Genomic DNA, 143,098 nt, shown 5'->3' with positions numbered 1-143,098 from the left:
TTTGTCAAAGGAAACAATCATTGTCACCTTCTGGAGGGGTTTGCTGTTTTTAAATAGAGTTAGACCAGTGAGGTAGAGAAGGAGATATTCTCAGGATTGATTACACTCAATAAACAAAGTAGAAGCTGTGGGTTAATTCTGTTTATTGCAATTATCCTTCTCCAGGTTAATGCCCCTCCTCAATCAATCCTCTACTCGCTCCAACCCTCTCCTCTTTCAACATCCCTCTCCCCTTCCCTATCCCAGTCTCTCGAGCCCTCTCTTCCCCTCCCCACATTCTACAAACACTCTCTCTCTGTGTGACTTACACCCTGTCCCTCTTCCCCATCTACCTGTGCCAGGAGCAGTGATCCAGTACCTTGTATATCTGGGCTGCCTCCTTTATTGGGATCACACTGTGCTTCTTATGAGCGCTGGACATCCCACACACCACGCAGATCGCTTTGTGTTCATCTTCACAGAAGAGTTTCAGCTTCTCCTCGTGTTCCTGACAGTAAAACTCCTCCTGTGGCTGTGTCACCTTCACCTCTCTGAACTTCTCCACGACGTTACTCAGGGTCCGAGCGGGCCTGACGTTCCTCTGGGTGAAGACCTGTCGACACTGGGGGCAGGAAACATCTCCCGGGACCTTCTGCCAACTCTGGGAGATGCAGGAGCTGCAGAAATGATGTCCACATTCCAGAGACACCGGGTGGGTGAATATCTCCAGACAGATGGGACAGGTTAGTTCCTGTGTGAAATCTGGAGATGCCATCTCAGTGGCCAGAGTCTCTCTCTCCTTCCCTGTTCCAGCTCTTTCACTGTCAATTCCTGTTAAACGCTCCACTTCCTGGATTTCACTTCACGTGATCAGTGACACACTCAGTGTCAGGAACTTTGTAACTAAATCAAACTGACCCCTTTATTGTGTCTGCAGCCTTTTTCATTTTTATAAAGTCAGATTTATAACATTAATTCCTGTTCTCTGTGAACCACACCAGTCATAAATACCCTTATCTCCCCTGCAAATCTCCCCCCCCCCCCCCCCCCCCCCCCCCCCCCCCACTCCCCATGCCCTCAACACAAAGAAGGGAGGAGTTCTTGAATTTCTATAAACACCAGGTTAAAGTCCATGTGAGGGCCTGGATATGGAGTGCTTGTTTATTTTTCTTTTTTTTTTGCCCCTCCCTTTTTCTTTGATTTTCATTTTGTTAAGATGTTTGAGCAGTTGCTCAGAAAAGATATGTAATTATACTGGTGGGTGATGGATGGAAGGATTTTTTCTACTATTTGCTATTTGTTTACTGGGGACTGTGATGCTCAGAATATGTATGTCCGAGTTTGGGGGGGGGGGGTGGGGGGGAGAACAATAGGGAGATAGGGTGTCTGGCGCCATGGGCGGGAGCTACCAGGCTAGCTAGGTGAGCTAGTTTACGGAAGCGCAGTGGGGGGTGAGCAGGTGATAAGCTTGGTATGTGAGGGGGGGTTGGGATTGTGGTGCTGCTAATAGGGGGAGGGGTGGGGGCAGCTGCTCTGCTGACAGGGGAGGAACTGTTGCTAGGGGACAATAGGGAGCTCTTGAATTTCTTTAAACACCAGGTTAAAGACCAACAGATTTAATCAAAATGAACTGGATCAGCACTCTGAAAGCTTGTGATTTGAAACAAACCTGTTCGACATTAACCTGGTGTTGTGAGATTCTTACTGTGTGTGGTAGTATGACTAGGGGTATTACGGTACCTGGAAGTGTGAGCTGCCATTGGTGCAGAGGACTCGCTGCCCATTGGCCCAGTTGTGTCATGTGCCTCTCAGCTGAGAGGTAGGTAGCTCCGCCTACGAGGTGGGGTATAAGAATCCGTGTACCCCGGCAGTCTGCCACTCTTCTGTACGTCTGCTGCCGGGTCCACATCTTGTGTATTAAAGCCTATCGTTCGGACTTTATCGACGTTTCGTGTCCATTGATTGGGCATCACTGTGCCCACCCCAGTCCATCTCCACATCTGGAATTTCTTTGTCACTAATATTGAGTTGCCTGTCGTATGCTAACTACATTAAATGTGCTGTATAAATGTCATTTGCTGTCAGCTCTGACTGATTATGAGGGGCATGGGCAGGGTGGGTAGGGAACAGCTGGTCCCCTCAGTTTAAGGGTTAAACACGAGGGGACACAAGTTGAAGGTGAGGGGCAGGAGGTTAGAGGAGCTGTGAGTACCCAGAGGGTGGTGACGGTCTGGAATGCACTGCCAGGGAGGGTGGTAGAGGAGGGTTGCCTCACGTCCTGTAAGAAGCAGCTGGGTGAGCCCTTGGCACGTCATAATATTCATTGCTATGGGCCAAGTACCGGCAAATGGGATTAGGTCGGTCGGGCAGGTCTTTTCTCCACATGTCAGCACAGACTTGATGGGCTGAATGGCCTGTTCTGCACTGTCTGATTCTGTGAATCAAAGAGTGTGATTCTCTGGAGGTTTCCGAGTGTGGTAGCGAGCGGGAACTGCTGTGAGCTTCCTGGCATCTAGCCTGGCGAGGCTGGAAACGCAATACAACGTTAATTGATCCACTTAACGAGGACCTAACGGACTTCACATCGCAAATGAAGGCTCGCAAGCCGATTCACCGGGACCGCGCTCATCAGCCAACCCCCCCCCCCCCCCCCCCCCCCCCCACCCGCTAACAAGGTCGAGCAGCACTTAAACATCTCGTACAGCCAACCCCACTCAGCTGGCAGCCATGCTGCTGAGTCATCCGGCCCCAAGGCTTGGAGACTCGGACCTGGGGAGGTTCCTGGCTGGAGTCAAGGCCAGAAGGATGTCCTGTTTCCCAAAGACTCCCGGAGGGTGAGGCACAGGGCAGCCACTGCTGCCTGGGATGAAGTGGCAGTGGTTGTCAGCTCGGGAAGCGTGACCAGGAGGACTGGCCTCCATTGCCGCAAGAAGGTCAAAGATCTACACTGGGCAGCACGGGTGAGTGGACACTACCCCTACCCCCCCCCCCCAAGACCTTTCCGCCCCCAAGCGAGCATCGATCACCGCAACCCTCCCTTCAACCCCCTACCCTTCACCCCCATCTCCCTTCTTTAACACCCCCCCAATTACTGTGGGCCACACATATGCCTGACGATGCCCTGACACACACACTGACCCCTCACTGCCATTGACCACATGTCCATTCTCCCGCAGGTCCTCCATCCCTCCCATTGGCCACGTGTCCATTCTCCCTCAGGTACTCCATCCCTCTCATTGGCCACGTGTCCATTCTCCCGCAGGTCCTCCATCCCTCCCATTGGCCACGTGTCCATTCTCCCGCAGGTCCTCCATCCCTCCCATTGACCACGTGTCCATTCTCCCACAGGTCCTCCATCCCTCCCATTGGCCACATGTCCATTCTCCCACAGGTCCTCCATCCCTCCCATTGGCCACGTGTCCATTCTCCCGCAGGTCCTCCATCCCTTCCATTGACCACGTGTCCATTCTCCCACAGGTCCTCCATCCCTCCCATTGGCCACGTGTCCATTCTCCCTCAGGTCCTCCATCCCTCCCAATGACCACGTGTCCATTCTCCCTCAGGTACTCCATCCCTCTCATTGACCAGTTGTCCATTCTCCCTCAGGTCCTCCATCCCTCCCATTGACCACGTGTCCATTCTCCCACAGGTCCTCCATCCCTCCCATTGACCATGTGTCCATTCTCCCTCAGGCCCTCCATCCCTCCCATTGACCACGTGTCCATTCTCCCGCAGGTCCTCCATCCCTCCCATTGACCACGTGTCCGTTCTCCCTCAGGTCATCCATCCCTTCCATTGACCACGTGTCCATTCTCCCTCAGGTCCTCCATTCCTCCCATTGGCCACGTGTCCATTCTCCCACAGGTCCTCCATCCCTCCCATTGACCACGTGTCCATTCTCCCTCAGGTCCTCCATCCCTCCCATTGACCACGTGTCCATTCTCCCACAGGTCCTCTAGCCGACAGTACCCTGCCATCTGGGGTGGTCCCGTCCCCTGCCTCCCATGAGACCACCTTGGAGGACAGCTCCGTGGATGCCACAATCGACGCGGCACACTGCCATCCCCACCCTCTACCAGCGCAGAAACACACACCTCGCTGGGCAACGTTAGCGGTCAGGCCTCTGGGGCACAATGTGGTGAGCATCACACAGCTGCTGATGTCCATCAGGAGAGACAGCAGCCTGAGGTCTGATGGATCCCAGGACCCAGCTGGTTCCCAGCCTGATGCTGAGTCTATGACCAGGCTATCCCGGAGCTGATGGAGATGTTGGGGAACGTTCGAGACATTCAGAGGGAGATGTCAGCAACTCTCCAGCAGGACCATAGCCAATTGGAGGAGTACCAGAGGCTCTGGTCACAGAAGATGTCGCCGGTAATGGGTGGCACTGAGGCCAACACTGCTAGGGTGGCGACCGCAGTGGAGAGCCTGGTGCACAACGTGAGCAGCAGTAATGAAGGTGTCCAAGGCGTCACGCAGTTTGTAACGGTCATGGCTGAGGGCTTCGGCAATATGTCTGCCTTGCTGTGGGATGTGATCCAATATCAAACTGAACGTGATGAGGTTTTGCGGGTCATGTCCCACTCTCAGATGGGAATATCCGAGACGCGGCGGAGCTTGTCCCAGTCGCGGGTGGGCATTGCCAGGACACGGCAGAGCATTGCCCAGTCACTGAGGAACATCGCCGAGGGCGTCAACAGGATGGTGCAGACATCGGGGTGCCAGGGCTGGCAGGGTCAGACAGCGGAGGGGCTCGAGCCGCAGTGCCCTATGGACACCGACCAGGAGGAAGGGTCTCTGAGTACCAACCCAGACCCCTACCCTGAATTGGGGATGGTGGCCCACCAGCTCCCCCGGGTTTCACTCCTCTGATGCAGCCGCGTCTTGGGGTCAGCACAAGGGACAGGGCCGTGCATGTGGCGCTGACAAGTCACCGGGGTCCTCTGGCCACAGAGCCCCCAGAGGATGCCTGTCAGGGGCATCGAAGGTCACGGGGCATGGTAAGTAGCTGGCTGCCTCCAACTCTGATTTATAATCCTGGGGACACACCGTAGGGGCAGAACAAGGAAGGCTAAGCACATTGAGGGTCACTGAGAGGGCACTGGGGGGGGGGGGGAGAGAGAGAGAGAGGGGGGGTGGGTAGGGGGTGTGAGTGGGTGGAAGGGAGAGTGGGGCGGTACCATCAGGGGAGTTGGGCACTGTTGGACGCCTGTGAAACATTAAAAACCCTTCACCACAACCAGTATGACACCTCTATCACTTTCCTCCGCAATGTGGGTGACCTCCGAACCCTTAGCCCATCTCTCCAGACATGCACCAACACCCCCCCCCCCCCCCCCCGACCACCCCACACACACACCAACCCCGCGTGCAGGTGATGGGTCTGGGCGAGCACTCAGCAGAGAGGCTGGGGGTCAGACTACATTGAGGAGCACCAACGCTCAGCTCTCTGTGGGTTATCATCACCTTCTGTCCTCGACAGTGACCGGCTGACGGTGCCGACACAGCTCCAGCACCCTGATGTGATACCCTGGGAGGGTGAGAAATGGGTGGAAGGTTGTGATGGTGAAAGAGGCCACACGCTGTGTGAAGTGGGGGTTGTATTTGGGCCTTCCTGGCCCTCCAGGCTGGCCGGATCCTGGCCGCTGCTGCCTGTCCTGCAGCCTCCAGCTGGTCCTCCAGCCCCTGCTGGTCCAGCGCCTCCTCATCACCCTCGTCCTTGTCACCTCCACCTCGGAGGTGGCCACAGGTTCCTCATCCCCTCCCTTCACCCTGCTCCTGTGTCAGGTTGTGGAGAACACATCAGACCCCACAAAGCGGGTGACCCTCCAGGGGGTGTGCAGGGCATCACCAGGCCGGCCGAGGCATCGGGAGGGCATTGAAGCAGTCCGATGGACCACTCCATTGCAGCTCGAGTGGCCACATTAGCCTCGTTGTACCGGGTCTCCATACTGGCATCATTAGCCAGGTCCTCAGCGGGTTCCCATGATCCCCAAGAGCCAGCCGCCATCCTGGGGTGGTCCTCAAAGAGGCCGGGGACATCTGACTGCCCCAGGATTTAGCTGCCGTGCACACTCCCTGGGAAGCATGCAGACACGTGCATGATCTGCATGTGGTGATCAGACACGAGTTCCACGTTCAGGGAGTGGAACCTCTTCCTGTTGATGTAGGGCACTCCCAGCTGGCCTGGTGCGTGCAAGGCGACATCCGTGCAGTCTATCAGCCCCTGGACCTGGGGCATCCCGGCGACAGTGGAGAATCCTGCTGCCTGGGCATTTTGATCGGCTGGGTCCTTGTCAAACTTGAGGTAGTTTTCCACCTGGGCAAACAGGGCTCCCGTGGCCTGTCGGATGGACATGTCGGCTGTGGCCTGTGAGAATCCACACATCCCGATCGAGCCCAACTGCCCCCCCCCCCCCCCCCCCCTCAACGGACCCCAGACCTGTACCCCTGACTCCTGCACATAACTGTACCTGGACCGGGTGCTGGTCCCTTCCCCATCGAACTCACCCACCCTCCGGCCGTGGACATGTCCCCGGTGCTGGGGCCCATCCCCTGGGTGTTCAGATCTCGGCTGCTGTGTATCTGGTGTTGCCTCCGGCAGTGTTCAGGCCCAGTGGCCAGCCATTACAGTCTGATTGGGATGCTCGGCAATGACTCCCACATGCAGGGAATTTTGGCACGCTCCCATCACGTGACGTTCTGGTCTACATTTCGGATATGGATCAGTTATGAGCTAACTGAATGGTGCCACAGACTGCCGCAGCTCAATACCAACAGCTTCTGTCAAATCAGCCTCTTGGACATGAGGATCTCAGGATATTTTTAAAAGATGAGAGACTTGTAAATGTTGGGAATCAGAGGGATTTGTGTATCCATGAAGCAGAGAAAGTTAACAAGCAGATACAGTGAACAATTAGGGAGGTTAATGGTATCTTAGCCTTTATTACAATGGGGTTGAAGTATAAGAGAATAAGTCTCGCTGCAATGTAACAGGGATTGAGTGTGGACACAGCTGGAGGACTGTGGACAGTTTCAGTCTTCTTACCTGAGGAAACATATACTTACCTTAGAGGGAGCAATGAAGGTTCACGGAATTGATTCTTGGGATGAAAGGGTTTCCCGATATGAGGAAGGATTAAGTTGGATGGCTCTATATTCTTTGAAGTTTAGAAGAATAAGAGATGATCTTATTGAAACATATACAATTCTCAGAGATCCTGACAGGGTAGATGCTGAGACTGGTCTAGAACGAGGGCTCACAGAATCAGGATAAGGGGTCGTCCATTTCAGACTGAGATGAGGAGAAATTCCTTCCTTCAGAGAGAGTTGTGAATCTTTGGAATTCTCCCTCTCGGCGAGATGTCATTGAGTATATTCAACACAGAGATCGATATATTCCTGAGTACAAACGGAATGAAGGGATAGGATGGGAAAGTGGAGTCGATGTTGATGTTTAGACAGGATCTTACTGAATGGTCGCAGGTCCTACTCCGGAACCTATTCTGATATTCTCATTCCTGATACCACCACCTGGAGGTTCCCTTCCAGTCACTCACCATCCTGACTTGGAAACATATCGGCTGTTCCTTCACTGTCGCTGGGTCAAAATCCTGGAACTCCCTCCCTAACAGCACAGTGGGTGTACCTACACCAGCTTCGCAAGGGCAATTATGGATGGGCAACGAGGGCTCAGCCAGCAACACCCACATCCCATACAGGAGTGAAAAAACATTCTTTCTGCTCATTCACTGAATCAATAATCATCACACCAGGTGCCAGTCCCGTCTTCAAATAAAATATTTATTCAAGGGAAGAAACAAAATAAAGATTCAGAGTGAACTGTTCGAGAGCTGGGCACAGTTACCACAATTCAGGGGTTTCTGCTTCATTCTATAGTGGGCAGCACGGTAGCATAGTGGTTAGCACAATTGTTTCACAGCTCCAGGGTCCCAGGTTCGATTCCCAGCTTGGGTCACTGTCTGTGCGGAGTCTGCACGTTCTCCCCGTGTGAGCGTGGGTTTCCTCCGGGTTCTCCGGTTTCCTCCCACAGTCCAAAGATGTGCAGGTTAGGTGGATTGGCCATGCTAAATTGCCCTTAGTGTCCAAAATTGCCCTTAGTGTTGGGTGGGGTTACTGGGTTATGGGGATAGGGTGGAGTTGTGGGCCTGGGTAGGGTGCTCTTTCCAAGAGCCGGTGCAGACTCGATAGGCCGAATTACCTCCTTCTGTACTGTAAATTCTGTGATTCTATACCAGTCCAGTGTTTATGGATCCCATTAGATTGAGATCGGGACAGTGAGGTGGGTGGAGAATCGGAGTTAAATTTACAGAATAAACAATACAGAAACACACTCGCCCCCTGACAGCACACAGCAGAGAATCAGGACAACATGAGCTGTTCAGACAGTGAATCAGGCTTCTCACTAAAGCTCCGATCTCCGAAAGCGTCTCCCACTGCGTTACCCAGAGAGCAGTGTGAGTGGCTCAGAGTTATCACGACAGGGATTAAAGATGGCGTAGAGTTTCCCGGTGAATGTGTCAGTGAAGGTGTACAGGTGAGACATGTCCTCAGCATTGTAAAATGACACCTGCCCTCCCTCATAATCCAGGTAAATTCCCAACTTCCGGGGTTTCACTTTCAGCTGGGAGATGGCATCCGGGATTTTCAATGATTTGCAGCCAGGAAACCGGGCGATGACCCAGAATCCATTTTCAGGTGAATGTGTGATGTCTGCTTTCCTGTTGACAGACTCTCTACAGACACCCACAATCCAGAGAGGTTTGTTTCCAAGACCCACCTCCCAGTAGTGTCTCCCTGATGTGAAACTCTGCGAGCTCAACACATAAACATATTTATTAAATCTTCCCGGATGTTCAGGGAGAATTTGCTCCTCATTTCCGTGCCTCACACTAGTCAGATCCTGGGAAATGATAAGTCGGTTGTTTGCTGTCTCTGGGTCCAGGGTGAGAGATGCTGGAGCTGGAAGAGAACATGATTGGGAAGCTGTTACTGTGAGAAAAACAGGAGTGAATGATGAGACGTGTACAGACGGTGATGGGACATCACCACTTTCCTCAGCCCAGGAACTGTGGAAGCTCAGGAATAGAGTGTCTGAAGAAATACCTCCCCATTCCCTCAGCTCCGCTCAGTCAGCACAGATCAGCATCAATTCACTGAGAATAAAGATCTCTCTTCAGTACAAGACCTCGGTTAAGACAAGTTGACCCTCATCGGCTTCTGACCCAGACAGAGGCAGGAGGGAAAAAGGGAGGGAGGAACTTAAAAAGAATCATGATCACCAAAGAGAAAGTATCTGGAAAACTAATGGGATTAAAGGCAACGTGTCCCCTGGACCTGATGTTCTGCAACCCAGGATTTTAAAGCAGTGGTTATGGAGAAAGTGGATGCATTGGTTGTAATCTTTCCAAATTCCCCCCCATTCTGGAAAAGTCCCAGCGGATTGGAAATGTTTCAAAAAAGGAGGGAGACAGAAAGCAGGAAGATTTAGGCCAGTCCAAAATCTGTTATTTGGAAACTCTAGATGCCATTGTGAAGGAGGGAGTCACAAGACATTTAGAAAATCTTCATCCAATCAGGCTGAGTCCACACGGTTTTGTGAAATGAAGATTGTTTTAGATACATTGATCAGAGCTTTCTGAGTATGGGACCAGCAGGGTAGATAAAGGGGAACCAGTAGATGTGGTGTATTTGAATTTTCAAAAGACATGTCCTCATGTAAAATATTACTGCACAATATAAGAGTCCATGGTGTTGGGGTGGGATTGGCAAACTACCTGATACAGAGTCAATATAAATGGTTCATTTTCAGGTTGACAAACTGTACCTAGTGGAGTGACACATGGATCAGTGATGGGAACACAATGGTTTATGATCTATATTAGTGATTGGATGAAGAGACCAAATCTACTGGAGCCAAATTTACTGATGACACAAAGTTAGGTCGGGAAGTTGTGAGGAGGATACAAAGTGTCTGCGGGATATAGATCGGTTAAGTGAGTGGACAAAGATTCAGCAGGTGGAGTACAATGTGGGAAAATGGGAGGTTGTCCACCTTGGCAGGAAGAATAGAAAAGCAGCAAATTATTTCAATAGAAAGAGACAGCAGAAAGCTGCAGTACAGAGGGATCTGGGGGACCTTGTACATCAATCACTAAAAGCTAGTGTCCAGGGACAGCAAGGAATGAGGAAAGAAATGGAATGTTGGCCTTTATTGGAAAAGGGATGGAGTGTAAAGTGGGGAAGACTTGCTCCAACTTTATAGGGGATTGGTGAGACTGCAGCTTGAGTACTGTGTTCAGATCTGATCTCCTTACATCAGGAGGGAGAGACTCTCATTGGACACAGTTCAGAGAAGGTTCACTGGGCTGATTCCTGGGATGAAGGGATTGCCTTATGAGGAAAGGTTGAGCTGGTTGGGTCTGTACTCACTGGAGTTTGGAAGAATAAGAGGTTATCTTATTGAAACATATAAGATTCTGAGGGCGTTCCTTCACCAGGGTCGATGCTGGGAGGATGTTTCATTTCTGGGGTTATCTAGGTCTAGGTGACACAGCATAGAATGAAGGGGCCTCGATTTAAGACAAAGATTTTGCTATTTACAGCACAGAAGGATGCCATTCGGCCCATCATGTCCGTACCAGCTCTCAAAAGTGCTACCCAGCTACTCCCATTATCCAGCCCTATCTCCGTGGCCCCCTAAATTCATCACATTCAAATATATATCCAGCTCCCTTTTGTAATCTCCTGTGGAACCTACCTCCACCACTCTCCCAGGCAGTGCATTCCAAATCCCAACAACACTCAAGAGTAAAGAAGTTTCTTCTCATCTCACTCCTCGCTCTCTTGCTGACCATCTTGAGATTGTGACCCGAGTCACTGACATACCAACCTTCTTTACCCTGTCAAAATTGTTTATAATTTTGAACACCTCAATAAGGTCACTTCATAAACTTCTCTGCTCTGGAGAACAAGCCCAATTTTCCCAATATTTCCTTGTATCTAAAGTTCCTCACTGCTGGTATCATTCTAATAAATCTCATGGGCTTTAACATCTTTCCTTAAATATGGTGCCCAGAACTGAACACAATACTCCAAATGAGGTCTGACCAATGGTTTGTAGTGATGTAGCATCATTTCTTCACTTTTATACTCTGTGCCTCTATTTATAAACCCAAGGATCCATTTAGCCTTCTTAACAACTGTTTCAACTTCCCCGGCCACCTTCAGATAATTATGCACTTGAACCCAGAGGTTCCTCCACTCCTGTATTCCCCTCAAAGTTGTACCATTGAGCCAATGTTGTCTCCCCATGTTTCTTCTACCAAAATGCATGACCTCACATTTCACTGCATTGAAATTCATCTGCCAGGAATCTACCCATTGGACAACTTGTCAATGTCCTCTGAAGTCGCTCAGCGTCATCCTGATAATTCACTATTCCCTAGCCTAGTGTCATCTACAAATTTGGAGATTTTACCCTCAACACCCAACTCTAAATCATTTATACAAATCAGAAAAAGCAAGGGTCCCAACACTGAGCCCTGGGGAACACCACTTTCAACTCGTCTCCAGTCTGAGAAATGTCCATCGATACCTATCCTCTGTTTCCTATTTCTTAGCCAAGTTCCAATCCATGCTAATTTGCTAACCAGACTGCCATGTGGCACTGTATCAAATGCTTTGTGAAAGTCCACATATACAACATCCATGGCACTCCCTCATCCACTGCCTGTGTCACCTTGTCACATAACTCAATTAAATTTGTCGGATATGGCCTGCGCTTGACAAAGCCATGAGGACTGGCTAGTATTAATTAATTTTTCTCGAAGTGCATATATTTCTCATCCCATATTATCGCCTCTATCAGTTTTCCCACTACTGATGTCAAACTGACAGGTCTGTACTTTACTGGGTTAGGGGCTGGTTTAGCTCACAGGGCTAAATCACTGGCTTTTAAAGCAGACTAAGCAGGCCAGCAGCACGGTTCGATTCCTTCCCCGGACAGGCGCCGAAATGTGGCGACTAGGGACTTTTCACAGTAACTTCATTGAAGCCTACTCGTGACAATAAGCGATTTTCATTTTTCAACCTTTGCCCCTTTCTTAATGATTGGCATCACATTTGCAATCCTCCAGTCCCCCAGGACTAATCCTGTGTTAGATGAGGTGGAATTCCTTCTCGGAGAGGAATATTAGTCTTTGGAATTCTCTACCACAGAGAGCAGCAGAGGCTGGGTCATTGATTCATGATCGAGTTCAAGAGATTGTTGATTAACAGGGGTTAAGGGTCATCTGGGACAGGCAGGAAAGTGGAGTAAAGGCCACAAATAGATCAGACATGATCTGATCAAAAATCAGAGCAGGTTCACTGGGCTGGACCACTCCTGTTCTTATTCCTTCTGATCTTCTGATCATTTCATCAGTGTGTCAAACCTCATTAATCACATGGATGACAGCAGGGAGACAGTAATATACAGAGAATGATACCTGGTGAAATCACGGCTCTCATTTCCTTCCACACTTTGATGTATTTGAATGGTTCACCAGCGATAGCCACAGGTAACTGAGTGGAGACAGTTCCAGGCTTGTGAAAATCCATCTGACTCCTGTAAAAACAGGTCTGGGAATCAGTGTGTGTTAGAGAGACAGCAGTGATCACATCACAAAACTGTTTCTTTAAATCTTCTTACCTCGTCAACAGGTCTTGAATATCCTGAAGGGAAAGAAACAGAATAGATATTGTCGAGTCAGATTATAGAGTTCCTGTTGTTGTAAATCCCGACTAGAAATTATGAAGAGGGACAGAATCGAGGCACCAAGGAATAAGTTAGAAAATAACTTTTTTATTTTGCCTGCATTTCCTCTCTGACATCATCTTGGTCATCAGACCCACCTCCTGTCCCCTCCATTCAATTCCCAAAAACTACTGATCTCCCAACATCCCCTCCTGGCCCCCATGTTAGCTGGGATTGTAAACTGTTACATCTCTTCAGCTGTTGTCTCTCTCTCTCCGTTAATTCTACATCTTCACTCCTCTCCCCCAAAAAACTCCTACCAAACTTTCCCTCCTCATTATTCTCGATCAGTCTGCAGCCTTTGACACGGTCGATCACACCATCCTCCTCCACCGCCTCTCCACTGTTGTCCAGCTGGGTGTTCTGCCCTCACCAGTTCCCATTCTTATCCCTATAACCGTAGCTCCATCACTCCTGTGGTTGGTGAACTACATTGGTTAAACAGCGTATTGATTTTGAAATTTCTCATCCTTGTTTTCAAACTCCTCCATGGCCTCACTCCAATCTCTGTAATCTCCTCCAGCTCCACAACCCTCCGAGACATCCTCGAATTTGTGTCTCTTGTCCATCCTCGATATTAATCCCAACACTATTGCTGACTGAGGCTTCAGTTGAATCAAGCGTTCGCAGCATCAGGAACAGCAAAACCCACAGCTCAATAAAGATCTACCGACTCCACTTTAACAACGCATCTTAACCCCGTCCTCAGTGGAAATCCATCTGCAGCAGTATAAACATCTCCAGTTCCCAGCCCAGCTCTCTCGGAGTCCAATCATCAATCAGTGCCGTGGTTACGCTGTGTATAGGAATCACACTGAGGTTATCTCACCTAATTTCCCATTGGACCCTTACTGACAGCAGAAAGAGACACTCATCCAACCAATCAGACTGAGGCCTCACTCAAACCCGAAGGTTAAAGGTCAGAGTGCCCGCCCTCAGTCACTGGAATGTTTCACTGGACAAGACAAAGACTTTTTGTACCTTGAGGAACTCTGGGGCCAGTTGTACCTCCAGCCTCGATTTAAGATCTCTTATTGCTCCTTCAAGAGTAGAGATTTCATCCATGGTTTTGGATAAATTGTTCTCCATTTTCTCGAATATTTTATTACTTTTTCTCTCCAACTCAGCTTTCATCAGCTCCGCCTTCTCAAACAGGAACTTGTGCATCTTTTCAAATTCACTGTTGATTTCATATCTCAGTCTGTCAACTTCAGCCTGGAACAGATTGAAGACAGAACGGAATAAACAATGTTTATAATCCCAGTGTCCCTGGTCTCTGTCCACTGTGATATAGGGATAAAAATTTATATCCAGGACGAATAACAAACAATAAGAGCTCACTGCGAGCTCAATAATTTGATGGAATATTGGGTATGTGGGAGTGAGATACAGATAAACATTGTAAAGTGATTCCAGTGATTCCAATGGTTTTATATTAAATAAGACATCGAGGAGTGAGTTACAGACTGGAATCTAATCGAGGGGTTCAGATGGTTTATATATAGAATAATGGATACCTGGGAGTGAGTTACAGACTGGAATCTGATCGGGGGGTTCAGGTGGTTTATATGTAGAATAATGGATACCTGGGAGTGAGTTACAGACTGGAATCTAATCGAGGGGTTCAGATGGTTTATATATAGAATAATGTATATCTGGGAGTGAGTTACAGACTGGAATCTAATCAATGGGTTCAGATGGTTTATATATAGAATAATGGATATATGGGAGTGAGTTACAGACTGGAATCTAATCAATGGGTTCAGATTTTTTATATATAGAATAATGGATACCTGGGAGTGAGTTACAGACTGGAATCTAATCAATGGGTTCAGATGGTTTATATATAGAATAATGGATACTTGGGAGTGAGTTACAGACTGGAATCTAATCGAGAGGTTCAGATGGTTTATATATAGAATAATGGATCCCTGGGAGTGAATTACAGACTGGAATCTAATCGAAAGGTTCTGATGGTTTATATATAGAATAATGTATACCTGGGAGTGAGTTACAGACTGGAATCTAATCAATGGGTTCAGATGGTTTATATTTAGAATAATGGATACCTGTAAGTGAGTTACAGACTGGAATCTAATCGAGGGGTTCAGATGGTTTATATAGAATAATGGATACCTGGGAGTGAGTTACAGACAAAATTTATTGAATTTAATCGATGAGATGGTTGGAGACAGTTAATAAGACCTTTTTCCAAATTAGAATAATCTGCAATTTACAGACGCTCCCTTATATTGCAGTTTAGGGAGCAGCCGCAGTGTACTTTAGAGCAGCAGCATTTTATTCAGTAAAACTCTCTCTCTGACTGTGTGAAGAGCTCACTCACTCTGAATAACAAACACAGGGAAGTTTACACAAAGCCTAAAGGACACTCTCCTACCTTCATGTGGAAAATCCCATCCTCTCGTTCTCTTTTACTGTGAAGACTGAGGTCCATTTGCTTCTGCAGAGTTTCCAATGATGTTTCTAACTTGTTCTGAGACAGAAAGGACACAAATGGGTTTGTCAAAGGAAACAATCATTGTCACCTTCTGGAGGGGTTTGCTGTGTTTCAATAGAGTGAGGCCAGTGAGGTAGAGAAGGAGATATTCTCAGGATTGATTACACTCAATATTCGGGATGAAGGCATAAAGGAATGAGGTGGAAAATGTGAGTTGATTCTGGCTGTTGGAAAGTCCCCCCCTCCACATCCTACTGTCTCCGCCATCACCCCCTCCATGTCCCTACCCCACTCCCTCTGGCACTCTCCCCCTCCCTGTCCTTACCCCACTCCCTCTTGCCTCCCCTCTCCCTCCCCACACTGTACAACCCTCCCTCCATTCCTCACCTCTTCCCTGTCTCCTTTCGCCAGCAGCAGAAATCCAATACCTTGTATATGTGAACAGCCTCTTTGATATGTAAATCTTTGTGAGTTTGATGTTCTGAACTCCAGCAGTCCACACAGATCGCTCTCTGCTCCACTTCACAGAAGAGTTTCAGCTTCTCCTCGTGTTCCTGACAGTAAAACTCCTCCTGTGGCTGTGTCACCTTCACCTCTCTGAACTTGTCCACGACGTTACTCAGGGTCCGAGCGGGCCTGACGTTCCTCTGGGTGAAGACCTGTCGACACTGGGGGCAGGAAACATCTCCCGGGACCTTCTGCCAACTCTGGGAGATGCAGGAGCTGCAGAAATGATGTCCACATTCCAGAGACACCGGGTGGGTGAATATCTCCAGACAGATGGGACAGGTTAGTTCCTGTGTGAAATCTGGAGATGCCATCTCAGTGCCCAGAGTCTCTCTCTCCTTCCCTGTTCCCGCTCTTTCACTGTCAATTCCTGTTCAGCTCTGCACTTCCTGGATTTCACTTCACGTGATCAGTGACCCACTCAGTCAGCAACTTTGGAATGAAATCGAACTGACCCCTTTATTGTGTCTGGAGCCTTTTTTACTTTTATAAAGTCAGATTGATAACATTATTTCCTTTTCTCTGTGAACCACACCAGTCATTAAAACCCTTCTCTCCCCTGCAAATCTCCCCCGCCCCGCCCTCAACACAAAGAAGGGAGGAGCTCATGAATTTATTTCAACATCAGGTTAAAGTCCAACAGGTTTGCTTGAAATGACTTGGATCAGCGCTCTGAAAGCTTGTGATTTGAACCAAACCTGTTAGACATTAACCTGGTGTTGTGGGGCTCCTTACTGTGCCCACCCCAGTCCATCTCCACATCTGGAATTACTTTGTCACCAACATTGAGATTATCCTTTCAGCTGCCTGCTGTCTGCTAACTACATCAAAGCTGTGATTACGACGAGTAGAGAGTAATCGAAGCTTTATTACACAAAGATGTGTGGCCTCCTACAGCAGCTGGCGAAATGGCTGCTGTACGGGGAGCACACATATTTATAATCCACCTACTGGGCGGAGCCAGCAGGCAGGGAGCTACCCCCGTACCTGTAGTACAGGGGCCTTACCGTAATACCAATATGTACAACGTAATACAACAGTGGTGACGACCACAAGGTGCTGTATAAATGTCATTTGCTGACTTCCAGTTGTGACCATGGAGTCGGAGGTCGCACATTTGGTAGCTCCCGCTTGTGACGGAGCTTTTGGACCTTTTCTCCTGATTTTGTCGGAATTTTATTGGAATAATTGGTGGAGAGAGAGAGACAGTGAGGAGAAATTCCCCACCAGTGTATGGAGCATTGGACTAGAAGTGGCCTTACAAGGAGACACAGTCGAGCAAAGAAGGTGCGTGCAGAACCGGCAGCGCAGGAAAGCCTGGCAGGGGCGCAGGATCCTGGTGCGGTGGCACAGTGGTCGATGGTACAGCTGGTGAAGTTCTTTGAGGAGAGCTTCGCCAAGCTAAAGAAGGATACGCTAGACCCGATTAAGGCATCGATTGATCGTGTGGAACAGGAGCTAGAATCCCATGGACGGGCGATCCAGAAGGTGGAGGAAATGGTGTCCGAGCACGAGGACTATCTAACCGGGTTGGAGACTGAGGTGGGGCTGATGAAGGACCACCAGAAAAGACTGCAGGATAAGGTGGAGGATTTGGAGAACAGGTCCAGGTGACAGAACCTGAGGATCGTAGGCCTCCCAGTGGGTAGTGAGGGATCGGATTCAAGGGCATATGTGGCAAGTGTGCTGGAAAGGTTGAAGGGAGAGGGGACGTTTACGCGACCCTTGGAGGTGGACAGAGCATATAGAGTGCTTGCGAGGAAGCCGCAAGCGAAGGAACAGCCGAGGGTGATGGTGGTGGGGAAGCACCGTTTCCTGGGGAAGGATCAGATTTTGCGGTGGGCCAAGCCGATACTGGAAGTGGGAGGACTGTGAGTTGGGCATCTACCAGGACCTGGGCGTGGAACTGGCCAGAAGGCGATCCGGATTTAATAGGGCAAAATCGGCCCTCATCAAGAAGGGGGTGAAGTTCGGGATGTTGTAACCAGCGCGTCTTTGGGTCACGTTTGAGGGCCAGGAAATTTACTTTGAATCGCCGGACGAAACTATGGACTTTATCAAGGACAAAAGGCGGACAGGGGTCGAAGGACACTGAACCTTGAGGGAGGGCATTGCGGGGTCGAATTGGCTTGAAGTTATTTATGTGAGGTCCTGGATATGCAGTGCTTGTTTTTTTTTCTTGTATTTTTTGCCCCTTCCTTGTTCTTTGATTTTCATTTTGTTAAGATGTTTGAGCAGTTGCTCAGAAAAGATATGTAATTATACTGGTGGGTGATGGATGGAAGGATTTTTTTTACTATTTGCTATTTGTTTACTGGGGACTGTGATGCTCTGAATATGTATGTCCGAGTTGGGGGGGGGGGGGGGGATGGGAGGGAGAACAATAGGGAGATATGATGTCTGGCGCCATGGGCGGGAGCTACCAGGCTAGCTAGGTGAGCTAGTTTACAGAAGCGCAGTGGGGGGTGAGCAGGTGATAGGCTTGGTATGGGGGGGTTGGGATTGTGGTGCTGCTAATAGGGGGAGGGGTGGGGGCAGCTGCTCTGCTGACAGGGGAGGAACAGTTGCTGGGGGACAATAGGGAGCTCTTGAATTTCTTTAAACACCAGGTTAAAGACCAACAGATTTAATCAAAATGAACTGAAATGAAATGAAATGAAAATCGCTTATTGTCACGAATAGGCTTCAATGAAGTTACTGTGAAAAGCCCCTAGTCGCCACATTCCGGCGCCTGTCCGGGGAGGCTGGTACAGGAATCGAACCGTGCTGCTGGCCTGCTTGGTCTACTTTAAAAGCCAGTGATTTAACCCAATGAGCTAAATCAACCCCTGGATCAGCACTCTGAAAGCTTGTGATTTGAAACAAACTTGTTCGACATTAACCTGGTGTTGTGAGATTCTTACTGTGTGTGGTAGTATGACTAGGGGTATTACGGTACCTGGAAGTGTGAGCTGCCATTGGTGCAGAGGACTCGCTGCCCATTGGCCCAGGTATGTCATGTGCCTCTCAGCTGAGAGGTAGGCAGTTCCGCCTACGATGCGGGGTATAAGAACCCGTGTACCCCAGCAGTCTGACACTCTTCTGTACGTCTGCTGCCGGGTCCACTTCTTGTGTATTAAAGCCTATCGTTCGGACTTTATCTACGTTTCGTGTCCATTGATTGTGCATCACTGTGCCCACCCCAGTCCATCTCCACATCTGGAATTTCTTTGTCACTAATATTGAGTTGCCTGTCGTATGCTAACTACATTAAAGGTGCTGTATAAATGTCATTTGCTGTCAGCTCTGACTGATTATGAGGGGCATGGGCAGGGTGGGTAGGGAAAAGCTGGTCCCCTCAGTTTAAGGGTTAAACACGAGGGGACACAAGTTGAAGGTGAGGGGCAGGAGGTTTAGAGGAGATGTGAGTACCCAGAGGGTGGTGACGGTCTGGAATGCACTGCCAGGGAGGGTGGTAGAGGAGGGTTGCCTCACGTCGTGTAAGAAGCAGCTGGGTGAGCCCTTGGCACGTCATAATATTCATTGCTATGGGTCACGTACTGGTAATGGGATTAGGTCGGTCGGGCAGGTCTTTCCTCCACATGTTAGCACAGACTTGATGGGCTGAATGGCCTGTTCTGCACTGTGTGATTCTGTGACTCAAACGGTGTGATTCTCTGGAGATTTCCGAGTGTGGTAGCGAGCGGGAACTGCTGCGAGCTTCCTGGCATCTAGCCTGGCGAGGCTGGAAACGCAATACAACGTTAATTGATCCACTTAACGAGGACCCAACAGACTTCACATTGCAAATGAAGGCTCGCCAGCCGATTCACCGGGACCTCGCTCGTCAGCCACCCCCCCCCCCCTCCCCCCCACCCGTTAACAAGGTCGAGCAGCACTTAAACATCTCGCACAGCCAACCCCACTCAGCTGGCAGCCATGCTGCTGAGTCGTTCGGCCCCAAGGCTTGGAGACTCGGACCTGGGGAGGCTCCTGGCTGGAGTCAAGGCCAGAAAGGATGTCCTGTTTCCCCAAGACTCCCGGAGGGTGAGGCACAGGGCAGCCACTGCTGCCTGGGATGAAGTGGCAGTGGTTGTCAGCTCGGGAAGCGTGACCAGGAGGACTGGCCTCCAGTGCTGCAAGAAGGTCAATGATCTACACTGGGCAGCACGGGTGAGTGGACACTACCCCTAACCCCCCCCCTCCCAAGACCTTTTCGCCCCCAAGCGAGCATCTATCACCGCAACCCTCCCTTCAACCCCCTACCCTTCAACCCCATCTCCCTTCTTTAACACCCCCACCCCAACTACTGTGGGCCACACATATGCCTGACGATGCCCTGTCACACACGCTGACCCCTCAATGCCACTGATCACATGTCCATTCTCTTGCAGGTCCTCCATCCCTCCCATTGACCACATGTCCATTCTCTCGCAGGTCCTCCATCCCTCCCATTGACCACATGTCCATTCTCCCTCAGGTCCTCCATCCCTCCCATTGACCACGTGTCCATTCTCCCTCAGGTCCTCCATCCCTCCCATTGACCACGTGTCCATTCTCCCTCAGGTCCTCCATCCCTCCCATTGACCACATGTCCATTCTCCCTCAGGTACTCCATCCCTCCCATTGACCACGTGTCCGTTCTCCCTCAGGTCCTCCATCCCTCCCATTGACCACGTGTCCATTCTCCCTCAGGTCCTCCATCCCTCCCATTGACCACATGTCCATTCTCCCTCAGGTCCTCCATCCCTCCCATTGCCCACGTGTCCATCCTCCCTCAGGTACTCCATCCCTCCCATTGCCCACGTGTCCATTCTCCCTCAGGTCCTCCATCCCTTCCATTGACCACATGTCCATTCTCCCTCAGGTCCTCCATCCCTCCCATTGACCACATGTCCATTCTCCCTCAGGTCCTCCATCCCTCCCATTGCCCACGTGTCCATCCTCCCTCAGGTACTCCATCCCTCCCATTGCCCACGTGTCCATTCTCCCTCAGGTCCTCCATCCCTTCCATTGACCACATGTCCATTCTCCCTCAGGTCCTCCGTCCCTCCCATTGACCACGTTTCCATTCTCCCTCAGGCCCTCCATCCCTCCCATTGACCACGTGTCCATCCTCCCTCAGGTCCTCCATCCCTCCCATTGACCACGTGTCCATTCTCCCTCAGGTCCTCCATCCCTCCCATTGGCCACGTGTCCATTCTCCCTCAGGTCCTCCATCCCTCCCATTGACCACTTGTCCATTCTCCCTCAGGTCCTCCATCCCTCCCATTGACCACCTGTCCATTCTCCCACAGGTCCTCCAGCTGACGGTATCCTGCCATCTGGGGTGGTCCCGTCCCCTGCCTCCCATGAGACCACCTTGGAGGACAGCTCCGTGGATGCCACAATTAACGCGGCACACTGTCATCCCCACCCTCTACCAGCGCAGAAACACACACCTCGCTGGGCAACGTTAGCGGTCAGGCCTCTGGGGCACAATGTGGTGAGCATCACACAGCTGCTGATGTCCATCAGGAGAGACAGCAGCCTGAGGTCTGATGGATCCCAGGACCCAGCTGGTTCCCAGCCTGATGCTGAGTCTATGACCAGGCCATCCCGGAGCTGATGGAGATGTTGGGGAACGTTCGAGACATTCAGAGGGAGATGTCAGCAACTCTCCAGCAGGACCATAGCCAATTGGAGGAGTACCAGAGGCTCTGGTCGCAGAAGATGTCGCCGGTAATGGGTGGCACTGAGGCCAACACTGCTAGGGTGGCGACCGCAGTGGAGAGCCTGGTGCACAACGTGAGCAGCAGTAATGAAGGTGTCCAAGGCGTCACGCAGTTTGTAACGGTCATGGCTGAGGGCTTCGGCAATATGTCTGCCTTGCTGTGGGATGTGATCCAATATCAAACTGAACGTGATGAGGTTTTGCGGGTCATGTCCCACTCTCAGATGGGAATATCCGAGACGCGGCGGAGCTTGTCCCAGTCGCGGGTGGGCATTGCCAGGACACTGCAGAGCATTGCCCAGTCACTGAGGAACATCGCCGAGGGCGTCAACAGGATGGTGCAGACATCGGGGTGCCAGGGCTGGCAGGGTCAGACAGCGGAGGGGCTCGAGCCGCAGTGCCCTATGGACACCGACCAGGAGGAAGGGTCGCTGGGTACCAACCCAGACCCCTAACCTGAATTGGGGATGGTGGCCCACCAGCTCCCCCCGGGTTTCACTCCTCTGATGCAGCCGCGTCTTGGGGTCAGCACAAGGGACAGGGCCGTGCATGTGGCGCTGACAAGTCACCGGGGTCCTCTGGCCACAGAGCCCCCAGAGGATGCCTGTCAGGGGCATCGAAGGTCACGGGGCATGGTAAGTAGCTGGCTGCCTCCAACTCTGATTTATAATCCTGGGGACACACCGTAGGGGCAGAACAAGGAAGGCTAAGCACATTGAGGGTCACTGAGAGGGCACTGGGGGGGGGGGAGAGAGAGAGAGAGAGGGGGGGTGGGTAGGGGGTGTGAGTGGGTGGAAGGGAGAGTGGGGCGGTACCATCAGGGGAGTTGGGCACTGTTGGACGCCTGTGAAACATTAAAAACCCTTCACCACAACCAGTATGACACCTCTATCACTTTCCTCCGCAATGTGGGTGACCTCCGAACCCTTAGCCCATCTCTCCAGACATGCACCAACCCCCCCCCCCCCCCCCGACCACCCCACACACACACCAACCCCGCGTGCAGGTGATGGGTCTGGGCGAGCACTCAGCAGAGAGGCTGGGGGTCAGACTACATTGAGGAGCACCAACGCTCAGCTCTCTGTGGGTTATCATCACCTTCTGTCCTCGACAGTGACCGGCTGACGGTGCCGACACAGCTCCAGCACCCTGATGTGATACCCTGGGAGGGTGAGAAATGGGTGGAAGGTTGTGATGGTGAAAGAGGCCACACGCTGTGTGAAGTGGGGGTTGTATTTGGGCCTTCCTGGCCCTCCAGGCTGGCCGGATCCTGGCCGCTGCTGCCTGTCCTGCAGCCTCCAGCTGGTCCTCCAGCCCCTGCTGGTCCAGCGCCTCCTCATCACCCTCGTCCTTGTCACCTCCACCTCGGAGGTGGCCACAGGTTCCTCATCCCCTCCCTTCACCCTGCTCCTGTGTCAGGTTGTGGAGAACACATCAGACCCCACAAAGCGGGTGACCCTCCAGGGGGTGTGCAGGGCATCACCAGGCCGGCCGAGGCATCGGGAGGGCATTGAAGCAGTCCGATGGACCACTCCATTGCAGCTCGAGTGGCCACATTAGCCTCGTTGTACCGGGTCTCCATACTGGCGTCATTAGCCAGGTCCTCAGCGGGTACCCATGATCCCCAAGAGCCAGCCACCATCCTGGGGTGGTCCTCAAAGAGGCCGGGGACGTCTGACTGCCCCAGGATTTAGCTGCCGTGCACACTCCCTGGGAAGCGTGCAGACACGTGCATGATCTGCATGTGGTGATCAGACACGAGTTCCACGTTCAGGGAGTGGAACCTCTTCCTGTTGATGTAGGGCACTCCCAGCTGGCCTGGTGCGCGCAAGGCGACATCCGTGCAGTCTATCAGCCCCTGGACCTGGGGCATCCCGGCGACAGCGGAGAATCCTGCTGCCTGGGCATTTTGATCGGCTGGGTCCTTGTCAAACTTGAGGTAGTTTTCCTCCTGGGCAAACAGGGCTCCCGTGGCCTGTCGGATGGACATGTCGGCTGTGGCCTGTGAGAATCCACACATCCCGATCGAGCCCAACGGGCCCCCCCCCCCCCCCCCCCTCAACGGACCCCAGACCTGTACCCCTGACTCCTGCACATAACTGTACCTGGACCGGGTGCTGGCCCCTTCCCCATCGAACTCACCCACCCTCCGGCCGTGGACATGTCCCCGGTGCTGGGGCCCATCCCCTGGGTGTTCAGATCTCGGCTGCTGTGAGTCTGGTGTTGCCTCCGGCAGTGTTCAGGCCCAGTGGCCAGCCATCACAGTCTGATTGGGATGCTCGGCAATGACTCCCACATGCAGGGAATTTCGGCACGCTCCCATCACGTGACGTTCTGGTCTACATTTCGGATATGGATCAGTTATGAGCTAACTGAATGGTGCCACAGACTGCCGGAGCTCAATACCAACAGCTTCTGTCAAATCAGCCTCTTGGACATGAGGATCTCAGGATATTTTTAAAAGATGAGAGACTTGTAAATGTTGGGAATCAGAGGGATTTGTGTATCCATGAAGCAGAGAAAGTTAACAAGCAGATACAGTGAACAATTAGGGAGGTTAATGGTATCTTAGCCTTTATTACAATGGGGTTGAAGTATAAGAGAATAAGTCTCGCTGCAATGTAACAGGGATTGAGTGTGGACACAGCTGGAGGACTGTGGACAGTTTCAGTCTTCTTACCTGAGGAAACATATACTTACCTTAGAGGGAGCAATGAAGGTTCACGGAATTGATTCTTGGGATGAAAGGGTTTTCCGATATGAGGAACGATTAAGTTGGATGGCTCTATATTCTTTGAAGTTTAGAAGAATAAGAGATGATCTTATTGAAACATATACAATTCTCAGAGATCCTGACAGGGTAGATGCTGAGACTGGTCTAGAACGAGGGCTCACAGAATCAGGATAAGGGGTCGTCCATTTCAGACTGAGATGAGGAGAAATTCCTTCCTTCAGAGAGAGTTGTGAATCTTTGGAATTCTCCCTCTCGGCGAGATGTCATTGAGTATATTCAACACAGAGATCGATATATTCCTGAGTACAAACGGAATGAAGGGATAGGATGGGAAAGTGGAGTCGATGTTGATGTTTAGACAGGATCTTACTGAATGGTCGCAGGTCCTACTCCGGAACCTATTCTGATATTCTCATTCCTGATACCACCACCTGGAGGTTCCCTTCCAGTCACTCACCATCCTGACTTGGAAACATATCGGCTGTTCCTTCACTGTCGCTGGGTCAAAATCCTGGAACTCCCTCCCTAACAGCACAGTGGGTGTACCTACACCAGCTTCGCAAGGGCAATTATGGATGGGCAACGAGGGCTCAGCCAGCAACACCCACATCCCATACAGGAGTGAAAAAACATTCTTTCTGCTCATTCACTGAATCAATAATCATCACACCAGGTGCCAGTCCCGTCTTCAAATAAAATATTTATTCAAGGGAAGAAACAAAATAAAGATTCAGAGTGAACTGTTCGAGAGCTGGGCACAGTTACCACAATTCAGGGGTTTCTGCTTCATTCTATAGTGGGCAGCACGGTAGCATAGTGGTTAGCACAATTGTTTCACAGCTCCAGGGTCCCAGGTTCGATTCCCAGCTTGGGTCACTGTCTGTGCGGAGTCTGCACGTTCTCCCCGTGTGAGCGTGGGTTTCCTCCGGGTTCTCCGGTTTCCTCCCACAGTCCAAAGATGTGCAGGTTAGGTGGATTGGCCATGCTAAATTGCCCTTAGTGTCCAAAATTGCCCTTAGTGTTGGGTGGGGTTACTGGGTTATGGGGATAGGGTGGAGTTGTGGGCCTGGGTAGGGTGCTCTTTCCAAGAGCCGGTGCAGACTCGATAGGCCGAATTACCTCCTTCTGTACTGTAAATTCTGTGATTCTATACCAGTCCAGTGTTTATGGATCCCATTAGATTGAGATCGGGACAGTGAGGTGGGTGGAGAATCGGAGTTAAATTTACAGAATAAACAATACAGAAACACACTCGCCCCCTGACAGCACACAGCAGAGAATCAGGACAACATGAGCTGTTCAGACAGTGAATCAGGCTTCTCACTAAAGCTCCGATCTCCGAAAGCGTCTCCCACTGTGTTACCCAGAGAGCAGTGTGAGTGGCTCAGAGTTATCACGACAGGGATTAAAGATGGCGTAGAGTTTCCCGGTGAATGTGTCAGTGAAGGTGTACAGGTGAGACATGTCCTCAGCATTGTAAAATGACACCTGTCCTCCTTCATAATCCAGGTAAATTCCCAACTTCCGGGGTTTCACTTTCAGCTGGGAGATGACATCCGGGATTTTCAATGATTTGCAGCCAGGAAACCGGGCGATGACCCATAATCCATTCTCAGGTGAATGTGTGATGTCTGCTTTCCTGTTGACAGACTCTCTGCAGACACCCACAATCCAGTAAGGTTTGTATCCAAGACCCACCTCCCAGTAGTGTCTCCCTGATGTGAAACTCTGCGAGCTCAACACATAAACATATTGATTAAATCTTCCCGGATGTTCAGGGAGAATTTGCTCCTCATTTCCGTGCCTCACACTAGTCAGATCCTGGGAAATGATGAGTCGGTTGTTTGCTGTCTCTGGGTCCAGGGTGAGAGATGCTGGAGCTGGAAGAGAACATGATTGGGAAGCTGTTACTGTGAGAAAAACAGGAGTGAATGATGAGACGTGTACAGACGGTGATGGGACATCACCACTTTCCTCAGCCCAGGAACTGTGGAAGCTCAGGAATAGAGTGTCTGAAGAAATACCTCCCCATTCCCTCAGCTCCGCTCAGTCAGCACAGATCAGCATCAATTCACTGAGAATAAAGATCTCTCTTCAGTACAAGACCTCGGTTAAGACAAGTTGACCCTCATCGGCTTCTGACCCAGACAGAGGCAGGAGGGAAAAAGGGAGGGAGGAACTTAAAAAGAATCATGATCACCAAAGAGAAATTATCTGGAAAACTAATGGGATTAAAGGCAACGTGTCCCCTGGACCTGATGTTCTGCAACCCAGGATTTTAAAGCAGTGGTTATGGAGAAAGTGGATGCATTGGTTGTAATCTTTCCAAATTCCCCCCCATTCTGGAAAAGTCCCAGCGGATTGGAAATGTTTCAAAAAAGGAGGGAGACAGAAACAGGAAGATTTAGGCCAGTCCAAAATATGTTATTTGGAAACTCTAGATGCCATTGTGAAGGAGGGAGTCACAAGACATTTAGAAAATCTTCATCCAATCAGGCTGAGTCCACACGGTTTTGTGAAATGAAGATTGTTTTAGATACATTGATCAGAGCTTTCTGAGTATGGGACCAGCAGGGTAGATAAAGGGGAACCAGTAGATGTGGTGTATTTGAATTTTCAAAAGACATGTCCTCATGTAAAATATTACTGCACAATATAAGAGTCCATGGTGTTGGGGTGGGATTGGCAAACTACCTGATACAGAGTCAATATAAATGGTTCATTTTCAGGTTGACAAACTGTAACTAGTGGAGTGACACATGGATCAGTGATGGGAACACAATGGTTTATGATCTATATGAGTGATTGGATGAAGAGACCAAATCTACTGGAGCCAAATTTACTGATGACACAAAGTTAGGTCGGGAAGTTGTGAGGAGGATACAAAGTGTCTGCGGGATATAGATCGGTTAAGTGAGTGGACAAAGATTCAGCAGGTGGAGTATAATGTGGGAAAATGGGAGGTTGTCCACCTTGGCAGGAAGAATAGAAATGCAGCAAATTATTTCAATAGAAAGAGACAGCAGAATGCTGCAGTACAGAGGGATCTGGGGGACCTTGTACATCAATCACTAAAAGCTAGTGTCCAGGGACAGCAAGGAATGAGGAAAGAAATGGAATGTTGGCCTTTATTGGAAAAGGGATGGAGTGTAAAGTGGGGAAGACTTGCTCCAACTTTATAGGGGATTGGTGAGACTGCAGCTTGAGTACTGTGTTCAGATCTGATCTCCTTACATCAGGAGGGAGAGACTCTCATTGGACACAGTTCAGAGAAGGTTCACTGGGCTGATTCCTGGGATGAAGGGATTGCCTTATGAGGAAAGGTTGAGCTGGTTGGGTCTGTACTCACTGGAGTTTGGAAGAATAAGAGGTTATCTTATTGAAACATATAAGATTCTGAGCACGTTCCTTCACCAGGGTAGATGCTGGGAGGATGTTTCATCTCTGGGGTTATCTAGGTCGAGGTGACACAGCATAGAATGAAGGGGCCTCGATTTAAAACAAAGATTTTGCTATTTACAGCACAGAAGGTTGCCATTCGGCCCATCATGTCCGTACCAGCTCTCAAAAGATCTACCCAGCTAGTCCCATTCTCCAGCCCTATCTCCGTGGCCCCCTAAATTCGTCACATTCAAATATATATCCAGCTCCCTTTTGTAATCTCCTGTGGAACCTACCTCCACCACTCTCCCAGGCAGTGCATTCCAAATCCCAACAACACTCAAGAGTAAAGAAGTTTCTTCTCATCTTACTCCTCACTCTCTTGCTGAACATCTTGAAATTGTGACCCCTAGTCACTGACATACCAACAAGTGGAAACGATATATCCTTCTTTACCCTGACAAAATTGTTTATAATTTTGAGCACCTCAATAAGGTCACTTCATAAACTTCTCTGCTCTGGAGAACAAGCCCAATTTTCCCAATATTTCCTTGTATCTAAAATTCCTCACTGCTGGTATCATTCTAATAAATCTCAAGGGCTTTAACATCTTTCCTTAAATATGGTGCCCAGAACTGAACACAATACTCCAAATGAGGTCTGACCAATGGTTTGTAGTGATGTAGCATCATTTCTTCACTTTTATACTCTGTGCCTCTATTTATAAACCCAAGGATCCATTTAGCCTTCTTAACAACTGTTTCAACTTCCCCGGCCACCTTCAGATAATTATGCACTTGAACCCAGAGGTTCCTCCACTCCTGTATTCCCCTCAAAGTTGTACCATTGAGCCAATGTTGTCTCCCCATGTTTCTTCTACCAAAATGCATCACCTCATATTTCACTGCATTAAAATTCATCTGCCAGGAATCTACCCATTGGACAACTTGTCAATGTCCTCTGAAGTCGCTCAGCGTCATCCTGATAATTCACTATTCCCTAGCCTAGTGTCATCTACAAATTTGGAGATTTTACCCTCAACACCCAACTCTAAATCATTTATACAAATCAGAAAAAGCAAGGGTCCCAACACTGAGCCCTGGGGAACACCACTTTCAACTCGTCTCCAGTCTGAGAAATGTCCATCGATACCTATCCTCTGTTTCCTATTTCTTAGCCAAGTTCCAATCCATGCTAATTTGCTAACCAGACTGCCATGTGGCACTGTATCAAATGCTTTGTGAAAGTCCACATATACAACATCCATGGCACTCCCTCATCCACTGCCTGTGTCACCTTGTCACATAACTCAATTAAATTTGTCGGATATGGCCTGCGCTTGACAAAGCCATGAGGACTGGCTAGTATTAATTAATTTTTCTCGAAGTGCATATATTTCTCATCCCATATTATCGCCTCTATCAGTTTTCCCACTACTGATGTCAAACTGACAGGTCTGTACTTTACTGGGTTAGGGGCTGGTTTAGCTCACAGGGCTAAATCACTGGCTTTTAAAGCAGACTAAGCAGGCCAGCAGCACGGTTCGATTCCTTCCCCGGACAGGCGCCGAAATGTGGCGACTAGGGACTTTTCACAGTAACTTCATTGAAGCCTACTCGTGACAATAAGCGATTTTCATTTTTCAACCTTTGCCCCTTTCTTAATGATTGGCATCACATTTGCAATCCTCCAGTCCCCCAGGACTAATCCTGTGTTAGATGAGGTGGAATTCCTTCTCGGAGAGGAATATTAGTCTTTGGAATTCTCTACCACAGAGAGCAGCAGAGGCTGGGTCATTGATTCATGATCGAGTTCAAGAGATTGTTGATTAACAGGGGTTAAGGGTCATCTGGGACAGGCAGGAAAGTGGAGTAAAGGCCACAAATAGATCAGACATGATCTGATCAAAAATCAGAGCAGGTTCACTGGGCTGGACCACTCCTGTTCTTATTCCTTCTGATCTTCTGATCATTTCATCAGTGTGTCAAACCTCATTAATCACATGGATGACAGCAGGGAGACAGTAATATACAGAGAATGATACCTGGTGAAATCACGGCTCTCATTTCCTTCCACACTTTGATGTATTTGAATGGTTCACCAGCGATAGCCACAGGTAACTGAGTGGAGACAGTTCCAGGCTTGTGAAAATCCATCTGACTCCTGTAAAAACAGGTCTGGGAATCAGTGTGTGTTAGAGAGACAGCAGTGATCACATCACAAAACTGTTTCTTTAAATCTTCTTACCTCGTCAACAGGTCTTGAATATCCTGAAGGGAAAGAAACAGAATAGATATTGTCGAGTCAGATTATAGAGTTCCTGTTGTTGTAAATCCCGACTAGAAATTATGAAGAGGGACAGAATCGAGGCACCAAGGAATAAGTTAGAAAATAACTTTTTTCTTTTGCCTGCATTTCCTCTCTGAGATCATCTTGGTCATCAGACCCACCTCCTGTCCCCTCCATCCAATTCCCAAAAACTACTGATCTCCCAACATCCCCTCCTGGCCCCCATGTTAGCTGGGATTGTAAACTGTTACATCTCTTCAGCTGTTGTCTCTCTCTCTCCGTTAATTCTACATCTTCACTCCTCTCCCCCAAAAAACTCCTACCAAACTTTCCCTTCATTCTCGATCAGTCTGCAGCCTTTGACATGGTCGATCACACCATCCTCCTCCACCGCCTCTCCACTGTTGTCCAGCTGGGTGTTCTGCCCTCACCAGTTCCCATTCTTATCCCTATAACCGTAGCTCCATCACTCCTGTGGTTGGTGAACTACATTGGTTAAACAGCGTATTGATTTTGAAATTTCTCATCCTTGTTTTCAAACTCCTCCATGGCCTCACTCCAATCTCTGTAATCTCCTCCAGCTCCACAACCCTCCGAGACATCCTCTAATTTGTGTCTCTTGTCCATCCTCGATATTAATCCCAACACTATTGCTGGGTGAGGCTTCAGTTGAATCAAGCGTTCGCAGGATCAGGAACAGCAAAACCCACAGCTCAATAAAGATCTACCGACTCCACTTTAACAACGCATCTTAACCCCGTCCTCAGTGGAAATCCATCTGCAGCAGTGTAAACATCTCCAGTTCCCAGCCCAGCTCTCTCGGAGTCCAATCATCAATCAGTGCCGTGGTTACGCTGTGTATAGGAATCACACTGAGGTTATCTCACCTAATTTCCCATTGGACCCTTACTGACAGCAGAAAGAGACACTCATCCAACCAATCAGACTGAGGCCTCACTCAAACCCGAAGGTTAAAGGTCAGAGTGCCCGCCCTCAGTCACTGGAATGTTTCACTGGACAAGACAAAGACTTTTTGTACCTTGAGGAACTCTGGGGCCAGTTGTACCTCCAGCCTCGATTTAAGATCTCTTATTGCTCCTTCAAGAGTAGAGATTTCATCCATGGTTTTGGATAAATTGTTCTCCATTTTCTCGAATATTTTATTACTTTTTCTCTCCAACTCAGCTTTCATCAGCTCCGCCTTCTCAAACAGGAACTTGTGCATCTTTTCAAATTCACTGTTGATTTCATATCTCAGTCTGTCAACTTCAGCCTGGAACAGATTGAAGACAGAACGGAATAAACAATGTTTATAATCCCAGTGTCCCTGGTCTCTGTCCACTGTGATATAGGGATAAAAATTTATATCCAGGACGAATAACAAACAATAAGAGCTCACTGCGAGCTCAATAATTTGATGGAATATTGGGTGTGTGGGAGTGAGATACAGATAAACATTGTAAAGTGATTCCAGTGATTCCAATGGTTTTATATTAAATAAGACATCGAGGAGTGAGTTACAGACTGGAATCTAATCGAGGGGTTCAGATGGTTTATATATAGAATAATGGATACCTGGGAGTGAGTTACAGACTGGAATCTAATCAGGGGGTTCAGGTGGTTTATATGTAGAATAATGGATACCTGGGAGTGAGTTACAGACTGGAATCTAATCGAGGGGTTCAGATGGTTTATATATAGAATAATGGACAGCTGGGAGTGAGTTACAGACTGGAATCTAATCAATGGGTTCAGATGGTTTATATATAGAATAATGGATACCTGGGAGTGAGTTACAGACTGGAATCTAATCAATGGGTTCAGATGGTTTATATATAGAATAATGGATACCTGGGAGTGAGTTACAGACTGGAATCTAATCAATGGGTTCAGATGGTTTATATATAGAATAATGGATACCTGGGAGTGAGTTACAGACTGGAATCTAATCGAGAGGTTCAGATGGTTTATATATAGAATAATGGATCCCTGGGAGTGAATTACAGACTGGAATCTAATCGAAAGGTTCTGATGGTTTATATATAGAATAATGTATACCTGGGAGTGAGTTACAGACTGGAATCTAATCAATGGGTTCAGATGGTTGATATTTAGAATAATGTATACCTGGGAGTGAATTACAGACTGGAATCTAATCGAGGGGTTCAGATGGTTTATATAGAATAATGGATACCTGGGAGTGAGTTACAGACAAAATTTATTGAATTTAATCGATGAGATGGTTGGAGACAGTTAATAAGACCTTTTTCCAAATTAGAATAATCTGCAATTTACAGACGCTCCCTTATATTGCAGTTTAGGGAGCAGCCGCAGTGTACTTTAGAGCAGCAGCATTTTATTCAGTAAAACTCTCTCTCTGACTGTGTGAAGAGCTCACTCACTCTGAATAACAAACACAGGGAAGTTTACACAAAGCCTAAAGGACACTCTCCTACCTTCATGTGGAAAATCCCATCCTCTCGTTCTCTTTTACTGTGAAGACTGAGGTCCATTTGCTTCTGCAGAGTTTCCAATGATGTTTCTAACTTGTTCTGAGACAGAAAGGACACAAATGGGTTTGTCAAAGGAAACAATCATTGTCACCTTCTGGAGGGGTTTGCTGTGTTTCAATAGAGTGAGGCCAGTGAGGTAGAGAAGGAGATATTCTCAGGATTGATTACACTCAATATTCGGGATGAAGGCATAAAGGAATGAGGTGGAAAATGTGAGTTGATTCTGGCTGTTGGAAAGTCCCCCCCTCCACATCCTACTGTCTCCGCCATCACCCCCTCCATGTCCCTACCCCACTCCCTCTGGCACTCTCCCCCTCCCTGTCCCTACCCCACTCCCTCTTGCCTCCCCTCTCCCTCCCCACACTGTACAACCCTCCCTCCATTCCTCACCTCTTCCCTGTCTCCTTTCGCCAGCAGCAGAAATCCAATACCTTGTATATGTGAACAGCCTCTTTGATATGTAAATCTTTGTGAGTTTGATGTTCTGAACTCCAGCAGTCCACACAGATCGCTCTCTGCTCCACTTCACAGAAGAGTTTCAGCTTCTCCTCGTGTTCCTGACAGTAAAACTCCTCCTGTGGCTGTGTCACCTTCACCTCTCTGAACTTGTCCACGACGTTACTCAGGGTCCGAGCGGGCCTGACGTTCCTCTGGGTGAAGACCTGTCGACACTGGGGGCAGGAAACATCTCCCGGGACCTTCTGCCAACTCTGGGAGATGCAGGAGCTGCAGAAATGATGTCCACATTCCAGAGACACCGGGTGGGTGAATATCTCCAGACAGATGGGACAGGTTAGTTCCTGTGTGAAATCTGGAGATGCCATCTCAGTGCCCAGAGTCTCTCTCTCCTTCCCTGTTCCCGCTCTTTCACTGTCAATTCCTGTTCAGCTCTGCACTTCCTGGATTTCACTTCACGTGATCAGTGACCCACTCAGTCAGCAACTTTGGAATGAAATCGAACTGACCCCTTTATTGTGTCTGGAGCCTTTTTTACTTTTATAAAGTCAGATTGATAACATTATTTCCTTTTCTCTGTGAACCACACCAGTCATTAAAACCCTTCTCTCCCCTGCAAATCTCCCCCGCCCCGCCCTCAACACAAAGAAGGGAGGAGCTCATGAATTTATTTCAACATCAGGTTAAAGTCCAACAGGTTTGCTTGAAATGACTTGGATCAGCGCTCTGAAAGCTTGTGATTTGAACCAAACCTGTTAGACATTAACCTGGTGTTGTGGGGCTCCTTACTGTGCCCACCCCAGTCCATCTCCACATCTGGAATTACTTTGTCACCAACATTGAGATTATCCTTTCAGCTGCCTGCTGTCTGCTAACTACATCAAAGCTGTGATTACGACGAGTAGAGAGTAATCGAAGCTTTATTACACAAAGATGTGTGGCCTCCTACAGCAGCTGGCGAAATGGCTGCTGTACGGGGAGCACACATATTTATACTCCACCTACTGGGCGGAGCCAGCAGGCAGGGAGCTACCCCCGTACCTGTAGTACAGGGGCCTTACCGTAATACCAATATGTACAATGTAATACAACAGTGGTGACGACCACAAGGTGCTGTATAAATGTCATTTGCTGACTTCCAGTTGTGACCATGGAGTCGGAGGTCGCACATTTGGTAGCTCCCGCTTGTGACGGAGCTTTTGGACCTTTTCTCCTGATTTTGTCGGAATTTTATTGGAATAATTGGTGGAGAGAGAGAGACAGTGAGGAGAAATTCCCCACCAGTGTATGGAGCATTGGACTAGAAGTGGCCTTACAAGGAGACACAGTCGAGCAAAGAAGGTGCGTGCAGAACCGGCAGCGCAGGAAAGCCTGGCAGGGGCGCAGGATCCTGGTGCGGTGGCACAGTGGTCGATGGTACAGCTGGTGAAGTTCTTTGAGGAGAGCTTCGCCAAGCTAAAGAAGGATACGCTAGACCCGATTAAGGCATCGATTGATCGTGTGGAACAGGAGCTAGAATCCCATGGACGGGCGATCCAGAAGGTGGAGGAAATGGTGTCCGAGCACGAGGACTATCTAACCGGGTTGGAGGCTGAGGTGGGGCTGATGAAGGACCACCAGAAAAGACTGCAGGATAAGGTGGAGGATTTGGAGAACAGGTCCAGGTGACAGAACCTGAGGATCGTAGGCCTCCCAGTGGGTAGTGAGGGATCGGATTCAAGGGCATATGTGGCAAGTGTGCTGGAAAAGTTGAAGGGAGAGGGGACGTTTACGCGACCCTTGGAGGTGGACAGAGCATATAGAGTGCTTGCGAGGAAGCCGCAAGCGAAGGAACAGCCGAGGGTGATGGTGGTGGGGAAGCACCGTTTCCTGGGGAAGGATCAGATTTTGCGGTGGGCCAAGCCGATACTGGAAGTGGGAGGACTGTGAGTTGGGCATCTACCAGGACCTGGGCGTGGAACTGGCCAGAAGACGATCCGGATTTAATAGGGCAAAATCGGCCCTCATCAAGAAGGGGGTGAAGTTCGGGATGTTGTAACCAGCGCGTCTTTGGGTCACGTTTGAGGGCCAGGAAATTTACTTTGAATCGCCGGACGAAACTATGGACTTTATCAAGGACAAAAGGCGGACAGGGGTCGAAGGACACTGAACCTTGAGGGAGGGCATTGCGGGGTCGAATTGGCTTGAAGTTATTTATGTGAGGTCCTGGATATGCAGTGCTTGTTTTTTTTTCTTGTATTTTTTGCCCCTTCCTTTTTCTTTGATTTTCATTTTGTTAAGATGTTTGAGCAGTTGCTCAGAAAAGATATGTAATTATACTGGTGGGTGATGGATGGAAGGATTTTTTCTACTATTTGCTATTTGTTTACTGGGGACTGTGATGCTCTGAATATGTATGTCCGAGTTGGGGGGGGGGGGGGGGATGGGAGGGAGAACAATAGGGAGATAGGATGTCTGGCGCCATGGGCGGGAGCTACCAGGCTAGCTAGGTGAGCTAGTTTACAGAAGCGCAGTGGGGGGTGAGCAGGTGATAGGCTTGGTATGGGGGGGTTGGGATTGTGGTGCTGCTAATAGGGGGAGGGGTGGGGGCAGCTGCTCTGCTGACAGGGGAGGAACAGTTGCTGGGGGACAATAGGGAGCTCTTGAATTTCTTTAAACACCAGGTTAAAGACCAACAGATTTAATCAAAATGAACTGAAATGAAATGAAATGAAAATCGCTTATTGTCACGAATAGGCTTCAATGAAGTTACTGTGAAAAGCCCCTAGTCGCCACATTCCGGCGCCTGTCCGGGGAGGCTGGTACAGGAATCGAACCGTGCTGCTGGCCTGCTTGGTCTACTTTAAAAGCCAGTGATTTAACCCAATGAGCTAAATCAACCCCTGGATCAGCACTCTGAAAGCTTGTGATTTGAAACAAACTTGTTCGACATTAACCTGGTGTTGTGAGATTCTTACTGTGTGTGGTAGTATGACTAGGGGTATTACGGTACCTGGAAGTGTGAGCTGCCATTGGTGCAGAGGACTCGCTGCCCATTGGCCCAGGTATGTCATGTGCCTCTCAGCTGAGAGGTAGGCAGTTCCGCCTACGATGCGGGGTATAAGAACCCGTGTACCCCAGCAGTCTGACACTCTTCTGTACGTCTGCTGCCGGGTCCACTTCTTGTGTATTAAAGCCTATCGTTCGGACTTTATCTACGTTTCGTGTCCATTGATTGTGCATCACTGTGCCCACCCCAGTCCATCTCCACATCTGGAATTTCTTTGTCACTAATATTGAGTTGCCTGTCGTATGCTAACTACATTAAAGGTGCTGTATAAATGTCATTTGCTGTCAGCTCTGACTGATTATGAGGGGCATGGGCAGGGTGGGTAGGGAAAAGCTGGTCCCCTCAGTTTAAGGGTTAAACACGAGGGGACACAAGTTGAAGGTGAGGGGCAGGAGGTTTAGAGGAGATGTGAGTACCCAGAGGGTGGTGACGGTCTGGAATGCACTGCCAGGGAGGGTGGTAGAGGAGGGTTGCCTCACGTCGTGTAAGAAGCAGCTGGGTGAGCCCTTGGCACGTCATAATATTCATTGCTATGGGTCACGTACTGGTAATGGGATTAGGTCGGTCGGGCAGGTCTTTCCTCCACATGTTAGCACAGACTTGATGGGCTGAATGGCCTGTTCTGCACTGTGTGATTCTGTGACTCAAACGGTGTGATTCTCTGGAGATTTCCGAGTGTGGTAGCGAGCGGGAACTGCTGCGAGCTTCCTGGCATCTAGCCTGGCGAGGCTGGAAACGCAATACAACGTTAATTGATCCACTTAACGAGGACCCAACAGACTTCACATTGCAAATGAAGGCTCGCCAGCCGATTCACCGGGACCTCGCTCGTCAGCCACCCCCCCCCCCCCTCCCCCCCACCCGTTAACAAGGTCGAGCAGCACTTAAACATCTCGCACAGCCAACCCCACTCAGCTGGCAGCCATGCTGCTGAGTCGTTCGGCCCCAAGGCTTGGAGACTCGGACCTGGGGAGGCTCCTGGCTGGAGTCAAGGCCAGAAAGGATGTCCTGTTTCCCCAAGACTCCCGGAGGGTGAGGCACAGGGCAGCCACTGCTGCCTGGGATGAAGTGGCAGTGGTTGTCAGCTCGGGAAGCGTGACCAGGAGGACTGGCCTCCAGTGCTGCAAGAAGGTCAATGATCTACACTGGGCAGCACGGGTGAGTGGACACTACCCCTAACCCCCCCCTCCCAAGACCTTTTCGCCCCCAAGCGAGCATCTATCACCGCAACCCTCCCTTCAACCCCCTACCCTTCAACCCCATCTCCCTTCTTTAACACCCCCACCCCAACTACTGTGGGCCACACATATGCCTGACGATGCCCTGTCACACACGCTGACCCCTCAATGCCACTGATCACATGTCCATTCTCTTGCAGGTCCTCCATCCCTCCCATTGACCACATGTCCATTCTCTCGCAGGTCCTCCATCCCTCCCATTGACCACATGTCCATTCTCCCTCAGGTCCTCCATCCCTCCCATTGACCACGTGTCCATTCTCCCTCAGGTCCTCCATCCCTCCCATTGACCACGTGTCCATTCTCCCTCAGGTCCTCCATCCCTCCCATTGACCACATGTCCATTCTCCCTCAGGTACTCCATCCCTCCCATTGACCACGTGTCCGTTCTCCCTCAGGTCCTCCATCCCTCCCATTGACCACGTGTCCATTCTCCCTCAGGTCCTCCATCCCTCCCATTGACCACATGTCCATTCTCCCTCAGGTGCTCCATCCCTCCCATTGCCCACGTGTCCATCCTCCCTCAGGTACTCCATCCCTCCCATTGCCCACGTGTCCATTCTCCCTCAGGTCCTCCATCCCTCCCATTGACCACATGTCCATTCTCCCTCAGGTCCTCCATCCCTCCCATTGACCACATGTCCATTCTCCCTCAGGTCCTCCATCCCTCCCATTGCCCACGTGTCCATCCTCCCTCAGGTACTCCATCCCTCCCATTGCCCACGTGTCCATTCTCCCTCAGGTCCTCCATCCCTTCCATTGACCACATGTCCATTCTCCCTCAGGTCCTCCGTCCCTCCCATTGACCACGTTTCCATTCTCCCTCAGGCCCTCCATCCCTCCCATTGACCACGTGTCCATCCTCCCTCAGGTCCTCCATCCCTCCCATTGACCACGTGTCCATTCTCCCTCAGGTCCTCCATCCCTCCCATTGGCCACGTGTCCATTCTCCCTCAGGTCCTCCATCCCTCCCATTGACCACGTGTCCATTCTCCCTCAGGTCCTCCATCCCTCCCATTGACCACCTGTCCATTCTCCCACAGGTCCTCCAGCTGACGGTATCCTGCCATCTGGGGTGGTCCCGTCCCCTGCCTCCCATGAGACCACCTTGGAGGACAGCTCCGTGGATGCCACAATTAACGCGGCACACTGTCATCCCCACCCTCTACCAGCGCAGAAACACACACCTCGCTGGGCAACGTTAGCGGTCAGGCCTCTGGGGCACAATGTGGTGAGCATCACACAGCTGCTGATGTCCATCAGGAGAGACAGCAGCCTGAGGTCTGATGGATCCCAGGACCCAGCTGGTTCCCAGCCTGATGCTGAGTCTATGACCAGGCTATCCCGGAGCTGATGGAGATGTTGGGGAACGTTCGAGACATTCAGAGGGAGATGTCAGCAACTCTCCAGCAGGACCATAGCCAATTGGAGGAGTACCAGAGGCTCTGGTCGCAGAAGATGTCGCCGGTAATGGGTGGCACTGAGGCCAACACTGCTAGGGTGGCAACCGCAGTGGAGAGCCTGGTGCACAACGTCAGCTTCAGTAATGAAGGTGTCCAAGGCATCACGCAGTTTGTAACGGTCATGGCTGAGGGCTTCGGCAATATGTCTGCCTTGCTGTGGGATGTGATCCAATATCAAACTGAACGTGATGAGGTTTTGCGGGTCATGTCCCACTCTCAGATGGGAATATCCGAGACGCGGCGGAGCTTGTCCCAGTCGCGGGTGGGCATTGCCAGGACACTGCAGAGCATTGCCCAGTCACTGAGGAACATCGCCGAGGGCGTCAACAGGATGGTGCAGACATCGGGGTGCCAGGGCTGGCAGGGCCAGACAGCGGAGGGGCTCGAGCCGCAGTGCCCTATGGACACCGACCAGGAGGAAGGGTCGCTGGGTACCAACCCAGACCCCTACCCTGAATTGGGGAAGGTGGCCCACCAGCTCCCCCCGGGTTTCACTCCTCTGATGAGGCCGTGTCTTGGGGTCAGCACAAGGGACAGGGCCGTGCATGTGGCGCTGACAAGTCACCGGGGTCCTCTGGCCACAGAGCCCCCAGAGGATGCCTGTCAGGGGCATCGAAGGTCACGGGGCATGGTAAGCAGCTGGCTGCCTCCAACTCTGATTTATAATCCTGGGGACACACCGTAGGGGCAGAACAAGGAAGGCTAAGCACATTGAGGGTCACTGAGAGTGCACTGGGGGGGGGGGGGGGGGGGGGGAGAAGAGGGGGTGGGTAGGGGGTGTGAGTGGGTGGAAGGGAGAGTGGGGCGGTACCATCGGGAGAGTTGGGCACTGTTGGACGCCTGTGAAACATTAAAAACCCTTCACCACAACCAGTATGACACCTCTATCACTTTCCTCCGCAATGTGGGTGACCTCCGAACCCTTAGCCCATCTCTCCAGACATGCACCAACACCCCCCCCCCCCCCCCCCCCCACACACACACACACCAACCCCGCGTGCAGGTGATGGGTCTGGGCGAGCACTCAGCAGAGAGGCCGGAGGTCAGACTACATTGAGGAGCACCAACGCTCAGCTCTCTGTGGGTTATCATCACCTTCTGTCCTCGACAGTGACCCGCTGACGGTGCCGACACAGCTCCAGCACCCTGATGTGATACCCTGGGAGGGTGAGAAATGGGAGGAAGGTTGCGATGATGAAAGAAGCCACACGCTGTGTGAAGTGGGTATTTGGGCCTTCCTGGCCCTCCAGGCTGGCCGGATCCTGGCCACTGCTGCCTGTCCTGCAGCCTCCGGCTGGTCCTTCAACCCCTGCTGGTCCAGCGCCTCCTCATCACCCTCGTCCTTGTCACCTCCACCTCGGAGTTGGCCACAGGTTCCTCATCCCCTACCTTCACCCTGCTCCTGTGTCAGGTTGTGGAGAACACATCAGACCACCACAAAGCGGGTGGCCCTCCAGGGGGTGTGCAGGGCACCACCAGACCGGCCGAGGCATCGGGAGGGCATTGAAACAGTCCGATGGACCATTCCATTGCAGCTCGAGTGGCCACATTAGCCTCGTTGTACCGGGTCTCCATACTGGTGTCATTAGCCAGGTCCTCAGCGGGTAACCATGATCCCCAAGAGCCAGCCGCCATCCTGGGGTGGTCCTCAAAGAGGCCGGGGACATCGGACTACCCCAGGATTTAGCTGCCGTGCACACTCCCTGGGAAGCGTGCATACACGTGCATGATCTGCATGTGGTGATCAGACACAAGTTCCACGTTCAGGGAGTGGAACCTCTTCCTGTTGATGTAGGGCACTCCCAGCTGGCCTGGTGCGCGCAATGCGACATCCGTGCAGTCTATCAGCCCCTGGACCTGGGGCATCCCGGCGACAGCGGAGAATCCTGCTGCCTGGGCATTTTGATTGGCTTGTTCCTTGTCAAACTTGAGGTAGTTTTCCACCTGGGCAAACAGGGCTCCCGTGGCCTGTCAGATGGACATGTCGGCTGTGGCTGCGGGAATCCACACATCCCGATCGAGCCCAACGGGCCCCCCTCAACGGACCCCAGACCTGTACCCCTGACTCCTGCACATAACTGTACCTGGACCGGGTGCTGGTCCCTTCCCCATCGAACTCACCCACCCTCCGGCCGTGGACATGTCCCCGGTGCTGGGACCCATCCCCTGGGTGTTCAGATCTCGGCTGCTGTGTGTCTGGTGTTGCCTCCGGCAGTGTTCAGGCCCAGTGGCCAGCCATCACAGTCTGATTGGGATGCTCGGTCATGACTCCCACATCCAGGGAATTTTGGCACGCTCCCATCACGTGACGTTCTGGTCTACGTTTCGGATATGGATCAGTTATGAGCTAACTGAATGGTGCCACAGACTGCCGGAGCTCAATACCAACAGCTTCTGTCAAATCAGCCACTTGGACATGAGGATCTCAGGATATTTTTAAAAGATGAGAGACTTGTAAATGTTGGGAATCAGAGGGATTTGTGTATCCATGAAGCAGAGAAAGTTAACAAGCAGATACAGTGAACAATTAGGGAGGTTAATGGTATCTTAGCCTTTATTACAATAGGGTTGAAGTATAAGAGAATAAGTCTCGCTGCAATGTAACAGGGATTGAGTGTGGACACAGCTGGAGGACTGTGGACAGTTTCAGTCTCCTTACCTGAGGAAACATATACTTACCTTAGAGGGAGCAATGAAGGTTCACGGAATTGATTCTTGGGATGAAAGAGTTTTCCGATGTGAGGAGGGATTGAGTTGGATGGCTCTATATTCTTTGAGGTTCAGACGAATACCAGATGATCTTATTGAAACATATACAATTCTCAGAGATCCTGACAGGGTAGATGCTGAGATTGGTCTAGAACGAGGGGGTCACAGAATCAGGATAAGGGGTCGTCCATTTAAGACTGAGATGAGGAGAAATTCCTTCCCTCAGAGAGAGTTGTGAATCTTTGGAATTCTCCACCTCAGCGAGATGTCAGTGAGTATATTGAACACAGAGATCGATATATTCCTGAGTACAAAGGGAATGAAGGGATAGGATGGGAAAGTGGAGTCGATGTTGATGTTCGGACAGGATCTTCCCGGATGGCCACATGTCCTGCTCCGGAACCTATTCTGATATTCTCATTCCTGATACCACCCCCTGGAGGTTCCCTTCCAGTCACTCACCATCCTGACTTGGAAACATATCGGCCGTTCCTTCACTGTCGCTGGGTCCAAATCCTGGAACTCCATCCCTAACAGCACAGTGGGTGTACCTACACCACCTTCTCAAAGGCAATTACGGATGGGTAACGAGGGCTCAGCCAGTGACACCCACATCCCATACAGGAGAGAAAAAACATTCTTTCTGCTCATTCACTGAATCAATAATCATCATACCAGGTGTCAGTCCCGTCTTCAAATAAAATATTTATTCAAGGGAGGAAACAAAATAAAGATTCAGAGCAAATTGTTCGAGAGCTGGGCACAGTTACCACAATTCAGGAGATTTTGCTTCATTCTATACCAGTCCAGTGTTTATGGGTCCCATTATATTGAGATCGGGACAGTGGGATGGTTGGAGAATCTGAGTTAAATTTACAGAATAAACAATACAGAAACACACTCACCCCCTGACAGCACACAGCAGAGAATCAGGACAACATGAGCTGTTCAGACAGTGAATCAGGCTTCTCACTAAAACTCCGATCTCCGAAAGCGTCTCCCACTGCTTTTCCCAGAGAGCAGTGTGAGTGGCTCAGGGTTATCACCAGAGTTATTATTACAAGGATTAAAGATGGGATAGAGTTTCTCGATGAATGTGTCAGTGAAGGTGTACAGGTGAGACATGTCCTCAGCATCATAAAATGACACCTGTCCTCCCTCATAATCCAGGTAAATTCCCAACTTCCGGGGTTTCACTTTCCGCTGGGAGATGACATCCGGGATTTTCAATGATTTGCCGCCAGAAAGCCAGGCAATGACCCAGAATCCATTCTCAGGTGAACGTGTGATCTCTCCTTTCCTGTTGACAGACTCTCTGCAGACACCCACAACCCAGTAAGGTTTGTTTCCAAGTCCCACCTCCCAGTAGTGTCTCCCTGATGTGAAACTCTGGGAGCTCAAAACGTACACATATTTATCAAATCTTCCCGGATGATCTGGGAGATCTTGCTCCTCATTTCCGTCCCTCACACTAGTCAGATCCTGGGAAATGATGAGTTTGTTGTGTGCTGTCTCTGGGTCCAGGGTGAGAGATGTTGGAACTGGAAGACAACATGATTGGGAAGCTGTTACTGTGAGAAAAACAGGAGTGAATGACGGGACGTGTACAGACGGTGATGGGACATCACCACTTTCCTCAGCCCAGGAACTGTGGAAGCTCAGGGACAGAGTGTCTGAAGAAATACCTCCCCATTCCCTCAGCCCCGTTCACTCAGCACAGATCAGCATCAATTTACTGAGAATAAAGATCTCCCTCCAGTACAGGACCTTGGTTAAGACAAGTTGTAGGGAGTCAGTCACCGCCCTGAACTCAATCTACTGGAATCTGACACTGGTTGTCCCCTGTTGATAATTTCAGCCCCCCTAGTGCTCACTGATCCTCATCAGCGTTGAACCCAGCAATGCCTCGATCTTAAAATTCTCACTGCCCACATCCTGGGCGCGTATTCACCCCCACCCGGGGGGCTAGGAGCGGCGCTCCTTTATTCTCAACTGCTGGGCCTTGAAGCTTGCGTCAAGGCAGCGCGCCGAGAATGACGCGTCGGCGGCGCCTATGTGACATCAGCCGTGTATGCGCAGTTGCCGTCTTCCCCTCAGCCGCCCCGCAAGACGTGGCGGCTTGATCTTGCGGGACGGCGGAGGGGAAATATTGCGTCCCATTGAGACGCCAGCCCGACCATCGGTGGGCACCGATTGTGGGCCTGTCTCCTCCCGAGAACAGTCGTGGTGCTCAGTCCCCACCAGGCCCCCTACAAGCCCCAAACGGGCATCTTAAGGCGATTACACGACGGCAGCGACCAGGTGTGGTTACCGCTGCCGTGAAACGGTCGCGAACGGCTCGGCCCATCCAGGTCGGAGAGTCGCCGGTCGCTGTGAAAAATGGCGAGCAGCGCTTTTTCCGAGCCGGGGGGTGGGAGAATTGCGGGTGGCGCCGGGGGGGTGTGAAATTAGTCACCCGGCCCTCCCGCGATTCTCCCTCCCGGCGTGGGGAGCGGAGAATCGCGCCCCCTATCTCTGTCACCTCCTCCAGCCCTACCCCCCTCCGAGATCTCAGTCAGGACAAGGGGGTGGGCTCTCCTCCTCCAGCCCTAAACCCCCCTCCGAGATCACAGCCAGGACAAGGGGCTGAGCTCTCGCCCTCCAGTCCTACACCCCGCTCCGAGATCTCAGTCAGGACAAGGGGGTGGGCTCTCGCCCTCCAGTCCTACACCCCGCTCCGAGATCTCAGTCAGGACAAGGGGGTGGGCTCTCCTCCTCCTCTTCAAACTCCAGCCACTGGATCATTGCCCTCCAGCTGAGAAGGTGTAAAGTCTCATCTGAAAGAGGCTCCTCCAACACTGCAGCACTTCATAGATCACAGATCATAGAATGTACAGTGCAGAATGAGGCCATTCGGCCCAATAAGTCTGTACCAGCCTAAAGAGCAACTTATCACGGCCAGTCCACCTCACCTGCACATCTTGGGACTGTGGGAGCAAACCGGAGCACCCGGAGGAAACCCACACAGACACGCGGAGAACGTGCAGAGTCGGCACAGACAGTGACCCAGCGGGGAATCGAACCTGGGACCATGGAGCTGAGAAGCAACTGTGCGAATCACTAGGCCACCGTGCTGCCACTTCCTCAGTACTGCGCTGGGATTGTCAGTCTGGACTTTCTGCTCCATATTCTGGAATGGGACAGAAATCTACAGCTTTCTGACTCAGTGATGAGATAACACGGACAACAGCTACATTCCCACTGGGAATTCCATTCCATCGCCTTCTGACCCAGACATATCTCAAACTTAAACGTATACACCGCATTCCCCCCAGTCAGTATCTCTGTAACTTCCTCCAGCCCTACACCCCTCTCCGAGATCTCAGTCAGGACAAGGGGGTGGGCTCTCCTCCTCCAGCCCTACACCCCCTCCGAGATCTCAGCCAGGACAAGGGGGTGGGCTCTCCTCCTCCAGCCCTACACCCCCCTCCGAGATCTCAGTCAGGACAAGGGGGTGGGCTCTCCTCCTCCAGCCCTACACCCCCCTCCGAGATCTCAGTCAGGACAAGGGGGCTGTAGAGCTGGAAGGAGTGATCCCAGTGGAAAATTTACATCTAAATGACAGAGAAATAACTTCAATATCTCAATACACGGTTTTGCCCTTTAACCTCCTCGTATGTTCCCTAGTCTCTGGCAACAGGGGAACAGTCACCCTAACAGGCAGAAACATAGAAAATATACAGAATAACGAGGACAGTAGCAACATGGATATGAAACGGGGTGAATGACAGTTGTTGCTTGTTCAGACTGAAGATAGATATACATTGGTATTCAAAGGGTTCTGACTTTCCTGATGTAAATTAATGACCTAAACCTTGATGCACAGGATATCATTTCACAATTAGCGGTGACAGGACAAGGAGAGAGAGTGGTTAATAAAGAATGCAGCATCTTAGGCTTTATTAACACAGAATAGAGTGACAAAGTTATATCTGTATAAAACACTGGTTAACCCTCAACTCTGATCTGGGCAACACACTTTGAGGGTGAGGGCATTAGAGAGAGAGTGCAGGAAACATTCCCCACAATGGTTCCTGGGAGGAGGAAATTCAGTTACGGGCACAGATTGGAGAAGCTGAGGTGGTTCCCCTGAGAGAAGCGAACCAGAGGACACAGAATTTAAACTGATTGACAAAAGAAGCCACATTAGCGTGAGGAAAACCTTTTCACACATCGAGTGTTTAGGATCAGGAATGCACTGTGGTGGAATCAGATTCAATCACAGCTTTCATATGGAATTGAATCATTAACTGAAGAGGAAAAATCTGTAGAGCTACAGAGAAAATGGTGAAGGAATGGCCCTGGGTGAGTTGATCGTGCAGTGAGCTAGCAGGAACACAATGGGCCGAATGATCCCCTCCTGTTATGTAAATATTCTGGGATTCACAGAAAGAGGTCATTTCAGACCAACCTGGGAGATTCGGCTGAAATAGAATTCTCCAGCCAATCCCGGTTTCCAGTTTCTGCTCCGTAACTCTTTGGTTACGGCACTTTTAGTGCAGATCTGATTACTTCATAAATGTTATGAGGGTTTCTGCCTCTATCAACCTGTGACTCATAGATCCAGACCACATTGTGTGTGAAAATAATCCCTTTAATCCTCCTCCCTCTAACCCTGTATCTATTCTCCCTGGTCAGGGACCCCGAGGCAATGGGACTCGGGATTTCCTTTCCACTCTATCTGGACACTCCTAATTTTATATACCTCAATTAAATCTCCCCTCAGCCTTCTCAGATCCAATGAAAACAATCCCAATCTATCCAATCATAACGCAGAACTCAAATTCTCTGATCCATCCAACACCCTCATTAATCTGGGCTGGTTTAGCTCACTGGGCTAAATCGCTGGCCTTTAAAGCAAACCAAGCAGGCCAGCAGCACGGTTCGATTCCCGTACCAGCCTCCCCGGACAGGCGCCGGAGTGTGGCGACTAGGGGCTTTTCACAGTAACTTCATTGAAGCCTACTCGTGACAATAAGCGATTTTCTATTTCTATTTCTAATCTCCTCGGTAACCTCTCCAGCACACTGACCAGAAAGATACAAAGTGCTCTAGCTGTAGACTAATGTTTAATAAAGTTCCTACATTACCTCTCTGCTCTTATTTTCTATTCCGTGGTCAGTACAGGAAAATATCCGGTCTGTTATCTTCACCACTTTATCCACCTATCCTGAATCTGTGGACATAAACTCAAATCTCCCTCTGTTCCTCCACGCCTCTCACTATCTTACCACTTATTGTCTATTCCCTTGTCATATCTTCCCTCTCCCAATACATTAACCTCACACTTCTCTGAACTGAATTCCATTCACAGCAAGGCAAAGTGCTGAGGGAGAGACAGAAGGTGAAGTCTGCCTAAGTTGGGAGTTCCTATCCTTGGTCACAGAGGGGATATAATGTAGTCATGGTAACTGGTATACGGAGTGAGGGGAAGAGTATCCGTCTTGACAACGGGGCATGTGGGGACCAATCGGTGCTCTGTGCTGAGGTCTGGCAATGTCCCTCAGAAATGTCAAAATATCGTTAAACAAATGTTTTCTTATAACCTGGGGAAAGAAAAATGCCCAACAATATACAAAGAACAACACCTGGGGTCATCCAGTGTTAGGGAAAAGCAGGAGGGAAAAGGGAGGGACAAACTTAAAACAATCATGATCACCAGAGAAAAAGTATCTGGAAAAGCGATGGGATTAAAGACAACTCGTCCCCTGGACCTGATGTCCTGCATCCCAGGATGTTAAAGGAGGGGCTGGAGAGAAAGTGGATGCATTGGTGGTAATCTTTCCAAATTCCCGAGATTACTGATCAGTGATGGGGATACAACTATTTATGATCAATATTCCTGATTGGATGAAGAAACCGAATATGCTGTAGCCAAATTTACTGATGCCACAAAGTGAGGTCGGGAAGTTGTGAGGAGGATACAAAGTGTCTGCGGAGGGATATAGACCGGTTAAGTGAGTGGACAAAGATTTAGCAGATGGAGTATAATGTGGGAAAATGGGAGGTTGTCCACCTTGGCAGGAAGAATAGAAAAGCAGCAAATTATTTCAATAGAAAGAGACAGCAGAATGCTGCAGTACAGAGGGATCTGGGGGACCTTCTACATCAATCACTAAAAGTTAGTCTCCAGGGACAGCAAGGAATGAGGAAAACAAATGGAATGTTGGCCTTTATTGGAAAGGGATGGAGTGTAAAGTAGGGAAGACTTGCTCCAACTTTACAGGGGATTGGTGAGACTGCAGCTTGAGTACTGTGTTCAGATCTGATCTCCTTACATCAGGAGGGAGAGACTCCCATGGGACAGAGTTCAGAGAAGGTTCACTGGGCTGATTCCTGGGATGAAGGGATTGCCTTATGAGGAAAGGTTGAGCTGGTTGGGTCTGTACTCACTGGAGTTTAGAAGAATAAGAGGTGATCTTATTGAAACATAACATTCTGAGGGGATTCCTTCACCAGGGTAGATACTGGGAGGATGTTTGATCTCTGAGCCAATCGAGGTGTCGGTGACACAGCATCAAATGAAGGAGCCGTCTATTGAAGACAGAGATGAGGAGGAATTCCTTCTCGGAGAGGGATATTAGTCTTTGGAATTCTCTACCACAGAGAGCAGCAGAGGCTGGGTCATTGATTCATGATCGAGTTCGAGAGATTGTTGATTAACAGGGGGGTTAAGGGTCATCTGGGACAGGCAGGAAAGTGGAGTAAAGGCCCCAATCAGATCAGAGATGATCTTATCAAAAATCAGAGCAGGTTCACTGGGCTGGACCACTCCTGTTCTTATTCCTTCTGATCTTCTAATCATTTCATCAGTGTGTCAAACCTCATTAATCACGTGGATAACATCAGGGAGACAGTAATATACAGAGAATGATACCTGGTGAAATCACTGCTCTCATTTCCCTCCACACTTTGATATATTTGAATGGTTCACCAGCGATAGCCACAGGTAACTGAGTGGAGACAGTTCCAGGCTTGTGAAACTCCATCTGACTCCTGTAAAAACAGGTCTGGAAATCAGTGTGTGTTAGAGAGACAGCAGTGATCACATCACAAAACTGTTTCTTTATATCTGCTTACCTCATCAATAGGTCTTGAATATCCTGAGGGGAAAGGAACAGAATAGAAATGATCGAATCAGATTAAAGAGTTCTTGTTGTAAATCTCGAGTAGAAATTGAGAGACCAAGATTTCAGTTAGAAAATAACTTTTACTTTTTCCTTTCATTCCCTCTCGGAGCTCATCTTGTCCATCAGACCCACCTCCTGTCCCCTCCATCCTATTCCCAAAAACTACTAATCTCCCAACCTCCGCTCCTGGCCCCCATGTTAGCTGGGATTGGAAACTGTTTAATCTCTTCAGGTGTTGACTCTCTCTCATTTAAATCTACATCTTCACCCCTCTCCCCAAAAAACCCATCCTTACAAACTTTCCCTCCTCATTATTCTCGGTCTGTCTGCAGCCTTTGACACGGTCGATCACGCCATCCTCCTCCATCGCCTCTCCGCTGTTGTCCAGCTGGGTGTTCTACCCTCACCTGCTCCCATTCTTATCTCTCTAACCATAGCCCCATCACCCCTGCAATAATGCACTTTAACCCGTCCTCAGCAGATCTCAGTAGAACTCCATCTGCAGCAGTGTAAACATCTCCAGTTCCCAGCCCAGCTCTCTTGGAGACCAATCGTCAATCAGTGCCGTGGTTACACTGTGTATAGGAATCACACTGAGATTATCTTACCTCATTTCCCATTGGACCCTTACTGACAGCACAAAGAGACAATCATCCAACCAATCAGACTGAGGCCTAATCCAAACCCAGAGGTTAAAGGTCAGAGTGCCCGCCCTCCGTCTCTGGAATGTTTCACTGGACAAGACAAAGAGATTTTGTACCTTGAGGAACTCTGGGGCCTCTTGTACCTCCAGTCTCGATTTAAGATCTCTTATTGCTCCTTCAAGAGAAGACATTTCATCCATGGTTTTGGTTAAATTGTTCTCCATTTCCTCGAATATTTTATTGCTTTTTCTCTCCAACTCTGCTTTCATCAGCTCCTCCTTCTCAAACAGGAACTTGTGCATCTTTTCAAATTCACTGTTGATTTCATTTCTCAGTCTGTCAACTTCAGCCTGGAACAGATTGAATACAGAACGGAATAAACAATGTTTATAATCCCAGTGTCCCTGGTCTCTGTCCACTGGGATATAGGGATAAAAATTTATATCCAGGACGAATAACAAATAATAACAGCTCACTGCCGGCTGAACAGTTTGATGGAATATTGGGTATGTGGGACTGAGTTACAAACAATCATTGTAAAGTGATTCCAGTGGTTAATTATGAAATAATAGACATCAAGGGCTGAGTCACTGTGCAATCTGTTTGTGGAATTCAGATGGTTGACATATAGAATAATGTATACCTGGGAGTGAGTTACAGACTGGAATCTAATCGAGGGGTTCAGATGGTTTATGTATAGAATGATGGATTCCTGGGAGTGAGTTACAGAGTGGAATCTAATCGAGGGGTTCAGATGGTTTATATATAGAATAATGGATACCTGGGAGTGAGTATCAGACTGGAATCTAATCGAGGAGTTCAGATGGTTTATATATAGAATAATGGATACCTGGGAGTGAGTTACAGACAAAATGTATTTAATCAATTGATGGGATTGACTGGAGGGAGAAATTAAGACATTTACACATTGTTATAATAATCTGCAATTTACAGACGCTCCCTTATATTGCAGTTCAGGGAGCAGCCCACAGTGTACTTTGGAGCAGCAGCATTTTATTCAGTAAACTCTCTCTCTGACCGTGTGATAAGCTCACTCACTCTCAATAACAAACACAGGGAAGTTTACACAAAGCCTAAAGGACACTCTCCTACCTTCATGTGGAAAATCCCATCCTCTCGTTCTCTTTTACTGTGAAGACTGAGGTCCATTTGCTTCTGCACAGTTTCCAATGATGTTTCTAACTTGTTCTGAGACAGAAAGGACACAAATGGGTTTGTCAAAGGAAACAATCATTGTCACCTTCTGGCAGAGTTTGCTGTTATTAAAGAGTTAGACCAGTGAGGTAGAGAAGGAGATATTCTCAGCATTGATTACACTCAATAAACAAAGTAGAAACTGTGGGTTAATTCTGTTTATTGCAATTATCCTCCTCCAGGTTAATTCCCCTCCTCAATCAATCCTCTACATGCTCCAACCCTCTCCTCTTTCAACATCCCTCTCCCCTTCCCTACCCCTGTCTCTCCCGCTCTCTCTTCTCCTCCCCTCATTCTACAAACACTCCCTCTCTCTGTGACTTACACCCTGTCCCTCTTCCCCATCTACCTGTGTCAGTAGCAGTGATCCAGTACCTTGTATATCTGGGCTGCCTCCTTTATTGGGATCACACTGTGCGTCTTATGAGCTCTGGACATCCCACACACCACACAGATCGCTTTGTGTTCATCTTCACAGAAGAGTTTCAGCTTCTCCTCGTGTTCCTGACAGTAAAACTCCTCCTGTGGCTGTGTCACCTTCACCTCTCTGAACTTCTCCACGATGTTAATGAGGGTCCGAGCGGGCCTGACGTTCCTCTGGGTGAAGACCTGTCGACACTGGGGGCAGGAAACATCTCCCGGGACCTTCTGCCAACTCTGGGAGATGCAGGAGCTGCAGAAATGATGTCCACATTCCAGAGACACCGGGTGGGTGAATATCTCCAGGCAGATGGAACAGGTTAGTTCCTGTGTGAAATCTGGAGATGCCATCTCAGTGCCCAGAGTCTCTCTCTCCTTCCCTGTTCCAGCTCTTTCACTTTCAATTCCTGTTCAGCTCTGCACTTCCTGGATTTCACTTCACGTGATCAGTGACACACTCAGTGTCAGGAACTTTGGAATTAAATCAAACTGACCCCTTTATTGTGTCTGGAGGCTTTTTCACTTTTATAAAGTCAGATTGATAACATTATTTCTATTCTCTCTCTACAAACCCACCCCTTGAAAACTCTCTCCCCCCTTTCCCCACCTCCCTCAACTCCCCCGTGTGAGGAACTCAGCAATGGCTTTCTTAGTTACAATCCAGACCATCCTTACAGCTGTTTCTGTTACTAACCTCCTGCCCCCCAACCCACTGACTAAACATCCCCCCTTCACCCCCACATCTTTCTCTAGTTTCTCTCCTCACCCTCCCCCCCAAATCCTTTCCAAATCCATCTCATCCCTGAGCCCCTCCTTATCCTCTCTCCACCCTGTCACCGTCTGACCCTCATTCTGACAAAAAACATCTATTTGAACATGTCCACCCCCATCTCCAACCTCCCCCTTGTTCTCCAAATTCCTGGAGAGTCTCTCTCTCTCCCTCCCAAATCCGGCCCATCTTTTCCCCCCTCAATCCTGCCGGAACCTCTCTGATCAGCTTCTGGACAGGAAGATGGAAAGTTGGTGCAGAGTTTCTGTAACTGGAGTGAACAGGAACAATGGTGTGTTGGAGCTGCTCATTTCTCAGATGCTGCACATTCTCTGCCTGTGGGGAGAAGCGTCACGAAGAACAGATTCAGTCTCAAATATTGTTGTCTGATTGACGCTGCTTTCGAGTCCCTTTGGATGTTTTCCTGCATTGAAGGCTCTATATAAATGTAACTTGTTGCTGTCTCTGACTGAATCAAAATGCTGGAAACTGTCCTGAGGGGAGTCTCCAGTCCCAGAGACCGTGACACACAGACCCTCACACAAACAGACCCAAACACTGACACACACACACAAATGCACACACAAGCAGACCCTGACACACACACCCTCACACACACACATGCAAACACAGACCCTGACACACACACACAGGCATCTACAGACACAGCCACCCTACCTGAGCTGATCTTCCATTTACTGGAGAGTGATGAAGGGACAGGCTCTGTCAGTCACTCGATCACATTTACACATCAGGAGCTGGGACATTGACTGCCCAATAACATCTTTAAATTCCTGTTCACCTCCTGCTCCACCCGCTTGTTAATCTTCTGTTAGTTTGAACAAATCGTGAAGCTGATTCTGCTGTTGCCTCACCCACAGTTTGTGATCATCTCACAAGACATGTTACTGAGACAGTGATGCTCATTAATAGGATATTCGACTGGGGTGGCAGCACTCAATGGGAGACAGTGAATCAGCCTCTTGTTGAACACTCTGGACAATATCCCTTTCCATTGACTCCCACTGGGAGTCACTGTGAGTGTAAATGCTGCCATCGAGCCCAGACTTTAAAATGTTGCTTCACCTGAAACAAGGGCCTCGTCCTCACTGAATCGAACCTCCAGTTCAAAGGCAACGGACAGTTCAAGTGGTCATTCACAGTACTGCCAGCAGATGGCGGCGCTGCTCCATGTAAAGCCCTTCCAGCCAACATGGGGAAAGTGTGGGTCAGGGTGAGAGAGATCAAGGGGGGGATTTCGGGAAGCGCTTCTTCACACAAAGGTTATAAAACGAAGGTGAGTAAATATGGTTCAGATACAGACCAGCTGTGAGCGAACTGAATAGTGGAACAGGCTGGAAGGGCTTAATACCCAATACCTTTTGATAAAATTATCAATTTGACATGAGGATCTCAGGATATCTTTTTAAAATGAGTTTTAAATGTTGGGAATCAGAGGGACTTGTGTATCCATGAAGCACAGAAAGTTAACAAGCAGATACAGTGAACAATTAGGGAGGTTAATGGTATCTTAGCCTTTATTACAATGGGGCTGAAGTATAAGAGAATAAGTCTTGCTGCAATGTAACAGGGATTGAGTGTGGACACAGCTGGAGGGCTGTGGACAGTTTCAGTCTCCATACCTGAGGAAACATATACTTACCTTAGGGAGCAATGAAGGTTCACGGAATTGATTCTTGGGATGAAAGAGTTTTCCGATATGAGGAGGGATTGAGTTGGATGGCTCTCTATTCTTTGAAGTTTAGAAGAATAAGAGATAATTTTATTGAAACATGTACAATTCTCAGAGATCTTGACAGGGTAGATGCTGAGACTGGTCTAGAACGAGGGGTTCACAGAATCAGGATAAGGGGTCGTCCATTTAAGACTGAGATGAGGAGAAATTCCTTCCCTCAGAGAGAGTTGTGAATCTTTGGAATTCTCTCCCTCGGTGAGATGTCAGTGAGTATATTCAACACAGAGATCGATATATTCCTGAGTACAAAGGGAATGAAGGGATAGGATGGGAAAGTGGAGTCGGTGTCAATGTTCAGACAGGATCTTACTGAATGGTCCCAGGCGGTACAGCACAGTGGTTAGCATTGTTGCTTCACAGCACCAGAGTCCCAGGTTCGATTCCCGGCTTGGGTCACTGTCTGTACAGAGTCTGCACGTTCCCCCTGTGTCTGCTTGGGTTTCCTCCGGGCACTCCAGTTTACTCCCACAAATCCCAAAAGATGTGCTGTTAGATAATTTGGACATTTTTAATTCTCCCTCCTTGTACCCGAACAGGCACCGGAATGTGGTGACTAGGGGATTTTCACAGTCATTTCATTGCAGTATTAATGTAAGCTTACTTGAGACAATAAAGATTGCTATTATATGTCCTACTCCAGAACCTATTCTGATATTCTTATTCCTTGTACCCCTACCTGGAGGTTCCCTTCCAGTCACTCACCATCCTGACTTGGAAACATATTGGCCGTTCCTTCACTGTCGCTGGGTCAAAATCCTGGAACTCCCTCCCTAACAGCACTGTGGGTGTACCTACACCACAGGGACTGCTGCGGGTTCAAGAAGGCAGCTCAACACCACCTTGTCAAGGGCAATTAGGGATGAGGGCTCAGCCAGCGACATCCCTTACAAGAATGAAAAAACATTCTTTGCTCATTCACTGAATCGCACCAGGTGTCAGTCCCGTCTTCAAATAAAATATTTATTCAAGGGAGGAAACAAAATAAAGATTCACAATGAATTGTGCCACAATTGGAACACAATTCAGGAGATTATGGTTCTTTCTATACAAGTCCAGTGTTTTTGAAAAAATATATTTTGTTCCAAACATATTCAACAAAATATTCTTCACATCCAACAAAGTAAACAGTCTCTACAGTTTTCCCCCATTTACTCCCTCCCCTATCCTCACCCGCAACAAACAGCTCCTCAATCTAGCCCATGAACGGTCTCCACCGGACCTCAAAGCCCTCCTCCAACCCCCTTCAGGCAAATTTGATCCAGTCCAGTGTTATGAGTCCCATTAGATTGAGATCGGGACAGTGGGATGGGTGGAGAATCTGAGTTAAATTTACAGAATAAACAATACAGAAGCACACTCGCCCCCTGACAGCACACAGCAGAGAATCAGGACAACATGAGCTGTTCAGACAGTGAATCAGGCTTCTCACTAAAAGAAAGTTAAAGTCCCATAACAACTACCCTGTTACTTTCGCTCTTTTCCAGAATCATCTTCGCCATCCTTTCCTCTACATCCCTAGAACTATTAGGTGGCCTATAGAAAACTCCCAACAGGGTGACCTCTCCTTTCCTGTTTCTAACCTCAGCCCATACTACCTCGGAAGAAGAGTCCCCATCTAGCATCCTTTCTGCCACCGTAATACTGTCCTTGACTAGCAGCGCCACACCTCCCCCTCTTTTGCCCCCTTCTCTGAGCTTACTAAAACACCTAAACCCTGGAACCTGCAACAATCATTCCTGTCCCTGCTCTATACATGTCTCTGAAATGGCCACAACATCGAAGTCCCAGGTACCAACCCATGCTGCCAGTTCCCCTACCTTATTTCGTATACTCCTGGCATTGAAGTAGACACACTTCAAACCACCTACCTGAACACTGGCACCCTCCTGCGAAGTCAAATCTGTGCTCCTGACCTCTATACTCTCAATCTCCCGTACCCCAAAACTACAATCCAGGTTCCCATGCCCCTGCTGAATTAGTTTAAACCCCCCCAAAGAGCACTAACAAATCTCCCCCCCAGGATATTGGTGCCCCTCAGGTTCAGATGTAGACCATCCTGTCTTAGAGGTCCCACCTTCCCCAGAAAGAGCCCCAGTTATCCAGAAATCTGAATCCCTCCCGCCTGCACCATCCCTGTAGCCACGTGTTTAATTGCTCTCTCTCCCTATTCCTCGTCTCACTATCACGTGGCACGGGCAATAACCCAGAGATAACAACTCTGTTTGTTCTCGCTCTGAGCTTCCATCCTAGTCCCTAAAGGCCTGCCTGACATCCTTGTCCCCTTTCCTACCTATGTCATTAGTGCCAATGTGGACTACGACTTGGGGCTGCTCCCCCTCCCCCTTAAGGACCCGGAAAATACGATACGAGACATCACGTACCCTTGCACCTGGAAGGCAACATACCAAACGTGAGTCTCTCTCGCTCCCACAAAATCTCCTATCTGTGCCCCTGACTATTGAGTCCCCAATTACTAATGTTCTACTCCTTTCCCCCCTTCCCTTCTGAGCAACAGGGACAGACTCCGTGCCAGAGGCCCGTACCCCATGGCTTACCCCTGGTAAGTCGTCCCCCCCACAAGTATCCAAAACGGTATACTTGTTACTCAGGGGAACGACCGCAGGGGGTCCCTGCACTGACTGCTTCTTCCCAGTCCCTCTTACAGTTACCCATCTATCTCCAGTCTTTGGTGTAACTACTTCCCTGAAGCTCCTATTTATGACACCCTCTGCCTCCCGAATGATCCGAAGGTCATCCAGCTCAAGCTCCAGGTCCCTAACACGGTTTTTGAGGAGCTGGAGTTGGGTGCACTTCCCACAGATGAAATCAGCAGGGACATTGACGGCGTCCCTCACCTCAAACATTCTGCAGGAGGAGCATTGTACTGCCTTCCCTGACATCACCTCTAAATTAAAAAAAAACAAGAAAAATAAAAGAAAAAGAAAGGAAGAGCTTACCTGATATTCCCTCAAACCCTGCTCCCGCTGAAAGGTAAGTAATTGTCACTAAACAACAGCCCCTCCACAAACCACCTTCAAATTAGGCTGACCGCACTGCACGTATGCAAATTTCCCCAGAACAGCTGATCAGTAGCTCTGCTCTGCTGCCCTCTGCTCACTAATACTCCGACCTCCCAAAACGTGTCCCACTGTGTTACCCAGAGAGCAGTGTGAGTGGCTCAGAGTTATCACCAGAGTTATTATTACAAGGATTAAAGATGGGATAGAGTTTTTCGGTGAATGTGTCAGTGAAGGTGTACAGGTGAGACATGTCCTCAGCATCGTAAAATGACACCTGTCCTCCCTCATAATCCAGGTAAATTCCCAACTTCCGGGGTTTCACTTCCAGCTGGCTAATGACATCCGGGATTTTCAATGATTTGCATTCAAGAAGCCGGGCGATGACCCAGAATCCATTCTCAGGTGAACGTGTGATGTTTCCTTTCCTGTTGACAGACTCTCTGCAGACACCCACAATTCAGCTAGTCTTGTCTCCAAGACCCACCTCCCAGTAGTGCCTCCCTGATGTGAAACCCAGCAAGCTCAAAATGTACAAGTAGTTATCAAATCTCTCAGGTTTATTGGGAAGGGCAATAAGGACCCTGTCCACAAACCTCACACTAGTCAGATCCTGGGAAATGATGAGTCGATTGTTTGCTGTCTCTGGGTCCAGTGTGAGAGATGCTGGAGCTGGAAGAGAACATGATTGGGAAGCTGTTACTGTGAGAAAAACAGGAGTGAATGACGAGACGTGTACAGACGGTGATGGGACATCACCACTTCCCTCAGCCCAGGAACTGTGGAAGCTCAGGGACAGAGTGTCTGAAGAAATTCCTCCCCATTCCCTCAGCTCCATTCACCCAGCACACATCAGCATCAATTTACTGAGAATAAAGATCTCTCTCCAGTACAGGACCTCGGTTAAGACAAATTGTAGGAACTCGTTCACCGCCCTGTGTCCAGCCTGTTGTGACATTTTTTGGACAGTGTTGACACGTTTTTCAATGTGTGAATGGGATTGAACCATTAACTGTCTCACTGCCCTGTACACAACAGTCAAGGGGGAGTCTGGATGTGAGTTTATTCATTTTCAATGTGGAACCCTAAACGGAAACGTGAGCTCATCCAAATTCTGCTGCCCACAGTCATAACTTCCACCAAGACCCATACACCCATCACCAACCACCTTCCCCCCCCACCCCCCCCCCGTCGTGATCCTCCTCACCTTCCCCGTTCCCAAGACCCCATTCTCACTGACCGTCATCGCCTGCTGACCCAGACATATCTCAAACGTAAATGTCTGCACGGCATACCCCCCAGTCAGTATCTCTGTAACTTCCTCCAGCCCTACACCCCCCTCTGAGATCTCAGCCAGGACAAGGGGGTGAGCTCTCCTCCTCCAGTCCTACACCCCCCTCTGAGATCTCAGCCAGGACAAGGGGGTGGGCTCTCCTCCTCCAGCCCCCCCCCCCCCCCCCCGAGATCTCAGTCAGGACAAGGGGGTGAGCTCTCCTCCTCCAGCCCTACACCCTTCTCCGAGATCTCAGCCAGGACAAGGGGGTGGGCTGTCCTCCTCCAGCCCTACACCCCCTCCGAGATCTCAGCCAGGACAAGGGGGCGGGCTCTCCTCCTCCAGCCCTACAACCCCCTCCGAGATCTCAGCCAAGACAAGGGGGTGGGCTCTCCTCCTCCAGCCCCCCCCCCCCCCCCCCCCCCTCCGAGATCTCAGCCAGGACAAGGGGGCTGTAGAGCTGGAAGGAGTGATCCTGGTGGAAAATTGATATCTAAATGACAGAGAAATAACTTCAATATCTCAATACATGGTTTTGCTCTTTAACCTCCTCGTATGTTCCCTAGTCTCTGGCAACAGGGGAACAGTCACCCTAACAGGCAGAAACATAGAAAATATACAGAATAACGAGGACAGTAGCAACATGGATATGAAACGGGGTGAATGACAGTTGTTGCTTGTTCAGACTGAAGATAGATATATATTAGTATTCAAAGGGTTCTGACTTTCCTGATGTAAATTAATGACCTAAACCTTGATGCACAGGATATCATTTCACAATTAGTTGTGACAGGACAAGGAGAGAGAGTGGTTAATAAAGAATGCAGCATCTTAGGCTTTATTAACACAGAATAGAGTGACAAAGTTATATCTGTATAAACACTGGTTAACCCTCAACTCTGATCTGGGCAACACACTTTGAGGGAGGATGTGAGGGCATTAGAGAGAGTGCAGGAAACATTCACCACAATGATTCCTGGGAGGAGGAACTTCAGTTACGGACACAGATTGGAGAAGCTGAGGTGGTTCCCCTGAGAGAAGAGAACCAGAGGACACAGAATTTAAACTGATTGACAAAAGAAGCCACATTAGCGTGAGGGAAAACCTTTTCACACAGCGAGTGTTTAGGGTCAGGAATGCACTGTGGTGGAATCAGATTCAATCACAGCTTTCATATGGAATTGAATCATTAACTGAAGAGGAAAAATCTGCAGAGCTACAGAGAAAAAGGTGAAGGAATGGCCCTGGGTGAGTTGATCTTGCAGTGAGCTAGCAGGAGCACAATGGGAGGAATGGTCACTTCTCGTTTTGTAAACATTCTGGGATTCACAGAAAGAGGCAATTTCAGACCAACCTGTGAGATTCGGCTGAAATAGAATTCTCCAGCCCAATCCCGGTTTCCAGTTTCTGCTCCGTAACTCTTTTGGTTACGGCACTTTCAGTGCAGATCTGATTACTTTATAAATGTTATGAGGGTTTCTGCCTCTCTCAACCTTTCAGTCTGTGAGTCCTAGATCCAGACCACATTGTGTGTGAAAATAATCCCTTTAACCCTCCTCCCTCTAACCCTGTATCTATTCTCCCTGATCAGGGACCCCGAGGCAATGGAACTCGGGATTTCCTTTCCACTCTATCTGGAGACTCCTAACTTTATACACCTCAATTAAATCTCCCCTCGGCCTCCTCTGATCCAATGAAAACAACCCCAATCTATCCAATCATAACTCAGAACTCAAGTTCTCTGAACCCGCCAACACCCTCATTAATCTCCTCGGTAACCTCTCCAACACACTGACCAGAAAGATATAAAGTGCTCTAGTTGTAGACTAACTAGTGTTTAATAAAGTTCTGACATTACATCCCTGCTCTTATTCTCTATTCCTTGGTCAGTACAGCAAAATATCCGGTGTGGTATCTTCACCACTTTATCCACCTGTCCTGAATCTGTGGAGATAAACTCAAATCTCCCTCTGTTCCTCCACACCTCTCACTATCTTACCACTTATTGTTTATTCCCTTGTCACATCTTCCCCCTCCCAATACATTAACCTCACACTTCTCTGAACTGAAATCCATTTACTATCAGACAAAATCCTGAGGGAGAGACAGAAGGTGAAGTCTGCCGAAGTTGGCAGTTCCTGTCCTTGGCCACAGAAGGGGGACAGAATGTAGTCATGGTAACTGGTATACGGAGTGAGGGGAAGAGTATCAGTCTTAGCAACGGGGCATGTGGGGACCAATCGGTGCTCTGTGCTGAGGACTGGCAATATCATTAAATAAATATTTTCTTATAATCTGGGGACAGATAAATACCCAACAATATACAGAGAACAACAGCTGGGGTCATCCAGTGTTGAGGAAAAGCAGGAAGGAAAGGGAGGGATAAACTTAAAACAATCATGATCACCAGAGAAAAAGTATCTGGAAAAGCGATGGGATTAAAGACAACTTGTCCCCTGGACCTGATGTCCTGCATCCCAGGATGTTAAAGGAGGGGCTGGAGAGAAAGTGGATTCATTGGTTGTAATCTTTGCAAATTCCCAAGATTACTGATCAGTGATGGGGATGCAACTATTTATGATCAATATTCCTGATTGGATGAAGAAACCGAATATACTGGAGCCAAATTTTCTGATGCCACAAAGTGAGGTTGGGAAGTTGTGAGGAGGATACAAAGTGTCTGCGGAGGGATATAGACCGGTTAAGTGAGTGGACAAAGATTTAGCAGATTGAGTATAATGTGGGAAAATGGGAGGTTGCCCACCTTGGCAGGAAGAATAGAAAAGCAGCAAATTATTTCAATAGAAAGGGACAGCAGAAAGCTGCAGTACAGAGGGATCTGGGGGACCTTGTACATCAATCACTAAAAGCTAGTGTCCAGGTACAGCAAGGAATGAGGAAAACAAATGGAATGTTGGCCTTTATTGGAAAAGGGATGGAGTGTAAAGTAGGGAAGACTTGCTCCAACTTTACAGGGGATTGGTGAGACTGCAGCTTGAGTACTGTGCTCAGATCTGATCTCCTTACATCAGGAGGGAGAGACTCTCATTGGACAGAGTTCAGAGAAGGTTCACTGGGCTGATTCCTGGGATGAAGGGATTGACTTATGAGGAAAGGTTGAGCTGGTTGGTCTGTACTCACTGGAGTTTAGAAGAATAAGAGGTGATCTTATTGAAACATAACATTCTGAGGGGATTCCTTCGTCAGTGTAGATACTGGGAGGATGTTTGATCTCTGGGCCAATCGAGGTGTAGGTGACACAGTATCAAATGAAGGGGCCTCTATTGAAGACAGAGATGAGGAGGAATTCCTTCTCGGAGAGGGATATTAGTCTTTGGAATTCTCTACCACAGAGAGCAGCAGAGGCTGGGTCATTGATTCATTGCTGACTTCGAAAGATTGTTGATCAACAAGAGGGTTAAGGGTCATCTGGAACAGGCAGTAAAGTGGAGTAAAGGCCCCAATCAGATCAGACATGATCTTATCAAAAATCAGAGCAGGTTCACTGGGCGGGACCACTCCTGTTCTTATTCCTTCTGATCTTCTGATCATTTCATCAGTGTGTCAAACCTCATTAATCATGTGGATAACAGCAGGGAGACAGTAATATACAGAGAATGATACCTGGTGAAATCACTGCTCTCATTTCCCTCCACACTTTGATGTATTTGACTGGTTCACCAGCGATAGCCACAGGTAACTGAGTGGAGACAGTTCCAGGCTTGTGAAACTCCATCTGACTCCTGTAAAAACAGGTCTGGAAATCAGTGTGTGTTAGAGAGACAGCAGTGATCACATCACAAAACTGTTTCTTTTTTTTTTTAGAACAGTACAGCACAGAACAGGCCCTTCGGCCCTCGATGTTGTGCCGAGCAATGATCACCCTACTTAAACCCACATACCCGTAACCCAACAATCCCCCCCATTAACCTTACACTACGGTCAATTTAGCATGGCCAATCCACCTAACCCGCACATCTTTGGACTGTGGGAGGAAACCGGAGCACCCGGAGGAAACCCACGCACACACGGGGAGGACGTGCAGACTCCACACAGACAGTGACCCAGGTTCTTTATATCTGCTTACCTCATCAACAGCTCTTGAATATCCTGAGGGGAAAGAAACAGAATAGATGTGATCGAGTCAGATTAAAGAGTTCTTGTTGTAAATCTCGAGTAGAAATTATGAAGAGGGACAGAATCGAGATACCAAGAATTCAATTAGAAAATAACATTTACTTTTTCCTTTCATTCCCTCTCGGGGCTCATCTTGTCCATGAGACCCACCTCCTGTCCCCTCCATCCTATTCCCAAAACTACTGATCTCCCAACCTCCCGTCCTGGTCCCCATGTTAGCTGGGATTGTCTCTCCTTAAATCAACATCTTAACCCCTTGCCCCAAAAAAGCCATCCTTACAAACTTTCCCTCCTCATTATTCTCGGTCTGTCTGCAGCCTTTGACACGGTCGATCACACCATCCTCCTCCATCTCCTCCCCACTGTTGTCCAGCTGGGCGTTCTACCCTCACCTGCTCCTATTCTTATCCCTATAACTGTTGCTCCATCTCCCCTCTGGTTGGTGAACGACATTGGCTCCCAGTTAAACAGCGTATTGATTATGAAATTTCTCATCCTTGTTTCAAATTCCTCCATGGCCTCACTCCTCCCTATCTCTGTAATCTCCTCCAGCTCCACAAATCTCCGAGACATCCTCTAATTTATGCCTCTTGTCCATCCCCATTATTAACCCCAACTCCATTGCTGGCTGAGGCTTCAGTTGAATCAAGTATTCGCAGGATCAGGAACAGCAAAACCCACAGCTCAATAAAGATCTACCGACTCCACTTTAACAACGCATCTTAACCCCATCCTCAGTGGAAATCCATCTGCAGCAGTGTAAACATCTCCAGTTCCCAGCCCAGCTCTCTCGGAGTCCAATCATCAATCAGCGCCGTGGTTACGCTGTGTATCGGAATCACACTGAGATTATTTTACCTCATTTCCCATTGAACCCTTACTGACAGCAGAAAGAGACACTCATCCAACCAATCAGATTGAGGCCTTCCCCAATCCCAGAGATTAAAGGTTAGAGTCCCCGCCCTCCGTCTCTGGAATGTTTCACTGGACAAGACAAAGAGATTTTGTACCTTGAGGAACTCTGGGGCCAGTTGTACCTCCAGCCTCGATTTAAGATCTCTTATTGCTGCTTCAAGAGAAGAGATTTCCTCCATGGTTTTGGTTAAAATGTTCTCCATTTCCTCGAATATTTTATTGCTTTTTCTCTCCAACTCTGCTTTCATCAGCTCCTCCTTCTCAAACAGGAACTTGTGCATCTTTTCAAATTCACTGTTGATTTCATTTCTCAGTCTGTCAACTCCAGCCTGGAACAGATTGAATACAGAACGGAATAAACAATGTTCATAATCCCAGTGCCCCTGGTCTCTGTCCACTGGGATATAGGGATAAAAATTGATATCTAGCAAGGAAACAAATAATAACAGCCCACTGTCTGCTGAACCGTTTGATGGAATATTGGCTATGTGGGAGTGAGTTACAAACAAGATTACGTGATTCGAATAGTTTATTATTAAATAATAGGCATCAAGGACTGAGTCACTGAGTGGAATCTAATCGCGGAATGCAGATGGTTTATATATAGAATAATGGATACCTGGGAGTGAGTTACAGACTGGAATCTAATCGAGGGGTTCAGATGGTTTATATATAGAATAATGGATCCCTGGGAGTGAGTTACAGACTGGAATCTAATCGAGGGGTATAGATGGTTTATATATAGAATAATGGATCCCTGGGAGTGAGTGACAGACAAGATTTATCACATCAATCGATGGGATTGGCTTGAGAGAGAAAATAAGAAATTTACACATTGTTATAATAATCTGCAATTTACAGACGGTCCCTTATATTGCAGTTCAGGGAGCAGCCGCAGTGTACTTTAGAGCAGCAGCATTTTATTCAGTAAAACTCTCTCTCTGACTGTGTGAGGAGCTCACTCACTCACAATAACAAACACAGGGAAGTTTACACAAAGCCGAAAGGACACTCTCCTACCTTCATGTGGAAAATCCCATCCTCTCGTTCTCTTTTACTGTGAAGACTGAGGTCCATTTGCTTCTGCAGAGTTTCCAATGATGTTTCTAACTTGTTCTGAGACAGAAAGGACACAAATGGGTTTGTCAAAGGAAACAATCATTGTCACCGTCTGGAGGGGTTTGCTGTTTTTAAATAGAGTGAGGCCAGTGAGGGAGAGAAGGAGATATTCTCAGGATTAATTACACTCAATAAACAAAGTAGAAGCTGTGGGTTAATTCTGTTTGTTGCAATTAACCTCCTCCAGGTTAATTCCCCTCCTCAATCAATCCTCTACTCGCTCCAACCCTCTCCTCTTTCAACATCCCTCTCCCCTTCCCTATCTCTCCCACCCTCTCTTCCCCTCCCCACATTCTACAAACACTCTCTCTCTCTGTGACTTACACCCTGTCCCTCTTCCCCGTCTACCTGTGCCAGGAGCAGTGATCCAGTACCTTGTATATCTGGGCTGCCTCCTTTATTGGGATCACACTGTGCGTCTTATGAGCTCTGGACATCCCACACACCACACAGATCGCTTTGTGTTCATCTTCACAGAAGAGTTTCAGCTTCTCCTCGTGTTCCTCACAGTAAAACTCCTCCTGTGGCTGTGCCACCTTCAGCTCTCTGACCTTCTCCGCGACGTTACTCAGGGTCCGAGCGGGCCTGACGTTCCTCTGGGTGAAGACCTGTCGACACTGGGGGCAGGAAACATCTCCCGGGACCTTCTGCCAACTCTGGGAGATGCAGGAGCTGCAGAAATGATGTCCACATTCCAGAAACACCGGGTGGGTGAATATCTCCAGACAGATGGGACAGGTTAGTTCCTGTGTGAGATCTGGAGATGCCATCTCAGTGCCCAGAGTCTCTCTCTCCTTCCCTGTTCCAGCTCTTTCACTGTCAATTCCTGTTCAGCTCTGCACTTCCTGGATTTCACTTCACGTGATCAGTGACACACTCAGTGTCAGCAACTTTGGAATTAAATCAAACTGACCCCTTTATTGTGTCAGGAGCCTTTTTCATTTTTATAAAGTCAGCTTTATGAGATTAATTCCTGTTCTCTGTGAACCACACCAGTCATTAAAACCCTTCCCGCCCCTGCAAATCTCTCTCCCCCCCCCCCTCCCCACGCCCACAACTCGAAGAAGGGAGGAGCTCTTGAATTTCTTTAACCAGGTGAAAGACCAACAGATTTATTCGAATTAAATCAAACTTTATTGTGTCTGGAGCCTTGTTCACTTTTATCAAGTCAGATTTATAACATTATTTCTCTTCTCTCTACAAACCCACCCCTTGAAAACTCCCTCTCCCCTTTCCCCACATCCCTCATCTCCCCCGTGTGAGGAAATCAGCAATGGCTTTCTTAGTTACAATCCAGACCATCCTTACAGCTGTTTCTGTTACTAACCTCCTGCCCCCTCCCCCCCAACCCACTGACCCAACATCCCCCCTTCACCCCCACATCTTTCTCTAGTTTCTCTCCTCTCCCTCCCCCAAGTCCTTTCCAAATCCATCTCATCCCTGAGCCCATCCTTATCCTCTCTCCATCCTGTCACCATCTGACCCTCATTCTGACAAAAAACATCTTTTTGAACATGTCCACCCCCATCTTCAACCTCCCCCTTGTTCTCCAAATTCCTGGAGAGTCTCTCTCTCTCCCTCCTAAATCCGGGCCCATCTTTTCCTCCCTCAATCCTGCCGGAACCTCTTTGATCAGCTTCTGGACAGGAAGATGGAAAATTGCTGCAGAGTTTATGTAACACACACACACAGACACAGACACATCCTAGCTGGGCTGAGCTTCCATTTACTGGAGAGTGATGAAGGGACAGGCTCTGTCAGCCACCAGATCACATTTACACATCAGGAGCTGGGACATTGACTGCCCAATAACATCTCTAAATTCCTGTTCACCTCCTGCTCCATCCGCTTGTTAATCTTCTGTTAGTTTGGACAAATCGTGAAGCTGATTCTGCTATTGTCTCACCCACAGTTTGTGATCATCTCACAAGACATGTTACTGAGACAGTGATGCTCTTTAATAGGATATTCGACTGGGGTGGCAGCACTCAATGGGAGACAGTGAATCAGCCTCTTGTTGAACACTCTGGACAATATCCCTTTCCATTGACTCCCACTGGGAGTCACTGTGAGTGTAAATGCTGCCATCGAGCCCAGACTTTAAAATGTTGCTTCACCTGAAACAAGGGCCTCGTATCCATCCCCAAACCCAGTCAGAGTGAGTCCAGCACTGAACTGGTGGCAAGGACCCACTCCCACTATTTTACCCCAGTCCCCTGCCCTGTTCCCAGTGAACGGCAGTGACCTCCTCATTCTAATCCCGCTCTGGGTAAAGATGTTTCTCCTGAATTCCCTATTGGATTTCTCAGTGACTCCCATATCTGAGGGGATTCTGATCCCCAAACGGTGGGGATCGTCTGTGGCCACGTTTGAGGAATTGTTCGTCGTGAGGGGGGGGGGGGGGAATGTATAAAATGGAAACATTTGTACAGATTGTAACATTGTGTGCTGGGGGAATGTTCCCCAGGTTGCTTGTTTTTCCATTATTGAATTTATTTGGAATGAAATACACTAAAATAAACATTCTCTGCTTCATGGATACACAAATCCTTCCGTCTCCCAATATTTACAAGTCTCTCAACTTTTAAAAATATCCTGAGATCCTCATGTCAAAGTGGATAATTTTACAAATGTGTTGGGTCTTGAGTCCCTCCAGCCTGTTCCACTATTCAGTTAGCTCACAGCTGGTCTGTATCTGAACCACATTTACTCACCTTGGTTTTATAACCTTTGTGTGAAGAAGCGCTTCCCGAAATCCCCCCCTTGATCTCTCTCATCCTGACCCACACTTTCCCCATGTTGGCTGGAAGGGCTTTACATGGAGCAGCGCCGCCATCTGCTGGCAGTACTGTGAATGGCCACTTGCACTGTCAGCTGCCTTTCAGTTGGAGACCAGATTGAGTGAGGCCATAAATATAATAATAATAATCTTTATTATTGTCGCAAGCCGGCTTACATTAACACAGCAATGAAGTTCCTGTGAAGAGCCACTAGTCGCTACGTTCTGGTGCCTGTTCCGGTACACAGAGGGAGAATTCAGAATGTCCAAATTACCTAACAGCACATCTTTCAGGACTTTTGGGGGGAACCGGAGCACCCGGAGGAAACCCACACAGACACAGGGAGAACGTGGAGACTCCACACTGGCAGTGGCCCAAGCAGGGAATTGCACCTGGAACCCTGGAACTGTGTAGCAACAGTGCTAACCACTGTGTTGCCATGCTGCTTACTATTCTATATATAAACCATCTGAACCCCTCGATTAGATTCCAGTCTGTAACTCATTCCCAGATATCCATTATTATATATATAAACCATACAAAACCCTCGAATAGATGCCAGTCTATAACACATCCGTGCACGAGGTCAGATTCACCCCGCCCAGCGCCTCATTCCCCACTCCCCTATCTACCCCCAACTCCTCCCATTTCTCCTTAATCCTCACCATGTGCATTCCCTCTGCTCCCCTCAAATATCCCCAATCCTACCCTCCTCCTCCATGTCTGGAAGCAGCAGCCGTTCCAATAGGGCGACTTCGGCAGCCTGGGGAACACTTTCCACACCTTCCGTGTGAAGCCCCTCACTTGGAAATACCTAAAATCACTCCCCCCTCGGGAGCTCCACCCTCTCCCGCAGCTCTTCCAGACTGGCGAACATCTCCTCTAAATATAAATCCCTGGCCCTCATCAACCCCACCTCTCCCCACCTCCTGTACATGCCATCCGTCTCCCCCGGTTTGAATCCGTGGTTCACACACAACAGTATTAGCACCGACATCCCCTCCATCCTAAAGTGTCTCCTCAGCTGGTTCCACACCCTAACCGTGGACTGTACACCCGGGCTCTCCGTATATCCCCTCGGTGACAACGGTAGTGCCACCGTTACCATGGCCCTGAAGCTGGGCCCCCTACAGGACTCCTCCTCCATCCTAACCCATTCCGGCCTCTCTCCCTCCCACTATCACCTCACTTTCTCCACATTCACCGCCCAATAATAGTACAGCAGGTTCGGTAACGCCAAGTCCCCTTTCTCTCCCTGCCTCTGTATCAGGGCCCACTTCACCCTTGGCACCTTCCCCGCCCAAATAAACTCCCAAATTACATTGACCAAACTCCGGAAGTAGGCCTTCGGAATAAAAATCGGGAGCATCGGAAATACAAATAAAAACCTTGGCAAGACATTCATCTTAACCACTTGGACCCTTCCCTCCAGCATCAGGCGCTGTGTATCCCACATCCTAAAGTCCTCCTTTATCTCCTCCACCAACTTTGTTAAGTTCCACTTATGCTGTGTCGCCCACTCCCCTGTCACCTGGACCCCCAGATACCTAAACCTATCCCCACCTACCCTAAATGGCAACACCCCGAAATACACTGAAACAGAGAAAGGTAACAAGCAGATACAGTGAACAATTAGGGAGGGAAATGGTATCTTAGCCTTTATTACAATGGGGTTGAAGTATAAGAGAATAAGTCTTGCTGCAATGTAACAGGGATTGAGTGTGGACACAGCTGGAGGACTGTGGACAGTTTCAGTCTCCTTACCTGAGGAAACATATACTTACCTTAGAGGGAGCAATGAAGGTTCACGGAATTGATTCTTGGGCTGAAAGGGTTTTCCGATATGAGGAGGGATTGAGTTGGATGGCTCTATATTCTTTGAAGTTTAGAAGAATAAGAGATGATCTTATTGAAACATATACAATTCTCAGAGATCCTGACAGGGTAGATGCTGAGATTGGGCTAGAACGAGGGGGTCACAGAATCAGGATAAGGGGTCGTCCATTTAAGACTGAGATGAGGAGAAATTCCTTCCCTCAGAGAGAGTTGTGAATCTTTGGAAATCTCCGCCTCAACGAGATGTCAACACAGAGATCGAGATATTCCCGAGTATAAAGGGAATGAAGGGATAGGATGGGAAAGTGGAGTCGATGTTGATGTTCAGACAGGATCTTCCCGAATGGTCACAGGTCCTACTCCGGAACCTATTCGGATATTCTCATTCCTGATACCACCACCTGGAGGTTCCCTTCCTGACTCACCATCCTGACTTGGAAATATATTGGCCGTTCATTCACTGTCGCTGGGTCAAATCCTGGACTTCCATCCCTAACAGCACAGTGGGTGTACCTACACCAGCTTCTCAAGGGCAATTAGGGATGGGCAACGAGGGCTAAGCCAGCGACACCCACATCCCATACAGGAGTGAAAAAACATTCTTTCTGCTCATTCACTGAATCAATAATCATCACACCAGGTGTCAGTCCCGTCTTCAAATAAAATATTTATTCAAGGGAGGAAACAAAATAAAGATTCACAATGAATTGTTTGAGAGCTGGGCACAGTTACCACAATTCAGGAGATTATGCTTCATTCTATACCAGCCCAGTGTTTATGGATCCCATTAGATTGAGATCGGGACAGTGGGATGGGTGGAGAATCTGAGTTAAATTTACAGAATAAACAATACAGAAACACACTCACCCCCTGACAGCACACAGCAGAGAATCAGGACATGAGCTGTTCAGACAGTGAATCAGGCTTCTCACTAAAACTCCGATCTCCCAAAACGTGTCCCACTGCGTTACCCAGAGAGCAGTGTGAGTGGGTCAGGGTTATTACCAGACTTATTATTACAAGGATTAAAGATGTGATAGAGTTTCTCGGTGAATGTGTCAGTGAAGGTGTACAGGTGAGACATGTCCTCAGCATCGTAAAATGACACCTGTCCTCCCTCATAATCCAGGTAAATTCCCAACTTCCGGGGTTTCACTTCCAGCTGAGAAATGACATCATCAATCTGACTGATGACCCAGAATCCATTTTCAGGTGACTCTGTGATGTTTCCTTTCCTGTTGACAGACTCTCTGCAGACACCCACAATCCAGTGAGGTTTGTTTCCAAGACCCACCTCCCAGTAGTGTCTCCCTGATGTGAAACTCTGTGAGCTCAAAACATACAAATATTTATCAAATCTCTCTGGTTTATTGGGAAGGGCAATAAGGACCCTGTCCACAAACCTCACACTAGTCAGATCCTGGGAAATGATGAGTTGGTTGTTTGCTGTCTCTGCGTCCAGGGTGAGTGATGCTGGAACTGGAAGAGAACATGATTGGGAAGCTGTTACTATAAGAAAAACAGGAGTGAATGACGAGAGGTGTACAGACGGTGATGGGACATCACCACTTTCCTCAGCCCAGGAACTGTGGAGGCTCAGGGACAGAGTGTCTGAAGAAATTTCTCCCCCTTCCCTCAGCTCCGTTCACTCAGCACAGATCAGCATCAATTCACTGAGAATAAAGATCTCTCTCCAGTACAGGACCTCGGTTAAGATAAGTTGACCCTCATTGGCTCTGACGCAGGAGAAAGGCAGGAGAATAAAATGGAGCGAGAACTTAAAACAATCATGATCACCAGAAAAAAGTACCTGGAGAACTAATGGGATTAAAGGCAACTTGTCCTCTGGACCTGATGTCCTACATTCCAGGATTTTAATGTAGGGGCTGGAGAGAAAGTAGATGCATTGGTTGTAATCTTTCCAAATCCCTGAGATTCTTTGACAGTCCCAGAGGAGTAGAAAATTGGAAATGTTGCAAAAAAGGGAGACAGAAAGCAGGAAGATTTGGGCCAGTCTAAAATCTGTGATTTGGCAAACTGTAGATGCCATTGTGAAGGAGGGAGTCACAAGAAATTTGGAAATTGGGTTGGGGAAGGGGGGCGGCACGGTAGCACAGTGGATAGCACTGTTGCTTCACAGCTCCAGGGTCCCAGGTTCGATTCCCGGCTGGGTTACTGTCTGTGCGGAGTCTGCACGTTCTACCTGTGTCTGTGTGGGTTTCCTCCGGGTGCTCCGGTTTCCTCCCACAAACCCCGAAAGACATGCTGTTAGGTAATTTGGACATTCTGAATTCTCCCTCTGTGTACCCAAACAGGTGCCGGAATGTGGCGACTAGGGGCTTTTCACAGTAACTTCATTGCAGTGTTCATGTAAGCCTGCTTGTGACAATAAAGATTATTATTATAGCAGGGTAGATAAAGGGGAACAAGTAGATGTGGTATATTTGGATTTCCAAAAGACATGTCCTCATGTAAAATATTACTGCACAATATAAGAGTCCATGGTGTTGGGGTGATACATTAGCATGGATAGCAGATTGGCAAACTACCTGATACAGAGTCAATAAAAATGGATCATTTTCAGGTTGGCAAACTGTAACTAGTGGAATGACACACGGATCAGTGATGGGGACACAATGGCTTATGATCTATATTAGTGATTGGATGAAGAGACCAAATCTACTGGAGCCAAATTTTCTGATGCCACAAAGTGAGGTTGGGAAGTTGTGAGGAGGATACAAAGTGAATGCGGAGGGATATAGACCGGTTAAGTGAGTGGGCAAAGATTTAGCAGATGGAGCATAATGTGGGAAAATGGGAGGTTGTCCACCTTGGCAGGAAGAATAGAAAAGCAGCAAATTATTTCAATAGAGACAGCAGAATGCTCCAGTACAGAGGGATCTGGGGGACCTTGTACATCAATCACTAAAAGCTAGTGTCCAGGGACAGCAAGGAATGAGGAAAACAAATGGAATGTTGGGCTTTATTGGAAAAGGGATGGAGTGTAAAGTAGGGAAGACTTGCTCCAGCTTTACAGGGGATTGGTGAGACTGCAGCTTGAGTACTGTGTTCAGATCTGATCTCCTTACATCAGGAGGGAGAGACTCTCATTGGACAGAGTTCAGAGAAGGTTCACTGGGCTTATTCCTGGGATGAAGGGATTGCCTTATGAGGAAAGGTTGAGCTGGTTGGTCTGTACTCACTGGAGTTTAGAAGAATAAGAGGTTATCTTATTGAAACATAACATTTTGAGGGGATTCCTTCACCAGGGTAGATGCTGGGAGGATGTTTGATCTCTGGGCCAATCGTGGGGTAGGTGACACAGCATCAAATGAAGGGGCCTCTATTGAAGACAGAGATGAGGAGGAATTCCTTCTCGGAGAGGGATATTAGTCTTTGGACTTCTCTACTACAGAGAGCAGCAGAGGCTGCGTCATTGATTCATGACCAAATTCCATAGATTGTTGATCAACAAGGGGTTAAGGGTCATCTAGGGCAGGCAGGAAAGTGGAGTAAAGGCCCCAATCAGATCAGACATGATCTTATCAAAAATCAGAGCAGGTTCACTGGGCTGGACCACTCCTGTTCTTATTCCTTCTGATCTTCTGATCATTTCATCAGTGTGTCAAACCTCATTAATCACGTGGATAACAGCAGGGAGACAGTAATATACAGAGAATGATACCTGGTGAAATCACTGCTCTCATTTCCTTCCACACTTTGATGTATTTGACTGGTTCACCAGCGATAGCCACAGGTAACTGAGTGGAGACAGTTCCAGGCTTGTGAAACTCCATCTGACTCCTGTAAAAACAGGTCTGGAAATCAGTGTGTGTCAGAGAGACAGCAGTGATCACATCACAAAACTGTTTCTTTATATCTGCTTACCTCATCAACAGGTCTTGAATATCCTGATGGGAAAGAAACAGAATAGATATGATCGAGTCAGATTAAAGAGTTCTTGTTGTAAATCTCGAGTAGAAATTGAGAGACCAAGATTTCAGTAAGAAAATAACTTTTATTTTTTCCTTTCATTCCCTCTCGGAGCTCATCTTGTCCATCAGACCCACCTACTGTCCCCTCCATCCAATTCCCAAAAACTACTGATCTCCCAACCTCCCCTCCTGGCCCCCATGTTAGCTGGGATTGTAAACTGTTTCATCTCTTCAGGTGTTGTCTCTCTCTCATTTAAATCTACATCTTCACCCCTCTCCCCAAAAAACCCATCCTTACAAACTTTCCCTCCTCATTATTCTCGGTCTGCCTGCAGCCTTTGATACGGTCGATCACGCCATCCCCCTCCATCGCCTCTCCACTGTTGTCCAGCTGGGTGTTCTACCCTCACCCGCTCCCATTCTTATCTCTCTAATCATAGCTCCATCACCCCTGCAATAATGCACTTTAACCCATCCTCAGCAGATCTCAGTTGAACTCCATCTGCAGCAGTGTAAACATCTCCAGTTCCCAGCCCAGCTCTCTCGGAGTCCAGTCATCAATCAGTGCCGTGGTTACTCTGTGTATAGGAATCACACTGAGATTATCTCACCTCATTTCCCATTGGACCCTTACTGACAGCAGAAAGAGACAATCATCCAACCAATCAGACTGAGGCCTAATCCAAACCCAGAGGTTAAAGGTCAGAGTCCCCGCCCTCAGTCTCTGGAATGTTTCACTGGACAATACAAAGAGATTTTGTACCTTGAGGAACTCTGGGGCCTCTTGTACCTCCAGCCTCGATTTAAGATCTCTTATTGCTGCTTCAAGAGAAGAGATTTCCTCCATGGTTTTGGTTAAATTGTTCTCCATTTCCTCGAATATTTTATTGCTTTTTCTCTCCAACTCTGCTTTCATCAGCTCCTCCTTCTCAAACAGGAACTTGTGCAATGTAGCCATGCTGGCCACGCAAAATGGACACTGAGCCAAACTAAAATGGAAGGCTGCTGAGAAACAGACAGTTCAGCCAGAACAGCAGTCTGCAAAGAGCAGTTTGCATTCTGCAGCAGCAGAAACCAGTTTGGGCTCAGGTGGAAAGACCTTAGCTAGGTGCAAATGGCAAAACGCTTTGCATGCTAATGAGGCCATCAGACTTGAACACCCACACAATAGATACATTTGGTTCTGAATGGACACATTCCAATCAAGACCCAGACATCGAGGCACCAGAAACCTCCGAACAAAAGGACATAAGAAACGCCCCCTCCATCACGGAGACCCCCTCGCATTGGGGAATTAATCCAGTATCGATAAGAAATTGATCCAATAGGTAGAGCCCGCCCGAGAAGAGGGAAGGACAACGGAACCCCTATAAAAGATAGGGACCTCGTGTTGTCCGGTCTGTTAAACCTGTGCTCCGGCCCCGACTGACACCTGGTATCCTGACTCCAGCCGTTGAGCACCAGCCGCCGAAACCGTAAGTTCAACGCTCGCTACGCGATCCAAGCCCGCTAGACTCCCAAGTGCCAGAACGCTTGCTGAAGGCTGCAGACAAAACCAGGACGAAGGCCTCGTTCTCTGACCTTGCCTGTTCCTGTTAGATAAGTATTCTGTTTGCTTATGTTTAGTTGTAGCTTAGTCTCTTAGTGTGTGTGTGCATGAGTATTTATTATTAACTGTATAATAAATATTGATCGTTTGAACTTGACTAATCGGTGTATCGTCTTTATTACTTTGAATTTGACCTTGGAATACTTGTGACGTTGCCTATACGGCAGCTGGCGACTCCAGAGCTTAAATAATTACATAGAACAGAGCCTAGCAGTGTTAAGCACACGTCGAACTCGGAGGCGTGTTAATACACTCCAATAAACGCGTTTTACGCCCATAGTAAAACGTGCAACATTTAGTGGCGACATCCGCCGGGACCCTGTTGTAAGTGGAAACACCACAGTGTCCAGGACCCTGAAATTTGAATCAGAACTCCAAATTGCAGAGAAAGAAAGAGATCACAAGTATTCAAGGTGTTCAAAATAATAAGCGAAATTCGGAAGTGTGTTTTAGTGCATGCGTACTAACAGGGCTGTAAGGTAAAACTGAAAGCTTTTTGTTGCGACAAACTTTCGGTAGTTTTGTAATCGGAAAATAGCGTAAGCCGTACCCTTTTTACGAAACACCACCCCAGCAACCCCCTGTTCCAAATTATAAAAAGAGAGTCAGAGGAAATGGCCATGCAGGCAATGGAACGCCTGATGGATCCAGCAAAGTTTGTGGTCGCAGCGACCAGCAGCAGTAGCAGAGTAGGCCAGTGTCCCACGTGGGAGCTGGAACTCCGCAAATATTTACAAGGAAAGGGATGGCCCCTTTGGAAAGAGTTTTGTGCAAATGAGGAGACAGGTCCCGGAAGTATAGGTCATACTTGGTGGGAGAACCTCTCTCAGATACACAAAAAGAGTTTAAGTAAAGCACGCAAGCCGATGGCGATTGTGTCCTGCTTGGCACAGTTGCGAGGCGCAGAGGAGGTCATCAGGACGCTCCGGGCAGATTTAGAGGAAAGGAACCGAATGAGTAAGGTCGATGTCAGGGACATCGAGAAAGAAAACCTGGAACTAAAAGGGAAGTTGGCAGAGAAGGGTAGAGAGGTGGATGATGCCAAGAGGGCTCACCAGTCTTGTCTAGCTCATCTGAACAGTTCCCAGACCCAGTATGAGAAAGCCTATCAGGACGTGCAACGTGCCGTTCTGATAAGACAGGAATCGGAGAAGCAGGTGGAGGCATTGCAGAGGCAATGTTCGGATCTCAAAGCAGCTTTGAGAGCACTCCACGCTGCCACAACCGAACAAAGACAAAGCACAGTTGACCACGCGAAATGCAGGAAACAGATTGCGGAACTGCAATCTCTGCTTTCGGTGCAGAATGGCTTCCAAAGCACCTTTGGAGCTCAGTTAGATGGGGAAAATGCCCCAGATTGGCAGGAATTAAGCGAGACAGCGCAGCGTTATGTTCAGGGAACATGTGCGCCCGCAGCTCAGCAGAAACGACAGGCACCCCAACCCCCCACAGCTCAGATCATAACCGCACCCATGAATCCCGTAACCACACAGAGGAAAGCCGAATCAGAAGGCGCCCCAGACATAACTTACACCACCCCTTTAACAGTAACCCAGCTAAGGGACGCTTGTGAAAAGATCACTCCGTTCCTCCCCACCGCAGACCCCCACCAGTTCTTCGCGAAAGTAAAACAGCAGGCTACCATGTACGGCCTGGATGAGAGAGAGCAGGTTAAGCTCACCGTGTTGAGCTTAGACCAGAGTGTAGTGGCAGCCCTCCCCGACCCACAAAACGTGGCAGGAGGCAGCCTAGAGGAGATGCACACTGCTATTTTAGATGCCATCGGGTACAATAGAGGTGACCCCGTAGAAGGCTTGAATAAGTGCAGGCAGAAGAGATCTGAACACCCCACAGCATTCGCCGGAAGGCTGTGGATTCACTTCAGCGCAGTTTTCGGACAGCTAGATAGAGCGCATTTAACCCGCGAAAACATGGTTAAATGGACGCGCACAATTATCTCACACGCAACAGAAGCAGGACAGAGCGCTTGCAATAATTACGACCCCTCAGAAGAGGCCCATAACGAGAAATGGGTCCTGAAAAGATTGTCCCGCGCTTGGGAGCAATCGCTTCAGGCAAAAGCAAAGGTTAGATCCCCAGAAGAGGCTCAGGCTGCTGCAGATATCCAAGCAGTCAGAGAGCACCAGAAGCCCGCATGGGTAAATGAAGGCAAGAGCAGCCCTCAACAGAAAGGACAGGAATGCTATAACTGTGGACAGTTAGGGCATTGGGCAAAAGAATGCCAAGCACCCCAGCGATCTCAGAGAGGCCAGCAGACAGGCACTCTGAACCGCAACAAAGCAAAACCCATCCACAATGTAGCAGTACAGTCAGGACCCACCAATGTGGACGAGACGAACTGACGGTGTTCGGGCTCCCCCACTTGGGTCTGTGACACACTATGGGACTCATCAGGGAGGCCCGTAGTCACGGCAAAAGTCAAAGGGAAGCCCATAGAGTTATTGTGGGACACAGGAGGATCCCGCACCACCATTAACTCCACAACCACGGCACACGCAGACACGTGGCCGACCACCTCCACCATCACACTTAGCGGGTTCACCGGACACTCGCAGCAGGGACATATCACAGCACCCGTAGCGATCCAGCTAGGGAACATTAGCACAAGGCACCCCGTAGTTTTAGTAAATCTTCCCCGGACAGCAGAGCACATCCTGGGGATCGATTTCATGAACACACACAGCTTGTCGTTCGACCCAGTGAACCAGTGTGTCTGGCGAATGGCGAGATCAGACAGAGCCCCAGCCACCCTCACAGTAGGAGACTACGCTAATCGGATTAGCGCAGTGGGAGAGTACTCATTCGACCTGACTACACTCCACACCGACCGACAAATTAAGGCCCTACTAAACAAACACAGGACAGCATTTGCAAGTCACCGTCATGACTGTGGCAGAATGACTGGACAAGTTCATGTTACCGGACAGGACCCCCGACCGCAAAAGCAGTATAGATTTCCCCTCGAGGCAGAGGTGGAAATAGAAAAGGTTATAGGCAGCTTGTTGGACCAAGGTGTACTAAGAACGGTAGCCTCCACCAACAATGCCCCTATTTGGCCAGTGAGGAAGCCCGATGGATCATGGCGTCTGACCATCGATTATCGGGAACTCAACAAAGTAACCCCCGCAGTAGCCCCAACGGTAGCTACTAGTCCCGAGACCATGCTCAAGCAGGGTCTCAACGCCAAGTACTTCACGGTATTGGACATCAGTAATGGATTCTGGTCAATACCATTGGCAAAAGCGTGCCAATACAAATTCGCATTCACTTTCAAAACTCAGCAGTACACGTGGACATGCCTCCCACAAGGATTCCACAATTCACCCTCCATTTTCCACCGACAGCTGGCAAGTGGATTAGAAAAATTTTCCCGACCCGAATGTCTGGTACAGTATGTAGACGACCTACTACTGCAGACAGACACAAAGGCAGAGCACATTTCGCTTCTGGCCGAACTCCTGGAACTCTTAACTGAAATTGGCTGTAAAGTTAACCCGAAAAAGGCCCAAATATTGGAAAGTAAAGTGATGTATTTGGGATCAGTCATCACGCACGGCAAACGCGAGATCGAATTCAAAAGAATTGATTCGATCGTCAAATTGCCCCTTCCCCAAAATGTATCAGCCCTCCGGTCGTTTTTAGGACTGGTTGGCTACTGTCGGAACCACATCGACGGATTCGCGACAAAAGCCGCCCCACTTTCAGACCTCCTTAAGAAAGGAGCCCCCTGGGAATGGCTTCCGCAGCATACAGGCGCTGTGGAAGAGTTGAAACGAGCCCTTAGTGCAGCACCCGCGCTGCTAGTCCCCGACCAACTTTCACCGTACGCAATAGAGGTAGCGAGCACAGATCTGACCCTCTCGGCCGTGTTGCTTCAGGAACGGCACGAGCAGCTAAGACCAGTGGCTTATGCCTCCCGACTGTTAGACCCGGTAGAACAAGGATTTTCAGCCTGTGAGAGGCACCTCCTTGCTGTCTTCTGGGCAGTACAGTATTTCTCCTACATTACCGGACTCAACCCCATTACCATTCTGACCGAACACACACCCACACAGTTACTCCTAGACGGTCGACTGAAGGACGGTTCAGTTAGCCAGATTAGGGCAGCTAGATGGACCCTACTTTTACAAGGACGGGACATTACAGTAAAACGGACACGCACCCACACATACTTAGCAGACAACCTCCAATACCCCGGACAGCCCCATGACTGTGAAATTGTAGCTCCCCTGCATAACACAGGACCCTTTTTAGCCAAAACACCCCCCAGGAAGATAGGGAACCCGAAACAAAGCCCCCAGCCCACAGACACGTGTGGACCCTTGAGGATTTATGTAGACGGTTCCTCCACAGTTTTAAATGGTGAGCGTATCACAGGATGCGGCATCTATGTAGAGGACGCGCAGGGGCGCGCTCTCGAAGAAATCGCTCTTAAGTTACCAGGTCACTTAGGCGCGCAGGCAGCAGAGCTAGCAGCCATAGCGTACATAGTGGACCACCCCGATTCTTTCCCCAGCCCAGCAGACATATATTCAGACAGCTTATATGTCTGTAACAGTTTGACCGATTTTCTGCCCCTGTGGAGGACACGAGGTTTTGTCTCCGCAGACGGAAAACCCCTTCCATCAGCCCCCTTACTCCAGCATATCCTAGAGAAAGCGAAGGACAGGACCTTCGGCATTATAAAAGTAAGAAGTCACCATAGGTCATCACCCCCTGGGAATGTAAAAGCCGACGCGTTGGCTAAGGCAGGTTCCAGGAGAGGACACTTATGGACCCCCCCAGCTAGCGCACCAGCTAGCGCCCCTGTGAGCGCAGTCCAAGTCTCACAGACTGATATTAAAGATCTCGTGGCAGCACAAAAACAGGACGGAGACCTCAGGGAGGTTTTCAAGGGAAACTTTGTGCCTGCTTACGAGCACTTTAAACACGCACTGACCACACATGAGGGTGTGATCATTAAGGACCGACTTTATGTGGTCCCACAGCAGGACAGGAATCAGATGATTGCCTTGTTCCATGACGGACACGGGCATCAGGGAATTGATGCAACAACGAGGCACCTCAGGCAACTCTGTTGGTGGCCTGATCTCAGGAATGATGTAACGCACTACATAGAGAATTGCCTGATTTGTGCTCAGAATAACCCGGACAGGTATTCTAAGAAGGCACAACTTCGGCATACTCGCCCAGTTAACGGCCCTTGGACAAACCTCCAGATCGACTTTATAGGTCCATTGCCCCCTTGTCGGAATGGCTATAAATACGTTCTGGTGGTGATAGACACCTTTACCAAATGGGTAGAGGCATTTCCCTCACGAACAAATACAGCAAAGACAGCTGCAAAGATCCTGACCCACCACATCTTCACGAGATGGGGTTTACCCCGAAGTATCGATTCGGACCAGGGATCTCACTTTACAGGACGGGTCATGAGGAACGTCCTGACAATATTCGGAATCAAACAAAACTTCCACATTGCGTATCATCCACAGTCCAGCGGGATTGTGGAGCGCATGAATCGGACCCTAAAAACTACCCTTAGGAAAATGGTTCAACAGAACAATTCCACATGGGATTCAGTGCTCCCATTTGCACTTATGTTCATAAGGAACACTGTCTCCACATCGACAGGATACACACCACACACACTCATGACCGGACGCCCTATGAAAGGTACAGAATTCCTTTTAGGACTGGACATGACAAGCCCCGAAGTGACGGCCCTCACACATGAAAAGGCAGTTAAAGATCTAGTTGAGACTGTGAGGTCTGCACAGCTCGCAGCCGCAGCCCAGCTAGGGAAACGCCGACAGCAACGGACTGCCTGTTTCAATAAGACCGTACACACCACAGAATTCCAGGTTGGGCAACAGGTAATGTTATCTGTTTATAACCCCAGCAGTTTTTTGGCTCCAAAATATTCCGGTCCCTACTCAATTTCGGACAAAATTAGCCCCTCCGTTTACAGGATAAAGTATCCTAATGGGAAGACCGCGTGGTTCCATATAAACCAGTTAAAGGCATATGGAACACAGGCCAACCATGCCCACCATGTCCTGCTGGACGCGGCAGAACACTTCACCCCGCCCACCAGAGACACTTTTCCACCATCCCCCTCACAGACCAGTTCATCCACGGACTCGCCCACGACTCCGCCCCCAGACCACTACAGACCACGCCCCGACACGCCCACAAGCTGCCACAGCAGAGACAGTAGGACAGACACTGACTCTGAAGACAGCGACACCACACAGCCATACAGCCCACACTGCACCAACTACGACCCCGACTCCAGTGACCCCATGGAAGTCACTTACCTCAAAAACCCCGACCCACCACCCGACCCCGACTACCCCGACAACACACTCGACGCCACACAATGGCACAGGGACAATTCCTACAGACTTGTCCGCAATGATGAAAGTGACCCCCGGTCACACAACTCCAAAATTGCATGCCTGATCCACACAAGGGTGTGGGATCCGGGAGAGCAGGACGACACGGTGTCTGACTCCCGACACGGCAACCCCTTTGTGACCCTGTTCACAGAGGCAGGATCAAAGTGAGGTGTCCAGATGATGTAAGATAGGAATCGTTTGAGGGAAACGATGTCCTTTCTGATGGAACCTGCACGTATGTTTGTCTTCGTTTTATGTTTGTTTGTTTTCAGGAATGTACATTGTTCAGCTGGAGGATGGACATCTTCTTTTCAGCTGAAAAGATTGTGACCACCTCACATACACGTTAGCTTGTCTGCCGAAACTTTTGAGAACTTCGGTTTGATTGGAGATCCTTTCCAAAGTTGTAAGGCCACACGCCAAATAGCTTGTCCGCAGATATTTCTGAGAACTTCAGTTGTATCCTCTGGTGAACCGACACGGTTCACGACTTGTTCCCTGTTTTCAGAACGGAGCATCTTGGCTCCATTGTTTTTAGGTGCCCCTCTATTCGGCGAAATAGAGGCTGCAAGTCACGGTAAACACATTCGTACCCGTTTTTTCCAGGTTACTCAGGCAGTGGACAAACGGCACTGAGGACCCGCCCTGTCTGAGAACCAACCCTTGGTCAGCCAAGCTCGGGTATGGCACAGCACGCCCTACCCGGGGATTCCATCCAACTCATACCCGTAGCGGCCCATACGCAACTCATTCGGACGTTTCTTTCCAAATTTTGTTTTCATTTTACGTTAGGTAGCCCTTCGGCCACCATCCCACATGCTATTTACATCCGGGAACATTCGGATGGTAAATCAGCAACGCCTGCGAGACGGCTCGCAGAAGGAAGGATTGTTAGGTGTATGCTGGTCTTTAAATTCGCTTTTTGAAAAAAAAAATGAGGGGAGTCACAGGGTGTGACTTAGCCAGTCATTTTAAAGGGTCAATTGGTTTTTGAAAGACAGATGCACTAACAAGTAAAGGTCTTAAACTGTGTATTGACAGATACTGTGCTTGATCCCAAAGGTTTCAAAGGACGAGACAGAGGTCGAAGCCAGGATTGTCAATACCGGAGGAAGAAGGAAGAGAAAGAAGAAGAACAGCAAAATGATGGAAGCCCACTTATTACTATTTAATGTCATATGTATATGTGTGGAAACAAGACACGTTTCCCCCACAACCCCCACCGTAAATGTTAGTACAACAAACCCCCAGTGCTCAGCTCTGATCAGCGAGGTTCAGACCTGGTGTACTAAATTCATGACGTGGTACTCCATGTCCTACATAATCGAATCACTGTTGGTGATTGCGATCCTCACCATCCTAGTGCAGACCCTCAGGTTGAGGAAATGGAAGAGGAGAGCCTCTCGTTCCAGCACCTCACCCATCTATAGAGTGCAATCCCCCATCTGCGGATTCCACCAAACCCCTCAACCCCTCACTGATTACAACACTCTGTAAATAAAATTCAGCCATGTATTATATTGTTCCATACTCGACTGCCGAGTTGGGAAGTGTGATGTTGTGGTGTGAATGGTTAAGGTTTAGAGTGATTAAATGTTTAAGTTAAGGTTAATAGTGATAGGTAGAGGTTCCCAATTGTAGTAATGCATGTCCCTTTGACATAGGGCCAAGTAGAAATGTTAGTTAAATTTTTTCTCTTCTTCCCATAAGTTTAGAACAGAGTAGAACAGGAACTGGCAAGAGGTCAGAACACAAGGAGGCAAAGTACATAGGTGATCCTTCACAATAGTATGATTGTGAGGATCACAAGGAGGGAATGTAGCCATGCTGGCCACGCAAAATGGACACTGAGCCAAACTAAAATGGAAGGCTGCTGAGAAACAGACAGTTCAGCCAGAACAGCAGTCTGCAAAGAGCAGTTTGCATTCTGCAGCAGCAGAAACCAGTTTGGGCTCAGGTGGAAAGACCTTAGCTAGGTGCAAATGGCAAAACGCTTTGCATGCTAATGAGGCCATCAGACTTGAACACCCACACAATAGATACATTTGGTTCTGAATGGACACATTCCAATCAAGACCCAGACATCGAGGCACCAGAAACCTCCGAACAAAAGGACATAAGAAACGCCCCCTCCATCACGGAGACCCCCTCGCATTGGGGAATTAATCCAGTATCGATAAGAAATTGATCCAATAGGTAGAGCCCGCCCGAGAAGAGGGAAGGACAACGGAACCCCTATAAAAGATAGGGACCTCGTGTTGTCCGGTCTGTTAAACCTGTGCTCCGGCCCCGACTGACACCTGGTATCCTGACTCCAGCCGTTGAGCACCAGCCGCCGAAACCGTAAGTTCAACGCTCGCTACGCGATCCAAGCCCGCTAGACTCCCAAGTGCCAGAACGCTTGCTGAAGGCTGCAGACAAAACCAGGACGAAGGCCTCGTTCTCTGACCTTGCCTGTTCCTGTTAGATAAGTATTCTGTTTGCTTATGTTTAGTTGTAGCTTAGTCTCTTAGTGTGTGTGTGCATGAGTATTTATTATTAACTGTATAATAAATATTGATCGTTTGAACTTGACTAATCGGTGTATCGTCTTTATTACTTTGAATTTGACCTTGGAATACTTGTGACGTTGCCTATACGGCAGCTGGCGACTCCAGAGCTTAAATAATTACATAGAACAGAGCCTAGCAGTGTTAAGCACACGTCGAACTCGGAGGCGTGTTAATACACTCCAATAAACGCGTTTTACGCCCATAGTAAAACGTGCAACAGCATCTTTTCAAATTCACTGTTGATTTCATTTCTCAGTCTGTCAACTTCACCCTGGAACAGATTGAATACAGAACGGAATAAACAACGTTTATAATCCCAGTGTCCCTGGTCTCTGTCCACTGGGATATAGGGATAAAAATTTATATCCAGCAAGGATAACAAATAATAACAGCCCACTGTCTGCTGAACAGTTTGATGGAACTTTGGCTATATGGGACTGAGTTACAAACATGATATAGTGATTCCAATAGTTTATTATTAAATAATAGACATCAAGGACTGAGTCATTGAGTGGAATCTAATCGTGGAATGCTGATGGTTTATATATAGAATAATGGATATCTGGGGGTGAGTTACAAACTGGAATCTAATCGCGGAGTTCAGATGGTTTATATATAGAATAATGGACACCTGGGAGTGAGTTACAGACGGAAATCTAATCGAGGGGTTCAGATGGTTCAAATATAGAATAATGGATACCAGGGGGTGAGTTATGGACTGGAATCTAATCGAGGGGTTCAGATGGTTCATATATAGAATAATGGATACCAGGGTGTGAGTTACAGACTGGAATCTAATCGAGGGGTATAGATGGTTTACATATGGAATAATGGATACCTGGGAGTGAGTTACAGACTGGAATCAAATCGAGGGGTTCAGATGGTTTATATATAGAATAATGGATACCTGGGAGTGAGTTACAGACTGGAATCTAATTGAGGTGATCAGATGGATTATATTTAGAATAAAGGATATCTGGGAGTGAGTTACAGACTGGAATCTAATCGAGGGGTTCAGATGGTTTATATATAGAATAATGGATACATCGGAATGAGTGACAGACAAGATTTATTTGATCAATTAATGGGATTGGCTTGAGAGAGAAAATAAGACATTTACACATTGTTATAATAATCTGCAATTTACAGACGGTCCCTTATATTGCAGGTCAGGGTGCAGCCCGCAGTGTACTTTGGAGCAGCAACATTTTATTCAGTAAAACTCTCTCTGACTGTGCGAGGAACTCCCTCACTCTCAATAACAAACACAGGGAAGTTTACACACAGCCTAAAGGACACTCTCCTACCTTCATGTGGAAAATCCCATTCTCTCGTTCTCTTTTACTGTGAAGACTGAGGTCCATTTGCTTCTGCAGAGTTTCCAATGATGTTTCTAACTTGTTCTGAGACAGAAAGGACACAAATGGGTTTGTCAAAGGAAACAATCATTGTCACCTTCTGGAGGAGTTTGCTGTGTTTAAATAGAGTGAGGCCAGTGAGGTAGAGAAGGAGATATTCTCAGGATTAATTACACTCAATAAACAAAGTAGAAGCTGTGGGTTAATTCTGTTTGTTGCAATTATCCTCCTCCAGGTTAATTCCCCTCCTGAATCAATCCACTACTCGCTCCAACCTTCCCCCCTTACCTACCCCGCCTCTCCTGCCCTTTCTTCCCCTCCCCTCATTCCACAAACACTCTCTCTCTCTCTCTCTGTGTGACTTCCACCCTGTCCCTCTTCCCCATCTACCTGTGCCAGGAGCAGTGATCCAGTACCTTGTATATCTGGGCTACCTCCTTTATTGGGATCACACTGTGCATCTTATGAGCTGTGGACATCCCACACACCAGACAGATCGCTTTGTGTTCATCTTTAAAGATGTCTCCGCCATCACCCCTCTCCCTCCCCATGTCCCTACCCTACTCGCTCCTGCCCCATCCCCCCCCCCCACATTGTACAGCCTTCCCTCTACTCCTCACCTCTTCCCTGTCTCCCTTTGCTAGCAGCAGTAATCCAATACCTTGTATATGTGAACAGCCTCTTTGATATGTAAATCTTTGTGAGTTTGATGTTCTGAACTCCAGCAGTCCACACAGATCGCTCTCTGCTCCACTTCACAGAAGAGTTTCAGCTTCTCCTCGTGTTCCTGACAGTAAAACTCCTCCTGTGGCTGTGTCACCTTCACCTTCAGCACTGTGAACTTCTCCACGATGCTACTCAGGGTCCGAGCGGGTCTGACGTTCCTCTGGGTGAAGACCTGTCGACACTGGGGGCAGGAAACATCTCCCGGGACCTTCTGCCAACTCTGGCAGATGCAGGAGCTGCAGAAATGATGTCCACATTCCAGAGACACCGGGTGGGTGAATATCTCCAGACAGATGGGACAGGTTAGTTCCTGTGTGAGATCTGGAGATGCCATCTCAGTGCCCAGAGTCTCTCTCTCCTTCCCTGTTCCAGCTCTTTCACTGTCAATTCCTGTTCAGCTCTGCACTTCCTGGATTTCACTTCACGTGATCAGTGACACGCTCAGTGTCAGGAACTTTGGAATTAAATCAAACTGACCCCTTTATTGTGTCTGGAGCCTTTTTCACTTTTATAAAGTCAGATTTATAACATTATTGCTCTTCTCTCTACAAACCCAACCCTTGAAAACTCTCTCTCCCCTTTCCCCACCTCCCTCAACTCCCCCGTGTGAGGAACTCAGCAATGGCTTTCTTAGTTACAATCCAGACCATCCTTACAGCTGTTTCTGTTACTAACCTCCTGCCCCCCCCCCCAACCCACTGACCAAACATCCCCCCTTCACCCCCACATCTTTCTCTAGATTCTCTCCTCACCCTCCCCCCCAAATCCTTTCCAAATCCATCTCACCCCTGAGCCCCTCCTTATCCTCTCTCCATCCTGTCACCATCTGACCCTCATTCTCACAAAAAACATCTTTTTGAAAATGTCCACCCCCATCTCCAACCTCCCCCTTGTTCTCCAAATTCCTGGAGAGTCTCTCTCCCTCCTAAATCCGGCCCATCTTTTCCCCCCTCAATCCTGCCGGAACCTCTCTGATCAGCTTCTGGACAGGAAGATGGAAAGTTGGTGCAGAGTTTCTGTAACTGGAGTGAACAGGAACAATGGTGTGTTGGAGCTGCTCATTTCTCAGATGCTGCACATTCTCTGCCTGTGGGGAGAAGCGTCTCGAAGACCAGATTCAGTCTCAAATATTGTTGTCTGATTGACGCTGCTGTCGAGTCCCTTTGGATGTTTTCCTGCATTGAAGGCGCTATATAAATGTAATTTGTTGCTGCCTCTGACTGAATCAAAGTGTTTGTGCTGGAAACTGTCCTGAGGGGAGTCTCCAGTCCCAGTGAGAGACCCTGACACCCACACACAGACCCAGACACTGACACACAGACACACACACAAATGCACACGCAAGCAGACCCTGACACACACACACCCTCACATATCCACTTTTTCACTTTTCACAGGAACTTCATTGCAGTGTTAATGTAAGCCTACTTGAGAAACTAAAAGATTTAGGGGCTGGTTTAGCTCACCAGGCTAAATCGCTGGCTTACCAAGCAGGCCAGCAGCACGGTTCGATTCCAGTACCAGCCTCCCCGGACAGGCGCCGGAATGTGGTGACTCGGGGCTTTTCACAGTAACTTCATTGAAGCCTACTCGTGACAATAAGTGATTTTCATTTCATTTTCACACACACGCATGCAAACACAGAACCACCCACGCACAGACACATACAGACCCTGACACAGACACACACAAAACCTCACATACAGACACATCCTAGCTGGGCTGAGCTTCCATTTACTGGAGAGTGATGAAGGGACAGGCTCTGTCAGCCACCAGATCACATTTACACATCAGGAGCTGGGACATTGACTGCCCAATAACATCTCTAAATTCCTGTTCACCTCCTGCTCCATCCACTTGTTAATCTTCTGTTAGTTTGAACAAATCGTGAAGCTGATTCTGCTGTTGCCTCACCCACAGTTTGTGATCATCTCACAAGACATGTTACTGAGACAGTGATGCTCATTAATAGGATATTCGACTGGGGTGGCAGCACTCAATGGGAGACAGTGAATCAGCCTCTTGTTGAACACTCTGGACAATATCCCTTTCCATTGACTCCCACTGGGAGTCACTGTGAGTGTAAATGCTGCCATCGAGCCCAGACTTTAAAATGTTGTTTCACCTGAAACAAGGGCCTCGTATCCATCCCCAAACCCAGTCAGAGTGAGTCCAGCACTGAACTGGTGGCAAGGACCCACTCCCTCTATTTTACCCCCGTCCCCTGCCCTGTTCCCAGTGAACGGCAGTGACCTCCTCATTCTAATCCCGCTCTGGGTAAAGATGTTTCTCCTGAATTCCCTATTGGATTTCTCAGTAACTCCCATATCTGAGGGGATTCTGATCCCCAAACGGTGGGGATCGTCTGTGGCCACGTTTGAGGAATTGTTCATCGCGAAGGGGTGGAAAGTGTAAAATGGAAACATTTGTACAGATTGTAACATTGTGTGCTGGGGGAATGTTCCCCAGGTTGCTTATGTTGCTGTGTTGTTGAATTTATTTGGAATAAAATACATTAAAATAAACGTTCTCTGCTTCATGGAGACACAAATCCTTCCGTCTCCCAATATTTACAAGTCTCTCAACTTTTAAAAATATCCTGAGATCCTCATGTCAAGGTGGATAATTTTACAAAATGTGTTGGGTATTGAGCCCCTCCAGCCTGTTGCACCATTCAGTTAGCTCACAGCTGGTCTGTATCTAAACCACATTTACTCACCTTGGTTTTATAACCTTTGTGTGAAGAAACGCTTCCTGAAATCCCCCCCTTGATCTCTCTCACCCTGACCCACACTTTCCCCGTTGGCTGGAAGGGCTTTACATGGAGCAGCGCCGCCATCTGCTGGCAGGACTGCAAATGACCACTTGCACTGTCAGCGGCCTTTTGGTTGGAGATGGGATTGAGTGAGGCCATAAATATAATAATAATTATCTTTATTATTGTCACAAGTAGGCTTACATTAACACTGCAATGAAGTTACCGGTAAAAGCCCTTCGTCGCCACATTCCAGCGCCTGTTCGCGTACACAGAGGAAGAATTCAGAATGTCCAAATTAACTAGCAGCACATCTTTCGGGACTTGTGGGAGGAAACCGGAGCACCCGGAGGAAACCCACACAGACACAGGGAGAACGTGCAGACTCCACACAGACAGTGGCCCAAGCAGGGAATCGCATCTGGGACCCTGGAACTGTGCAGCAACAGTGCTAACCACTGTGTAGCCGTGCTGCTCACTATTCTAAAAATAAACCATCTGAATCCCTCGATTAGATTCCAGTCTGTAACTCATCCACGCACGAGGTCAAATTCACCCCACCCAGCCTTCATTCCCCACTCCCCTATCTCCCCCCAAATCCTCCTCCCATTTCTCCTTAATCCTCACCATGTGCATTCCCCCTGCTTCCCCAATATGTCCCCAATCCTACCCTCCTCCTCCACGTCCGGAAGCAGCAGCCATTCCAATAGGGCAACTTCGGCAGCCTGGGGAACACTTTCCACACCTTCCGTGCAAAGCCCCTCACTTGGAAATACCTAAAATCACTCCCCCCTCGGGAGCTCTACCCTCTCCCGCAGCTCTTCCAGACTGGCGAACCTCTCCTCCAAATATAAATCCATGGCCCTCATCAACCCCACCTCTCCCCACCTCCTGTACATGCCATCCGTCTCCCCCGGTTTGAATCCGTGGTTCACACACAACAGTATTAGCACCGACATCCCCTCCATCCTAAAGTATCTCCTCAGCTGGTTCCACACCCTAACCGTGGACTGTACAACCCGGCTCTCCGTATATCCCCTCGGTGACAACGGTAGTGCCACCGTTACCATGGCCCTGAAGCTGGGCCCCCGACAGGACTCCTCCTCCATCCTAACCCATTCCGGCCTCTCTCCCTCCCACTATCCCCTCACTTTCTCCACATTCACCACCCAATAATAGTACAGCAGGTTCGGTAACGCCAAGTCCCCTTTCTCTCCCTGCCTCTGTATCAGGGCCCACTTCACCCTTGGCACCTTCCCCGCCCAAATAAACTCCCAAATTACATTGACCAAACTCCGGAAGAAGGCCTTTGGAATAAAAATCGGGAGCATCTGAAATCCAAATAAAAACCTTGGCAAGACATTCACCTTAACCACTTGGACCCTTCCTGCCAGCATCAGGCGCTGTGTATCCCAACTCCTAAAGTCCTCCTTTATCTCCTCCACCAACTTTGTTAAGTTCCACTTATGCAGTGTTGCCCACTCCCCTGTCACCTGGACCCCCAGATACCTAAACCTATCCCCACCTACCCTAAATGGCAACACCCCGAAATAAACTGAAACAGAGAAAGGTAACAAGCAGATACAGTGAACAATTAGGGAGGGAAATGGTATCTTAGCCTTTATTACAATGGGGCTGAAGCATAAGGGAATAAGTCTCGCTGCAATGTAACAGGGATTGAGTGTGGACACAGCTGGAGGACTGTGGACAGTTTCAGTCTCCTTACCTGAGGAAACATATACTTACCTTAGAGGGAGCAATGAAGGTTCACGGAATTGATTCTTGGGATGAAAGGGTTTCCGATATGAGGAGGGATTGAGTTGGATGGCTCTATATTCTTTGAAGTTTAGAAGAATGAGAGATGATCTTATTGAAACATATACAATTCTAAGAGATCCTGACAGAGTAGATGCTGAAACTGGTCTAGACCGAGGGGTCACAGAATCAGGATAAGCGGTCGTCCATTTAAGACTGAGATGGGGAGAAATTCCTTCCCTCAGAGAGAGTTTGGAATCTTTGGAATTCTCTCTCTCGGCGAGATGTCAGTGAGTATATTCAACACAGAGATCGATATATTCCTGAGTACAAAGGGAATGAAGGGATAGGATGGGAAAGTGGAGTCGGTGTTGATGTTCAGACAGGATCTTCCCGAATGGTCACATGTCCTACTCCGGAACCTATTCTGATATTCTCATTCCTGATACCACCCCCTGGAGGTTCCCTTCCAGTCACTCACCATCCTGACTTGGAAACATATCGGGCGTTCCTTCACTGTCGCTGGGTCCAAATCCTGGAACTCCCTCCCTAACAGCACAGTGAGTGTACCTACACCAGCTTCTCAAGGGCAATTAGGGACGGGCAACGAGGTCTCAGCCAGCGACACCCACATCCCATACAGCAGTGAAAAAACATTCTTTTTTTTAATAAATGTTTTCATTGGGTTTTTGACCAAGGTATAATTACCGTTATGTGCACAGAATAAGAAACATATATCTATATATACACATATTTAGAAGAGAAGGGCACACCCCAACATAGAATACAATAAAATCTGAAATAGACTAACTGCTGGGGTACTGTGCACCAGCTCGACAGCGGCAGCTCTGTGCATCTGGCAGAATTATTTACACCACGTAAGTGCGCGACTGTTTGCGGAGGGGGGGGGGGGGCGGGGCAGGGGTGGCGGGGACTGGGGGGGGGGGGCAAATATACATTTGGGTGCCGGGGAGAGTGTGCGACACCTGGCCGGGTTGCGCGCCGCTGTTTCCCGCCTCTCCCGGACGGATCTCGCCGCCGTCCCCCGCTCACCTCCGCTGCTCCTCCCGACCTCCATCCCCAACCTCCTTGTTCCCCGCTCCTGGAGATGTCAAGCACGTTTTGGCACCCCCATGCCTTCCTTCCAGCTCCCGTTTCCCTGCCCCCAGCCCCATCCCGCTGGTTCTCCTCTCCTGTCCCCCCTCCCTCCCCGGTTCGCCCCTCCCTTCTCAGGTTCAGCTGTCACCCCCCCTCCCCCCTGTGGTTCGCCTTTCTTTCTTCAGGTCTAGCCCCCCCCCCCCCCCCCTCCCCGGTCTCCCTCCCAGTCCCTCTCTCCCTTTCATGCCTTGGCTACCCTCCCCTGATTCTTGACTAATTTCCCCTGATTCTTGACTACCTGGCTATTCTTCCTCTTGTTCGTTGGCCACAAACAGGTCCTGGAACAGCCGCGTGAATGGCTCCCACATTCTGTGGAAGCCGTCGTCTGACCCTCGGATGGAGAATTTGATTTTCTCCATTTGGAGAGATTCCGAGACGTCGGACAGCCAGTCTGCAGCTCTGGGTGGTGCTGCTGACCGCCAGCCAAACAGGATTCTATGGCGGGCGATCAGGGAGGCAAAGGCAAGAGCGTCCGCCCTCCACCCCAGGAATAGATCTGGTTGGCTGAGACCCCGAAGACCGCCACTTTCGGGCATGGCTCCACCCTCACCCCCACCACTTTGGCCATAGCCTCGAAGAAGGCTGTCCAGTACTCCACCAGTCTGGGGCAAGACCAGAACATGTGGGCATGGTTGGCCGGGCCTACTTGGCACCGTTCACATCTATCCTCCACCTCCGGGAAGAACCTACTCATACGGGTTCTTGTTAGGTGGGCTCTATGTACCACTTTTAGCTGTGTCAGGCTGAGCCTTGCGCATGTGGAGGTGGAGTTGACCCTATGCAGTGCTTCGCTCCAGAGTCCCCATCCTATCTCAATCCCCAAGTTCTCCTCCCATTTCTTTCTTGTTGTGTCCAGTACGGTGTCGGCCCTTTCTGTCAGTCGGTCATACAAGTCGCTACAGTTTCCTTTATCTAGGATACTTGCGTCCAGTAGATCTTCCGGTAGTGTCTGTCGTGGCCTTTGTGGGTACGTCCTTGTCTCCTTTCGTATGAAGTTTTTGAGCTGCAGATACCGTAGCTTGTTCCCCCTGGCTAGCCAAAATTTCTCTGTCAGTTCGTCCAGTGTTGCGACCCTGCCATCCGTGTATAGGTCCCTGACTGTCAGTGTCCCTCCGTCCTGCCTCCACCTTTTGAAGGTGGCGTCAGTCAGTGCTGGTGTGAACCTATGGTTGTTGCAGATGGGAGCTTTGTCAGAAATTGGTCAGGCCAAATTGCTGCCGCAGTTGGTTCCAGGATTGGAGGGTGGCTGTCACCACTGGGCTGCTGGAATGTTTTTTGGGTGGGGATGGGAGTGCTGCCGTGGCGAGGGCCCGGAGGGAGGTTCCCACACAGGAGGCCTCCTCCACGCGCACCCACTCGGCCTCTGGCTCCTGTATCCATCCCCTTACTCGCTCGGCTGTTGCCGCCCAGTGGTAGAATTGTAGGTTTGGGAGTGCATTTTGTTTTTTGTAGGACCTTCTTTGGGATCCTAGCATTTTTACCCCCCCCATACGAACGCCATGATAAGTTTGTCCAGCGCTTTGAAAAAGGCCTTGGGGATGTAGACCGGAATGGATCTAAACAGGAAGAGGAACCTGGGCAGTACGTTCATTTTGATCGTCTGGACTCTCCACGCGAGGGAAAGCGGGAGTGTGTTCCATCTTTGCAGGTCCTTTTTTACTTCCTCCGTCAGGCTGGTGAGGTTCCAATTGTGGATCCCTTTCCCGTCATGGGCTATTTGGATCCCCAGTTGGCGGAATTTGTGTTGGGCTTGTTTAAACAGCAGTCCCGTTAGTGCTGCCCCCCCCCCCCCCCCCCCCCCCCCCCCCCCCCCCCCCCCCACTTGCGGTGTCTGCGTTTAGCAGTGAGATGGGTCTGCATCACCCACATTCCGTTGGGTCTTTGTCTTTCTCAGGTATCAGCGAGATTGAGGCCTGTGCTAACGTGGGTGGCAGTGTGCCCCTAGCTAGCGAGTCTGTGAACATCTCCCGCAGGTGCGGGGCCAGCGCTGTCGCAAATTTTTTGTAGAAGTCCGCCGGGAATCCGTCCGGTCCTGGCGCCTTCCCCGTCTGCATGGAGCTTATAGAACATAGAACATAGAACGATACAGCGCAGTACAGGCCCTTCGGCCCTCGATGTTGCACCGACATGGAAAAAATCTAAAGGCCATCTAACCTACACTATGCCCTTATCATCCATATGCTTATCCAATAAATTTTTAAATGCCCTCAATGTTGGCGAGTTCACTACTGTTGCAGGTAGGGCATCCCACGGCCTCACCACTGTTTGCGTAAAAAACCCACCTCTGACCTCTGTCCTATATCTATTACCCCTCAATTTAAGGCTATGTCCCCTCGTGCTAGCCACCTCCATCCGCGGGAGAAGGCTCTTATGCTGTCCATGATCTCTCCCAGTGCTAGTGGTGCTTCCAGGCCCCATTTTCTGCCCTCCCCCACGACTGGAATGTCCAGTCCATCAAGGAACCGTTTCATCCCAGACTCCCCCCTTGGGGGCTCTGAGGTGTACAGCTCTTGGCAGAAGGCCTTGAAGGTTTTGTTAATCTTTTCTGGTTCCATTTCCAACGTGCCTCCGGTACCCACGATTTGTGCAATTTCTCTGGTGGCTGCCTGCTTTCTCAGCTGGTGTGCCAACAGGCGGCTGGCTTTGTCTCCGTGTTCGTACAGGGTCCCATGCGCCTGGCGGAGTTGGTGCACTGCTTTCCTGGTGGAGAGCAGGTCACAGTTCCTTTGTAGTTCCTTCCTCTCTGCCAGGAGCTCTACGGTCAGGGCCTCGGAGTATTTACAGTCTACCTCCAGTATGGAGTCGACCAGCTTCTGCCCAGCCACCCTTTCCTCACTATCTCTTTGTGCTTTGAAAGCGATGATTTCCCCTCTTAGTACGGCCTTTAGCGCTTCCCAGAACGTGGAGGGCGAGACCTCCCTGTTTTGGTTGTTCTCCGTGTACTCTGCTATAACCCGCACTATCCTTTCACTGAAGGCCTTGTTAGCTAGTAAGGCACCGTCCAACATCCATGTGGGGCGCTGGGCCTTTCCCGTCTCTAGCCGCACGTCCATGTAATGCGGAGCGTGGTCTGATATCACAATTGCGGAGTATTCCACTTTGTCTATCCCTGGAAGCACCGTCTTCCCCACCACAAAGAAGTCAATTCTGGTGTATACGTTGTGTACTGGGGAGAAGAAGGAGAATTCCTTCTCCCCTGGGTGGGCGAACCTCCAGGAGTCCACCGCTCCCATCTGCTCCATAAAGTGACTGAGTTCCCTTGCTATGCTTGAGGTTTTCCCCGTTTTGGGGTTTGATCTGTCCGTCTTTGGGTCCTGTACAGTTAAAGTCCCCCCCCATGATTAGTCAATGCGTTGCTATGTCTGGGATTTCTGCCATGGTCTTTTTGATGAAACTCGTGTCGTCCTAGTTGGGCGCGTACACGTTGACCAGTACCACCGGTGCCCCATCCAGGGCCCCGCTGACCATGGCGTACTGTCCCCCCGGGTCTGTTGCCGTCCTTGTCGCCCTAAACATCGTCCTCTTGCCGATCAAGATCGCCACCCCCCCTGGCCCTTGTCCCATAGCAGGAATGGTAGGTTTGTCCCACCCAGCCCTTTCTTACCCGCAGTTGGTCCTGCTCCCTCAGGTGCGTCTCTTGGAGGAAGACTATGTCGGCCCTCATATTTCTGAGGTGGGTGAGGAATCTGGATCTCTTCACTGGGCTGTTAAGTCCCTTTACCTTCCAGGTGACTATCCTGGTGGGGGGCTTCTGGCCCTTCGCTCCTGTGGGATTAACCATACTTACCTGGTGGATGCGCCCCTGCCCTCCGGGGTTTCCCTTTGTTAGGGGGCCGTCCAGGATGGCCGCTATTGCTGTTCTCTCCACGCGGTCGGGTCTCTGCGCTCCGGGATTTCCCCCCTGTCCCGGGGGCATCTGCCATGGCCGTCCACTGTGTGTCCGCCACGCGGGTAGTCCCCTGCACTCTGGGGGCCCCCTTCGCCCACAGACCGTACTGGGTGGGTGCTTGCAGCGGTTCCTTGTTTCGGGCCCTTGGTTGTGGCACTTTGTTGTCCTGTTCCTTTTCTAACCTCCTTTATCCCTCCTTCCAAGTATCCCCCCCCCACCCCCCAGTCTCTCGCTCCCTGTGTACCGCCCCCCCCTCCCCCCCCCCCCCTTTATACAACTCCTCTCTGGTGGGCTTGTTTTGGATGTGAGAGGAGAGTGTAAAAAGAGAGAAAGTAATATATTCCCCCCTCCCCCCTCTCTCCCTGTTTTCTTTTGGGCTTTGTTTGGGGGGGGTGGGTCGTTCCCCGCTGCTCCGTTTGGGCTGCCGCACGCCGCTCCTCCCCGCCCTCCGTACTGCCGGCTGGGCCCCGCTTCGGTCGTGGCCGCTGCCGCTCCTGGCCTGCGTTCTGAAAAAACATTCTTTCTGCTCATTCACTGAATCAATAATCATCACACCAGGTGTCAGTCCCGTCTTCAAATAAAATATTTATTCAAGGGAAGAAACAAAATACAGATTCACAATGAATTGTTCGATAGCTGGGCACAGTTACCACAATTCAGGAGGGCTTCTGGTGTGCACCATGGAGTAAGTGGTCACACACAAGGCGGCTCCTGCCCAAGGTTACAGAAAAGAGCTCTTTTTTAATCAACACGGGGTGGAATTTTGATGAAAAGGCGTAGGTGAATGTTGGAGGAGTACTTTCCCCCAGGAAAGGTATGTTTCTTGGTTAACAGACCCGCAGAAACAGTGAAAGATTTGGCTGAAGCTGCAGCAATGACAAAAGCCTCTTCCAGCATGCAGGCGGGGGAAGGGCGAGCTTAAAGGCCTCAAGCTGACTTGAGGGCCTTTATTAAAGCTGAATTCCAGCAGCAGAGGGAACAACTGTGAAAAGATCTCACCAAGGCCCTTGAAGAAGCGGTGACGGCTGACTTCCCGGTGACGGCGGGTGGGAGCCAGCCGGGCGTTGGAGGGCTCCCGTTCGGGAACGGCATTGTCAGGGATTGACGCCCGGTCCTAGGGGCAGCGAAGGCGGTGAAGGCCAGGAGAAAGCACAGGGAAGGGATATGTCGAGGGCCAGTAAGAAAACGGCTGTGAAAACAGCTGAAAGTTCGTCTTGGAGTAGAAAGGTCACCGCGGGGTCACCAAGGAAAATGGAGGCTGGAGCACCGGGGAGGCCGCATTGCTTACGGCTGAAGAAATAACTAAGGTAATGGCTGTGGAATTCGAAAGGCAGTTTACAAAATACATGGAGACAATGAGGAAGGAGATGAGGGAGGTTTTGAGTGTGCTGGTGGAGGAGATGGTTTCCCAGGTGACGACGGCGTTGGTGAGCGCAGTGTTGGAGGTGCGGGAGCAAGGGGAGGTGCATAAGGAAGTGGAGGAGACGTTATTGCAGCACGGTGATCAACTTACCTCGATGGGGAAGGAGATGCGGAAGGTGTGGAGATTAATAAGGATCTGCGAGGAGAAATGGAAGACCTGGAAAACAGATCCAGGTGACAGAATTTGAGGATTGTGGGGCTGCACGAAGGAGTTGAAGGGACGAGGGCGACTGAGTATTTTGTTGCGATGCTTGTGAAACTATTGGGGGAGGGGGAGGATCCCTCCCGATATGAACTGGATCGGGTTCATCGGTGGTGGAGGCCTGTACCAAAGGCGAGTGAGCTGCCAAGGGTAGTGACTCTGTGCTTCCGTAGGTACAGTGTGAAGGAGAAGGTCCTGTGCTGGGCCAAGCAGAAGCGGGTGGTGCAGTGGGCTGGAGCTGGTATACGTGTATACCAGGACTTTACGGTGGAGCTGGCAAGGAGGCGGGCGGCGTTCAACCGGGTGAAGAGGGCACTGTACATTAGCAAGATGCAGTGCAGCATTGTATATCCAGCGAAGCTGAGGGTTACTTACAAGCTCAAGGACTTTTATTTTGCAACGGCGGAAGCAGCGGAGGAGTTTGCGAAGGGAGAAGGACTGTGGCAGAACTAAGAATTTGAGAAATGACCATGTGCCGATGTAACCTCATGACTGCGTGCGGGTGTATGGGCTAAAGGAGCCAATGATGTACATATTTGGACAAGGGAAGTGCTGGGACTTTCACTCGAAGAGAGGGCTCTTTGGGGTGTAGGTGGATATGCGGGGTTTGTGTGCTAAAAGGGGATTTTTGGGCTTTCCTAGGGTCGGGCAAGGGGGACAGGGACCCGGGCGGGGGTCTCCACGTTGGCTGGTCTAAGCCAGCCAGTGAACGGGAGTGAGGTGGGGGGAGGGGCTGCGGCCATCGGAGCCTGGCAGAACAGGGTCCGAGTGGTCTAGCCGGGGTGGAAAGGGGGGAAGGAACTGAGGTTGGGGGGAGGAGCTTTACAAGAGGCAGTGGGGGTGAGGAGTTGGGGGTGGTGGGGGTTTACAACTCCTGGGTATCATGTGCGGCACTCTTTCAGAGGTTCGACGGCATTGAGTGTGGAGGGGAGGAGGGGGTAGTGGACTCCATGGTGACCATGGGCGGTCCCGGATTCCTTTTTCTTTTTCTCCTTTGTGGGAGGGTTTATTTTATTGGATGCATATATTGACAGGTGGGCCGTTGTTTGGGGTGGTGGAGGATGGGATCGTTGTTATTGTTAAGGGGATTGATCTTCTATTTGTTACCGTTTACTATCTGTGGGTGGGGTGTGAATTTTGAAGGAAAATGTGAAAATAGAGAATAAAAACATTTAAATTAAAAAAAAACACAATTCAGGAGATTTTGCTTCATTCTATACCAGCCCAGTGTTTATGGGTCCCATTAGATTGAGATCGGGACAGTGGGATGGGTGGAGAATCTGAGTTAAATTTACAGAATAAACAATACAGAAACAGACTCACCCCCTGACAGCACACAGCAGAGAATCAGGACAACATGAGCTGTTCAGACAGGGAATCAGGCTTCTCACTAAAACTCCGACCTCCCAAAACGTGTCCCACTGTGTTACCCAGAGAGCAGTGTGAGTGGGTCAGGGTTATTACCAGAGTTATTATGACAGGGATTAAAGATGAGAAAGAGTTTCTCGGTGAATGTGTCAGTGAAGGAGTACAGGTGAGATATGTCCTCAGCATCGTAAAATGACACCTGTCCTCCCTCATAATCCAGGTAAATTCCCAACTTCCGGGGTTTCACTTTGAGCTGGGAGATGGCATCCAGGATTTTCAATGATTTGCAGCCAGCAAGCCGGGCGATGACCCAGAATCCATTCTCAGGTGACTCTGTGATGTCTGCTTTCCTGTTGACAGACTCTCTGCAGACACCCACAATCCAGTAAGGTTTGTTTCCAAGACCCACCTCCCAGTAGTGTCTCCCTGATGTGAAACTCTGGGAACTCAACACATAGACATATTGATCAAATCTTCCCGGATGTTCAGGGAGATCTTGCTCCTCATTTCCGTGCCTCACACTAGTCAGATCCTGGGAAATGATGAGTCGGTTGTTTGCTGTCTCTGGATCCAGGGTGAGAGATGCTGGAACTGGAAGAGAACATGATTGGGAAGCTGTTACTGTGAGAAAAACAGGAGTGAATGACGAGACATGTACAGACGGTGATGGGACATCACCACTTTCCTCAGCCCAGGAACTGTGGAAACTCAGGGACAGAGTGTCTGAAGAAATTCCTCCCCATTCCCTCAGCTCCATTCACCCAGCACAGATCAGCATCAACTCACTGAGAATAAAGATCTCTCTCCAGTACAAGACCTCGGTTAAGACAAGTTGTAGGAAGTCAGTCACCGCCCTGAACTCAATCTACTGGAATCTGACACTGGTTGTCCCCTGTTGATAATTTCAGCCCCCCCAGTGCTCACTGATCCACATCAGCTTTGAACCCAGCAATGCCTCGAACTTAAAATTCTCACTGCCCACACTCCATCTCTGTCACCTCCTCCAGTCCTACACCCCCCTCCGAGATCTCAGCCAGGACAAGGGAGTGGGCTCTCCCCCTCCGGCCCTCCATCCCCCTCCGAGATCTCAGTCAGGACAAGGGGGCTGAGCTCTCCTCCTCCAGCCCTACAACCCTCTCCGAGATCTCAGCCAGGACAAGGGGGTGGGCTTTCCCACTCCAGCCCTCCACCCCGCTCTGAGATCTCAGTCAGGACAAGGGGGTGGGCTCTCCCCCTCCAGCCCTACAACCCTCTCCGAGATCTCAGCCAGGACAAGGGGGTGGGCTCTCCCCCTCCAGCCCTACACCCCCCTCTGAGATCTCTGCCAGGACAAGGGGGTGATCTCTCCTCCTCCTCTTCAAACTCCAGCCACTGGATCATTGCTCTCCAGCTGAGAAGGTGTAAAGTCTCAGCTGAAAGAGGCTCCTCCAACACTGCAGCACTTCCTCAGTACTGAGCTGGGATTGTCAGTCTGGACTTCCTGCTCCAGATTCTGGAATGGGACAGAAATCTACAGCTTTCTGACTCAGTGATGGGATAACACGGACAACAGCTACATTCCCACTGGGAATTCCATTCACACTCGGAAGGAGTGATCCCAGTTGAAAATTAACATCTAAATGACGGAGAAGTTACTTCAGTTCTCTCAATACAACTGTTTTGTTCTGTAATCTCCTCGTATGTTCCCTGGTCTCCGTGGCAACAGAGGAACAGTCACCCTAACAGACAGAAACAGAGAAAATGTACAGAATAACGAGGACAGCAGCAACATGGATATGAAATGGGGGGAATGACAGTTGTTGGTTGTTGTCAGACTGGACATAGATTAGACATTAGTGTTCACAGGGGTCCGTGTTCGCAACCGACTCTTCCTGGTGTAAATTAATGACCTAAACCTTGATGTACAGAACATCATTTCACAATTAGCAGTGACAGGACAAGTTGAGAGAGAGTGATGAGAGAGAGAGAAAGAGAGCACCCTAGTCTTTATTAACACAGAATAGAGTGACAAAGTTATATCTGTATAAACACTGGTTAATCCTCAACTCTGTTCTGGGCAACACACTTTGAGGGAGGATGTGAGGGCATTAGAGAGAGTGCAGGAAACATTCACCACAATGGTTCCTGGGAGGAGGAACTTCAGTGACGGACACAGATTGGAGAAGCTGAGGTGGTTCTACTGAGAGAAGAGAACCAGAGGACACAGAATTTAAACTGATTGACAAAAGAAGCCACATTAACGTGAGGGAAAACCTGTTCACACAGCGAGTGTTTAGGATCAGGAATGCACTGTGGTGGAATCAGATTCAATCACAGCTTTTATATGGAATTGAATCATTAACTGAAGAATGAAGGGAAATCATGCTTGTCAAATCTATGGGAATATCTTTGAAGAGGTAACCAGTACAGTTGACAAGGGGAGCCAGTCGATGTGGTATATTTGGACTTTCGGAAGGCGTTTTGTACAAAGTCCTGTTCTATAAGAAGATTATTGTGCAAAATGAAAGCGCATGGGATGGGGGAAATGTATTGAGGTGGATAGAAAACTGGTTGCAGAGAGGAACCAGAGTAGGAATTAATGGCTTTTCAAATTGGCAGGCAGTAACCAGTGGGGTACCACAGGGATCGGTGCTGGGACCTCAGCTATTCACAATATATATGAATGATTTGGATGAGGGAACAAATGTAACATCTCAAAGTTTGCAGATGATACCAGTTGGGTGGGATGATGAACTAACATAAGACACTAGGAGCAGGAGTAGGCCATCTGGCACCTTCGAACCTGCTCCGCCATTCAATGAGATCATGGCTAATCAATTGTGGACTCAGCTAAAATTTCGCACCCGAACACCATACCCCTTTATTCTTCAAATTGTGAACTGTGACGAGAATGCAGGGATGCTACAGCATGATCTGGACAGGTTGGGCGAGTGGGCAAAAAAATGGCAGATGCAGTATAATTTGGATAAGTGTGAGGTTATTCACTTTGGAAGCAAAAACAGGAAGGCAGATTACTACCTGGGTGTGTGTACATTGGGAGAGGGGAGTGTGCAGAAGGACCTGGATGTCCTTGTGTACCAGTCGCTGAAGTAAGCATGCTGGAGGTGCAGCAGGCTGTAAAGAAGGCTAATGGTATGTTGGCCTTCATTGCAAGAGGTTTCGAGTATAGAAGCAGGGATGTGTTGCTGCAATTATACAGGGCCTTGGTGAGGCCACACCTGGGAATTGTGTGCAGTTTTGGTCTCCTTTTCTGAGAGAACAATGTTCTTGCTGTCGAGGGAGTGCAGCGAAGGTTAACCAGATTATGGAATCAAAAGATTAGGGAGAAAGCAGGTTTAAGCTATTGAGTTGGACTTAAATCTGCAGAGCTTCAGAGAAAAAGGTGAAGGAATGGCCCTGGGTGAGTTGATCTTGCAGTGAGCTAGCAAGAACACAATTGGCCAAATGGTCACCTCTCGTTTTGTAAACATTCTGGGATTCATAGAAAGAGGCAATTTCAGACCAACCTGTGAGATTCGGCTGAAAAAGAATTCTCCAGCCCAATCCCGGTTTCCAGTTTCTGCTCCGTAACTCAGTCGGTTACGGCACTTTCAGCGCAGATCTGATTACTTTATAAATGTTATGAGGGTTTCTGCCTCTCTCAACCTTTCAGTCTGTGAGTCCTAGATCCAGACCACATTGTGTGTGAAAATAATCCTTTAAACCCTCCTCCCTCTTACCCTGTATCTATTCTCCCTGATCAGGGACCCCGAGGCAATGGGACTCGGGATTTCTATTCCACTCTATCTGGACACTCCTAATTTTATACGCCTCAATTAAATCTCCCCTCAGTCTCCTCTGATCCAATGAAAACAACCCCAATCTATCCAATCATAACGCAGAACTCAAGTTCTCTGAACCAGCCAACACCCTCATTAATCTCCTCGGTACCCTCTCCAGCACACTGACCAGAAAGATAGAAAGTACTCTAGCTGTGGACTAACGCGTTTTCTAAAGTTCCGACATTAGCTCCCAGTGCTTATTTTCTATTCCGTGGTCAGTACAGGAAAATATCCGGTGTGTTATCTTCACCACTTTATCCACCTGTCCTGAATCTGTGGACATAAATTCAAATCTCCCTCTGTTCCTCCACGCCTCTCACTATCTTACCACTTATTGTCTATTCCCTTGTCACATCTTCCCTCTCCCAATACATTAACCTCACACTTCTCTGAACTGAATTCCATTCACAGCAAGGCAAAGTGCTGAGGGAGAGACAGAAGGTGAAGTCTGCCTAAGTTGGGAGTTCCTGTCCTTGGCCACAGAGGGGATATAATGTAGTCATGGTAACTGGTATACGGAGTGAGGGGAAGAGTATCAGTCAGAGCAACGGGGCATGTGGGGGGCAATCGGTGCTCAGTGCTGAGGTCTGGCAATATCATTAAATAAATGTTTTCTTATAACCTGGGGAAAGAAAAATACCCAACAATATACAGAGAACAACACCTGGAGTCATCCAGTGTTGGGGAAAAGCAGGAGGGCAAAGGGAGGGATAAATTTTGAATAATCATGATCACCAGAGAAAAAATATCTGCAAAACTAACAGGATTAAAGGCAACTTGTCCCCTGGCCCTGATGTCCTGCATCGCAGGATTTTAAAGGAGGGGCTGGAGAGAAAGTGGATTCATTGGTTGTAATCTTTGCAAATTCCCAAGATTACTGATCACTGATGGGGATACAACTATTTATGATCAATATTCCTGATTGGATGAAGAAACCGAATATGCTGGAGCCTAATTTTCTGATGCCACAAAGTGAGGTTGGGAAGTTGTGAGGAGGATACAAAGTGTCTGCGGAGGGATATAGACCGGTTAAGTGAGTGGACAAAGATTTAGCAGATGGAGTATAATGTGGGAAAATGGGAGGTTGCCCACCTTGGCAGGAAGAATAAAAAAGCAGCAAATTATTTCAATAGAAAGAGACAGCAGAATGCTGCAGTACAGAGGGATCTGGGGAACCTTGTACATCAATCACTAAAAGTTAGTGTCCAGGTGCAGCAAGGAATGAGGAAAAGAAATGGAATGTTGGCCTTTAATGGAAAAGGGATGGAGTGTAAAGTAGGGAAGACTTGCTCCAACTTTACAGGGGATTGGTGAGACTGCAGCTTGAGTACTGTGTTCAGATCTGATCTCCTTACATCAGGAGGGAGAGACTCTCATTGGACAGAGTTCAGAGAAGGTTCACTGGGCTGATTCCTGGGATGAAGGGATTGCCTTATGAGGAAAGGTTGAGCTGGTTGGGTCTGTACTCACTGGAGTTTAGAAGAATAAGAGGTTGTCTTATTGAAACATAACATTCTGAGGGGATTCCTTCACCAGGGTAGATACTGGGAGGATGTTTGATCTCTGAGCCAATCGAGGTGTCGGTGACACAGCATCAAATGAAGGGGCCTCTATTGAAGACAGAGATGAGGAGGAATTCCTTCTCGGAGAGGGATATTAGTCTTTGGAATTCTCTACCACAGAGAGCAGCAGAGGCTGGGTCATTGATTCATGATCGAGTTCGAGAGATTGTTGATTAACAGGGGGGGTTAAGGGTCATCTGGGACTGGCAGGAAAGTGGAGTAAAGGCCCCAATCAGATCAGACATGATCTGATCAAAAATCAGAGCAGGTTCACTGGGCTGGACCACTCCTGTTCTTATTCCTTCTGATCTTCTGATCATTTCATCAGTGTGTCAAACCTCATTAATCATGTGGATAACAGCAGGGAGACAGTAATATACAGAGAATGATACCTGGTGAAATCACTGCTCTCATTTCCCTCCACACTTTGATGTATTTGAATGGTTCACCAGCGATATCCACAGGTAACTGAGTGGAGACAGTTCCAGGCTTGTGAAACTCCATCTGACTCCTGTAAAAACAGGTCTGGAAATCAGTGTGTGTTAGAGAGACAGCAGTGATCACATCACAAAACTGTTTCTTTATATCTGCTTACCTCATCAACAGGTCTTGAATATCCTGAGGGGAAAGGAACAGAATAGATATGATCGAGTCAGATTAAAGAGTTCTTGTTGTAAACCCCGAGTAGAAATTGAGAGACCAAGATTTCAGTTAGAAAATAACTTTTACTTTTTCCTTTCGTTCCCTCTCGGAGCTCATCTTGTCCATGAGACCCACCTCCTGTCCCCTCCATCCTATTCCCAAAAACTACTAATCTCCCAACCTCCGCTCCTGGTCCCTATTTTAGCTGGGATTGGAAACTGTTTAATCTCTTCAGGTGTTGTCTCTCTCTCATTTAAATCTACATCTTCACCCCTCTCCCCAAAAAACCCATCCTTACAAACTTTCCCTCCTCATTATTCTCGGTCTGTCTGCAGCCTTTGACACGGTCGATCACGCCATCCTCCTCCATCGCCTCTCCACTGTTGTCCAGCTGGGTGTTCTACCCTCACCCGCTCCCATTCTTTTCTCTCTAACCATAGCCCCATCACCCCTGCAATAATGCACTTTAACCCGTCCTCAGCAGATCTCAGTAGAACTCCATCTGCAGCAGTGTAAACATCTCCAGTTCCCAGCCCAGCTCTCTCTGAGTCCAATCATCAATCAGCGCCGTGGTTACGCTGTGTACAGGAATCACACTGAGATTATCTCACCTCATTTCCCATTGGACCATTACTGACAGCACAAAGAGACATCTTTCAACCAATCAGACTGAGGCCTAATCCAAACCCAGAGGTTAAAGGTCAGAGTGCCCGCCCTCCGTCTCTGGAATGTTTCACTGGACAAGACAAAGAGATTTTGTACCTTGAGGAACTCTGGGGCCTCTTGTACCTCCAGCCTCGATTTAAGATCTCTTATTGCTCCTTCAAGAGAAGACATTTCATCCATGGTTTTGGTTAAATTGTTCTCCATTTCCTCGAATATTTTATTGCTTTTTCTCTCCAACTCTGCTTTCATCAGCTCCTCCTTCTCAAACAGGAACTTGTGCATCTTTTCAAATTCACTGTTGATTTCATTTCTCAGTCTGTCAACTTCAGCCTGGAACAGATTGAATACAGAACGGAATAAACAACGTTTATAATCCCAGTGTCCCTGGTCTCTGTCCACTGGGATATAGGGATAAAAATTTATATCCAGCAAGGATAACAAAAAATAACAGCTAACTGCCGGCTGAACAGTTTGATGGGACTTTGGCTATGTGGGACTGAGTTACAAACAAACATTGTAAAGTGATTCCAGTGGTTAATTATGAAATAATAGACATCAAGGGCTGAGTCACTAAGTGCAATCTATTTGTGGAATTCAGATGGTTGACATATGGAATAATGGATACCTGGGAGTGAGTTACAGACTGGAATCTAATCGAGGGGTTCAGATGGTTTATGTATAGAATAATGGATACCTGGGAGTGAGTTACAGACTGGAATCTAATCGAGGGGTTCAGATGGTTTATATATAGAATAATGGATTCCTGGGAGTGAGTTACAGACTGGAATCTAATCGAGGGGTTCAGATGGTTTAGATATAGAATAATGGATACCTGGGAGTGAGTTACAGACTGGAATCTATTCGAGGAGTTCAGATGGTTTATATATAGAATAATGGATACCTGGGAGTGAGTTACAGACTGGAATCTAATCGAAGTGTTCAGATGGTTTATATATAGAATAATGGATACCTGGGAGTGAGTTACAGACTGGAATCTAATCGAAGTGTTCAGATGGTTTATATATAGAATAGTGGATACCTGGGAGTGAGTTACAGACTGGAATCTAATCGAGGGGTTCAGATGGTTTATATATAGAATAATGGATACCTGGGAGTGAGTGACAGACTGGAATCTAATCGAGGAGTTCAGATGGTTTATATATAGAATAATGGATACCTGGGAGTGAGTTACAGACAAAATGTATTTAATCAATTGATGGGATTGACTTGAGAGAGAAATTAAGACATTTACACATTGTTATAATAATCTGCAATTTACAGACGGTCCCTTATATTGCAGTTCAGGGAGCAGCCCGCAGTGTACTTTGGAGCTGCAGCATTTTATTCAGTAAAACTCTCTCTCTGACTGTGTGAGAAGCTCACTCACTCTCAATAACAAACACAGGGAAGTTTACACAAAGCCTAAAGGACACTCTCCTACCTTCATGTGGAAAATCCCATCCTCTCGTTCTCTTTTACTGTGAAGACTGAGGTCCATTTGCTTCTGCAGAGTTTCCAATGATGTTTCCAACTTGTTCTGAGACAAAAAGGACACAAATGGGTTTGTCAAAGGAAACAATCATTGTCACCTTCTGGAGGGGTTTGCTGTGTTTAAATAGAGTGAGGCCAGTGAGGTAGAGAAGGAGATATTCTCAGGATTGATTACACTCAATAAACAAAGTAGAAACTGTGGGTTAATTCTGTTTATTGCAATTATCCTCCTCCAGGTTAATTCCCCTCCTCAATCAATCCTCTACTCGCTCCAACCCTCTCCTCTTTCAACATCCCTCTCCCCTTCCCCATCCCTGTCTCTCCTGCCCTCTTTTCCCTTCCCCACATTCTACAAACACTCTCTCTCCCTCTGTGACTTACACCCTGTCCCTCTTCCCCATCTACCTGTGCCAGGAGCAGTGATCCAGTACCATGTATATCTGGGCTGCCTCCTTTATTGGGATCACACTGTGCATCTTATGAGCTCTGGACATCCCACACAACAGACAGGTCGCTTTGTGTTCATCTTTAAAGATGTCTCCACCATCACCCCTCTCACCCTCCCCCACTCCCTCTGGCCCTCTGGCCCTCTCCCCCTCCCCCTCCATGTCCCTACCCCACTCCCTCTTGCCCTCCTCTCTCCCTCCCCACACTATACAACCCTCCCTCCATTCCTCACCTCTTCCCAGTCTCCTTTCGCCAGCAGCAGAAATCCAATACCTTGTATATGTGAACAGCCTCTTTGATATGTAAATCTTTGTGAGTTTGATGTTCTGAACTCCAGCAGTCCACACAGATCGCTTTCTGCTCCACGACACAGAAGAGTTTCAGCTTCTCCTCGTGTTCCTGACAGTAAAACTCCTCCTGTGGCTGTGTCACCTTCACCTTCACCTGTCTGAACTTCTCCACGACGTTACTCAGGGTCCGAGCGGGCCTGACGTTCCTCTGGGTGAAGACCTGTCGACACTGGGGGCAGGAAACATCTCCCGGGACCTTCTGCCAACTCTGGGAGATGCAGGAGCTGCAGAAATGATGTCCACATTCCAGAGACACCGGGTGGGTGAATATCTCCAGACAGATGGGACAGGTTAGTTCCTGTGTGAGATCTGGAGATGCCATCTCAGTGCCCAGAGTCTCTCTCTCCTTTCCTGTTCCAGCTCTTTCACTTTCAATTTCTGTTCAGCTCTGCACTTCCTGGATTTCACTTCACGTGATCAGTGACACACTCAGTGTCAGCAACTTTGGAATTAAATCAAACTGACCCCTTCATTGTGTCTGGAGGCTTTTTCACTTTTATAAAGTCAGATTTATAACATTTTTGCTCTTCTCTCTCTACAAACCCACCCCTTGAGAATTCTCTCCCCCCTTTCCCCACCTACCTCAACTCCCCCGTGTGAGGAACTCAGCAATGGCTTTCTTAGTTACAATCCAGACCATCCTTACAGCTGTTTCTGTTACTAACCTCCAGCCCCCCAACCCACTGACTAAACATCCCCCCTTCACCCCCACATCTTTCTCTAGTTTCTCTCCTCACCCTCCCCCCCCCCCCATGTCCTTTCCAAATCCATCTCATCCCTGAGCCCCTCCTTATCCTCTCTCCATCCTGTCACCATCTGACCCTCATTCTGACAAAAAACATCTTTTTGAAAATGTCCACCCCCATCTCCAACCTCCCCCTTGTTCTCCAAATTCCTGGAGAGTCTCTCTCTCTCTCTCCCTCCCAAATCCGGGCCCATCTTTTCCCCCCTCAATCCTGCCGGAACCTCTCTGATCAGCTTCTGGACAGGAAGATGGAAAGTTGGTGCAGAGTTTCTGTAACTGGAGTGAACAGGAACAATGGTGTGTTGGAGCTGCTCATTTCTCAGATGCTGCACATTCTCTGCCTGTGGGGAGAAGCGTCTCGAAGAACAGATTCAGTCCCAAATATTGTTGTCTGATTGACACTGCCTCCGAATCCCTTTGGATGTTTTCCTCCATTGAAGGTGCTATATCAATGTAATTTGTTGTTGCCTCTGACTGAATCAAAGTGTTTGTGCTGGAAACTGTCCTGAGGGGGGTCTCCAGTCCCAGTCAGAGACCCTCACAGACACACAGACCAAGACCCTGACACACACACACCCTCACACATGCAAACACAGACCCTGACACACACACACCCTCACGCACACACACACAAACACAGACCCTGACACACACATGCACCCTAGCTGTGCAGAGCTTCCATTTACTGGAGAGTGATGAAGGGACAGGCTCTGTCAATCACTCGATCACATTTACACATCAGGAACTGGGACATTGACTGCCCAATAACATCTTTAAATTCTGTTCAGCTCCTGCTCCATCCACTTGTTAATCTTCTGTTAGTTTGAATAAATCGTGAAGCTGATTCTGCTATTGCCTCACCCATAGTTTGTGATCATCTCACAAGACATGTTACTGAGACAGTGATGCTCATTGGCAGGATATTCGACTGGGGTGGCAGCACTCAATGGGAGACAGTGAATCAGCCTCTTGTTGAACACTCTGGACAATATCCCTTTCCATTGACTCCCACTGGGAGTCACTGTGAGTGTAAATGCTGCCATCGAGCACAGACTTTAAAATGTTGCTTCACCTGAAACAAGGGCCTCGTCTCCATCCCCAAACCCAGTCAGAGTGAGTCCAGCACTGAACTGGTGGCAAGGACCCACTCCCTCTATTTTATCCCAGTCCCCTGCTCTGTTCCCAGTGAACGGCAGTGACCTCCTCATTCTAATCCCGCTCTGGGTAAAGATGTTTCTCCTGAATTCCCTATTGAATTTCTCAGTGATTCCCATATCTGAGGGGATTCTGATCCCCAAACGGTGGGGATCGTCGGTGGCCACGTTTGAGGAATTGTTCATCACGAGGGGGGTGGAATGTGTAAAATGGAAACATTTGTACAGATTGTAACATTGTGGCTGGGGAGAATGTTCCCCAGGTTGCTTGTTTTTGTATTATTGAATTTATTTGGAATAAAATACATTAAAATAAACGTTCTCTGCTTCATGGATACACAAATCCTTCCGTCTCCCAATATTTACAAGTCTCTCAGCTTTTAAAAATATCCTGAGATCCTCATGTCAAAGTGGATAATTTTACAACGGTGTTGGTTTTTGAGCCCCTCCAGCCTGTTGCACCATTCAGTTAGCTGGTCTGTATCTGAACCACATTTACTCACCTTGGTTTTATAATCTTTGTGTGAAGAAGCGCTTCCTGAAATCACCCCCTTGATCTCTCCCATCCTGACCCACACTTTCCCCATGTTGGCTGGAAGGGCTTTACATGGAGCCAGCGCCGCCATCTGCTGGCAGTACTGTGAATGACCACTTGCACCGTCAGCTGCCTTTAAACTGGAGATGGGATTGATTGAGGCTATAAATATAATAATAATAATCTTTATTATTGTCACAAGTAGGCTTACATGAACACGGCAATGAAGTTACTGTGAAAAGCCACTAGTCGCCACATTCCGGTCCCTGTTCAGGTACACAGATGAAGAATTCAGAATGTCTAAATTACCTAACAGCACATCTTACGGGACTTGTGGGAGGAAACCGGAGCACCCGGAGGAAACCCACGAAGACACAGGGAGAACATGGAGACTCCACACAGACAGTGGCCCAAGCAGGGAATTGCACCTGAGGCCCTAGAACTGTGTAGCAACAGTGCTAACCACTGTGTTGCCGTGCTGCTTACTATTCTATATATAAACCATCTGAACCCCTCGATTAGATTCCAGTGTGTAACTCACTCCCAGGTATCCATTATTCTATATATAAACCATCTGAACCCCTCGCATAGATGCCAGTCTGTAACTCATCCGCGCACAAGAGGTCAAATTCACCCCGCCCAGCGCCTCATTCCCCACTCCCCTATCTCCCCCCAACTCCTCCTCCCATTTCTCCTTAATCCTTACCATGTGCATTCCCCCTGCTCCCCCAATATGTCCCCAATCCTACCCTCCTTCTCCATGTCTGGAAGCAGCAGCCGTTCCAATAGGGCGACTTCGGCAGCCTGGGGAACTCTTTCCACACCTTCCGTGCAAAGCCCCTCACTTAGAAATACCTAAAATCACTCCCCCCTCAGGAGCTCTACCCTCTCCCACAGCTCTTCCAGACTGGCGAACCTCGCCTTCAAATATAATTCCCTCGCCCTCATCAATCCCACCTCTCTCCACCTCCTGTACATGCCATCCGTCTCCCCCGGTTTGAATCCGTGGTTCACACACAACAGTATTAGCACCGACATCCCCTCCATCCTAAAGTCTCTCCTCAGCTGGTTCCACACCCTAACCGTGGACTGTACAACCCGGGCTCTCCGTATATCTCCTCGGTGACAACGGTATTGCCACCGTTACCATGGCCCTGAAGCTGAGCTCCACCTCGGTGAGACGTCCGTGAGTATATTCAACACAGAGAATGATATATTCCTGAGTACAAAGGGAATGAAGGGATAGGATGGGAAAGTGGAGTCAATGTTGATGTTCAGACAGGATCTTCCCGAATGGTCACAGGTCCTACTCCGGAACCTATTCTGATATTCTCATTCCTGATACCACCACCTGGAGGTTCCCTTCCAGTCACTCACCATCCTGACTTGGAAACATATCGGCCATTCCTTCACTGTCGCTGGGTCAAATCCTGGAACTCCATCCCTAACTGCACTGTGGATGTACCTACACCAGCTTCTCAAGGGCAATTAGGGATGGGCAACGAGGGCTCAGCCAGCGACACCCACATCCCATACAGGAGTGAAAAAACATTGTTTCTGCTCATTCACTGAATCAATAATCATCACACCAGGTGTCAGCCCCGTCTTCAAATAAAATATTTATTCAAGGGAGGAAACAAAATAAAGATTCACAATGAATTGTTCGAGAGCTGGGCACAGTTACCACAATTCAGGAGATTATGCTTCATTCTATACCAGCCCAGTGTTTATGGGCCCCATTAGATTGAGATCGGGACAGTGGGATGGGTGGAGAATCTGAGTTAAATTTACAGAATAAACAATACAGAAACACACTCGCCCCCTGACAGCACACAGCAGGGAATCAGGACAACCTGAGCTGTTCAGACAGTGAATCAGGCTTCTCACTAAAACTCCGACCTCCCAAAGCGTCTCCCACTGTGTTACTCAGAGAGCAGTGTGAGTGGCTCAGAGTTATTACCAGAGTTATTATTACAGGGATTAAAGATGGGGTAGAGTTTCTCGGTGAATGTGTCAGTGAAGGTGTACAGGTGAGACATGTCCTCAGCATCGTAAAATGATACCTGTCCCCCCTCATAATCCAGGTAAATTCCCAACTTCCGGGGTTTCACTTTCAGCTGGGAGATGGCATCATCAATCCGCCTTATGACCCAGAATCCATTCTCAGTTGAAGGAATGATCAGTCCTTTTCTATTGACAGACTCTCTGCAGACACCCACAATCCAGTAAGGCTTGTTTCCAAGACCCACCTCACAGTAGTGTCTCCCCGATGTGAAACTCTGGGAGCTCAAAACATACAAATATTCGTTAAATCTTCCCGGATGAACAGGTCGAGCTTGCTCCTCATTTCCGTACCTCACACTAGTCAGATCCTGGGAAATGATGAGTCGGTTGTTTGCTGTCTCTGGGTCCAGGGTGAGAGATGCTGGAACTGGAAGAGAACATGATTGGGAAGCTGTTACTGTGAGAAAAACAGGAGTGAATGACGGGACGTGTACAGACGGTGATGGGACATCACCACATTCCTGAGCCCAGGAACTGTGGAAGCTCAGGGACAGAGTGTCTGAAGAAATTCCTCCCCATTCCCTCAGCTCCATTCACTCAGCACAGATCAGCATCAATTCACTGAAAATAAAGATCTCTCTCCAGTACAGGACCTTGGTTAAGACAAGTTGTAGGAAGTCAGTCACCACCCTGAACTCAATCTACTGGAATCTGACACTGGTTGTCCCCTGTTGATAATTTCAGCCCCCCCAGTGCTCACTGATCCTCATCAGCTTTGATCCCAGCAATGCCTCAAATTTAAAATTCTCACTGCCCACACTCCATCTCTGTCACCTCCTCCAGCCCTACACCCCCCTCCGAGACCTCAGCCAGGACAAGGGGGTGGGCTCTCCTCCTCCAGCCCTACACCCCCCTCCGAGACCTCAGTCAGGACAAGGGGGTGGGCTCTCCTCCTCCAGCCCTACACCCCCCTCTGAGATCTCAGTCAGGACAAGGGGGTGAGCTGTCCCCCTCCAGCCCTCCACCCCCCTCCGAGACCTCAGCCAGGACAAGGGGGTGGGCTCCCCTCCTCCAGCCCTACACCCCCTCCGAGATCTCAGTCAGGACAAGGGGGCTGTAGAGCTGGAAGGAGTGATCCTGGTGGAAAATTGACATCTAAATGACAGAGAAATAACTTCAATTTCTCAATACACGGTTTTGCTCTTTAACCTCTGTTATGTTTCTTAAAAGAATGCTAGAAGTCGTTCAGCAGTTAAAGGATGGTTTATTCAGCCCCTTCTGTACACACTCAGGCGAGGATGACTACATCCCCCTTTTTCACTTTTTTTTTTAGTTGCAGAGCTGTAACTAAACACAAATTCAAACAGTTAGGTTTATATCCAAAGACAAGGCAGAGCAATGATATTGTCAGTTCATGTTCATAAGTTCAGACGGTTGGGTGCACGTCTGATCCGGGTAGACCTCCTGAGTAGGAATGGAGATCCAGAGTCTTTTACGTCCATTTGGACACCAGCTGCTGGAGTTACAGGATGTTGCATGACAGCGTCCTGTAGATCTAGTGTTGGAAATACCTGTCGGCGAGGTGTAACTTTTAGAGGGTCTCGTCGATTTCGTCGAAACAGTGTTCCATCGTCAGACTGCACAACATAGGATCGTGGCAATATTTGGCGGAGAACCGTCGCCATTTTAGACCAGCCCCCAGCCGGGTGTCGCAACCTCACCGTATCGTTGATTGCCAACAGATGCAGTACTTTTGCCTGCTGGTCATAGTGCTGCTTTTGCAATTGACGTTGGTGACGCATCTTATCCAGGACAGGCGAGTGATCGGGATTGGTGAATTGTAGTGCCGGTAACGTTTTCCGCACATCTCTGTTGAAGAGCATTTGAGCCGGTGATAGCCCAGAGCTCAAAGGTGACGAACGGTATGACAAGAGGGCCAAGTGTATGTCGGACTTTGAGTCCGCAGCCTTGCTGATGAGTTGTTTGATAATGTGGACACCTTTCTCCATCCTGTCATTCGATTGCGGACTCAACGTTACATGCTTGAAGTTGTAGTGCTTGGCGAAGTCCATCCACTCCCAGCTGGCAAAGCAAGGACCATTGTCAGACATGACCGTCTGTGGGATGCCATGCCTGGAGAAGGTTTCTTTGCAGGCCTTGATGACTGATGCCGCTGTGAGATCCGGAAGTTTTAGTACTTCCGGAAAGTCGGAGTAGTAATCGATGAGCAGAACATAGTTGCGGCCCATGGCGTGAAACAAGTCTATGCCAACTTTGTCCCATGGTGACGTGGCCATCTCATGCTGCCGTAGTGGCTCCTTGCATTGTGCCGGTCGATGCCTTTGACACGTGTCACATGTGAGCACCATGTTCGTTATGTCCTCGTTTATCCCTGGCCAGTAAACGGATTGTCGTGCTCTCCTTTTGGACTTTTCGGCACCAAGGTGCCCCTTGTGAATCCTGCGGAGCATGTCCGCCCGGAGCGCCAGTGGGATGACGATTCTGTCATTCCGCAGTATGATGCCATCCACCATGGACAGTTCAGTTTGGACATTTTGGAACTGTGGGCACCGCCCTCTTGGCCAGCCATGCTGAAGGTCGTGTATGACTTGAAGGAGGGTGGCATCTTCCCGTGTCACCTGACAAATTTGCTGCAGCCTCTCGTCTGTTGCCGGGAGTGTCTCCCTGCCCCACTGTGCATGAGTTTCCACATCATTGATGGAAGCCGGAGGCGGATTGTCAGCGTCAATGGCTCGGGATAATGTGTCAGCTATTACAAGGTCCTTGCCAGGGGTGTAGACCAGCGTGAAGTCGTACCTCCGCAACTTCATCATCATGCGTTGTAGGCGCGGTGTCATATTATTTAGATCTTTGTCGATGATGTTTACCAGCGGCCTATGATCAGTTTCCACGAGAAATGTGGGGAGACCGTACACATAGCGGTGGAATTTGGTCACGCCTGTGATCAATCCCAGGCACTCCTCTATCTGTGCGTACCTGCACTCTGTGGCGGTCATCGCTCTTGAAGCGTAAGCCACTGGGACCCAGTCCGACTGGACATTCTGTTGCAGTAGCACCGCACATATTCCATGTTGACTGGCATCGGTGGAGATCTTTGCAGGTTTTGCCAGGTCAAAAAATGCCAGCGTTGGAGCTGCCATCAACTGGTGTCTCAGATCAACCCATTCATCTTGGTGCTGTTGGGTCCAGGCAAACGCCGTGTCCTTCCTTATCACTTGCCTTAACACCGTCGTCCTTGCTGCCAGGTTCGATATGAACTTGCCTAGGAAGTTAATGAATCCCAGGAACCTGAGCACTGCTTTCTTGTCCTGTGGTCTCTGCATGCTCTGAATTGCTGCGATCTTCTCAGCGTCCGGCTTCACCCCGTGCTCTGATATTGTGTCGCCCAGGAAGGTCAGAGAGGACCGTGCAAAGGTGCACTTGGCCTGGTTGAGCTTCAGTCCAAAGTGGTGGATTCTTTGGAAGAGTTGTTTTAACCTCGCAATGTGGTCTTCCTCTGTCGTTGACCATATTATGATGTCATCAACATAGACACGGACGCCTTCAATGCCTTCTGTCATCTGCTCCATTATTCGATGAAATAATTCGGATGCAGATATAATGCTGAAGGGCATCCGATTATAACAATAACGTCCAAACGGCGTGTTGAAGGTACACAGCAGGCGGCTGGACTCATCGAGCTGCATTTGCCAGAAGCCCTGTGAGGCATCAAGCTTGGTAAATATGCGAGCTTGTGCCATTTCGCTCGTTATTTCCTCTCGCTTGGGGATAGGGTAGTGTTCCCTGCGAATGTTCTTGTTCAAGCCTTTGGGATCTAAACAGATTCTGAGTTCACCAGACGGCTTCTTAACACACACCAGCGAGCTGACCCAGTCAGTCGGCTGTGTGACTCGTAGCGCCGGCCCTAGGTTTGCTGGCGCCCCGGGCAAGCTGAACTTCGGCGCCCTTCGGGGGGGGGGGGGGGGGGGGGGGGGGGGGGGGGGGGGGGGGGGGGGGGCGAGGGGGCGGGGCGGAGGGGGCCCGAGGGGGGGGGGGGGCGGAGTGACCACCGGCGAGCCTGGATCCATCCGCCATGTTTGTGCGGGGCGGCCTGAGGGAGGGCAGCCACCGCGCATGCGCTGGTTGGCACCGGCCCAACTGCGCATGCGCGGGACCCGCACTCCTTGATGGCGCCCCCTAGCACATGGCGCCCCGGGCGACTGCCCGAGTTGCCGGTACTTTGAGCCGGCCCTGGTGACTCGTGAGATAATGCCTTGAGATTGGAGACGTTGAAGTTCAGCTGTTAGCTTGTCCCGCAACGGAGCCGGCACCCTCCATGGGGCATGAATGATCGGTATGGCATCCTCCTTGAGCAGGATTTTGTATGTGTAGGGTAACGTACCCATGCCAGAGAAGACGTCGGGTTACTCGCTGAGTAGCAGCTGTATGTCATCGGCCAGGCGTGATGCGTGCATGAAGATCCTTTGAATTAGCAGCAAATCCTTGCAGGCTTGAGCACCTAGCAGTGAGGATCTTTTGTCATCTACAATTTCAAATCGTAGTCCTGTTGTGACTGTCTTGTTGGCAACTTGTAGGTGGCAGGATCCCTTTGAGGTGATCTGGTTTCCGTTGTAATCAGTTAACTTGCATGCGGCAGGGCGCTGATTTCCTTGATCCTGAAGCGGGACAAGGACCCTCTGCAGTGTGGATCATATAGGCCGATTTCGCTGCTGAACGCCAATGCCAAGCTGCTGGCAAAGATCCTGGCCACTAGAATTGAGGATTGTGTGCCGGGGGTCATACATGAGGACCAGACGGGGTTTGTGAAGGGAAGGCAGCTGAACACAAATGTGCGAAGACTCCTCAATGTCATTATGATGTCGGCGGTGAAAGGGGAGGCGGAGATAGTGGTGGCGTTGGACGCGGAGAAGGCCTTCGATAGGGTGGAGTGGGAGTACTTGTGGGAGGTGTTGGAGAGGTTTGGGTTTGGGGAGGGGTTTATTCGGTGGGTGAGGCTGCTCTACAAGGCCCCGATGGCAAGTGTAGCCAAGAATAGGAGGAGGTCGGAGTACTTTCGGCTGCACCGGGGGATGAGACAGGGGTGCCCCCTGCCCCCCTTGCTCTTCGCGTTGGCAATTGAGCCCCTGGCCATGGCATTGAGGGAGTCAGGGAACTGGAGGGGTCTGGTGCGGGGTGGGGAGGAGCATCGAGTGTCACTGTACGCGGACGACCTGTTGCTGCATGTGGCGGACCCGGTGGGGGGGATGCTGGAGGTGATGAGGATTCTTGGGGAATTCGGGGGTTTCTCGGGGTATAAGCTGAACCTGGGCAAGAGTGAGGTGTTTGTGGTGCATCAGGGGGATCAAGAGGAGGGGATTGGTAGGCTCCCATTGAAGCAGGCAGGGAAGAGCTTCAGGTACCTAGCGGTCCAGGTGGCTGTTTAGGTACATCCAGGTGAGGGCGTTTGCCAGGCAGCAGGTGGAGGGGTTCCCCTTGCTGCCCCCACGAGGGGTGCGGGATAGGGTGCTCTCGGGGGTGTGGGTCGGAGGAGGGAGGATTTCAGACATATACCGGGTGATGCAGGAGGTAGACGAGGCCTCGGTGGAGGAACTGAAGGGGAAGTGGGAAGAGGAGCTGGGGGAGGAGATTGAGGAGGGGACGTGGGCGGATGCCCTGGAGAGAGTGAATTCCTCCTCTCCCTGTGCGAGGCTTAGCCTCATAGAATTCAAGGTGCTGCATAGGGCCCACATGACTGGGACAAGGATGAGTAGGTTTTTTGGGGGCGAGGACAGGTGTGCTAGGTGCTCGGGGAGCCCAGTGAACCACGCCCATATGTTTTGGGCGTGCCCAGCATTGGGGGAGTTTTGGAAGAGGGTAGCAAAGATGGTGTCGAGGGTGGTGGGATCCAGGGTCGAGCCAGGCTGGGGACTCGCAATTTTTGGGGTTGCAGTGGAGCCGGGAGTGCAGGAGGCGATAGAGGCTGGGGTCCTGGCCTTTGCGTCCCTAGTAGCCCGGCGGAGGATCTTGCTCCAATGGAAGGATGCGAGGCCCCCAAACGTGGAGGCCTGGATCTCGGATATGGCGGGGTTCATTAAACTGGAGAGGGTGAAATTTGCCCTGAGGGGATCAGTACAACGGTTCTTTAGGCGGTGGCAGCCTTTCCTGGACTTCCTGGCGGAACGGTAGGGAAATAGGCCGACAGCAGCAGCAACCCGGGGGGGGGGTAAGGATTGGGGGGAGGGAGAACTGTGCACAAGGGTTTGTGGAGGGTGCTATCTCTCTCCTTTGTTTGTTTTTTTTTCTTTTCTCTTTTTCTTTGTTTTTGTTTCTTCCTCTTGTTTGAAGTTGCTCTTGAAGCTGGGGGGCATTGTTTATGGGGTGTTACCGCGGTTGTACGTTAATAGAGTTAAGATGTTTATATTTCGTATTTTGTAAAAATTTCAATAAAAATTATTTATTAAAAAAAACTTGCATGCGGCAGGTAACATCTCGTGCATTCCTGTGACGGATGCGAGATCTTTGCTCGTCATCAAGTTTACGGATGCTCCAGTGTCCAGCTTGAACGTGATGGGGAAGTCATTGACTTGCACCGTAGCACTCCATTCGCTTGTGGAGTCGATGGCATGCACGTGTCGAGGCTTTGTTGTCAGCTCCTGTGGTTCCGCTGTGGCGTTTATGATTCCAATGCCGTACGTGTTCTCCCAGGAGTGGAATTCTTTGTGTTTGGAGAAATTGTCTTCAGGTGCCGGAGTGTCCATTACATCAACTGTGCGTACTTTAAAGTCTCCATGCCTTTGCATTCTGGAGTAATATTTGGCTGTGGACTGACATTGGGAGGCAAAATGGATCATTTTCTGCACCTTTTACTTGTGCAGGACATTGCCCTTTTAAATGGGCGGAGCCACAGTGATGACACGTCATGACGTCATGCGTATGTTGCGTTCGCGCATGCGCAGCGCGACTTTCAGTCCGGGGCCGGTATTGCAAGAAGTGCGCATGCTCGTACCAAGTACTTCCGGGGTCGCGTCTTTTGGGATGGCGCGCATGCGCAGACGGGCCAGCGACCGGAAGAGAGGGCCCGTGAGGAGAGGTCACCATTTTCACATCTGCCTCGTGGTTAGTGTTTTCCAAGGTATCTTTGTCAAACAGCTCCAGTAACTGCTGCTTTTTCTGCTCCTGTAGTAAGCATTTATCTATGGTGGTTTTCAGTGTTAAGTCATTTTGCAGCATTAATGATTCTTTTAGATTTCCGTCGGCAAGACCATAGATTAATTGATCTCTGATTGTTGAGTCTGTTAAATCACCGTAGTTGCAGCCTTGTGCTAGCAAGCGCAGATCTGTTACAAAGTGGGACATAGTCTCCCCGTTTTTGTGGAATCTGTTACGCAGGTTGAATCTTTCAATGATTTCATTGGATTGTGATTTACAGTGGTCATCAAATTTTGCCACTATCACTTGATACGTGGTTTTATCTTCAGTATCAGCATATGTAAAAGAGTTATAAATGTCTATCACCTGCTGGCCTGCCGAAGAGAGTAAAAGTCCAATTTTTCTGTCATCGGCGGCTGCATTTAAGTCCAGAGCTGACATGTATAGCTGAAACTGCTGTTTAAACATTTTCCAGTTGCTATTTAAATTACCTGTAGTTCTCATCATCCCTGGACGTAGCGTCTGATCAATTGCTTCAGAAGGTCGTCTGGAGTCGAGAGGCTGCGAAGTCTTCCACAGTCGGGCGGCCGGCCTGTTGCTTTTGCTGGTTGCGTTGGTTCTTTCTGTTCAAAGAAGCCACTCCTGTACCATGTTATGTTTCTTAAAAGAATGCTAGAAGTCGTTCAGCAGTTGAAGGATGGTTAATTGCGCTCCACAATAAATTACTTCGTTAGCTTTTACTTACAGAATGGCACTGGTAAAGATACTGCTTTTCTATGCTCTGCAACTAGGCCTAACCACTTGCAGCCCTGAGCTCAACTTCCGTCCTGTCCTGCTCCCCTGCCTCTCCAGCCAAAGTGAGCGAGGGCGGGCCTTCGGCGTCACTCTTATATGTCCCCGTGCTGCCCCCTGGTGGTACTTCCATTTCCCATCAGCCCCTTCTGTACACACTCAGGCGAGGATCACTACAACCTCCTCGTATGTTCCCTAGTCTCTGGCAACAGGGGAACAGTCACCCTAACAGGCAGAAACATAGAAAATATACAGAATAACGAGGACAGTAGCAACATGGATATGAAACGAGGTGAATGACAGTTGTTGCTTGTTCAGACTGAAGATAGATATACATTGGTATTCAAAGGGTTCTGACTTTCCTGATGTAAATTAATGACCCAAACCTTGATGCACAGGATATCATTTCACAATTAGTGGTGACAGGACAAGGAGCGAGAGTGGTTAATAAAGAATGCAGCATCTTAGACTTTATTAACACAGAATAGAGTGACAAAGTTATATCTGTATAAAACACTGGTTAACCCTCAACTCTGATCTGGGAACACACTTTGAGGGAGGATGTGAGGGCATTAGAGAGAGAGCAGGAAACATTCACCACAATGGTTCCTGGGAGGAGGAAATTCAGTTACGGACACAGTTTGGAGAAGCTGAGGTGGTTCCCCTGAGAGAAGAGAACCAGAGGACACAGAATTTAAACTGATTGACAAAAGAAGCCACATTAGCGTGAGGGAAAACCTTTTCACACAGCGAGTGTTTAGGGTCAGGAATGTACTGTGGTGGAATCAGATTCAAACACAACTTTCATATGGAATTGAATCATTAACTGAAGAACTTATATCTGCAGCACTACAGAGAAAAATGTGAAGGAATGGCCCTTGGTGAGTTGGTCTTGCAGTGAGCTAGCAGGAACACAATGGGCCGAATGGTCACTTCTCATTTTGTAAACATTCTGGGATTCATAGAAAGAGGCAATTTCAGACCAACCTGTGAGATTCGGCTGAAAAAGAATTCTCCAGCCCAATCCCGGTTTCCATTTCCTGCTCCGTAACTCTTTTGGTTACGGCACTTTCAGTGCAGATCTGATTACTTTATAAATGTTATGAGGGTTTCTGCCTCTATCATCCTTTCAGTCTGTGAGTCCTAGATCCAGACCACATTGTGTGTGAAAATAATCCCTTTAACCCTCCTCCCTCTTACCCTGTATCCATTCTCCCTAATCAGAGACCCCGAGGTAATGGAACTTGGGATTTCCTTTCCACTCTATCTGGACACTCCTAATTTTATACACCTCAATTAAATCTCCCCTCAGCCTCCTCTGATCCAATGAAAACAACCCCAATCTATCCAATCATAACGCAGAACTCAAGTTCTCTGAACCAGCCAACACCCTCATTAATCTCCTCGGTAACCTCTCCAGCACACTGACCAGAAAGATACAAAGTACTCTAGCTGTGGACTAGCGTGTTTTCTAAAGTTCCGACATTAGCTCCCAGTGCTTATTTTCTATTCCGTGGTCAGTACAGGAAAATATCCGGTGTGTTATCTTCACCACTTTATCCACCTGTCCTGAATCTGTGGACATGAACTCAAATCTCCCTCTGTTCCTCCACACCTCTCACTATCTTACCACTTATTGTCTATTCCCTTGTCATATCTTCCCTCTCCCAATACATTAACCTCACACTTCTCTGAACTGAATTCCATTCACAGCAAGGCAAAGTGCTGAGGGAGAGACAGAAGGTGAAGTCTGCCTAAGTTGGGAGTTCCTGTCCTTGGTCACAGAGGGGATATAATGTAGTCATGGTAACTGGTGTAAGGAGTGAGGGGAAGAGTATCAGTCACAGCAACGGGGCATGTGGGGACCAATCGGTGCTCTGTGCTGAGGTCTGGCAATGTCCCTCAGAAATGTAAAAATATCGTTAAATAAATGTTTTCTTATAACCTGGGGAAAGAAAAATACCCAACAATATACAGAGAACAATACATGGGGTCATCCAGTGTTGGGGAAAAGCAGGGGGGAAAAGGGAGAGACAAACTTAAAACAATCATGATCACCAGAGAAAAAATATCTGGAAAACTAACGGGATTAAAGGCAACTTGTCCCCTGGACCTGATGTCCTGCATCCCAGGATTTTAAAGGAGGGGCTGGGGAGAAAGTGGATTCATTGGTTGTAATCTTTCCAAATTCCCGAGATTACTGATCAGTGATGGGGATACAACTATTTATGATCAATATTCCTGATTGGATGAAGAAACCGAATATGCTGGAGCCAAATTTTCTGATGCCACGAAGTTAGGTCGGGAAGTTGTGAGGAGGATACAAAGTGTTTGCGGAGGGATATAGACCGGTTAAGTGAGTGGGCAAAGATTTAGCAGATGGAGTATAATGTGGGAAAATGGGAGGTTGTCCACTTTGGCAGAAAGAATAGAAAAGCAGCAAATTATTTCAATAGAAAGGGACAGCAGAATGCTGCAGCACAGAGGGATCTGGGGGACCTTGTACACCAATCACTAAAAGTTAGTGTCCAGGGACAGCAAGGAATGAGGAAAATAAATGGAATGTTGGCCTTTATTGGAAAAGGGATGGAGTGTAAAGTAGGGAAGACTTGCTCCAACTTTACAGGGGATTGGTGAGACTGCAGCTTGAGTACTGTGTTCAGATCTGATCTCCTTACATCAGGAGGGAGAGACTCTCATTGGACACAGTTCAGAGAAGGTTCACTGGGCTGATTCCTGGGATGAAGGGATTGACTTATGAGGAAACGTTGAGCTGGTTGGGTCTATACTCACTGGAGTTTAGAAGAATAAGAGGTTGTCTTATTGAAACATAACATTCTGAGCGGATTCCTTAACCAGGGTCGATGCTGGGAGGATGTTTGATTTCTGGGCCAATCGAGGTGTAGGTGACACAGCATCAAATGAAGGGGCCTCTATTGAAAACAGAGATGAGGAGGAATTCCTTCTCGGAGAGGGATATTAGTCTTTGGACTTCTCTACCACAGAGAGCAGCAGAGGCTGGGTCATTGATTCATGACCGAATTCCATAGATTGTTGATCAGCAAGAGGGTTAAGGGTCATCTGGGACAGGCAGGAAAGTGGAGCAAAGGCCCCAATTAGATCAGACATGATCTTATCAAAAATCAGAGCATGTTCAATTGGCTGGACAACTCCTGTTCTTATTCCTTCTGATCTTCTAATCATTTCATCAGTGTGTCAAACCTCATTAATCACGTGGATAACAGCAGGGAGATAGTAATATACAGAGAATGATACCTGGTGAAATCACTGCTCTCATTTCCCTCCACACTTTGATGTATTTGACTGGTTCACCAGCGATAGCCACAGGTAACTGAGTGGAGACAGTTCCAGGCTTGTGAAACTCCATCTGACTCCTGTAAAAACAGGTCTGGAAATCAGTGTGTGTTCGAGAGACAGCAGTGATCACATCACAAAACTGTTTCTTTATATCTGCTTACCTCATCAACAGGTCTTGAATATCCTGAGGGGAAAGAAACAGAATAGATATGATCGAGTCAGATTAAAGAGTTCTTGTTGTAAATCTCGAGTAGAAATTGAGAGACCAAGTTTTCAGTTAGAAAATAACTTTTATTTTTTCCTTTCATTCCCTCTCGGGGCTCATCTTGTCCATCAGACCCACCTCCTGTCCCCTCCATCCTATTCCCAAAAACTACTGATCTCCCAACCTCCCCTCCTGGTCCCCATGTTAGCTGGGATTGTAAACTGTTTCATCTCATCACGTGTTGTCTCTCTCTCATTGAAATCTACATCTTCACCCCTCTCCCCAAAAAACCCATCCTTACAAACTTTCCCTCCTCTTTATTCTTGGTCTGTCTGCAGCCTTTGACATGGTCGATCACGCCATCCTCCTCCACCGCCTCTCCACTGTTGTCCAGCTGGGCGTGCTGCACTCACCTGCTCCCATTCCTATCTCTCTAACCATATCTCCATCACCCCTGCAATAATGCACATTAACCCGTCCTCAGCAGATCTCAGTAGAACTCCATCTGCAGCAGTGTAAACATCTCAGTTCCCAGCCCAGCTCTCTCGGAGTCCAATCATCAAGCAGTGCCGTGGTTACGCTGTGTATAGGAATCACACTGAGATTATCTCACCTCATTTCCCATTGGACCCTTACTGACAGCACAAAGAGACACTCATCCAACCAATCAGACTGAGGCCTAAACCAAACCCAGAGGTTAAAGGTCAGAGTGCCTGCCCTCAGTCTCTGAAATGTTTCACTGGGCAAGGCAGAGATTTTGTACCTTGAGGAACTCTGGGGCCAGTTGTACCTCCAGCCTCGATTTAAGATCTCTTATTGCTCCTTCAAGAGAAGAGATTTCCTCCATGGTTTTGGTTAAATTGTTCTCCATTTCCTCGAATATTTTATTGCTTTTTCTCTCCAACTCTGCTTTCATCAGCTCCTCCTTCTCAAACAGGAACTTGTGCATCTTTTCAAATTCACTGTTGATTTCATTTCTCAGTCTGTCAACTTCAGCCTGGAACAGATTGAATACAGAACGGAATAAACAACGTTTATAATCCCAGTATCCCTGGTCTCTCTCCACTGGGATATAGGATAAAAATTTATATCCAGCAAGGATAACAAATAATAACAGCCCACTGTCTGCTGAACAGTTTGATGGAATATTGGCTATGTGGGAGTGAGTTACAAACAAACATTGTAAAGTGATTCCAGTGGTTAATTATGAAATAATAGACATCAAGGGCTGAGTCACTAAGTGGAATCTAATTGTGGAATTCAGATGGTTTACATATGGAATAATGGATACCTGGGAGTGAGTTACAGACTGGAATCTAATTGAAGGGTTCAGTTGGTTTATATATAGAATAATGGATTCTTGGGAGTGAGTTACAGACTGGAATCTAATCCGAGGGGTTGAGATTGTTTATATATGGAATAATGGAAACCTGAGAGTGGGATGCAGACTGGAATCTAATCGAGGGGTTCAGATGGTTTATATATAGAATAGTGGATCCCTGGGAGTGAGTTACAGACTGGAATCTAATCGAGGGGTTCAGATGGTTTATATATAGAATAATGGATACCTGGGAGTGAGTTACAGACTGGAATCTAATCGAGGGGTTCAGATGGATTATATATAAAATAATGGATACCTGGGAATGAGTTACACTGGAAGCTAATTAAGGGGTTCAGATGGTTTATATATAGAATAGTGGATCCCTGGGAGTGAGTTACACACTGGAATCTAATCAAGGGGTTCAGATGGATTATATATAGAATAATGGATACCTGTGAGTGAGTTACAGACGAATCTAATCGAGGGGTTCAGATGGTTTATATATAGAATAAAGGATACCTGGGAGTGAGTTACAGACGAATCTAATCGAGGGGTTCAGATGGTTTATATATAGAATAATGGATACCTGGGAGTGAGTTACAGACTGGAATCTAATCGAGGGGTTCAGATGGTTTATATATAGAATAATGGATATCTGGAAGCGAGTTACAGACTGGAATCTAATCGAGGGGTTCAGATGGTTTATATGTAGAATAATGGAAACATGGGACGAAAGGGAAAATGCTGGAAAATCTCAGCAAGTCTGGCAGCATCTGTAGGGAGAGGAAAGAGCTTTGACAAAGAGTTATAGGACTCGAAACGTTAGCTCTTTTCTCTCCCTCCAGATGTTGCCAGACTTGCTGAGATTTTCCAGTATTTTCCCTTTTGTTTCAGATTCCAGCATCCGCAGTAATTTGCCTTTATAATGGAAACACGGGAGTGAGTGATGGACAAGATTTATTTCATCAATCGATGGGTTGGCTTGAGAGAGAAAATAAGACATTTACACTTTGTTATAATAATCTGCAATTTACAGACGGTCCCTTATATTGCAGTTCAGGGAGCAACCCGCAGTGTACTTTGGAGCAGCAGCATCTTATTCAGTAAAACTCTCTCTCTGACTGTGTGAGGAGCTCACTCACTCTCAATAACAAACACAGGGAAGTTTACACAAAGCCTAAAGGACATTCTCCTACCTTAATGTGGAAAATCCCATCCTCTCGTTCTCTTTTACTGTGAAGACTGAGGTCCATTTGCTTCTGCAGAGTTTCCAATGATGTTTCTAACTTGTTCTGAGACAGAAAGGACAGAAATTGGTTTGTCAAAGGAAACAATCATTGTCACCTTCTGGAGGAGTTTGCTGTGTTTAAATAGAGTTAGACCAGTGAGATAGAGAAGGAGATATTCTCAGGATTGATTACACTCAATAAACAAAGTAGAAGCTGTGGGTTAATTCTGTTTATTGCAATTATCCTCCTCCAGGTTAATTCCCCTCCTCAATCAATCCTCTACTCGCTCCAACCCTCTCCTCTTTCAACATCCCTCTTCCCTTCCCTATCCCTGTCTCTCCAGCCCTCTCTTCCCCTCCCCACATTCTACAAACACTCTCTCTCTCTGTGACTTACACCCTGTCCCTCTTCCCCATCTACCTGTGCCAGTAGCAGTGATCCAGTACCTTGTATATCTGGGCTGCCTCCTTTATTGGGATCACACTGTGCGTCTTATGAGCTCTGGACATCCCACACACCACACAGATCGCTTTGTGTTCATCTTCACAGAAGAGTTTCAGCTTCTCCTCGTGTTCCTGACACTAAAACTCCTCCTGTGGCTGCGTCACCTTCACCTCTCTGACCTTCTCCACGATGTTAATGAGGGTCCGAGCGGGCCTGACGTTCCTCTGGGTGAAGACCTGTCGACACTGGGGGCAGGAAACATCTCACGGTACCTTCTGCCAACTCTGGGAGATGCAGGAGCTGCAGAAATGATGTCCACATTCCAGAGACACCGGGTGGGTGAATATCTCCAGACAGATGGGACAGGTTAGTTCCTGTGTGTGATCTGGAGATGCCATCTCAGTGCCCAGAGTCTCTCTCTCGGTCCCTGTTCCAGCTCTTTCACTTTCAATTCCTGTTCAGTTCTGCACTTCCTGGATTTCACTTCACGTGATCAGTGACACACTCAGTGTCAGCAACTTTGGTATTGAATCAAACTGACCCCTTTATTGTGTCTGGACCCTTTTTCACTTTTATAAAGTCAGATTTATAACATATTGCTCTTCTCTCTCTACAAACCTACCCCTTGAAAACTCTCTCTCACCTTTCCCCACCTCCCTCAACTCCCCCGTGTGAGGAACTCAGCAATAGCTTTCTTAGTCCAGACCATCCTTACAGCTGTTTCTGTTACTAACCTCCTGCCCCTCCCAACCCACTGACCAAACATCCCCCCTTCACCCCCACATCTTTCTCTAGTTTCTCTCCTCCCCTCCCCCCATGTCCTTTCCAAATCTATCTCATCCCTGAGCCCCTCCTTATCCTCTCTCCACCCTGTCACCGTCTGACCCTCATTCTCACAAAAAACATATTTTTGAACATGTCCACCCCCATCTCCAACCTCGCCCTTGTTCTCCAAATTCCTGGAGAGTCTCTCTCTCTCCCTCCCAAATCCGGGCCCATCTTTTCCCCCCTCAATCCTGCCGGAACCTCTCTGATTTGGGGCCTCACGGTAGCATGGTGGTTAGCATCAATGCTTCACAGCTCCAGGGTCCCAGGTTCTATTCCCGGCTGGGTCACTGTCTGTGTGGAGTCTGCACGTTCTCCCTGTGTGTGCGTGGGTTTCCTCCGGGTGCTCCGGTTTCCTCCCACAGTCCAAAGATGTGCGGGTTAGGTGGATTGGCCATGCTAAATTGCCCGTAGTGTAAGGTTCATGGGGGGATTGTTGGGTTACGGGTATACGGGTTACGTGGGTTTAAGTAGGGTGATCATTGCTCGGCACAACATCGAGGGCCGAAGGGCCTGTTCTGTGCTGTACTGTTCTATGATCAGCTTCTGGACAGGAATATGGAAAGTTGCTGCAGAGTTTAGGTAACACACACACACAGACACCCAGACACAGACACACACATCCTAGCTGGGCAGAGCTTCCATTTACTGGAGAGTGATGAAGGGACAGGCTCTGTCAGCCACCAGATCACATTTACACATCAGGACTCCCACTGGGAGTCACTGTGAGTGTAAATGCTGCCATCGAGCCCAGACTTTAAAATGTTGCTTCACCTGAAACAAGGGCCTCGTATCCATCCCCAAACCCAGTCAGAGTGAGTCCAGCACTGAACTGGTGGCAAGGACCCACTCCCTCTATTTTACCCCCGTCCCCTGCCCTGTTCCCAGTGAACGGCAGTGACCTCCTCATTCTAATCCCGCTCTGGGTAAAGATGTTTCTCCTTAATTTCCGATTGGATTTCTCAGTGACTCCCATATCGGAGGGGATTCTGATCCCCAAACGGTGGGGATCGTCGGTGGCCACGTTTGAGGAATTGTTCGTCGTGAGGTGGGGGGGGGGAAATGTGTAAAATAGAAACATTTGTACAGATTGTAACATTGTGTGCTGGGGGGAATGTTCCCCAGGTTGCTTGTTTTCCCATTATTGAATTTATTTGGAATGAAATACATTAAAATAAACGTTCTCTGCTTCATGGAGACACAAATCCTTCCGTCTCCCAATATTTACAAGTCTCTCAGCTTTTAAAAATATCCTGAGATCCTCATGTCAAAGTGATAATTTTATCAAAAGGTGTTGGGTATTGAGCCCCTCCAGCCTGTTGCACCATTCAGTTAGCTCACAGCTGGTCTGTATCTGAACCACATTTACTCGCCTTGGTTTTATAACCTTTGTGTGAAGAAACGCTTCCTGAAATCCCCCCCTTGATCTCTCACCCTGATCCACACTTTCTCCATGTTGGCTGGAAGGGCTTTACGTGGAGCAGCGCCGCCATCTGCTGGCAGTGTTGTGAATGACCACTTGCACTGTCAGCTGCCTTTCAGTTGGAGACCAGATTGAGTGAAACCATAAATATAATAATAATCTTTATTATTGTCACCAGTAGGCTTACATTAACACAGCAATGAAGTTACTGTGAAGAGCCACTAGTTGCCACGTTCTGGAGCCTGTTTGGGTACACAGAGGGAGAATTCAGAATGTCCAAATTACCTAACAGCACATCTTTCGGGACTTGTGGGAGGAAACCGGAGCACCCGGAGGAAACCCACACAGACACAGGGAGAACGTGCAGACTCCACACTGGCAGTGGCCCAAGCAGGGAATTGCACCTGGAACCCTGGAACTGTGTAGCAACAGTGCTAACCACTGTGCTACAGTGCTACCCACTATTCTATATATAAACCATCTGAACCCCTCGATTAGATTCCACTCTGTAACTCACTCCCAGGTATCCATTATTCTATATATAAACCAGGTGAACCCCTCAATTAGATTCCGGTCTGTAACTCACTCCCAGATATCCATTATTCTATATATAAACCATCTGAACCCCTTGATTAGATTCCAGTCTGTAACTCACTCCCAGGTATCCATTATTCTATATATAAACCATCTGAACCCCTCAATTAGATTCCAGTCTGTAACTCACACCCAGGTATCCATTATTCTATATATAAACCATCTGAACCCCTCGATTAGATTCCAGTCTGTAACTCACACCCAGGTATCCATTATTCTATATATAAACCATCTGAACACCTCGATTAGATGCCAGCCTGTAACTCATTAACGCACAAAAGATCAAATTCACCCCGCCCAGCCCTCACTCCACACTCCTCTATCTTCCCCCAACTCCTCCTCCCATTTCTCCTTAATCCTCACCATGTGCATTCCCCCTGCTCCCCCAATATGTCTCCAATCCTACCCTCCTCCTCCATGTCCGGAAGCAGCAGCCGTTCCAATAGGGCGACTTCGGCAGCCTGGGGAACCCTTTCCACACCTTCCATGCAAAGCCCCTCACTTGGAAATACCTAAAATCACTCCCCCCTCGGGAACTCTACCCTCTCCCGCATCTCTTCCAGACTGGAGAACCTCTCCTCCAAATATAAATCCCTGGCCCTCATCAACCCCACCTCTCCCCACCTCCTGTACATGCCATCCGTCTCCCCCGGTTTGAATCCGTGGTTCACACACAACAGTATTAGCACCGACATCCCCTCCATCCTAAAGTGTCTCCTCAGCTGGTTCCACACCCTAACCGTGGACTGTACACCCGGGCTCTCCGTATATCCCCTCGGTGACAACGGTAGTGCCACCGTTACCATGGCCCTGAAGCTGGGCCCCCTACAGGACTCCTCCTCCATCCTAACCCATTCCGGCCTCTCTCCCTCCCACTATCACCTCACTTTCTCCACATTCACCGCCCAATAATAGTACAGCAGGTTCGGTAACGCCAAGTCCCCTTTCTCTCCCTGTCTCTGTATCAGGGCCCACTTCACCCTTGGCACCTTCCCCGCCCAAATAAACTCCCAAATTACATTGACCAAACTCCGGAAGTAGGCCTTCGGAATAAAAATCGGGAGCATCTGAAATCCAAATAAAAACCTTGGCAAGACATTCACCTTAACCACTTGGACCTTTCCCTCCAGCATCAGGCGCTGTGTATCCCACATCCTAAAGTCCTCCTTTATCTCCTCCACCAACTTTGTTAAGTTCCACTTATGCATTGTCGCCCCCTCCCCTGTTACCTGGACCCCCAGATACCTAAACCTATCCCCACCTACCCTAAATGGCAACACCCCGAAATACACTGAAGCAGAGAAAGGTAACAAGCAGATACAGTGAACAATCAGGGAGGGAAATGGTATCTTAGCCTTTATTACAATGGGGTTGGAGTATCAGAGAATAAGTCTTGCTGCAATGTAACAGGGATTGAGTGTGGACACAGCTGGAGGGCTGTGGACAGTTTCAGTCTCCTTACCTGAGGAAACATATACTTACCTTAGAGGGAGCAATGAAGGTTCACGGAATTGATTCTTGGGATGAAAGGGTTTCCGATATGAGGAGGGATTGAGTTGGATGGCTCTATATTCTTTGAAGTTTAGAAGAATGAGAGATGATCTTATTGAAACATATACAATTCTAAGAGATCCTGACAGGGTAGATGCTGAGATTGGTCTAGAACGAGGGGTCACAGAATCAGGATAAGGGGTCGTCCATTTAAGACTGAGATGAGGAGAAATTCCTTCCGCAGAGAGAGTTTGGAATCTTTGGAATTCTCTCTCTCGGCGAGATGTCAGTGAGTATATTCAACACAGAGATCGATATATTCCTGAGTACAAAGGGAATGAAGGGATAGGATGGGAAAGTGGAGTCGGTGTTGATGTTCAGACAGGATCTTCCCGAATGGTCACATGTCGTACTCCGGAACCTATTCTGATATTCTCTTTCCTGATACCACCCCCTGGAGGTTCCCTTCCAGTCACTCACCATCCTGACTTGGAAACATATCGGCCGTTCCTTCACTGTCGCTGGGTCCAAATCCTGGAACACCCTCCCTAACAGCACTGTGGGTGTACCTACACCACCTTCTCAAGGCCAATTAGGGATGGGCAAAGAGGACTCAGCCAGCGACACCCACATCCCATACAGGAGTGGAAAAATATTCTTTCTGCTCATTCACTGAATCAATAATCATCACATCAGGTGTCAGTCCCGTCTTCAAATAAAATATTTATTCAAGGGAGGAAACAAAATAAAGATTCACAATGAATTGTTCGAGAGCTGGGCACAGTTACATCAATTCAGGAGATTTTGCTTCATTCTATACCAGCCCAGTGTTTATGGGTCCCATTAGATTGAGATCGGGACAGTGGGATGGGTGGAGAATCTGAGTTAAATTTACAGAATAAACAATACAGAAACACACTCACCCCCTGACAGCACACAGCAGAGAATCAGGACAACATGAGCTGTTCAGACAGTGAATCAGGCTTCTTACTAAAACTCCGACCTCCCAAAACGTGTCCCACTGCGTTACCCAGAGAGCAGTGTGAGTGGGTCAGGGTTTTTACCAAAGATATTATAACAGGGACTAAAGATGGGGTAGAGTTTCTCAGTGAATGTGTCAGTGAAGGTGTACAGGTGAGACATGTCCTCAGCATCGTAAAATGATACCTGTCCTCCCTCATAATCCAGGTAAATTCCCAACTTCCGGGGTTTCACTTTCAGCTGCGAGATGGCATCCGGGATTTTCAATGATTTGCAGTCAGGAAGCCGGGCGATGACCCAGAATCCATTCTCAGGTGAAGGAATGATTAGTTCTTTCCTGTTGACAGACTCTCTGCAGACACCCACAATCCAGCGAGGTTTGTTTCCAAGGCCCACCTCCCAGTAGTGTCTCCCTGACGTGAAACTCTGGGAACTCAACACATAGAAGCGTTTATCAAATCTTCCCGGATGATCAGGTCGAGCTTGCTCCTCATTTCCGTCCCTCACACTAGTCAGATCCTGGGAAATGATGAGTAGGTTGTTTGCTGTCACTGGGTCCAGGGTGAGAGATGCTGGAACTGGAAGAGAACATGATTGGGAAGCTGTTACTGTGAGAAAAATAGGAGTGAATGACGGGACGTGTACAGACGGTGATGGGACATCACCACTTTCCTCAGCCCAGGAACTGTGGAAGCTCAGGGACAGAGTGTCTGAAGAAATTCCTCCCCATTCCCTCAGCTCCATTCACCCAGCGCAGATCAGCATCAATTCACTGAGAATAAAGATCTCTCTCCAGTCCAGGACCTCGGTTAAGACAAGTTGTAGGAAGTCAGTCACCGCCCTGAACTCAATCTACTGGATACTGACACTGGTTGTCACCTGTTGATAATTTCAGCCCCCACAGTGCTCACTGATCCTCATCAGCTTTGAACCCAGACATGACTCGAACTTTGAATTCTCACTGCCCACACCCTGGACGAGATTCTCCGCTCCCGGGAAAAATCGTGAAGGCCGTCGTGAACTCGGCCAAGTTTCAAACGGGCATCTTATGGCGTTTTCACGATGGCAGCGACCAGGTGTGGTTGCCGCCGTCGTGAAATGGTCCCGAACGGCCGGGTGCTCGGCCCATCCGGGTCGGAGAATCGCCGGTTGCCGTGAAAAACGGCGAACTGCGATTCTTCCGAGCGGGTGGGTGGGAGAATCGCGGGGGGGGGGGGGGCGTGAAATTAGTCGCCCGGCCCTCCCGCGATTCTCCCACCCGGCGTGGGGAGCCGAAAATCACGCCCCCTATCTCTGTCACCTCCTCCAGCCCAACAACCCCCTACGAGATCTCAGCCAGGACAAGGGGGTGGGCTCTCCTCCTCCAGCCCTACACCCCCCTCCGAGATCTCAGCCAGGACAAGGGGGTGGGCTCTCCTCCTCCAGCCCTACACCCCCCTCCGAGATCTCAGCCAGGACAAGTGGGTGGGCTCTCCTCCTCCAGCCCTACACCCCCCTCTGAGATCTCAGTCAGGACAAGGGGGTGGGCTCTCCTCCTCCAGCCCTACCCCCCTCTGAGATCTCAGTCAGGACAAGGGGGTGGGCTCTCCTCCTCCAGCCCTACCCCCCTCTGAGATCTCAGTCAGGACAAGTGGGTGGGCTCTCCTCCTCCAGCCCTACACCCCCCTCTGAGATCTCAGTCAGGACAAGTGGGTGGGCTCTCCTCCTCCAGCCCTACACCCCCCTCTGAGATCTCAGCCAGGACAAGGGGGCTGTAGAGCTGGAAGGAGTGATCCCGGTGGAAAATTGACATCTGAATGACAGAGAAATAACTTCAATATCTCAATACACGGTTTTGCTCTTTAACCTCCTCGTATGTTCCCTAGTCTCCGTGGCAACAGGGGAACAGTCACCCTAACAGGCAGAAACATAGAAAATATACAGAATAACGAGGACAGTAGCAACATGGATATGAAACGGGGTGAATGACAGTTGTTGCTTGTTCAGACTGAAGATAGATATACATTGGTATTCAAAGGGTTCTGACTTTCCTGATGTAAATTAATGACCCAAATCTTGATGCACAGGATATCATTTCACAATTAGCGGTGACAGGACAAGGAGAGAGAGAGTGGCTAATAAAGAATGCAGCATCTTAGGCTTTATTAACACAGAATAGAGTGACAAAGTTATATCTGTATAAACACTGGTTAACCCTCAATTCTGATCTGGGAACACGCTCTGAGGGAGGATGTGAGGGCATTAGAGAGAGTGCAGGAAACATTCACCACAATGATTCCTGGGAGGAGGAAATTCAGTTACGGACACAGTTTGGAGAAGCTGAGGTGGTTCCCCTGAGAGAAGAGAACCAGAGGACACAGAATTTAAACTGATTGACAAAAGAAGCCTCATTAGCGTGAGGGAAAACCTATTCACACAGCGAGTGTTTAGGATCAGGAATGCACTGTATTGGAATCAGATTCAATCACAGCTTTCATATGGAATTGAATCATTAACTGAAGAACTTAAATCTGCAGAGCGACAGAGAAAAAGGTGAAGGAATGGCCCTGGGTGAGTTGGTCTTGCAGTGAGCTAGCAGGAACACAATGGGCCGAATGGTCACCTCTCAGTTTGTAAACAGTCTGGGATTCATAGAAAGAGGCAATTTCAGACCAACCTGTGAGATTCGGCTGAAAAATAATTCTCCAGCCCAATCCCGGTTTCCAGTTTCTGCTCCGTAACTCAGTCGGTTACGGCACTTTCAGTGCAGATCTGATTACTTTATAAATGTTACCAGGGTTTCTGCCTCCAACACCCTTTCAGGCTGTGAGTTCCAGATTCAGACCACATTCTGAGTGAAAATATTCTCTTTAACCCTCCTCCCTCTTACCCTGTATCTATTCTCTCTGATCAGGGACCCCGAGGCAATGGGACTCGGGATTTCCTTTCCACTCTATCTGGACACTCCTAATTTTATACACCTCAATTAAATCTCCCCTCAGTCTCCTCTGATCCAATGAAAACAATCCCAATCCATCCAATCATAACTCAGAACTCAAGTTCTCTGAACCAGCCAACACCCTCATTAATCTCCTCGGTAACCTCTCCAACACACTGACCGGAAAGATACAAAGTGCTCTAGCTGTGGACTAACGTGTTTTCTAAAGTTCCGACATTAGCTCCCAGCGCTTATTTTCTATTCCGTGGTCAGTCCAGGAAAATATCCGGTGTGTTATCTTCACCACCTTATCCACCTGTCCTGAATCTGTGGACATAAATTCAAATCTCCCTCTGTTCCTCCACACCTCTCACTATCTTACCACTTATTGGCTATTCCCTTGTCATATCTTCCCCCTCCCAATACATTAACCACACACTTCTCTGAACTGAATTCCATTCACAGCAAGGCAAAGTGCTGAGGGAGAGACAGAAGGTGATGTCTGCCTAAGTTGGGAGTTCCTGTCCTTGGCCACAGAAGGGGATATAATGTAGTCATGGTAACTGGTGTACGGAGTGAGGGGAAGAGTATCAGTCATAGCAACGGGGCATGTGGGGACCAATCAGTGCTCAGTGCTGAGGTCTGGCAAAGTCCCTCAGAAATGTCAAAATATCGTTAAATAAATGTTTTCCTATTACCTGGGGAAAGAAAAATACCCAACAACATACACAGAACAACACATGGGGTCATCCAGTGTTGGGGAAAAGCAGGAGGGATAAATTGTGAACAATCATGATCACCAGAGAAAAAATATCTGCAAAACTAACAGGATTAAAGGCAACTTGTCCCCTGGACCTGATGTCCTGCATCCCAGGATTTTAAAGGAGGGGCGGGAGAGAAAGTGGATTCATTGGTTGTAATCTTTGCAAATTCCCGAGATTACTGATCAGTGATGGGGATACAACTTTTTATGATCAATATTCCTGATTGGATGAAGAAACTGAATATGCTGGAGCCAAATGTTCTGATGCCACAAAGCGAGGTTGGGAAGTTGTGAGGAGGATACAAAGTGTCTGCGGAGGGATATAGACCGGTTAAGTGAGTGGACAAAGATTTAGCAGATGGAGTATAATGTGGGAAAATGGGAGGTTGTCCACCTTGGCAGGAAGAATAGAAAAGCAGCAAATTATTTCAATAGAAAGAGACAGCAGAATGCTGCAGTACAGAGGGATCTGGGGGACCTTGTACATCAATCACTAAAAGTTAGTGTCCAGGTACAGCAAGGAATGAGGAAAGCAAATGGAATGTTGGCCTTTATTGGAAAAGGGATGGAGTGTAAAGTAGGGAAGACTTGCTCCAACTTTACAGGGGATTGGTGAGACTGCAGCTTGAGTACTGTGTTCAGATCTGATCTCCTTACATCAGGAGGGAGACACTCTCATTGGACAGAGTTCAGAGAAGGTTCACTGGGCTGATTCCTGGGATGAAGGGATTGACTTATGAGGAAAGGTTGAGCTGGTTGGGTCTGTACTCACTGGAGTTTAGAAGAATAAGAGGTTATCTTATTGAAACATAACATTCTGAGGGGATTCCTTCACCAGGGTAGATGTTGGGAGGACGATTGATCTCTGGGCCAATCGAGGTGTAGGTGACACAGCATCAAATGAAGGGGCCTCTATTGAAGACAGAGATGAGGAGGAATTCCTTCTCGGAGAGGGATATTAGTCTTTGGAATTCTGTACCACAGAGAGCAGCAGAGGCTGGGTCATTGATTCATGACCAAGTTCCATAGATTGTTCATCAACAAGGGGTTAAGGGTCATCTGGGACAGGCAGGAAAGTGGAGCAAAGGCCCCAATTAGATCAGACATGATCTGATCAAAAATAAGAGCCGGTTCACTGGGCTGGACCACTCCTGTTCTTATTCCTTCTGATCTTCTGATCATTTCATCAGTGTGTCTAACCTCATTAATCACGTGGATAACAGCAGGGAGACAGTAATATACAGAGAATGATACCTGGTGAAATCACTGCTCTCATTTCCCTCCACACTTTGATGTATTTGAATGGTTCACCAGCGATAGCCACAGGTAACTGAGTGGAGACAGTTCCAGGCTTGTGAAACTCCATCTGACTCCTGTAAAAACAGGACTGGAAATCAGTGTGTGTTAGAGAGACAGCAGTGATCACATCACAAAACTGTTTCTTTATATCTGCTTACCTCATCAACAGGTCTTGAATATCCTGAGGGGAAAGGAACAGAATAGAAATGATCGAATCAGATTAAAGAATTCTTGTTGTAAATCTCGAGTATAAATTGAGAGACCAAGATTTCAGTTAGAAAATAACTTTTACTTTTTCCTTTCATTCCCTCTTGGAGCTCATCTTGTCCATAAGACCCACTTCCTGTCCCCTCCATCCTATTCCCAAAACTACTGATCTCCCAACCTCCGCTCCTGGCCCCCATGTTAGCTGGGATCTCTTCAGGTGTTGTCTCTCTCTCTCTCATTTAAATCTACATCTTCACCCCTCTCCCCAAAAAACCCATCCTTACAAACTTTCCCTCCTCATTATTCTCGGTCTGCCTGCAGCCTTTGACACGGTCAATCACGCCATCCTCCTCCATCTCCTCTCCACTGTTGTCCAGCTGGGTGTTCTACCCTCACCCGCTCCCATTCTTATCTCTCTAACAATAGCTCCATCTCCCCTGCAATAATGCACTTTAACCCATCCTCAGCAGATCTCAGTAGAACTCCATCTGCAGCAGTGTAAACATCTCCAGTTCCCAGCCCAGCTCTCTCTGAGTCCAATCATCAATCAGCGCCGTGGTTACGCTGTGTATAGGAATCACACTGAGATTATCTCACCTCATTTCCCATTGGACCCTTACTGACAGCACAAAGAGACACTCATCCAACCAATCAGACTGAGGCCTAATCCAAACCAAGAGGTGAAAGGTCAGAGTCCCTGCCCTCAGTCTCTGGAATGTTTCACTGGACAAGACAAAGAGATTTTGTACCTTGAGGAACTCTGGGGCCAGTTGTACCTCCAGCCTCGATTTAAGATCTCTTATTGCTGCTTCAAGAGAAGACATTTTATCCATGGTTTTGGTTAAATTGTTCTCCATTTCCTCGAATATTTTATTGCTTTTTCTCTCCAACTCTGCTTTCATCAGCTCCTCCTTCTCAAACAGGAACTTGTGCATCTTTTCAAATTCACTGTTGATTTCATTTCTCAGTCTGTCAACTTCAGCCTGGAGCAGATTGAAGACAGAACGGAATAAACAACGTTTATAATCCCAGTCTCCATGGTCTCTGTCCACTGGGATATAGGGATAAAAATTTATATCCAGCAAGGATAACAAACAATATCAGCCCACTGTCTGCTGAACAGTTTGATGGAACTTTAGCTATGTGGGACTGAGTTACAAACATGATATAGTGATTCCAATAGTTTATTATTAAATAATAGGCATCAAGGACTGAGTCACTGAGTGGAATCTAATCGCGGAATGCAGATGGTTTATATATAGAATAATGGATGCCTGGGGGTGAGTTACAGACTGGAATCTAATCGAGAAGTTCAGATGGATTATATATAGAATAATGGATACCTGGGAGTGAGTTGCACACTGGAATCTAATCGAGGGGTATAGATGGTTTATATATAGAATAATGGATACCTGGGAGTGAGTTACAGACTGGAATCTAATCGAGGGGTATAGATGGGTTATATATAGAATAATGGATACCTGGGAGTGAGTTACAGACTGGAATCGAATCGAGGGGTTGAGATGGTTTATATATAGAATAATGGATACCTGGGAGTGAGTTACAGACTGGAATCGAATCGAGGGGTTCAGATGGTTTATATATAGAATAATGGATACCTGGGAGTGAGTTACAGACTGGAATCTAATCGAGGGGTATAGATGGTTTTTATATAGAATAATGGATACCTGGGAGTGAGTTACAGACTGGAATCGAATCGAGGGGTTGAGATGGTTTATATATAGAATAATGTATACCTGGGAGTGAGTTACAGACTGGAATCGAATCGAGGGGTTGAGATGGTTTATATATAGAATAATGTATACCTGGGAGTGAGTTACAGACTGGAATCTAATCGAGGGGTTCAGATGGTTTATATATAGAATAATGGATATCTGGGAGTGAGTTACAGACTGGAATCTAATCGAGGGGTTCAGATGGTTTATATATAGAATAATGGATACCTGGGAGTGAGTTACAGACTGGAATCGAATCGAGGAGTTGAGATGGTTTAAAAATAGAATAATGGATACCTGGGAGTGAGTTACAGACTGGAATCTAATCGAGGGGTATAGATGGTTTTTATATAGAATAATGGATACCTGGGAGTGAGTTACAGACTGGAATCGAATCGAGGGGTTGAGATGGTTTATATATAGAATAATGGATACCTGGGAGTGAGTTACAGACTGGAATCGAATCGAGGGATTCATATGGTTTATATATAGAATAATGGATACCTGGGAGTGAGTTACAGACTGGAATCTAATCGAGGGGTTCAGATGGTTTATATATAGAATAATGGATACCTGGGAGTGAGTTACAGACTGGAATCGTATCGAGGGGTTGAGATGGTTTATATATAGAATAATGGATACCTGGGAGTGAGTTACAGACTGGAATCTAATCGAGGGGTTGAGATGGTTTATATATAGAATAATGGATTCCTGGGAGTGAGTTACAGACTGGAATCTAATCGAGGGGTTGAGATGGTTTATATATAGAATAATGGATTCCTGGGAGTGAGTTACAGACTGGAATCTAATCGAGGGGATTCTAATCGATGGTTCATATATAGAATAATGGATCCCCGGGAGTGAGTTACAGACATGATTTATTTCATCAATCGATGGGATTGGCTTGAGAGAGAAAATAATACAGTTAAACATTGTTATAATAATCTGCAATTTACAGACGGTCCCTTATATTGCAGTTCAGGGAGCAGCCCGCAGTGTACTTTGGATTTTATTCAGTAAAACTCTCTCTGACTGTGTGAGGAGCTCACTCACTCTCAATAACAAACACAGGGAAGTTTACACAAAGCCTAAAGGACACTCTCCTACCTTCATGTGGAAAATCTCATCCTCTCGTTCTCTTTTACTGTGAAGACTGAGGTCCATTTGCTTCTGCAGAGTTTCCAATGATGTTTCTAACTTGTTCTGAGACAGAAAGGACACAAATGGATTTGTCAAAGGAAACAATCATTGTCACCTTCTGGCAGAGTTTGCTGTTTTTAAATAGAGTGAGGCCAGTGAGGTAGATAAGGAGATATTCTCAGGATTGATTACACTCAATAAACAAAGTAGAAGCTGTGGGTTAATTCTATTTATTACAATTATCCTCCTCCAGGTTAATTCCCCTCCTCAATCAATCCTCTACTCGCTCCAACCCTCTCCTCTTTCAACATCCCTCTCCCCTTCCCTATCCCTGTCTCTCCCGCCCTCTCTTCCCCTCCCCACATTCTACAAACACTCTCTCCCTCTGTGACTTACACCCTGTCCCTCTTCCCCATCTACCTGTGCCAGGAGCAGTGATCCAGTACCTTGTATATCTGGGCTGCCTCCTTTATTGGGATCACACTGTGCGTCTTATGAGCTCTGGACATCCCACACACCACACAGATCGCTTTGTGTTCATCTTCGCAGAAGAGTTTCAGCTTCTCCTCGTGTTCCTGACAGTAAAACTCCTCCTGTGGCTGTGTCACCTTCACCTCTCTGAACTTCTCCACGATGTTAATGAGGGTCCGAGCGGGCCTGACGTTCCTCTGGGTGAAGACCTGTCGACACTGGGGGCAGGAAACATCTCCCGGGACCTTCTGCCAACTCTGGGAGATGCAGGAGCTGCAGAAATGATGTCCACATTCCAGAAACACCGGGTGGGTGAATATCTCCAGACAGATGGGACAGGTTAGTTCCTGTGTGAGATCTGGAGATGCCATCTCAGTGCCCAGAGTCTCTCTCTCCTTCCCTGTTCCCGCTCTTTCACTGTCAATTCCTGTTCAGCTCTGCACTTCCTGGATTTCACTTCACGTGATCAGTGACACGCTCAGTGTCAGGAACTTTGGAATTAAATCAAACTGACCCCTTTATTGTGTCTGGAGCCTTTCTCACTTTTATAAAGTCAGATTTATAACAGTATTTCTCTTCTCTCTCTACAAACCCACCCCTTGAAAACTCTCTCTCCCCTTTCCCCACCTCCCTCAACTCCCCCGTGTGAGGAACTCAGCAATGGCTTTCTTAGTTACAATCCAGACCATCCTTACAGCTGTTTCTGTTACTAACCTCCTGCCCCCCAACCCACTGACCAAACATCCCCCCTTCACCCCCACATCTTTCTCTACTTTCTCTCCTCACCCTCCCCCCAATTCCTTTCCAAATCCATTTGATCCCTGAGCCCCTCCTTATCCTCTCTCCACCCTGTCACCATCTGACCCTCATTCTCACAAAAAACATCTTTTTGAAAATGTCCACCCCCATCTCCTACCTCCCCCTTGTTCTCCAAATTCCTGGAGAGTCTCTCTCCCTCCCAAATCCGGTCCCATCTTTTCCCCCGCAATCCTGCCGGAAGCTCTCTGATCAGCTTCTGGACAGGAAGATGGAAAGTTGGTGCAGAGTTTCTGTAACTGGAGTGAACAGGAACAATGGTGTGTTGGAGCTGCTCATTTCTCAGATGCTGCACATTCTCTGCCTTTGGGGAGAAGCGTCTCGAAGAACAGATTCAGTCTCAAATATTGTTGTCTGATTGACGCTGCTGTCGAGTCCCTTTGGCTGTTTTCCTGCATTGAAGGTGCTATATAAATGTAACTTGTTGTTGCCTCTGACTGAATCAAAGTGTTTGTGCTGGAAACTGTCCTCAGGGGGGTCTCCAGTCCCAGTCAGAGACCCTCACAGACACACACACACAGACCAAGACCCTGACACACACACACCCTCACACATGCAAACACAGACCCTGACACACACACACCCTCACGCACACACACACAAACACAGACCCTGACACACACACGCACCCTAGCTGTGCAGAGCTTCCATTTACTGGAGAGTGATGAAGGGACAGGCTCTGTCAGTCACTCGATCACATTTACACATCAGGAGCTGGGATATCGACTGCCCAATAACATCTTTAAATTCCTGTTCACCTCCTGCTCCATCCGCTTGTTAATCTTCTGTTAGTTTGAACAAACCGTGAAGCTGATTCTGCTGTTGCCTCACCCACAGTTTGTGATCATCTCACAAGACATGTTACTGAGACAGTGATGCTCATTAATAGGATATTCGACTGGGGTGGCAGCACTCAATGGGAGACAGTGAATCAGCCTCTTGTTGAACACTCTGGACAATATCCCTTTCCATTGACTCCCACTGGGAGTCACTGTGAGTGTAAATGCTGCCATCGAGCCCAGACTTTAAAATGTTGCTTCACCTGAAACAAGGGCCTCGTATCCATCCCCAAACCCAGTCAGAGTGAGTCCAGCACTGAACTGGTGGCAAGGACACACTCCCACTATTTTACCCCATCCCCTGCCCTGTTCCCAGTGAACGGCAGTGACCTCCTCATTCTAATCCCGCTCTGGGTAAAGATGTTTCTCCTGAATTCCCTATTGGATTCCTCAGTAACTCCCATATCGGAGGGGATTCTGATCCCCAAACGGTGGGGATCGTCTGTGGCCACGTTTGAGGAATTGTTCATCACGAGGGGGGTGGAATGTGTAAAATGGAAACATTTGCACAGATTGTAACATTGTGTGCTGGAGGGAATGTTCCCCAGGTTGCTTGTTTTTGTATTATTGAATTTATTTGGAATAAAATACATTAAAAAAAAATTCTACTTCATGGATACACAAATCCTTCCGTCTCCCAATATTTACAAGTCTCTCAGCTTTTAAAAATATCCTGAGATCCCCATGTCAAAATGGATAATTTTACAAAAGGTGATGGGTATCGAGTGCCTCCAGGCTGATCCACCATTCAGTTTGCTCACAGCTGGTCTGTATCTGAACCACATTTACTCACCTTTGTTTTATAACCTTTGTGTGAAGAAGCGCTTCCCGAAATCCCCCCCTTGATCTCTCTCATCCTGACCCACACTTTCCCCATGTTGGCTGGAAGGGCTTTACATGGAACAGCGCCGCCATCTACTGGCAGTACTGTGAATGACCACTTGCACTGTCAGCTGCCTTTCGGTTGGAGATGGGATTGAGTGAGGCCATAAATATAATAACAATAATATTTATTATTGTCACAAGTCCGCTTACATTAACACTGCAATGAAGTTACCAAAGCCCCTAGTCGCCACATTCTGGCGCCTGTTCGGGTACACAGATGAAGAATTCAGAATGTTCAAATTACCTAACAGCACATCTTTCGGGACTTGTCGGAGGAAACTGGAGCACCCGGAGGAAATCCACGCAGACACAGGGAGATCGTGCAGACTCCACACAGACAGTGGCCCAAGCAGGGAATTGCACCTGGGGCCCTAGAACTGTGTAGCAACAGTGCTAACCACTGTGTTGCCGTGCTGCTTACTATTCTATATATAAACCATCTGAACCCCTCGATTAGATTCCAGTCTGTAACTCACTCCCAGGTATCCATTATTCTATATTTACACCATCTGAACCCCTCAATTAGATTCCAGTCTGTAACTCACTCCCAGATATCCATTATTCTATATATAAACCATCTGAACCCCTCGCATAGATGCCAGTCTGTAACTCATCCGCGCACAAGAGGTCAAATGCACCCCACCCAGCGCCTCATTCCCAACTCCCCTATCTACCCCCAACTCCTCCTCCCATTTCTCCTTAATCCTTACCATGTGCATTCTCCCTGCTCCCCCAATATGTCCCCAATCCTACCCTCCTCCTCCATGTCCGGAAGCAGCAGCCGTTCCAATAGGGCGACTTCGGCAGCCTGGGGAACTCTTTCCACACCTTCCGTGCAAAGCCCCTCACTTGGAAATACCTAAAATCACTCCCCCCTCGGGAACTCTACCCTCTCCCACAGCTCTTCCAGACTGGCGAACCTCGCCTTCAAATATAATTCCCTCGCCCTCATCAACCCCACCTCTCTCCACCTCCTGTACATGCCATCCGTCTCCCCCGGTTTGAATCCGTGGTTCACACACAACAGTATTAGCACCGACATCCCCTCCATCCTAAAGTGTCTCCTCAGCTGGTTCCACACCCTAACCGTGGACTGTACACCCGGGCTCTCCGTATATCCCCTCGGTGACAACGGTATTGCCACCGTTACCATGGCCCTGAAGCTGAGCTCCACCTCAGTGAGACGTCCGTGAGTATATTCAACACCGAGAATGATATATTCCTGAGTACAAAGGGAATGAAGGGATAGGATGGGAAAGTGGAGTCGATGTTGATGTTCAGACAGGATCTTCCCAAATGGTCACATGTCCTACTCCGGAACCTATTCTGATATTCTCATTCCTGATACCA

General features: G+C 48.5%; 6 protein-coding genes and 1 long non-coding RNA gene across 8 annotated transcripts in view; all 7 read right to left on the bottom strand.

The window, feature by feature from the left end:
- Positions 1–16,215, bottom strand: part of LOC119976501 — a 188,831-nt gene extending 172,616 nt beyond the window's left edge. Inside the window, exons 1-7 of the mRNA XM_038817045.1 lie at positions 15,683–16,215; positions 15,195–15,290; positions 13,778–14,011; positions 12,692–12,714; positions 12,489–12,607; positions 8,445–8,961; positions 359–839 (exon numbers count right to left, since the gene is read on the bottom strand). Of these exons, the coding sequence (XP_038672973.1) occupies positions 359–839; positions 8,445–8,961; positions 12,489–12,607; positions 12,692–12,714; positions 13,778–14,011; positions 15,195–15,290; positions 15,683–16,075 (1,863 nt within the window). The 5' untranslated portion in view covers positions 16,076–16,215. The remainder of the gene's footprint in view (positions 1–358; positions 840–8,444; positions 8,962–12,488; positions 12,608–12,691; positions 12,715–13,777; positions 14,012–15,194; positions 15,291–15,682) is intronic.
- Positions 16,216–25,546: 9,331 nt separating this feature from the next.
- Positions 25,547–33,194, bottom strand: LOC119976500 (zinc-binding protein A33-like). Its single transcript, XM_038817044.1, has 6 exons — positions 32,802–33,194; positions 32,314–32,409; positions 30,897–31,130; positions 29,816–29,838; positions 29,613–29,731; positions 25,547–26,067 (listed from the first exon to the last, which is right to left on the bottom strand). Exons 1-6 carry the CDS (start codon positions 33,192–33,194, stop codon positions 25,547–25,549), a joined length of 1,386 nt encoding a protein of 461 aa, XP_038672972.1.
- An 8,778-nt stretch (positions 33,195–41,972) lies between these two features.
- Positions 41,973–85,417, bottom strand: LOC119976326 (zinc-binding protein A33-like). 2 transcript variants are annotated; one of them, XM_038816780.1, is made up of 7 exons: positions 84,873–85,417; positions 84,161–84,256; positions 62,696–62,929; positions 61,636–61,658; positions 61,173–61,291; positions 56,872–56,947; positions 41,973–42,750 (listed from the first exon to the last, which is right to left on the bottom strand). In XM_038816780.1, the coding sequence occupies exons 1-7, from the start codon at positions 85,269–85,271 to the stop codon at positions 42,258–42,260; spliced, it is 1,440 nt and encodes a 479-aa protein (XP_038672708.1). In that variant the 5' UTR covers positions 85,272–85,417; the 3' UTR covers positions 41,973–42,257. The 2 variants fall into 2 exon arrangements, with proteins under 2 accessions (XP_038672708.1, XP_038672709.1); XM_038816781.1 differs by lacking the exons at positions 56,872–56,947; positions 61,173–61,291; positions 61,636–61,658; ... (1 more) ...; positions 84,161–84,256; positions 84,873–85,417 and adding exons at positions 48,202–48,320; positions 48,405–48,427; positions 49,215–49,448; positions 50,212–50,307; positions 50,689–51,162 and having other exon boundaries at positions 41,973–42,826.
- Positions 68,985–106,830, bottom strand: LOC119976335 (zinc-binding protein A33-like). The gene is made up of 6 exons (XM_038816800.1): positions 106,389–106,830; positions 105,619–105,714; positions 104,274–104,507; positions 72,224–72,246; positions 72,021–72,139; positions 68,985–69,814 (listed from the first exon to the last, which is right to left on the bottom strand). Exons 1-6 carry the CDS (start codon positions 106,785–106,787, stop codon positions 69,303–69,305), a joined length of 1,383 nt encoding a protein of 460 aa, XP_038672728.1. The 5' UTR covers positions 106,788–106,830; the 3' UTR covers positions 68,985–69,302.
- On the bottom strand, positions 103,341–104,082 carry LOC119976344. The gene is made up of 3 exons (XR_005462911.1): positions 103,983–104,082; positions 103,465–103,487; positions 103,341–103,380 (listed from the first exon to the last, which is right to left on the bottom strand). It is a non-coding gene; the product is annotated as an uncharacterized LOC119976344 (long non-coding RNA).
- A 3,930-nt stretch (positions 106,831–110,760) lies between the features above and the next one.
- LOC119976336 (zinc-binding protein A33-like) lies at positions 110,761–125,525 on the bottom strand. Its single transcript, XM_038816801.1, has 6 exons — positions 125,364–125,525; positions 124,885–124,980; positions 123,131–123,364; positions 122,324–122,346; positions 122,121–122,239; positions 110,761–111,330 (listed from the first exon to the last, which is right to left on the bottom strand). The coding sequence occupies exons 1-6, from the start codon at positions 125,424–125,426 to the stop codon at positions 110,822–110,824; spliced, it is 1,044 nt and encodes a 347-aa protein (XP_038672729.1). The 5' UTR covers positions 125,427–125,525; the 3' UTR covers positions 110,761–110,821.
- Positions 125,526–130,391: 4,866 nt separating this feature from the next.
- LOC119976333 (zinc-binding protein A33-like) lies at positions 130,392–139,749 on the bottom strand. The gene is made up of 6 exons (XM_038816795.1): positions 139,184–139,749; positions 138,705–138,800; positions 136,611–136,844; positions 135,813–135,835; positions 135,610–135,728; positions 130,392–131,253 (listed from the first exon to the last, which is right to left on the bottom strand). Exons 1-6 carry the CDS (start codon positions 139,577–139,579, stop codon positions 130,721–130,723), a joined length of 1,401 nt encoding a protein of 466 aa, XP_038672723.1. The 5' UTR covers positions 139,580–139,749; the 3' UTR covers positions 130,392–130,720.
- Between the last annotated feature and the right edge of the window lie 3,349 nt (positions 139,750–143,098).

The sequence above is a fragment of the Scyliorhinus canicula genome, chromosome 13 (assembly GCF_902713615.1).
Source record: "Scyliorhinus canicula chromosome 13, sScyCan1.1, whole genome shotgun sequence".
NCBI lineage: Eukaryota > Metazoa > Chordata > Chondrichthyes > Carcharhiniformes > Scyliorhinidae > Scyliorhinus > Scyliorhinus canicula.
This window is presented reverse-complemented; position numbering and strand designations above follow the sequence as displayed.

Coding starts and splice junctions, on each gene's coding strand:
- LOC119976333 (XM_038816795.1), bottom strand. CDS start 139,579: ATGGCATCTCCAGATCTCACACAGGAACTAACCTGTCCCATCTGTCTG. Junction 138,801..139,183: donor AGGCAGCCCAGATATACAAG/GTACTGGATCAC, acceptor TTTCTGTCTCAG/AACAAGTTAGAAACATCATT. Junction 131,254..135,609: donor GAGAGCAGTGATTTCACCAG/GTATCATTCTCT, acceptor GTTCTCTTCCAG/TTCCAGCATCTCTCACCCTG.
- LOC119976326 (XM_038816780.1), bottom strand. CDS start 85,271: ATGGCATCTCCAGATCTCACACAGGAACTAACCTGTCCCATCTGTCTG. Junction 62,930..84,160: donor ATGGGATTTTCCACATGAAG/GTAGGAGAGTGT, acceptor AATCTGTTCCAG/GCTGGAGTTGACAGACTGAG. Junction 56,948..61,172: donor GAGAGCAGTGATTTCACCAG/GTATCATTCTCT, acceptor GTTCTCTTCCAG/CTCCAGCATCTCTCACACTG.
- LOC119976335 (XM_038816800.1), bottom strand. CDS start 106,787: ATGGCATCTCCAGATCTCACACAGGAACTAACCTGTCCCATCTGTCTG. Junction 105,715..106,388: donor AGGCTGTTCACATATACAAG/GTATTGGATTTC, acceptor TTTTTGTCTCAG/AACAAGTTGGAAACATCATT. Junction 69,815..72,020: donor GAGAGCAGTGATTTCACCAG/GTATCATTCTCT, acceptor GTTCTCTTCCAG/TTCCAGCATCACTCACCCTG.
- LOC119976500 (XM_038817044.1), bottom strand. CDS start 33,194: ATGGCATCTCCAGATTTCACACAGGAACTAACCTGTCCCATCTGTCTG. Junction 32,410..32,801: donor AGGCTGTTCACATATACAAG/GTATTGGATTTC, acceptor TTTCTGTCTCAG/AACAAGTTAGAAACATCATT. Junction 26,068..29,612: donor GAGAGCCGTGATTTCACCAG/GTATCATTCTCT, acceptor GTTCTCTTCCAG/CTCCAGCATCTCTCACCCTG.
- LOC119976336 (XM_038816801.1), bottom strand. CDS start 125,426: ATGTCCAGAGCTCATAAGACGCACAGTGTGATCCCAATAAAGGAGGCA. Junction 124,981..125,363: donor AGGCAGCCCAGATATACAAG/GTACTGGATCAC, acceptor TTTCTGTCTCAG/AACAAGTTAGAAACATCATT. Junction 122,347..123,130: donor TGGCCCCAGAGTTCCTCAAG/GTACAAAATCTC, acceptor CTTTCCCCTCAG/GATATTCAAGACCTGTTGAT.